Source organism: Osmerus mordax, chromosome 1, assembly GCF_038355195.1.
Source record: "Osmerus mordax isolate fOsmMor3 chromosome 1, fOsmMor3.pri, whole genome shotgun sequence".
Classification (NCBI taxonomy): Eukaryota; Metazoa; Chordata; class Actinopteri; order Osmeriformes; family Osmeridae; genus Osmerus; species Osmerus mordax.
The window spans coordinates 3000171-3129976 of NC_090050.1; the positions used below are offsets into that span (position 1 = coordinate 3000171).

Genomic DNA, 129806 nt, shown 5'->3' on the forward strand with positions numbered 1-129806 from the left:
CATAGAAATAAAAATGCAATACGGATACACAGATGACTAAAGCTTTGATTCAACAATAAATAATAAAGTAATACATAGTAAATGAAAATTATCTGGAAAGGGTAATCAATAATTAATGGTATGGTATATAAATGATTGAGAGACAACTCCACCGTGTTGGATTTTTTTAACAGGTATGTTTTAAGATCATTTTTGAAGGTCAGAAAAGAGGAAGTACAATTCTTGAGAGAGGGGGGAAGATCGTTCCATATTGTGACACACTTGAATTTGACAGATATTTGGGCAGAAGAGGTTCTGAGAAGGGGGATATGTAAATTAGCGCATTGGCAAGTTTGGTAATTGTGAATCTGAGAACGAAAATTAAGGAAACCGTCAAAGGTAACAGGGTTACCTGTTATGGTTTATATATTGGGCTATAAAAAAAGCTGTTAATATCATCAATGTTCAAAATTCTAAGTTTCTCAAATAATGGTGTAGAGTGGGTGTATAAACTGGAACTAGTGGCAATGCGTAGAAATCTTTTCTGTAGAATTAATCGAGGGTGTAAAGATGTTTTGTAGGCATTTCCCCAAACAATATTGCAATATGTAAGGTATGGGTAGATTAAACTGTTGTATATGGTTGTAAAGGTTTTCTTAGATAAAAGATGTTTAATTTTCCCTATCATCCAAATAGTTTTCGAACTTTTATTTACTGTCATAGCAATGTGAGACTTACATGTTAATCGATCGGCGATTAATATTCCTAGGAATTTAGCCTGGCATTCCTGGGAAAGTGGAAGGTTCTTTAAGAATATATTAGCATTTTTCCTATTACATGTCTTGTTTTTACTGCAAAAGATAAGATAGAATGTCTTTTTAATATTAACTGATAACTTGTTGGCTTCGAACCAAGTAATGACCTTATCTAATTCTTGGTTGGTTAGATGTATTAAATAATCAAAATCTGCATGTGAAAGGAAAAGATTTGTGTCATCAGCAAATAGGATAGGATACAAAATAAAGTTTTGGATGCTTCGGCAAGATCATTAACATATATAAAAAATAATAGAGGTCCCAGAATTGATCCCTGGGGCACTCCACAAGTTATAGGTTTGCATGAAGATGAATTCTCGTTGAGGATAACGTACTGTTTCCTGTCAGATAGATAGCTATTAAACCACTTAAGTGCCGCGTCGTTGATCACATATTTGTTTAGTTTTTTTAGAAGAATAGAATGGTTTACCGTGTCGAACGCCTTACTTAAATCTAAAAATATTCCTATAGTAAATTCATTGTTGTCAATAGCTGTAGTAATTCTGTAGTAAAACATACAATGTTAACTTCACCATCAGTTCCTTAATAGGGAAAAGCAAAAGTTAATGTAAGTGTAAAACACTACAATTAAATGTAATGATTGCAAGTAGAATAACCAACAATAAATGTAGATAAATATGTCACTGTAAATTCTAAAATGTAAATTAGATCGGCGGGGGTATAGGTATTTGTTTTAGCATTTGGCTGCAGATCAAGACACGGCAGTTAAAATTGTCCTGTGTATGTCGCTTTGGATGAATGCCTCTGCTAAAGGAATACTTAATATTATTAATATTTGTTCCTGTAATGCTCCAATTTATGTGCCTGCCACACCATAGGTTATGATTGTTCAAAAGGTTAAGAGAGGTTGAGGTTGGCAAAAAAAAATGTTCTCCGATTTGTAGATTTTGACTCTTGTTCATGGTCACCTCTCCTTGTTCTGTCCTTCTCCCTTCTTTGATGAGTCAGGTCCTCCTCTAAAACCTGCACACAAAGATTGCTTTTTTTATTTCAGTAGTAATAACTTAAATACGGAAGCGTATTGCATTCACCATAGAAAAGAAAATAGACACCTTATCTCGTAATAGAGAAAAGATCTCGTAATTACGAGAAAATATCTCATAATTAGTTGTCAGTAGGCCACGGCTCAGTGATCAACTATTGTTGATCAATCAGTGTATCCCCTCTGTAACTTATCCTAGAAAATAGCTGGCATCTCCATATTATCTCACAATTGTTTATTGTGACCAAAAGAACACAGAAAATAGCACACACTTTGCATGTTAGGGGAGGGGGTACACATTATATCAGGTCAAAAAACGGCCTGATATAATGTGTATCCCCTCTGTAACTTATCCTAGAAAAGAGCAGACACCTCTGTATTATCTTAATCCACAATACTAAACGACGCATTAAACAATTCACACGTTGCCTTAATGTAACAGACAAATAAGCATATTTATGTAGATAAGAGTCCCTTGTTTGATCCATGTTTTACCTCTCTGGCTGCTTAAGAATAGGGTGCACGCACAATTAGCTTGACTACTTAAATCTGACTTGAATTAGTAGGACTGCGTGAGCTGAAATTGGCCTCGCTTTAGCCCCGCTTGACTTGTTAAGCTAATTCAAGTCCAACTTATTTGAGCTGCCTTTATGGAACAGGCCCCTGCTCTACTTGCCAGAAAGGTGATGTAATACTAAATAAAATTCATTATAAAGCAACGTCATAATCAGATTGTGTGTTAGGGAATCTGGGTTGTATTGTTAATCAATAGATAATGAATGGGTGTTAGTTATGGGTAGTATTAGCACAACAATTAAACACTGACAGAATCTTAATTTAGATACTTTGTTACTAATTTCCTCCTAGATAACTTATTATTAATTTGCGTGACCTTTTATTCCCTTTATAACCTCCATTACTCTCATACCTCTTTCCTGAAAGACAGTTTGTATTTCCACTCATTGTGTTCCAGTTTGTGTTCATCATCTAGACCACGGATCTTCTTCTTTTCCATGTCCACCAGCAACTGCAATTTATCTTTCTACACACACACATGCACCCATTTAGACAAGCATGTATGCACAATAGCATAATAACACACCCAGAACAGCGACAAGGAATAGATATTATTTCTCACAAACTCAAATGCCGTAAATAAGTCTGATCCCATCTCCATGAATACTACCTGTTTCACATTTAATCTGCCAATAATTTACGGTAACACAACGTACCGCAATGTAACATGCTTTTCTAAACTTAATTGCATTTATGGTTTTTGTTCGGTTGCATTATTCATCTTGTACCTGTAGTTGTTGGAGTTCTGCCATGTTGGCTTCACACTGCTGCCGGAGATCCAGAAACTGACTCTCTTGGACCGCCTCTAAACTCTGCTTCATCTGTTTTTGTCTGACCTCCTCCTCTGCAACAAACTGAAAAGAGAGATTTCATTATTTACAGGTGTTGGGTGGGATGATGACATTGTTGTCTGTGAATGAACATTGGGTGTATTAAGAGGAAGTAATAAGTTGTGTTTCAGTCTGGAGCTCATTAACCACAGAGTAGAGGACCAGGGCTCAATCCTTCAACAGGTGTCTACTCCTAGCCAACAGTACACTCTGTCAAATCTTTAGTAAGAAATTTGGATAAAACAGCAGACAGAACTATGAGATACTGTTCAAATAAAAGATTCTCATACATATAAGAGGTTCATACACTCACCAGTGCTAGGCGCTGTCTTTGCTCAGGACCACTCCACCCCAGTGTTTTCAGCTCCTCCTTCAAGAGGGAGAGCTTGGCCTTGGTCTCTATGCGGTGTGCTCGTTGGAGCTCGCCTTTCTTCTGTGCATGCTCAGACTGTAACTCATCTAGCAGAATGCTGTGAAATTGGCATGTCCGCTCTGTATCCTGCAAAGGGGAGGTGATGAGGGGAAAGGTGTTTGAGAATTGTGTCATGAGGATGTGCTACCTTTAAAAAAAGAAAAGGAATGACAATAATAATAATAATGTTTCCCATTTATGCCATAAAAATCATATCTCAAATCATATTTAAAAAAATTCCCGTATATAAAATAGCAAAACAAGTATTTTCCGCACTGCCCCTCATATGCCACAGGTTGAGCTGATTTTAGTTTTGGTGTGAGACCGGCTTCACGCTAATTAGTAGTTTTTTCCGCTCAAATTTAAAGGTCTAAAAAGTGAGTGTGTGCTGAGTGATTGGATCGCTTGAAATTGAAAAAAAAATGGCAGAGCGGGGCACAGAAAAGTCCTAACAAATAAAAAAAATTACAATCTGTAGCAAAAGTTCCCAATGTTTTTTCAAAAGCCAAGATCTTCCACTGATAATACAGCACCAACATCCAGTTAGCGGCCTCTTTCTGAGAGCTTTGAGACCAGCCAGCTAGCAAATGAGACCAAACAGTACCGGTGTGCCAAAAATCCACACTATGCCTAAATCTAACTCTCCTGCTTGTGAATGTGTGCACACTGTTTCTGCATTGCTGCCACTTGCTTGCTTGTGGATTTGCTATTCACTTTGTGATAAATTTAACTTACGTTTCGCTGTTCTTACATATATATTGGAGTCCATTAAGACACAATTTTGGTGTTGTATGTTGTTTTGTTATATAAAAGAATTGTGGTGTGTCCGCGTGGGTGACGCGCACCAATGTGCAGTTTTCGAGTGTAAGCTTATTCGTCTATAAATAAATAAAAATACAGTATATGCCCTTATCGCTCCACGTCTGATATTTGTAACGGTGTTAGGTTTAGTAGCTCATGTTGACCAGTAGACTGTGCCACAAAAAGTATTTTTTTTCCAGTGACAAGGGAAGCACAATGTCAAGGTTTGCATTAAAGAAGTTGACTCTAAAACGACTCCTTCAGACAGTCGCTGGTCCTTGCATAGCTTATCAAAATGATGCCTCGTCTTCCTTTTCCGAGTGTCTTCAAATTCGTTCTGAGCTCCCCATTTGTCTGCAAGGGTCTTCGCAGTGACTTTGGCTTCCTCCAAATGTTGTTGGAATCCGGTAAGGACCTCTATCATGTCCCTGAGTAGGCTTACTGCTTTGTGCAGGTTTGCGTTTTTGACCTGTAGAATTTTGGAGACAACGTTCACAGTTTCTAAGACCTTAGTCTGCAGAACAACAACAAAAAATACAACTATATTGTTCCATTTTCTTTTTCAGTGCTGCTGCATCTTCGACCTTGTCCTTCTTGTCACGATCTTTGTGAGGGCTTTCATTATGTCCATATATCTGTATCTCAGGGCGGCAAGGGACTCATACCTTGATGACCAGCAAGTGGGACACATTTGTTTCAGAGTTGCAGTTTCCCGGATGAAACATCCAGTATCCCCCTTGACCATCTCTTAATGCTATTCCCAAAGAACGTGTAGAACAGTTCAACAGTTTTGTAAAATTGTTAAATATCTGGCACATTCTTGACGGAGTTGTTGAGAGCCAGGTTAAGATTGTGCGCGGCGCAATGCACATAGTACATAGCAAGCTGCTCTTTCTCTGCTATTCTGGCATGCACACCTGAGTAGACCCCGCTCATGTTATCAGCTCCATCATATCCCTGCCCATGACATTTTGAACAATCCAGCCCATCCCTGCTGTCCAGGATTTTATGTTGAAGCTGAGCTGCTGATATCTGCAATCTCTATAGCGACATTATTTGCATCCCTTATCACTCATGTAGCGCTAAACTTGACTCAGCTGGTCAACTTTGGCTATGGGGCTACCAGTATCTCTCCCTTAATGTCACACAGCTCATTTTGGATTTGAGGACTGAAATAATTAACAGATCCTGCAGGCCGTTCTAAAAGCTATTTCAGAACGGGTTTGTAGAATGACAGCAGTTCGACTATACTGAGAAAATTCCCACTGTTGGGCTGCCCCTGCTTTTCACAGTGCCTTCTGAATGCCAGACTGCATTATGCAAGTGTGAGAGTGACATACACTATCCGTTCCGACACCTGTCACCAGAAATGTGCTGCGTTACGCACGCCTCTCTCCATTTCTGCGTCAATAATGCCATTGAGCTTCCATTGCTCATACACTAAACAGGCATCCACATGAAGCTGGATGTCTTGTAACATTATATGTTGGATGTTAGATGACACCAGCCAATCTCTTACACCATTCACGAAGGCATCAGAAAATGAAGGGACACTCCAATTTCCAAAAAGCCAGCAAGGCTCACAATACGCGAACAACACAAACAATCCAGCTTTGCCGAATAACCCAGCCATGTACTTGGTGATTTGATTCGTGCCTTGGTTGTGGCGTTGTTATAGGACTCCGAAAAAGACCGTCTTTCCTCATCTCTCCGGAACTGGCCGGTATAGAATATATTGTGCTTAGTAAAGTTGTGCATTGTGCTTATTAAGGTTCTGTCTTATGAACTTAGAAGTGTGCTCAGGCTTAAACATTGGGTCTCACACTGAGTGTGGGAAGCAGGCTGTTCTTTGTGTCTCTATCTCTGCATTTTCAGAAACAACCTTGAAACCGGGTGGAGATGGCACCCGAGCAGGTGGGACGCGTAGGCAAGAACAACTCCCTGATGCACGAGAGAACATGCTCAACCCTCTTTTCATACTTGTGTTTTACTTGCACTGTATATTATATGCTGGGGCAGGGAAAGATAGCCAGTTGGACTTCGTGAACCAGCCCAAACTCTGTTGCGGGTAGGGAAACGTAGACAACCCCAGAGCTCTGTACTTGTTGATTTCCAACTGCTGCATTAAAGCTGATATTATCGGACCTCTGCGACTCCAGACCACTCTTTCTAGAATACAGATTTGTGTCATTGAATACTATCATTACATATTGGAATAGACACAAAGATTTTGGATCCTTCATTATCGATCTGAGTGTTAATCAGGCGCGGAGCCATATGTTGTAAACATTCGGGGCTTAGCCCAAACCATCAACGTATTCTGGGTTTGATTTGCTATAAAGGAATTCCACACTTAATGCGAGCACGCAGGGCGCGCAGGCGAAATTTTTTGGTACATTGGTACGCAACGCTGCACGCCTCCACGGTCCTCTTCCACATATTAAAATAGTGCTCCTGCCAACGAATAATGCACCTAATAATATGGTTCCTGCAGTGCAATGGCGGGCCGGACGTTCCCCACCCCTGCCTTAGATCATCAAACGAGTTCCTTTTAGCCATTCCACAGACTCGGATGAAAACAAAAGGTGATCGTGCCTTTTCAGCTGTAGCCCCTACTCTATGGAATAAACTGCCAATTTTTAACAGGTCATCCCCCCACCACCGAGACATTTAAGTCTCGTTTTAAAACCAATTTTTATTCTTTGGCTTTCGAGTCAGGCTTTTTTTTAGGGTCACTCGTGCTTACTGTAATTGTGTTGTTTGTTGTTATTATTTATTGTTGTTTTGCCCTATTAGATGATTTTGTACAGCTCTTTGGTTAGCATTGGCTGTTTTTAAATGTGCTCTATAAATAAAACTGACTTGACTTGACTACCTCGGGCTGCTTGAGAATAGGGTGCACTCGCAATTAGCTTGACTACTTAAATCTGACTTGAATTAGTAGGATTGCGTGAGCTGAAATGGGCCTTTATGGAACCGCTTTAGCCCCGCTTGACTTGTTAAGCTACTTCAAGTCAGGTTTGGGACTTTAAGTCCAGCATTTTTTAGTGGTCTTTATGGAACTCCAGAGGCCTGTTCCATAAAGATCCCTAAAAAATGCTGGAATCACCTTCTCACCAAACTGTTTGGTCTTTTTTTGAAAGACCAAATGTATCAAATAGCATTGCAAGACAATAGGACCCATTGCTAATGTAAATGTGGTAGTTCCAAAAAAAATCTTATTTGCAAATGTGTTTTTTTGGAGAGCTAAAGGTGATTTTGAAATTTTTTATCGGATCTTACAGGGTTTTAAGGCATCTGTATGCAAAACAAAATTCAGGCGTAAATAAAAACTTTCTATTTCATTGTGTTAAAGCTTCTATTACTCAAAACCAGTAGCACTTACAGGGATTCTGACAATAGGGGAAAGAACCTTTCAAGATCATCACCTTTCAAAACAGACCACATCTATGCATGTCCTCCAAATTGTTCAAATACAGCTTTCAATTTACTTTGGGTATGCTTTATTTAGGCGTTTTATTCAAATTGGACAGTCCTATGCTAGTGACTTTTGTTTTATAGCCTGCACTGCCAGGTGGATTTCCTTCCTCTTCCTCTCCGTTTATTTAGCAGTTCTCCTTTTTGTATGAGTTGGTGGTGTTGCCACAGTAATGTAAATGCACATCCCAGTTTGCAAGTTTTTTTCCTGCAAAAAATAATGCCACACTATGCTCCTCTTTCTTTCTGCCATCATGACATCTCTCACTCATGTACAGCCCAAAGTGTCTACTCTGCTAATTGGCTTGCGCTTGCTAGCGCATGATGGCAGGACAACCTCAAAATTAAGCAGGGGAAGAGGAGCAACGTGTGTGGCGTATTATTAGCCTCAAAACTTATTTTAAACATTACATTTCATGCTAAATAAATAAAATCACTGAAACAAACATCTTTGTATCAATATTTTTACAGGAGAATCCTTCAGGATCGATCCGCCTACTCCTTGCAGGGGTCATGTATGTACAGTTTGATAACCAACAGTCACAAAGGACTATTAAAAACCGCAGTGTGCACCCAAGTTAAATCTTTGTCAAGATATTTTCAGTTGATATTTTTACTTAATTTGTATAGGCCACTGCAGAGATATGAGAATAAACATAAATATAGCTGCAAGCAGCGATGCGGGTTCCTCCGCAAAATGGCAAAATATTATAAACATGTAATGTATAATTAATTTATGGCATTGCATACCATATCATTGTTGTTGAAACGTTTTCCATATGCATATATAATTATAATATTTTGAAGACTGATCAAATTATTTCAAAGATTATAAATGTGACCATTCATTAAATCTAAGGTGGAATGAAACCACCGCGTTAGTGGTTGTTTTGATTTCATTCTGCGAGTTTAGAAGTACAACAAGTGAGAAAATGACTGTGGTAATTTTAAACAATGTCAATGCTGTTGCTGTATTTGGCTGTTCATTGACATTGGGGAACAAAAAGTTGTCCACAATCAAGATATGTACATTTCCTATCAAAACAAGACATGGGGATGACCTGGTTTAGCCTGGCTGCCAGCCCAACTTCTCCCCGCCCACAAAAGAATTTGGTCGGGAAGTTGGGTCTGGAGGGTCTCGTATTGGGAACAACTACATAAAACCAGGATCTGGACGGACCAATGAAATTGCCAGGGCGGGCTTTATACGATGATGGACAGATGATCAACAGTAACGTAATCAACAACGTCACGAAAGAGCCCTTGGGTTGAATTCGTTTTCAACAAACAACATATTACGTTGCTCTGATTGGTTGTAGGTCTATCCAATTGAGCGAAGAGGCATTTGTTTTACGAGTTCGGTTGAAACAGGCCCCGTAGTCACAGCCCAACGGAGAGTTTTCAGACTCATATTCTGACTAGAATTATGAGTATGACAACGTCAGGCTAGACCTGGTTGCTGCTGTAAAGAATATATTACTCATAGTGCTTAGATTAGGTTGTTTGGGGTGCCATAACTCAACATAAGTCATGGAAGAGAATTTCAAATGATGCCTAGCATCAGTGGCCGTGTGTCCTAGCTTAGGTCACTGAAATAATTTGCGCAACAGGCAAGGGGTCCACCTCAATAATCAATATACTTCATTAGAGCTAACTCAGTTGTGAATCTAACACTACCATGTGTAGCTAGCTACTGTGGTGAACCTGGCTTGTGTTGCAGTGGTTTACACAGTCTCGCTAAACAGATGTGTTGTGATGGGCTCAAATAAACACGCATTGCTATGTTTTACAACCAGAGGATTTATCGGGAGACTAGAAACCGTTTGGTCAGAATAAAAAATTAAAAACTATGCCTCTGACTGGTATTGAACCTTGATTACCAGCACAACATCTCAGCCAATTGAGCCATTCCCAGGCATGGAATACACAAATTTCAATAACTGGATAATTAAAAAAAGCTGTTTCTCCAATGGCGAGCATTGTCAGATTTGGTCCAAGTTCAAACAGCTGTAATTCAGTCATATTTTGACATATCAAGGTGAAACTTTGCATGGTACTTCAGAGGCATGTCACCTTAAAGCTTATTAGGTTTGAACCATCCTTCAAAAATACATTTGATTTAGTGACACAAACATATTGAGGCAATGTGGACATTTACATAAATACACCCATTTCAGCCATTTTGTACTTGATTCAATTGCCTTAAGTAACGCTTTTAAATACGTCAATGATACATATCTGTACCAAATTTCAAGTCAATTTCACCTTTGGTTCAAGAGAAGAGGAATTTTGAAGGTTTTCCCAAATTATCACAGTACAGGAAAATCCATCATGGCGGACCTTATGGGTCCTTGAGGCTTTTTTGTTCCTCATGAAAAATGAGGCATGCACACCACGTTTCAGAAGAATTGGAGCAATGGGGTGGAAATGCCATCACTTTGAAAATCGGACTTTTGGGCGTGGCCTGTGGCGCCCCCTATCGTCCGATGTGGCCCATATTTGGTGTGGGGGTACCCACTTGGATGTAGTATCAATGTGCCAAATTAGAAAATTTATGACCAGGGACTTTTTTCCTCTTACCGGAGGAACCTAATAATAAGAATACCAACAATAACAATAGGTTCCCTCCTACCGGAGGAACCTAAATATTCTAGACATATGTTCAGAAAAACAATTTCAGATACAGTAATATCCAACAATGGGAGTCAGGTGGCTGAGCGGTGAGGGAATCGGGCTAGTAATCCGAAGGTTGCCAGTTCGATTCCCGGTCATGCCAACTGACGTTGTGTCCTTGGGCAAGGCACTTCACCCTACTTGCCTCGGGGGAATGTCCCTGTACTTACTGTAAGTCGCTCTGGATAAGAGCGTCTGCTAAATGACTAAATGTATATGTAAACAAGAACCATCGTAGTTTACCTGTTTTGGAAGATTTATAGTCTAGATGGAAACAGGGGTCCACGCGCACCCCCCGGCTTTTTTTATGCCACCTGATTTTTTTTTTGTCCCCAAGGCTTCATTTTTAACCCTTTGCTGCATCCGACCGGAACCCGAAAAACCAAAAAGTGATGTAGAAAGTGGCATAACATTTGAAGTAAATAACATATAGAGACAAGTGAACACATTTTCCCATATAATTCTGACCCCAGGAATTTAATGGAATGGTTATTTTTGACATTTGACAACATATTGACCCTATTTCCGGACAAAAATAGCAAAAAATGGCCAAAGATGTGTAAAAGATCAACTATGTTTTCGTTTTCTCAAGCGCATAGGGTGATTTTGTTTTCACAACCTGTTATTTCTTTAGCATTCAAGTGTCTAGTTTAAGATTAAATTGGGTATCAAGCTGAAATAATGTCCAAAATGCTTTATTTTCAACCCTTTGCACCAAACCTGAAAAATCTAAATATGATACAAAGTGGCATACATTTTGATGCAAACAACTTACAGACACAAATGGACACATTTTCCTATACAATTCTGACCCAGGGAAATTGTTATTTGTTATATTTTACAATATATTGACCATATATGGTCAAAAACAACTAAAAAAGCTCATTTGACAATGTTTTTATTATACTAATAGCAGCCTGAAATGGGGTTTATTTTAACATTTTACTGCACCTATCCTGAACCTGAAGAAATTGAAAATAGCTTTACTTTTGAAGTAAACAAAACAAAGCAAATTGACTTAAAAAAAAACAACAACAAAAAAACAGAAAGAAGGAATTCCAAAAAGGTCCAAAAAGTTGACTGAGCATCAACTGCCAGTTTTGGAATGTTGGGGCTTTGCAGTTGGCAGTTGGTACCTGATCTACACAGTATCCGAGATATGAGACTCTGTGAAGCAGCCAGTTCAACATACTGCATGATGGATATTTGTGAACAGATTCCATTAACATTAGAGGACCTGCCTTTGGATACAATTGGCTATCACCAAAACTGCTATAAAAGCTTTACAGGAAAAATAGATCGTTTACAAGTGTCAAAGGCTTGTAAATCTGGTGAATCATCATCAATGAAAAAGGACTCTCTGCGCCATGTCAAATCTCTATCAGTTCAATCTGAAGGAGCTCCAAGAAGGTGTTCCTTTTTGTTTCCCAATCAGTGCATTTTCTGTGACAAAGCAAAATCCAAGTTCAAGGGCAAGACTGAAGAGCTTACAAAGTTTCAGAGTTGGAAACACAAGGAACCAGCCTGGAAAGTTATTGAACCTAGGGCACAGGAATTAAAGAAAGAGGCTCTTTATCGCAAGGTGCAGGGCAAGGACCTTTTTGCAATGGAAGTTAAGTATCATCTATCATGCAGAAACAACTTCAACACAGAGTACCAAACCCATGAGCGTGGAAGGGAGAGGGCAGAAAAGGCAGCAGACAACATTGACAGCCTGCAGGCCCAGAAGATAGCAGCACATAACAAGTCGTATTGTGTGGTAAAGGATTACATTCTTGGGAATGTGATTGAAGGCAAAGAGGTTGTCCAGCTAAGATCCATGTGCAACTTGTACATAAAGACATTGGAAATTCAAGGTTTTCCTAATCCTGAATACCGCAGTGAGAAATTGGCAAGACGGTTACAAGGAGACAAAGACATATCTCATGAACTCTCATTCTCCAAGGTGCAACACCGTGGGTGTATTGAGTCAAACCTCATATACAACTCTAGCATTACTGTAGATGAAGCAGTTGGATGTGAGTACAAACTTGGAACAGCTGACCAACTTCAAGAAGCAGCTCACCCTCCATTCTCACATTATAAAGGCATTCAAAGAGTCGAAGGAGCTATCATGGCCCCCGACAGCACAGGAGCTAGATGCTGTGAAGATGGACGTGCTTCTTCCAGAGCATCTTGTACAATTTCTGAGCTCAGTGGTGACTGGGACACTTGATGGCAAAAAGTGCGAGAAGACACAAAGGCTGGTGTATTCGATTACACAAGATGTGTGTCGAGCAGCAACTAACAGCAAGTGGAAACTCCCAAAGCACATCCTCCTATGTGCCACACTTCAACACCTCTATAGAAGCAAACAGGTGAGTTCTAAGTTAATTTACTGCTTACGAGGTCCTATATTGTCAATGCTGAACTCTTTTTGTTACAGGTATTTGATTTTGATATTTACTAAAGCATTTTTCTGTCTTTGTAGCTCACAACCATCCTTTCACGACTAGGACACTCAGAAACATATGACTTCAGTATGGAACTTGAGACAGCAATGGCCAAGGCTTTTGATGACATTTCCACCCAGCTGACCCCTCAAATCATCACCGGCGAGGGAAACACTGTTTTTCACAGCGAGTGGGACAACCTGAACAGAATCACAACCAATGTTCATGGCTCAAATGTTGTAAACAGCGCCGGGGGAATCATGATTCAAGAGGTGAAGGAGAGCCATGTGAGCACCAAGAAGAGGACCCTTTCTCTCTATGACAGGACATCCAAGATGAGACGCCTAAAGATCACGCCTCCCAAAACGCTCCCAGGGCTGGCACTCAAAAGAGCTGGCCCCAAATTCCCCAAAAATGCCAACTTTACCCCTCCTGCTGACAACCAAGAGTCATTGCTCACTGGGCGCAAGTGTCTTGGAGCTGGCTATGCTGAGATCCTCATGGAAGCTGGCCTCGCAACCAGTGGTTGCCTGAAAAACATTCTGAGCGGCAAATCATACGCCAAGGCTCTCTTCAGTCTGAGGGCGGTCACAGAGGCACTCGAACGGTTACTCATCAATGTTTTCCTGGAGGAGGAGAAACCAGACATACCACATGAGACACTCATCAACCTCATCCACTGCTGCACTTGCGAGAACCTTGACTCCACTCTGAAGAATCCCTCACTCATCAACCTGATTAATCAGTACAAGCAATACCAAGACAAGGTACGCAAGGGCCATCTGGGAAAAACAGGCATGTTCTGGCTCTCCATGATGGATCATGCAAGGCTGGTCTTCATGATGGATTTTGCAGTGAAAACCAACAACTTTGAGCTCTTCCACCACTGCAGTGGTGCTATGGCAGATGTCTTCTTTGCATACGATAGCCACAACTACTCCAGGTAATCTATGCAATCATTCCCTTAATACACAATATAAAAATAAGTAAGTGGGAGCTCATCCGAAGTATAAACTTTATTTATTCTTCATTTCCTACAGGTACCTGACCTGGTTTGAGGCCTTTCTAACAAACATTGACCTCTCTCATCCTGATCCTCTTGATTACATCAAGCACGGAGCCATATCAGTCACAAGATCTCTGATCCCAGGGGCCCTTGCAGCAGTGGACAAGACCATGGAGGAGACATTCATGAAGTTTGCGAAGTCTTCAGGTATGTCAATGTGTGAACACAAACATAATCACTATATGCAATTACAGGCTCATGTTGGTTGTTGTGATAAAATTAAGACTTCTTCCTCTTTACATTGCAGGTGGTCTACTCGGTCTCTTCAACAACTGCGGCGCATACCAGAAGTGGTGCCGCACAAGCTCTGCCCGAGCTCAGTTCTATGAACTTACTCTGAAGATGTGCGACATGATTGACGACCCTGAGATGCCGAGGGCAGGCAAGCACCGTGAGCTGGAGCCCGCCCAGATAAAAAAGTCTGAAGAGGCGGTGCAGAGAGTCATCACTGCCATCAAGGGCTTCACAAACCTTTGGAGAATCCCTGACAAAAGCCGACTGTACTCCCTAGCATCTGGGGCTCCAATCGATCCAGAGGTTGAGGTTGACGTGCTGCGGGCCGAGGCTGCAGGGAGGGCTGCCAAGGAGCAGTTCATCCAAGACCGCTTTGTTTCCAAGAGGAAGGAGTTCTTTGACCGCCTCAAGAAACTTAAGCTCAAGACGATGGATCACTGCATCAAGAGGGTCAAACTTACATCTGCACAGGGGAAGGTGGATATTGATTTAACTTATACTAATTGCACATTTCATTACACAAAATATACTCTGTTAAGGTCTGTTGTATTTATGCCTTCCTCATTTCTTTACTTTCCATTGCAGCTCTTTGTGTACCAGGAGCAGAGTAACCTCGCCTATCAGCTACTCGTAAAGTCACAGATTATGGAGATGCCCATCAACCTTGAGGAACTCATGCGGTATCCCCTCTCGCCTGTTCCTCATGCCCTTGGCTCTCCTGATGGCTATTTTGCCAAAACAAATAAGGCCACCATCCTTCACCATCTGCTGAAGGACAGGGATGAAGAAGTACCTTACCCCAAGGATGCCCTCTACATACAGGATGGCAATGCCCTCTTCCACATGATGTCCAACCTACCACCAACCTGTGGAGAGATTTGCATGCAGCTCCTGGACCTAATGGTTGCCAAGCATAATTTTGTGTTCTCCACAGATTGCTACCAGCCAGATTCCATCAAAGCCCAGGAGAGGCTCAGGCGTGGCTTTACTGAGAAGTATATCATTGATGGTCCAAATACCCGGAAGCCCTATGACTTTAAGTCATTCCTTGGTAATGAACTGAACAAGAAGCAGCTATGTGACCTGCTTCTCAAGGTCTGGGGGAGCAATGAGGCAGCATCCCGGATTCATAAGAGTATGAAAGCAGTGGTGTGTGTTAACGGGAAATGCTATGACCTAACATCAACAAATGGAAAGGTAAGTTGACAAAAGTCTTGAGCAATCACCCTATACACAATCCTTTGAAAAAAATATTTAGGTTCTACAATGATATGTACACCAAATGGCTCTGGAATTATGAATTCTAGAATTCACACATGTACGATTGCAGACCATATTTGGGCACTTTAACATTTGTAGTCATGCAGTTGTTGTCTTATGTATTAATTGTAACATTGTGTAGTAGTATTCAGTTTCTTTATTTGTAACAGGTCCAGACTTCTGAGATCTTTGCACTGCGGTCCAACTAGGACAGACAGCCGCATTGTCCTGTACCTCCATCAGGCTGTCAAATGGGGATACAAGTCCTGTGTGGTGAGGACACCTGACACAGACATTCTGATGATCCTCCTCTACCATGCCAGCAACATCAACCTCTCCATCTACCTTGACCACGGCTCTGGAAAACATCGCACACTCATAAATGTGACGGAACTCTGTGAATCACTGGGCCCTGACTACTGTAGCACCCTGCTGGGATTCTATGTCTTTACTGGGGAGGACTGTACTAGCGCTTTTAAAGGCAAAGGAAAGGTGAATCCCCTGAAGAAGCTCCAGCAGAATCCTAAACAGTGCTTTCAGGCAGCTTGGTGCAGACTGGCTGGTCACAGATGAGCTTCAACGGGAGATGGAGAGCTTCACATGCATCATGTATGGCCAAGCACGGATGACATCAGTTGACGCAGTACGAGCCAAGATGCTGAGAAAAATGGTCGGTGCTGACAAAGTACTGGACTTGAAGTCAAAAGTAGACCTGGAACGCCTGCCACCCCCCAAAGTGAGTCTCATCCCACATGTACAGAGAGCCAACTACAGAGTTGCCTGCTATAAGAGAGCAGATGAGGCAATAATCGAAAGCCCCAAACCATATGATCCAGGCATGGGCTGGGAGAAGACGGGAGAGGAGGAGGTGTTGGAACCTGTTTGGACAATTGGACCCATCCTCCCTCCTTCTCTTGTTGAAGTACTGGCTCAGAGAGCAGAGTCAGAAGAGCAGGCAGCTCTTGACAAGGTAGCTGATTCCAACAACAACTACTTGTCTGTGGGTGAAGAGGATGGAGAGTATGAACATAATGATGAGGATGAAGTGCTGGAAGAAATAGACTTAGAAGATCTCTTCAGTGATGATGAGGAAGATGAGTAGTTTAGGTCAACTTTTATTATTTATTATTTTTTGGCCATAACTTAAAGAAAACAGAGTCGATATGTTGTCAAATGTCAAAAATAACATTAATATTGAATAATATTGAATTCCATTCAATTTCCCTGGGTCAGAATTGTATAGAAAAATTTGTCCATTTGTCTCTGTAAGTTGTTTGCATCAAAAGGTATGCCACTTTGTATCATATTTAGATTTTTCAGGTTTGGTGCAAAGGGTTCAAAATAAAGCATTTTGGACATTATTTCAGCTTGATACCCAATTTAATCTTAAAATAGACACTTGAATGATAAAGAAATAACAGGTTGTGAAAACAAAATCACCCTATGCGCTTGAGAAAACGAAAACATAGTTGATCTTTTACACATCTTTGGCCATTTTTTTTTGTCCGGAAATAGGGTCAATATGTTGTCAAATGTCAAACATAACCATTCCATTAAATTCCTGGGGTCAGAATTGTATGGGAAAATGTCTTCATTTGTCTCTATATGTTATTTACTTCAAATGTTATGCCACTTTCTACATCACTTTTTGGTTTTTCGGGTTCCGGTCGGATGCAGCAAAGGGTTAAAAATGAAGCCTTGGGGACATTATTTCAGCTTGGTACCTGGCAGATTCTGAAAATAGACACTTTAAGGATTTAAAAAAATCAGGTGGCATAAAAAAAGCCGGGGGTGCGCGTGGAGCCCTGTTTCCATCTAGACTATTAGGCTTGTGTGTGTGCATGTGTTTTGAATGTTTGTGTCAAATTGTGTGACTCACTTTTTTGTGCCTTTTGATGAGCTGCTGTCTTTGAAGAGAAAACTGCTCCTTAACCTGCTGTTTAAACAGATGATACTTCTCTTGGAGATGACGCTGCTCCATCTCCCAAACCACAGATTCTCTAGCTGAAGATCAATATGAAGAGGTATAACAATTCAGTGAAAAAAATAATATATATATATTTGAGTACAAAAATGAACAATGTCTACATATTTTGTAACAATTAAGTAGTCTTGAATTAAAGGAACAACACTTGTAAACATACCCAGCCTATATCCAATGCATCAGCATTAATGTAATTTAAGTAAAGATTTCAATCTGTTAGTCACTTCATTTGAGTTAATTGTGATTTTTTTTTGGTGATGGATAGTTTTTACACACCCTTGACCACGCCAACTGTATGTTCTTCCTGGTACGGCAGCAAAATCTGACATGGAATTATTTGAAATGTCTCTCTGTCTGTCTGAATTAATTTCAAATGGACCTCAAAACCACCAGGTGGCATAAATCATAAAACAGGCTTGACATACCACCTAAATACACCTTATCAGAAATGGAAATTATGCACTGAGAAACCATGTTTTGCCAAATGTATAAAATATTCTTTCCCATCCTGGGTCCATGAAAGGTCATCAACTTTATTGTAATTTATTTGAGAAAAAAAAAATGTTTTCACTAAAACACTCAATAGAATGAATTTGGATCCTGGATGCAGCCACAAATGCTAACAGGTTACATAGACCAGGGGCCAGTTGTTCAAAAAGTTGAATCTGGATCAGAATTATCTGGACTTTGAAATCCCATGTTTTGCTATCCAGGATCAGGTATTCCATTTTACATTAGTACTGTTTTTTCAAATTAACATTGGATCACCCTGATCCAGATACAAACTTTTCAAGATTACTAAATTCAGATTCCCAGTGTTGTAAATGGGGCTACGTATAACAATGTAGGTCAATGTAGTAAGTGTTTTGATTTGTAAAGTCTGAAAAGGTCAAAATAAAACAATCCTAACAGTCAGAGCCATAATCTGACCCACAAACAAATATACATTATTCACAAATACAATGTGAATATTTTGAACATGCGTTTCAAAATCAGAAAAAGGCTAAATGTTCAAACTCTCCTTTTAGGAGGCGGATCTCAAGTCGGGTTTTGGTTTGGGAAAGAGTTGGGAAAGAGTGATTTTTTCCTCTGCCAGAAGAATCTGTACTTCTGCTCTTATATATAAATAAATGTATATGAACTAGAGAGGGTACAATTTCTGCTTGCGTCAGTTGCAGATGGGTATGTTTCCAGGCTGTGAATATCAACACCCTGTATTTTTGTACGCCCTTTATCTAGGAGCAAAACAGAGCACAGCTGCCAGCTATAGGTATATGCAGATAGCAACGCTAGTGCTAAATAACTATTTAGTTGGTCGGCTCCATGACGCCGGGTACGTAGGGCTTGTGAGACTGCCCGCCAAAAGAACGAAGGGGAACCCACTTGTCTAGCAGATTAAGACATGTTCGTAGGTACACTGTAAAAAATTATTGATGCAAAAAGTTGTACAAATGAGGAAATACATGTTTCCTCAACATAATGGTTGTGTCAAAAAAGAAAAATATGTTTGGTCAATGATTGCATGATTTTCATTACTGAACTACAAAATGTTCATCAAGAGAACATCTATAATTGTGTTTACCAAACTTTTAGCATCGCACAAAAATTATTATGTTGGCCGAGCAAGAGGGACCAGCGATAATTGTCTGAGCATGCGCAACGGAGTTCTACTAGGCTTCTGGAATTTTCCTCTCAAGTCACAACATCGTTTGAAGTGGTGAGTGCTTCAAAGATAGCTCCCTGTCTTTGTGCTACGAGGTAATCAGCAAATTTAGGTTAACAGTGCGTTCACACTGCAGCGACACAAATCGCTTGCCATCGCTCGCCTTCCCACAGTGCACCACGCTTGGGGGCATGTCAGACAGATTAATGTAGAGTTGTAGTTCTCTAGAGTCACTGTTGTAGTTCGTATAACGTCATGGCAAAGTGTGCAGACTTGGGTTTACATACTCGCAATATCGATCAAAATACAACTTGTAGCCTATACAAAATACAAAAATGTTTAATAGACATACACGTTGAAATGTGTAAAAACGTTTTGTTATATTATTCAAAGCCTGCTAATCTGTCGATACGACCAGGGAGTTCCATCCGGGCTAGCTAGCTAGTTACCAAAGAAAGAAGTTACGTAATGTGACGAGAGACTGAATTTGAAAGTACAAAAAACCCACCAGGAGCACCGACAACATCGGCAACCCTGCGCCAGGCCTCATTCTTTTTATTAATGTCTTTGTACAAATACAGAGACGTATCGTACAGGACTGGATATGCATGGATACTGGATTGGGTCGCGTCGCTACCCACAATTCACCACGCAAGCGATTCTCCTGGCTCCATTGAAAATGAATGAAGAGCATGTTGTTGCATTGCTGCAGTGTGAACGCACTGAATATATATTGTCTATTGTATATATCTATTTTCAACAGTTTGAAATAGCTATATTGTCAGTACCTGCAGCGATGAGCAGTGCGCCAAAACTATTACAGCTTAGCATTCCTTTCCAACTGGCACGTGTTTAACATTGGCCCTAACGGTTAGGTAGCGCTACGTTGCATGGCATGTTCCCCGTTAGTATTTTTAAAGGTTACATTTTTAATTTTCAAATTCCATTTGCATTCTGGCTTATGATATGTGTGATATGTGATAATTGACTCTGTTACAGCCAGCTAGTCTTGGTAACTAGCGCTTTGCAATCACATAGTGGCTGATCAGATTAGCCACTTCTAGCTAACATTCAAAGCACATGTGCCTTTGTGTTAGCAGCTAGTACTCTATAAAGCCTCCTTTTGCAAGAGTGCAATAACATTTCTGTCCGAAAAATAAACAGTATTGCTAATAAACATGAAAACTAATAGCTGCTACTGGAGTTTTAAGCCGTTTAACATATATTTACTAATCAATTTGCCTCACCAAACCCCCTGTACCCAGCTATACTAAGCCTAGAAGAGGCATGATGGCTAGTGCGCCATTGTTAGGTTTAAGAATGCCCTGAAAATACGTAAGCATCATTGGGTGTGCTCAAGCCTTCGGCGAGAGCACAACCTTTGTTCTCTCACATATATATTATTATTATTATTCTTTTTGCCCCCCTAAAACTCTGTCAATATTTGGCCTACATTGACAACCTAGGTGTCAAAAGTTTTGTCTTGGTAGCGATTGAGTTGCTTCTATTGGGATTTACGTTCTGTTGCATGGTTTAGGCTCAAGTTACGTTTTTGTGGCGAAAAGTGAAGCTAACGGTGGCTAATTTGCTAGCCACAGTCACTGACGTTACTAACATCACTACGTCACGAAAACACGCGTGACTACCTGTAGCAGAACATTCGTTTCGCATCTGTTAACTTGGGGGATAGCTAGGCTAACTATAGCTTTACTGCAAGGCAGCTGCAGAAACGCCACAAGCAAAGAGGCAAGGGTGATAACTATTTACTTATTTTACTTTGTGATGTGAAACACAATTGTAAAATGTAATGTACAATATTAGCTGATATTATTAAGGAAGTAGGCCCACATCTACTTTCGGAAATGGTAGTCTACTATTTCACTGAGGCATTAGCATGACATTAGCCTCTGTTACCCGGGCAACACATACTACAGTGGTCTATGATGCATCTGTTTTCAATCATTAAAATAAACGTTCCTCACAAATACATTTTCGTTGTAGGATTTATTAGTAAGTAAGTCAGTAAGTAAGACTTTATTTATATAGCACATTTCATACAAGAATTGTAGCTCAAGGTGCTTTACATAACATCAATAAAAACAATAATACAAGTGATAAACAATTCAAACAAAAATAAAAATCCCAATAAGATCTCTGTTCAAGAGAGAAAACAACTTTAAAAATAGGAAAACCCTTTTGAGATAAAATTACTTAAATGCTTCGGTAAAAAGGTAGGTTTTAAGCTGTCTTTTAAAAATGTCTAGAGTGTTTGCTTCCCTAATATTTATGGGTAATTTGTTCCATAGTTTTGGGGCGTAATTGACAAAGGCCGAATCACCAATCTTCTTATGACTGCTTCTGGTGACCTCTAATAGGCCTGCATTTGATGATCGCAGTGTTCTAGCTGGTGTGTAGTTTATAAAGGAGTTAGCAATGTAGCTAGGTCCTTGTCCATGTAGAGCTTTGTATGTGAGGAAAAGGACCTTAAAGTCAATTCTGAAGGTAACAGGGAGCCAGCGTAAAGTAGCTAGGACAGGACTAATGTGTTCTCTCCTTTTAGTTTTGGTTAATAATCTAGCTGCAGAATTTTGAATGAGCTGTAGTCTTTCAGTGTTTATTATGACATTACATTACAAGTAAACGATTTGTTGGTGAAATTATCCTTACCTGTGGTTTCAAACCAGTGTTGCTCACTGCAACGCTGTAGCCTACGCGAGACACACTACTAAACATCTACACAGCTGTTTAGGAAGTCAAACGGCGACAGAACATGTTTGGCACTCCCCTTACTTAAATTAAAAGTCTTTCAATAGGTGAAACTATCTGACTACTAACCTGAACTTCATTGCCACAGCCTAAACTTTGTCAATCTGTTCATGAAAATAATTAATTTCAGCCTAAACCATACAACGTAACGTTTAATCGAATTCAACCAACGCAACCGCTACCAAGACGAACACAGCAGTAGTCTAGTACTGTACTGTAGTAGTAGAATTTACCGGGGGAGCTTTTCCACACAGGGCTATATCGCATTTTGCGTTGCTACTGACAATGATCGCTACCAGTGAGCTTTTTATGAATGAGCGATTTTCCACTAAATAAATGTCAAGCTTATTTACGTTTGTGGGGGCATATTTTCAGTTAGCAGATGGTACTGTTTGAATCGCGATTCTATCTTCTGCCGGTAACGTCGTAGAATAATCTTCAAAGGGGGTTCTTTATTAATGAATGAATGCAATATGAGTAGGCTAAATGCCTGAAAATATCACGAGAAGGGAAAACTTAAAAGGACGTTTAAAGTCATAGAGATTAGGTAAATTTTTACACCGGTCTGCCAAATTTATTCGTTTTGATTCAGCTATGAGGCTGCCTCTTGCAGGGGAAATGAGAAGACATCATATTTCATTCTACACTTCACTCGTATTTTGAGTTGTAGATGAGCAGCAAAAAAAAGATGCTTTTAAATCTATGTAATCTTTATAAATAATAAGTAGGCCCTATGCATTTTTATATAAAATATACAGACCCCTGTGCAACCGACGCAAGCAAGCACACCCTACAATTTCCCCAGAAATTGTACCCTCTCTAGTTTAATATGGTTGTTCTCTTCACATACTTATGAGTTATTGATGCATTTGTCTTTGTTTGTATTTCAGGTATTTTTTTCAGGCTTAAAACCAAATGCAGTGCCGCTATTGTAAATGTTTTCATCTGAAAAGCACTACAGGCTTCATCACTGGCAAGCCGGTAAAGGTTCTTTCCCCTGCAGATATATATTGTAAATTCGGTACTGGAAAAATACAATTATTTTACGGCTAATTAATGTTAATCAATCTACTGTAATTTAACAGGGTTTTTTTCTGGTGTCCCAGCTGACAGATTGTTCCTGTTTTTTTTACTACTTTTTACAGTGCACCTTTTTTAAAGGACTTAGGCCTACTTTCAGTGGGAAACCTGAGCCTGAGATGATGCACACAGCCTATCAATTCTGGCAGGAATGGATGAGAGACAGACACGAAGGTCCTGATCCACCGTTCTCAGACGTTCTCTGTACTTATTCTTGATGTATGTCAGGCTAGAAAAACTCAGTTCGCACAAATAGGTTGTGGAAAAGGGAATCAGAACTTCAACGGCACTATTTGCAACAGCTGGATATTCTTTCTTCAGTTATCCAAAAACTGTCCAAAGCCATGTCTTGAAATTTCATTTTTAAACTGCGATCTTCCCTTAGGTCTGCGAGTTGTTCTTGTACTTGCTGTGGCATGCCTTTTGAACTTTCCAGTCCTGATGAACTCCAAGGATCAAGGACCCAGTCAAACTCAGCATAAGTCTCAGCTGGAAAATAAAAGTTGAACCTCTCCTCTAGGACTTTCAGATGCTGGGTGATAAGCCCAGGGAGTTTGCTGTTTGAGTGTGCATTGCACAAGGGAAATATGTCAACTTGGCCCTGTTCAACAAAAGAACGCCAGAGTGCGAGCTTGGACCTGAAGCCTCGCAATTTCCCGCTAGAAGTGAGAATATTTTCATCTTTGCCTTGCATTTTTGTGTTGAGGTCATTGAGATGCTTAAAAACATCGGCGAGATATGCAAGTTTTGAACACCATTCCATGTCTGCAAATAACTCTGCATATTCTGACTTCTCTTGACTGAGGAACGTGTTTAACTCTTCCCTCAGTTCATAGAGCTGCGTGACAGCCATCGAACGGCCGTATGTAGCAACAAACTCTGATGTTCCGCTCCCATTTCCTCGCACAAAATCGAAAACAGACGGCTCTTCAGTGGGCGTGCCTTTATAAAATTAACTACATCTACTGCTCTGTCCAGTACATCAGAGAGTTCCTTCGGGAGCGTCTTTGCTACCAGTGCCTCCCTGTGTAAAAAGCAGTGTGGCTTTCACATGAGGGTTTTCCTTCGTGTTTCCCATCATGGCAGTGGCCCCATCGGTACATAAACTGTGACAGTCCTTCCAACTCAACTTCAAGATACTCCATTGCCACACGATATATTTCTTCTCCTGTTGTTTTGTCGAGCATTGATTTACAAAATAAAGTTTCTCTGATACTGTCGCCATCTAACATTTGCCGGGAGCTGTGCGTGCCCACTTATGTCAGTTGACTCGTCCAGCTGCAAGGAAAATTTGCCGCTGGATCAGATTTTTTCCCAAACCACACTTTCAATGTCTGAAGACATATCATCTATTCGCCTGCTAATTGTATTATCTGACAGGGGAACCTTAGATATTTCTTTCGCTGCTTGTGGGCCTAGCATGGTGTTAACGAGGGCTTTGCATGCTGTCAAGATAACGGTCTCAGCGATCGTGTGTTTTTTTTGTTGACTTAGCTACTATTTCAGCCACAAGATAGCCTGCCTTTAATGCTTTCTCAGACACTTTTGCACTCTTCGTTATCATTTCTTCTTGTTTTTCGTGTTGCATTTTCAGTCGACTAAAATATTCTGCATCCTTGCTCACTAGAGATGGGTGATTTTTTGTCAGGTGCCGTTTCAGTTTGCTAGGAACCATTGACTCATTCGCCAATTTGTCCCCACATACCAGACACAGAGGAAGAGCACATGATGGATCTCCGATAAAGATGAAGCCATATGACAAGTAATTGTCGATATACTGTCTCTTCTTCTTCGCTCTGGACTGCTGCTACATGAGGACGTTGACGGTCCAGAAGCATCTGGAGCTTTTCTTTTAAGAAATCTGTCCATATTCTTTTGCACTACTTTAGCCTACTTCTCAGCTCATTTAGCGTGAGAAGATTTTCACCAGCAGCTCCATAGAATTGAATCACAAGATATTTTTGAACTCTCAGCATGCTTTACAACTGTCTACTCTAGTCCTAAGCCATTGCAGTATGTAACAAGTAGTAATTGTTTTTTACTCTTGGTATTTGTAGATATTTCGCAATCAAGAGCTGTGGGCCCGGTGCAACCAGTGATGAAGGTATTCCCCAGAACTGAAGGACAAGGTGGAAAGAGGAGAGCTTTTTTTTGCTGCGTGGTACAAAGACTTTACTTGGCTTGAGTACTCCCAGAGTCAGAACTCTGCACATTGTTTTGTATGTAGAAATGTTTCACTCCCCTGTGTTCCTCAGACACCATTCTCATCAGTTAATGGTTTTTGTAACTGGAAAAAGGCCTTATACAAAGATGGCGGTTTTGCAAAGCAGACCAAGGCAGAGCACCACATAAATGCCATGATGGCATGGGCTGAATATAAGAGGGGTGTAAAAAGCAACTATTCAGAATGAAATTCTGGAGGTGCTAGCAGAGATGGTGAGGACTGATATTGTCCAAGAAGTCAGACAAAGTGAGGTGTTTAGTGTTTTAGCTGATGAGACTAAGGACATGAAAAAACAGGAACAAATGTCCTTGGTGCTGAGGTATTACTACAATGGCTCTGTTCATGAAAGTTTTTTTGCAATTTCAGCAAACTTGATGCGGCTGGTCTTACGGAGAAGATAATAAATTACCTTGAACGCTATGGATTGCAGTACCGTGAACACCTTGTAGGCCAAGGATATGACGGCGCCTCTGTAATGAGTGGGAGACATTCGGGTGTCTCTGCACGGATAAAGTCTGTAGCAAAACAAGCCTTCTATGTCCATTGCAATGCACATTGCTTAAACTTGGTGTTGGTGGACACAGTCAAATCTGTGCCAGAGGCCCATTGCTTCTTCTCTTTACTTCAGAGATTGTACACCTTCTTGTCTGGCTCTTATGTTCACCAGAGATGGCAGGAGGTACAGAAAGAGATGTTCAAGGATCAGCCTCGAGAGCTACCAAAGGTAAGCGACGTCAGATGGGCTTGTAAGTTTTATGCATGCCGCAACCTAATGGACCGGTTGCCTGCAGTTCTTCGTGTCTTACACCAGCTTGACCATGAGAATAGCGGAGACAGGTCTGTAGAGGCACGTGGTCTACTTAGCCAAATTGATTTGGTCTTCATTGGCCTACTGGCTACATTTCGAAGGGTGCTTGGTAGCACAAAGTATCTGTCTGATATGCTCCAATCCCCATCCTTGGATTTAGCAAGTGCGGTTGACCTAATTGACGCGTGACAAGACACCATTGTACACTACAGAGAGGACATGTGTTTTAGGGAGTTGTGGGCAGAAGTGCTGGACACTGCTCACCATTGCAATATTCACTCTGAGGTTACCAAAAGACACCCAAAGACCAGCTCTTCCCTTCATGGGTCTGTTGTCACATCCACGATTGGTCTGCGAAACCGCAATGACGGCCAGGATAGTGTTCGTAGGAATATTTTCTATCCTATCTTGGACACTGTGAAAGCTGAATTAGAGAGGCGATTTTCCAAAGACAATTGTGACATAATGAAGGGCATTCAAGCATTCAATCCTAAAAGCAACAGCTTTTTGGATGAGATTCCTCTGGTTTTGTTTGGCAAGATTTATAACACTGACATAGAGGGTCTTAAGCATGAGCTTTATCAAGTGAAACAAGTTTCAAATAAAGTTTGCTTTATCAAGTGGTTTTCGAGAGGAAGAAGGCAGCTGGAATGGAGTGTCCAGATAGAGTGCTGAAGTTCACTGTATTCTTGGAGCCATTCAGAGAGGTATTTCATGAACTGTACAGATTGTGCAAAGTTGCCATTGCTCTACCTGTAAGCACAGCAGCATGTGAACGTAGCTTTTCGGCATTGAAATTTATAAAAAATCATTTGAGCACAACCATGAACAATGAAAGGCTCAGTGATCTTGGAGTGCTTAGTGTGGAGTCAAAAAGAGCCAATCCCTTATATATGGAAAGGTTCATTAGGCTTTTTAGTAGCAGAAGTCTTGTAGGGCCTGGTAGGGATCTTGGGGGGATTTCTAGGTGGGACTGGCAAGTTAGCCCATAGCTAGCCCATAGCTAGCACGATGTCTTCTTTCTAGATCTAGATCTAAGTTTACCGGTAGTCTTAGTATTAGTTTGCTAGCTGTATATAACATTTCACTGGGTCTTGCAGCTGTTTGATTGACCGAAATTGTTATGAAATGTTATGGTCTACTAGCCATTTGCCTACTTTTGCAACTCACAATATTTCCAAGCCCTGATAGGAATTACTGTGTCTTCTCAGTTACACTCTTTCAAGTAATAAGCCCCCGTTCAAGTGTTGAGCATTAAATTAGCTGCACGGTCTGTAGAGATATTGGGACGAAGCTGCAATACAGTACATAACAGAAAGTGTTTCATTCTGCAGAAATTGTGTAAATGTTTAATGTAACAAATACTTTTTTTTATAACACCTCAATTGTTATCATTTGTATAATTTTACAGCTCATCTTCGTTGGTCAAAGGCACAATCTTTACCCGGACGTGACTTTTGTGCATGGAAAAGTGAAACGTAAATGTAGGGCTACTTGTCCAAAGGACAAGTGCCTCAAAAATGTTATGTCAGGCCCTGAATGATCACTGTCACTAGATATAAAGATAAACGTTGACTTTCACTCGGTGCTATTCACTGACAGTAAAAAAAAATTGTATATGTGCACTGCTGTTCGTAGACTAGCTCCAGAGATCGTTGCTGCGTTGCTAAATGATAGCAACTCACCAGGACACTTCATCCATTTAATTGGCTTTGACGGCCATCAGGTCTCGGCAATTCCTCATTTGCCCTCTCATGTCTACTTGGTTCGAAATTATAGGGCTGCGGGCCATCTTACACATTAGTGTTTTTTGCCACCTCTTCTTCATCCCAGTCAGTCGCCATAGTTCTAGTACTAGGCTGAGGCTTCTCTCCTCCATGACTCCCCAACGTGACGTTATCGCCGATTTGCGCTAATATGCTAATGCTAACACCAAAAACGACAAAAGCTGATCTTTAACACCATTTGGAGATATTTTAAATGATATACATATCTTGAGTGCTTCATGTACCCATTAATCAACAGTCGTGTTTAACCTGCCATATGGCCTTTAAGGCAGCCAAAATAGCGGAGATGGCATCCCGCAATGAACTGAGCAGGCAAGTTCAATCTATGCACAGGGCTGAACACAAAACTACATCTCGGGTGTTACGAACTGCATACAAAATGCAAGCATGGGTGTCCATTCAAAGACTTGCGAATGGATGTAATGTTGCAAGAGTTGAATAGAGTGAACATGGGCCGAGTTGTGCACTCCGACAAGACATGTGCCGACATTATTGACCATATTGCATTTACATTTAGTCATTTAGCAGACGCTCTTATCCAGAGCGACTTACAGTAAGTACAGGGACATTCCCCCGAGGCAAGTAGTGTGAAGTGCCTTACCCAAGGACACAACGTCATGTTGCATGGGCCAGGAATCGAACCAGCAACCTTCTGGTTACTAGCCCGATTCTCTAACCGCTCAGCCACCTGACTCCCTATTGCAACGGAGATGAAAAAAAGATGGTCGATGACATCATTGTAAACAAAAAAAAAGTGTGCTTGTCGATCGACGAGTCTACGACAATCAGTGGGAAAACTGTGTTGGATGTCTGTTTGCGGACAGCTATTGCTGACGCAGAACCTGACACGTTTTTTTTGTGTGTGGACCTGCTTGAGTTGGAAGGGACCACAGCAAATGCTATCACAGAGACATTGTTGTTATGCCTCCACAAATACGGATTCAATGACCACTTTTTCAGTGAGTGTTTTGTGGCTTTTGTATGTGATGGAGCATCAGTGATGCTTGCCAGAAAAGCAGGGGTGGCTACACAACTTTGTGCCAGATTCCCAGACTTGTTTGTGTGGCACTGTTTAAATCAGAATTGGCAGTTTACATTTGAATTTATGCATTTAGCAGACGCTTTTATCCAAAGCAACTTCTAAGAGAGGGCTTTACAAAAGAGCATAGGTCCCTGATCATAACAACAAGATAGCCCCAAACATTGCAAGCAGCCAAAACATGAAGCATACATTGTGAAAAACCAAATAAGTGTCAAAGGGATGTTGGGGATGTTCTCAAGGAGATCAGTAGTCTTAATCACTTCAAGATTTTTTTTGATAAGCTATACAATTTATATCATGCCTCACCCAAAAACCAAAGAGAATTGCATCAACATGTGTTGGGCAGCGTCTCCTTGTCATGGGCCATGTTTTGTCAATCCGTTGGGTAGCTTCAAGTGAGAGGACTGTAAAGGCTGTTTGGGAGAATTACAGAGCGCTTCAGACACACTTTTCTAGTGCTGCCCATGATGTCACCATGGATTCAACAGAGAGAGCAAAATATAAGGGACTCCTTGACATTCTCACCTCTGTGTTTTCGTGTGTAATCTTGGAGTTATGTACTTTGCCCTACCAGAACTGAGTGATCTCTCAAGGATGCTGCAAAAGAGAGGCACAGCACTGCCTGAAGCAGACAAGCTGCTGTTTCGGGAGATCCGGGTGTTTGAGTCCATGTTTTCAACACCTGGCCCCCACACACAGATTGTTCTTCAAGCTGAAACCGAGAAATCTCTCCAGAATGTGTCACTGTGTGACAATCAAAGGATTGTAAAAATCAATGCAGGACAGTTCTTTCGCAGCATGGTGGAAAATATTAGAACCAGGACAGCTACAACAACTTCCTCTCATGTCAACACACAGGAAAGTTCGTCATATAGAGGTGGAAGCAAACTGATGTCCGACTTCAAGGTTCTTCAACCAGATACTTGGCCAGAGGGAAATCTGGACATACAACATGGTGAAGCAGAGGTCCTTCGGTTATGTGACACATTTAAAATAGAGAGAAGAGAGAGCATCTAGGGAGTTCAGGAGTACAAGGAATTGAGGGCATCCCGGACCCCAGCATCCCTGAAGCCTCTTCTTAAGCTGTCCATACAATTGCAGTGTCTACCAGTAAATGCGAAAGAGCCTTCAGTTGCATGAATGATATTCTAAGAGTCAAAAGGGACTCCCTTGCTGTTAACAGACTGTCCAACCTGGTGTTCCTGAAATGCAATGGACCACCATTACAGCAGTTTAGTCCACACAATTATGTAGGATCATGTTTGGCAAAGGGACGAAGATGACCCCATGACCTTCTGGAGCCTTTTTTAAGTAGGTAAACCATATTTTTGTCTTTTAAATGTAGAACAGAATTTAGATTCCAAATACTTCTGTTTAGGATACCTTTGGTTTCCTCCTCTGTCTTTGGCAATGAATGTGTCAGCACAATAGATTACAATTTATTTAATGCAACTTCCTCACTAAATGCATCCCCACACTGCCAACTAATCCTTTACCTCTGGTTCTATCTCTGAAAGCCTGTGCCTCACAAAGGCACCAAAAAAGCTGATGAACCCCATGTTCCTGGGATACTGATGAGCTGATGAACAACCCCATAACATCCTTTTGCCAATCTGTAAGTTTGAACAACTATATATTATTAATAAATAATTATGTTTTTTCATGCCATAAATGTATGCTACTTTCGAATATTCAATCAAATAATTTAACTTAATTGTCTACTGTTTATTTAGAATAGCTGATTTGGTTAATATCACAGCAGAATATCTCTATACTGAATTCACTGCCATCTGTGTAGCTAATCTCTAATTTTATGTCTGGCATAAACCCTGCTCCCCGTCTCTGTTGTGTGTGTGTGTCCCTAGGGATTGTACAGTTCCAATCTCAGCACCGTTGCAGACTTGGAGTTCCGTTTTCACACGCACGCGCACACACACACGACTTGTTTAAATAAATACATACATTTATGTTGTTAATAAATAACAATAAGTTGTTGTTATACCAGCAATATCTCTAAGTTTTGTTTTTCACTGTAGAAATCACAATTGTCATAATGATTTGCCAATGCTAGAGAGTACCGGCACCTTTTTTCCCCACTTCAAGCACTGGGACATACTGACCACTGAAGATTTTCAACTACAAAGTTTTTTTTACAATTTATTTAATACTCGGTTTAGGATTATCTGCAATTACTACTTGTATGTTCTATTCAAGCATTAATTAAATATTTTCATCTTTCCACAAAAGGGAGAATTCATTCATTTTGTTTATGGTTGGGATGACAGTGATTATATTTGTGTGCATAAGTATGTCCATACCTCTTTTAAGCTGCTGAGTTTTGATCATGAATTCTTTCTCCATAAAGGCAACCTTCCTTTTATGTTCCTGAACAACCTTCTGTAATGCCTCATTTAGCTCCTGCTGTTGCTTCTGTATGAATGTTTGTTCCTGGTAAAGGGGGAAAATGTAGATGAAGGTGTTACAGTCTAATAGAAGGTCTTACAGAATTAAGTAATAATTTATTTTCATATGGACATAGAAAAAATGAGAACCTGTGACTGTGTGCAGCATCATGTATCACCCATTGGGATGTGTTTACCTTCATGGGCTGATTCCTCAGTGCTGCTGCCTGGCGGCCTATATCTTTCTCCTGCTGGCTTTTAAGTCTGCGGGCATCTTCTCTTAACCTGACTGTGTGATCGGCCTCCACCCGACTACTCTGCTGGAGGTACTGTTTCTCCACCTTCTCCAGTTCACCGTCGTAGTACTGCTTCTTAGTCTACACATGCAATAAAAACCCACAAGTGGAAACTGTAACCAATCCAAATTGTGCAGAGCAGTAATCAAAACTCCAGGCATAGAGTAGTGAGGAAAGTGCCTCAATATACTTGTTTTACTCATTCCTTTACGTTTACAGTTTCAGGTTCTTGTCTTTTTATTAGTGCTGTCAAACGATTAAAATACGTCGGAGAGGGCGTTCCACGTGTCCGTGAAAACAGAGTAGTATAAATCGGCCTTTAAGAGTGTGTGCGGCATGCCTGTTGTTTTGTTTCCGGTCTAGCTAGATCCGGTGTGGTGTTGTAGTTTTTGTAACGTCAGTAGTCATTGCAACAGCATGTGAAAAGAACTAAAAAGTTTGCTAGGCCAAAAAGAACGTTAATCTCGCGATAAAAAAATTAACGCCGTTAAAATGGGTTTGCGTTAACGCCGTTAATAACGCGTTTAACTGACAGCACTACTTCTTATTGTAGGGATTGCCATTTGTAGGGTCTAGTCCCAAACCTTATGATCATTGGGAAATTGAAGACTGAGAAAGCCAAGAATTCTGTGACATCACACAAAGCTATTTGGAAAATTTTGAAATCATGCTTGGATCAGGTTTTGCACAAACATGTGGAGTCCATGCCAGCTCAAGTGCACACTTTCCTTAAAGCAATAGTGGGACAAAGGGCAATAAATACTAAGATATTCTGAAATTCATTTTTAAACGATTTCAGATTTTCACACACTTCAATTGTTAACCTGATATTATCTCTCTAATAATGCCAGGAATCTCTATTTGTTTGTTTGTGTGTTTGTGTCCGTGTTAGTTGTCAATGATTATCTGGAGAAACGGGCACTCTGCAAATTTCATAATTTAGCAGGTGTCTTTTTTTATAAAGACAGTGCAGTGCCACGTTGTTCGGATCAGCATTTCAAAATGTCCAAAAACAATACCCATCTTTCATGTGCCTCCACAACCCCTTCACTCAATTGTTCCTCTGGTCATCCCTCCCACTAAACGCTTCACTAGCGTGTGCACTAGGAGGCTGTAACGGGAGCTGTATAACTTCAGTGAATTTAGTTTTGTCAATGGACTAATGCGATTAACAAAGGAATTCACAATTAAATGGAACAAAGCGCGTAACGCACCAAAGTTTGCTGTAAGAAAAATAAGGAAATTCTGATTGTTATTTTGTTAAATTTGTAAATCTGCTTTTACAACCGATATGGCCAGGTTAGTGCTGACTGCTGGCATAACATTGAATCTCTGCTTTCACAGGGGTTTATTTATGGATGAAATGCTGGCTAGCTAACAGAACGACAATATAAAGTGGATATACTTCAAGTATAGATCAGGGAATTTTGTTACACAAATTAATGTGTTCACTGTCCAAACTGCCTGCACATTCCAAATGTGCAAAATCTCTTAACACCAAATCAACTACACATTATAATCACCAGCTGCATCACGGACATGGGCATATAAGGAATGCATTTTTAGCTGTAGCAGTTACAGCAGTTTCCCTGTATAGTAGAGAGGAATAGCAGGTCAACTGTTGAAGAACGGGAACGGTACACAAAATGAAGGGTCTGCATTTGGTGCAGATGAACTGTCAATGTTGGTGCTTTGGGTTCACCAGTGTAGAAATGTGAACGTGATTTAAACTTTTGTTTAAATACTTTCTTTCTTATCCTAGCCTTAACCCTACCTATTTCGTACAGAATTTAGTATATTTTGGTGTTGCTTCTTTAAAGTAGAGCGCATGAGAGGCTGGGATTAAGAAGGGGGACTCCCACAACCACGACAGCGTTTGCCAAGGAAATGCATTTCTTAAAGGGTGAATTGATCACTGCTAACGCTCAGGAATGACCCATTGCTAATTAATACAACAACCAAAAAATCTATGTTTTAAGTGTATCTTTTTTGCCAAATGCTAGATGAGATGAAACTCCATTTAGGGAAAGTTCCTCACAGTCATTTGCTGTGCAACTTGTCGAAACATCATCTGTCTCTGTTGATGCTGTCGCTGCTCCAACCGGGCATGCTCTCTCTGCTCCTCCCTCTGCAGGATTTTCAGGGCCTGCAGCTCCTGGCGCCTGCATTCAAAGTGTACCCGAGTGAAACACTGAATGGGTTAGCTTGCATATCTAATCATCACTGCTGATCCAACAATTTTTAAATAAGTTAATGAGATATTTCATGTTGAAATTAATTACGATTGTTTGCAAAGCTAGTAGAGAAGAAAGCAATTTTTGTGTTGGATCAGTTGTACAGTTTAAAGAACAAAAGCTGCCAAAGTCAAAAGAAGAGTTTTAACAGGATTAAGACTGTTTCACACTATGTATATCATTTACAGTAGCCTTACAGTATACCATGTTTTGAGTATGAATCGTGGCATGAAGTTTTTTTTACTTTGACCAAAACATTTAATCAGAGGCTTGATTAAAATGGATGCAAACTAATGTAATCTGATAGTTATGTCAACTGTGTCTGAAGGTTTCTTTGTAATTGTGTAGTTAAAACCAGAAAAACTTGGAATTGTAATATACAGTCGGATTCACATATATGTATTTTTTGTCCAATATTAAGATGGCATGCACATAAGTTATATCTTTGCTAAATGTATTTTTGTTTTGTTTATGGACAATGTGGAAAACATTTGAACATTATTTTAACTAAAATAAACTAATCACGTGTCAACCTAAAACATATTTTTTTCAGGAAATATGGTTACCTGGCAGACCTAATTTGCTCTTTGTTGTCGCTTTCACAAACAATTTTTGATGTGGTGATACTAACTTCCCGGCCATCCACCATGAATGTTCGAGTCTTCTTTATAGTCACCCTATTGTTGGTTAACTCCTGAAATACAAAAAAGAATGGCTGACTGTTAACCTCTATCCAATCTTTTAGTTGGATATTTTACCTTCCATCCTGCTGTTTTACATCCTATAGTATGTCCTATTTCCTGGATTCCCTCTAAGGCCCTATTTGAAGAGCTAAGTTTTACTAGGGGACATGGGAAAAGATAAGGTTCTCAAGAACAAACATTTTTTTATCCTGTCCAAATCAGTCTGTTTCGGAAAACTCTTTCACTTTCCTCTGTTGAAATAGTAAGAGGCAATAGTAAGAGAATGTCCTGTATTGTGTAAGGAATTGTGTTAATTTTCCAAGTGCCAATACTGTCTCTTACAACTTCGTCTGTGGTTCTTGGGTTCAGTGTGCTCTCTGCCCTCTTACCAGTTCCTTATGACAGCTGTAGTCATGACCAATTTGAAGAAGATTCTTCAAACTTTTAACTCAACATTGATTTAATAAGCATTTTGCTGAATGGTTTAGAGAGCAATTGCAGTTTTTCTTCAAAATTGCAGTAAATATTCTATACAGTACTGCCTTTCCAAAACTACACAATAGGCATGCACAATTAATGTTATGTAGGAAATAGGTTACATTTTACATTTACATTTAGCAGACGCTCTTATCCAGAGCGACTTACAGTAAGTACAGGGACATTCCCCCGAGGCAAGTAGGGTGAAGTGCCTTGCCCAAGGACACAACATCAGTTGGCATGACCGGGAATCAAACTGGCAACCTTTGGATTACTAGCCCGATTCCCTCACCGCTCAGCCACCTGACTCCCTGGTACCAGGTTACATAACAATGATTTCAATGACTGTATTAAAGTTGCAGTATGCATGAACTGATTGAGATTGAGGAACTAATGCGTTGTGCTATTTTCATGTAGTTCCTCAACCTGTCCAGTGGATGGTAACAAAGAACTGTTTATCTGGATTTGGTCATCTTCAAAGTTCTTATAAACATCAGTGATCCTATCCCACAGAATGTTATTTTGAATGACTTTCTCAAATGTATTGGATTGATTCTAGATAGAATGTAGCATAATACCAAATATCTATAATTATTAATTACATTATATACTCTACAGGCCCTGGGATTTTTTTCAAGATAGGCTAGATCCTAACTTTCATTGTCATATAGGATTGAATACCTTTCTGCAGTGCTACATGATAACTCACCTTACAAGGTGGGGACATTGTTAAAACTCCATTATTCGATGTTATATTGTCATCTGTGGCCCTCTTGATTTTACACTCTGTCATTTGGTGGAATTTTTCATTTGATTCTGTGTTTGACTGTTTTGTGTCAGAGTGTGTAGTCTGAGCAGAGGAAAGTATCAGACTTGCATCTTCTGTCTCTTTCTTCTGTGTGTCTGACACAAAGTTGACCTGGGTTTTTGCTGTAATTATATCTGTTTTGTCTTCTCTCCTGTTATACACTTGTGTGTCCTCTTCTTCTAGTCCTTGGTTCATTGGTATTTCTGTGACTTGGTCTTGTTCACTAAAGTTACACTTTTCCATTAGTTCCACCTTTATCTCATCATTTGAGTGGTTTTCATCTGTCTCATCACATTTTCTGTCCTCGTGCTTTATATCTTTACCTTTCAACAATAGTTTGTCTATAGTTTCCTTCATCCTTCCACTTTCCTCCTGCATTTTTTCTTGACTTGTTTCAGTAGTTTCCACTTTGATACTCGATTCCATCTCCTTAAACTTCCTACCCATGGTCATTTTCCAGTGCTTGGCTCCGAGTCCATTGAAGTTCAGATCAGCACAGTCTCGCATTGAAAGCCACCAATCCCCTTGGCACTTTTTTGGTGACCTTGGAAATTCCAAAGCCAAGGCAATAATCAATAGACTGTGTGTGTTCATTAAGTGACAGATGCAACCTGAAGCCTTACTATTTGTATCACAGGATGCTCTCTGTTGACAGAATGACATCTCCACTAAGGGATGATGAGGGTGTACAGTGTCATTCACAACTTGTATTTTGTTTTCTTTCATATTATAATGGGGGTATTCTTTGGCCTGTACTCCTTGTCTAGGAACCTCACTCAGGGAAAGGTATCGGCATCTGCAGTCCACTGCTTCTTTTAGCCCCTCTTTTTGCTGCCATTCAACTCTTTCAGTATTTTCTTCATCATCATGTGCATTGTCTTTTGTTTTGCCAAAGTTCTCCTTTGATTTGCTCACTTCTGTTGCAATTGCCTCCGTCTGAGCAGACAAACCAGTCATTAGTCTTTGATTGGTTGTCATATTTTTGGTGTTATCCCAATGTCCAGATTCCAAAAGGGAGGAGAATGCAGTTTTTGTCTTTGCCTCTGTGTTATGGTTATTTTCATTCATTTGTACAGTTTTGTCATGTTTACTTTGCGTAAGAGGATGGTTTTGGTTTGGGGTGGCAATATTATTTATACAGTAATCAGGGCAAGGTTGTTCGGAAATATGTGCCATGTCCATGTCTTTCTGCTGAGTGCAGTTTGTCTTTGTTACAGGGCTCTTCACTTGCATGACCTCATCAAGGGAAGCCCTGAAGTCGGTTATGGACTGGAAAGAGTAGGAAAAGGAAAAACATGTTCAGTATGCGGGTATTATGCCTTCTTGGTGATTATGTATGAAGAAACCATGTGGCTTCTACATTGACTGGAATGTGGCTTCTACATATGGTGAAGCTGCATGGCTTCACAAAGATCTGTGGTATTTTTCTTTCAAAATACATAACGTACATAATTCAGCTTTCTGAACACCAATCACTAACTTGATCGCCTTACACAGATGCTGTTTTCAGTCTCATGTTATTGTTTTCCTAAACCTGTGTATTTGTGGATATGGTATACATACAGTACATCTGCGCTATTTGCGGTTGGGCAAAGGCGCAGATTAAGCTGCGTTGCAATGTTAGTAAATGAGGCCCTCAGTGTGCAAATTATTTATGATATACTTTTATGTAAGACATCATTTACATTATAGCCATCCATGAAAGTCTTTACTGAAAATGTGTTTCCTACCGCAGCTTCCTCCATGACATCAGCTTTAGCCTCAGCTATAAGTTCTCTGAGGGCTCTGTTTGTCTGTCCTGTGGAAGGGAAAGGGTGGTTTAGGAGCTGCTGAAGTCCCCAACGCATCTCAGGGCTTTTCTGTAGCACTCTTTGTAGAAAGTCTTGGAAGTGATGGGACCTGAGGGCCCAAGTTAACAGAGGGAGAAATGTGTATCATAGTAGTCATAGAAACAAGGACATACACCACATGTTACTACTTAACCGACATGTATTGTAACTTCCCATTTAATTTATCTATATATAATGATTTCTTGATTACTCATTACTGAACTTTGAACCAGGATTATCAAAAACCACTTCCCCATCAATCTAATATAAGACCACATGACACACTACTGTGTTTTGAAAGGAGCTATTTATTCTGAAATTGCTATTCATTCATTGCTTTTAGGTTACTGTATACTTTACTTTCCATTGTAAAATAACTGAGAAAGTGACTGCCTATTCTGTGGGGACCGACGGTCTAGCTAGTAAGGGTGCAACAATTCAACAAGCCCTCGGTTCGGTTTTATGGTTCACAGTTTCGGTTTGTTTATCACCTAAGGGGGAAGAAAAAAACATTACCATTTCAGTGTTTCTCTGTATTTTCTGTATATCCGGCGTAAATGCGCCCCATCATGTTAGATGTATTACCGTTAGTACAGGGCTGCCAACTTTTAAAAAAACCTTGGAGTGAGATTTGGTGGGGCCAACCCATATTTTGCTGCTTTCTAACCCCCCTCTAACCCTTTTCACGGGTTTTCACGCGCCTATGTTGCTTCACTCCGTATGCCTGCGCTTCATCCATTACTGTTTACAACGTTAGCAGGATTACTTGGTTGGCATTGCCTTCTCAGCTTAAGAAATACAAGGTGTGGCGTAAGAGCGTGTGAACTGGTTGAAATACATGTGTCTCACGGCCAATGCATGAGAGTTGGCAGCCCTGGTTAGCATACTTTACAGGTGCCTAGCTTCGTATGATTTGCCTCTCTCCAGCAGTGTTGCCATCTCCTCAGTAAGGAAAGTAGCAGTGCTGCGCGAGGCTATAGTGAGACTGACCGCCTGTGAGTGCTTTGGGACGGCAGAGGAGCTCACGGCAGCACCCACTGCTCGTTGAGAACAGTTGCCTACTGCAAAATGATCCGTGCTTTCACGTCTCTAAAATGTCTTTGAGTCTCTAAAACACCAGCAAGTCTCCAACAACACCGGTAAAAGTCGATAGATTTGTCGGTAATCACTTTTGACAATAAAAGTCGCCAGGAGGGTTTAGAAAGTTGCCAGATATAGCGAGAAAGTCGCTAAGTTGACAACACTGCTCTCCAGTTCCTTCCAGTACGGGACTCATCATTGATATACTGACAGTTAATTGGACAGCTACTCTCCGGGAAAGGTTACGGGAAAGGAGAAGGACAAAGGGTGTTAGGTTGTGTTTTCTCGTAGATCTGAAAAAAAAACGCAGTTTACATGTAAAAACCGAACCGTGGTTTGTGTGTTGAACAATTTAAAACATTTTGGTTTGGTTTTGCACCCCTACTAGCTAGCTTTAGTTAGCTTCTGGGCTAAGTTAGCTAGCATAATACTCGTAGCAATGCTACTACCATACTAGTGTTACTTGTTAGCCTTCTCATTAGTACATTTTGAAGCCATACTAAAGCGTTTGTGGCATAGTTTTTGTCCATCAGAAAATATTCAGTTGGAAGGTTTGAAATTGCATATATGCGACGTTACGCTGTGAGACCCGCATTCAAATGATCAAATATGTGCGATGCTACTCCTTAACGGGCTAAATAGCAGTTTCTACTGTTGTTGTTTTTTATAAAAACAGGCTACAATCCGCATCAAAATATATGTACAGTACTGTGCACAAGTCTTGGGCACCCAAGATTTTTTACACAAATAATGTCTTATACTGTATTTCTTCAATTAAATGCTACAGCTTTTCTTGAATTACATGTTTCGATGAGGGCGGTGTGTACACGAGGGCAGCTTTTATTATTCTTTTTTAATTCGTAATTAAGAACAACACAGGAATTGCGCAAAGCAGTTTATTAATTAGTAGGCGACATCTCTGGTGTCTTGTCGGTAAGGAGGCAGTTTTGTACCGTACCTATTTGTAGTAAAAATAAATTACAATTATAGTAAATCGAATTTAATGTTGCTGCATTTTTTCGAGGGCGGCGTTTAAGTGTATCAGATTTGAATGCAACGTTTAATCAAAGAAATATATGTCATATATTTTTTTTTATTTGTGCAGCAGTATAAAGGTGCAATTTTGCTAAACTTTTTGTTAAATTTCATTATTTCTTAAAGCATTTTTCCTTAACCTTTTTTATTTTTATTGTGCGTAAGACTTTTGCACAGTACTGTATGTATGTGGTCTAACCATAGGTGTGGGTTTCTAAGAGTGGGTGGTGGTGACTTGGTGATCTTCAGCAGGACCCTCATGGGAGTAAGGGAGTGGTGTGGAGGCTCCATCTCTGCTGCCTCAATAAGAGTTATGCCCAGCGACCACATATCTGCCCCAGGGCCATAAGGGTTCTCCTTGGATGTCTCACACTGGATAACCTCTGGAGCCATCCTTGGATGGGTCGATAGTTAAAGAAGACAAACAGATATACGTACATTTCACATGTATATTATTATGTAAATTAAGCATATAAATACATGATAAATTAACAGTAAAAAATTAATTATCAAACTGCCAGTTACCAGTTATTTAGATTAAAATCTAATGATGGACAACTCACTTATGTCTGTCTATTGTATAAAGTAGATACAAACCAGTATGGTGTTCCAATGAATGTGGTCCTTTTCTGGAGGGTGTGCGTGTTTTTTACAGAAACTCCAAAGTCCGCTACAAGAAAAAGGGATAACTAGAGTTGTCATATCATCAGCAGGATAGGTGGTAGGGATTAATGAATAGATGGATAGAGAGCATGGCTATACCCAATTTGACCTGTCCATCAAACATGAGGAGGATGTTGCCTGCCTTTAGGTCTCTGTGGATGATGTGGAGTTGATGCAGGTAAGACAGACCCTGCAAGGTCTGGTAGCACACTTCACTGATCTGTTGCTCTGATAGACCCCGCTCTAGCTCTGGGTTGGTTTCAAAACATTCAAAACAGTGAATGCATACTCCTTCATAATCATGCATACACACACAAAACAGAACTTCATTATAGTTAGTTAATCATTTGGGGTCAAGATGAGGAGGTGTAAACATACTAAATACATAAATACATACATAAAAAATACATACATTTAGACAGTGACACATTTACACAAATTCAGTCCTGTTCATACTCTGGATTTGGAAGTGATAATATTACTATGGAGGTTTATTGTCAATCCATCCCCCATTTTATGGTGTCAAAAGTATTTAGAAAGACAAGATACACTTTTAGACATTCTGTGTCTGGCCAAACAAATGCATACCGGTCACTTAGAACACTGCTAAATAAATAACTAAATACTGCTGTTAAAACCATCTGCAGTAACATCATCAATAAAGACAAATTAGTAGTTCCTCCAAGAAATATATTTTAATGGTTGTCTTCCCTGTACTGTAATCTATGAACCTTAGTTTATTTTATTTGCCCAAACTATGGTCTCTACAACTTTTTTTCAGCCAATTGCAATCTGGCCTTCTGTTATGGACTGTTATAATATTTTGCTGGTATTGCTATCTACAAATTGTATTCTCTGACCCATCAAAGCCGATTTCTGTGAATGTATTCTGAGTTGTTTTACCACAGTTCTGGGGTTTAAATTACTTAGTCGCCATTGCTGAGGTCACCAACTCTTTTTATTAAATTATAAACCAGACCATATATTCTGGTAATTGCATAATGTTTGAGCAATGTCAACTGATGATTTAGAGAAGCTCAGCGGAAATTCAGCCAAGGAACATCTTGCAAAAAGAATGTCCTCGTCCCTTATCATGGTCTTTCCTCATTCACCGAATTACAGAACCATCAACAGAACCTCAGGAGCAAACATCTTAGGTCAAATTAAAATGCAATCAGTGTATTGATATCCATCATTGTTCCCTAGAATGCTCCTGATATTTGATTGCTCATGCACAATAACACAATTATAACACAATATTGCAAAACAACTGTGTGCAATATCAACGTGTTACATAATATTATTACTTAAGTGAGTAACAAAGTAATATAACGTGTTAGTTTTTGACATTGAGTAATATTATTACAGTTACTTATTTAACCCTTGTGTTATCTTCGGGTCATTCTGACCCATCAGTCGTTGTGACCCACCGTCGTATTGCGACAACTTTACCGCATTCAAAAACAAAGTGAAGCATTTGTTTTTCACCGTTGGGCTGTCTCAGACCCAAAGGCAGCACAAGGGTTAAGTAACTTGCATTAATTGTCCAAGTTACTGCATGAACTCAACAAAGGACTAAAATAGCCTTATAAACAGATTGTTGCCGAAACGACACTTCCTGGGCGCAGTAGCCCACTGTTTGCCTTTGATTCACACCGCAGACAAACACAATAGTATTAGGTAGCAGCCATGTCTTCACTTCATGTCACAAAGTTCATAATTTTACAGTTTTACAGTCAATTCTACACTTAAAAAGTCGAGCAAGGCAGCTTTCAAGAGATATGGGAATTCTGCTTTTAGCCAGCTGGTCCGATTATTTTTGTGATTTGTGTAAAACTGGCAATCTGAGTGAGACTGCGTCCCCATTACACTGTTTTGACGTTAGTCAGACTCGGGACGCTCACTGGCTCACTCATTCATTCTACACCAAAAACATCAGGGAGGATTGCCTTTTGTAGATACGAGCCTGCTGAAGATAGCCAGCATCTCGGATGTCTTTAACCAAGCCTGTTTCATTCATCATTTGCTTGAGAAAGCGACCTCCGTTTGCCAGGCTTGTTTTTCCCGTTTCACTCGTCAGGCTATTTAAAGGTCTGGGGGGATAAGTGACTTTTGTGCATGGACAAGTGAAACGTAAATGTACTTGTCCAAATGACAAGTGCCTGTCAAGCCCTGCAATCCAGTTTCCAGAGATATATAATTACCTGATCGACACTCCAAGTGTATACCCGGGAGAAGTTCGTCTTTTGCCACCGACATGCGCACCGACATACTATCGAATGCCAAAAGCAGCACTTCAAACAAACCAAAAAACACCTCGAAAGCAGTGTTGGGGGTAATCAGATAACATTTGTCTGTAACGCAGTAATGTAACGCATTACTGTTGATAACTTTAGTAATCGCATTACAGTTAAGGCCGAAATATACTACTCCGCTTTCACGGACACAGGGAACGCCTTTTCCAATGTGGAACGGCCTCTCCGAGCCCCTTGGAGAGCTCTACGTGCACCGCCTGATTTTCCTGACTATCCGATCGCTAGTCCGTCATTTTACGGATACCCCTTGGCTGTGATTGGTCCGTATTAAGAACCGCTTGCGTCAGGGGCAGGGTTGCCGTGACCAACAAGACAGACAGAATCCTTTGACCGCCTTTGCCGTAAGTTTTTACAATTCATATTTCAGCTAAACAGTACATGTAAATCAGCATCTGAATTAGAATGTGACGAGAAATGGGCAGTGTAGTTGCTGAAAATGTGCTTATTTTATTGATGAAACGGCTAATTTGTAAATTTTCTCCGACTTTTCGATAACCTAGCTAGCATCGCAGTGCAGCGCCACCTACTCTTCTGGCGGTGAATTGTTTTCAGTACCCACAGCCTTCGGAGTACTATAAATTCAACGAATCCTGACTATCCGTTCGCTAGTCCGTCATTTTACGGATACCCCTTGGCTGTGATTCGTCCGCAATTGGTTCCACACACAAAGACGTCGTGGCAGGCTTCAAAAAACGTTGCCCCACTTACTTTTCTGGCGGTGAATTGCTTTCAGCACCCACAGCCTTCGGAGTACTATAAATTCAACAAATCCGTAGTATATTTCGGCCTTAATTCGGCCTTTACTAATACAAAAATGTCTTGCGTTACTTGCATAACTGCGATCTGCATATCGGGAGGAGAAAAAAACAACAAATCAAACCTCCCTTTACAGTACGTGTGTTTGCATAACACGTCACATGACTTAGCTCCAGAGTTCAAGAGGCGAAACAAGAATAGCAGAGCTTAGGACGTCTTTTGAGGGATGAAGGTATGCACATTACTTCGTATTAGTTGCACGAAAAGGACAAAAGCGTGAATGTACATTGTGCCCAGGCCAAAAACACCTCTCCGCCGCCGCCAACACAACCTCTAATCTGTCAAAGCATCTTCAACGGCAATATGCTAACTCAAGACTAGTAGCTAAAGATCCCCGGACCCTGAGTGACACTGACGCCGATAAAAGGTTGCCGTTGCCGTTGTTGCCGACACCAGCCAAGCAGCCACGACTTGACTTTCAACAGCAGCATACATAGTAGAGGAAATGTTGCCATTTAAAGTTGTAAGCATTATTTTATTTTGAGACATTTTGCTTACTGCCAATACTGTAGCCTTGTTATGCTTGACAACTTTTAGGTTGATGTTCACAACTTTTTTGTCAGCTTTGTGGTATTAAAAAGCATAAAAGACATATATTGTGTATGTCCTCATTATAATAAGAATTTGAGTTGATTTGGGCATATATATGGTACATATTTGGCAAGTGCATCTCAGGTGATGTTACAGAGTAATCCAAAAGTAATGTAACTAGTAATGTAACTAGTTACTTTCACCAGTGAGTAATCTAGTAAAGTAAAGCATTACTTGAAAAAATAATTTTGGAGGGTGGTAATTATAACCCATGCAAATTGTTTACATTTTACTGGAAGTCAGCAAACAAATATATCATTATGGGTAACTTACACCTACACCACCTATTTTTCAACAGTAACAATTGCAGCCTAAAAAAAACATAATAAAATCTACCCAAAGATGATTAGTCTGTAGTACACTGTGTGCATGCGTCAACGCTGGTTCTTGGCGCCAAGGTCTATCCTTTCGTTAGTGGGATACTGGAGTGTCTAGCTGTTCGGTTTAAGGTAAGATCCCTTTTTACCAGATTGCTGTGTATCATATTTAATTGTAAATTTATATGGTATTGTCGGCTTGCTTCTGTGAAGACAAGGAATTTTGGTTTGTAGCCTCTAGGCTGTTAGATACTCAATGGCAGTCTCTCAGCAAGCCAGCTAATAACCGAATGCAAGCTAATGCCGGAGTTGAAAGGTTATCTAATCCTACTTACCTTAAAAATATGTTGGTTACGTTAGCTAATTTAAACTAGCTAACGTTACCTGTCGTGGTACTTGACAGGGTCACATGTATTGCTGTCACGGCTGTACAACCTGTTAGGCTCTAAATTTAAGCTAACTGCTAGCTAGCTAATGTTACAGGTAATGTTAGCTACCTAACGTAATCGCTATCAAACCTAGCTAAATTAGGCGTTAGCCGGATGGTCACTTTGCCTAAATTAATAAAGTAGCAATTTTTTTTTTTAAGGCAGCGGTTTTAAGCATTTTTTTTGTGTGTTACGGTGCGTTTACACTGCAGCGACGTGATGCGAGCGACAACATGTTTTCCATTAATTTTCAATGGAGCCAGGCGAATCGCTTGCGTGGTGCATTGTGTGTAGTGACGCGATCGAGTTGAGATTTTCTCAACTTTATCATTATTATTTGTTTGTTAACCCGGTAGACAGCATAGTCTTAGGCGGCAGCCATGTCCTCACGTCATGTCACAAAGTTCATAATTTTACAGTTTTACAGTCAATCTGCACCTAAAAAGTCGAGCAGGGCAGCTTTCAAGAGATATGGGAATTCTGCTTTTAGCTAGCTGGTCCGATTATTTTTGTGATTTGTGTAAAACTGGCAATCTGAGTGAAACTGCGTCCCCGTTACACTGTTTTGACGTTGTTAGCCTCAGTCAGACTCGGGTCGCTCACTGGCAGTGTGCACAATGTTGTATTTCACTCCATTCTACACTATAAACGTCAGGGAGGCTGCCTTTTGTAGATACAAGCCTACTGAAGATAGCCAGAATCTCGGATTTCTTTAACCGATCCTGTTTCATTCATCATTTGCCTGAGAAAGCGACCTCCGTTAACCAGGCTAGTTTTGCCCGAGCCAGCCTAGTTTTGCCCGTTCACTCCATTCTACAGTAAACACGTCAGGGAGTACTGCCTTTTGTAGATACGAGCCTGATGAAGATAGCCAGCATCTCGGATTTCTTTAACCGATCCTGTTCCATTCGTCATTTGCCTGAGAAAGGGACCTCCGTTAGCCAGGCTAGTTTTGCCCTATCACTTGGTCAGGCTATTTAAAGATATCGGGTCAAGTGACTTTTGTGCATGGACAAATGAAACGTAAATTTACTTGTCCAAAGGACAAGTGCCTCAAAAAGTTAATGTCAAGCCCTGAAATCCAGTGGCCAGAGATATATGATGACCTGATCGACACTCCCAAGTGTACTATACCCGGGAGAAGTTCGTCTTTTGCATCCGACATGCGCAGTTGAGCATGCTTGACAGTCGTGTGACGTAAGGTGATAATTGGTCTACACAATACCCGATAGTGGAACCACGTATACTGCTGCACTTACAGGACATTTTGTGCCCAATGTTAATGTCATTGCTGAGCGACACAGGTTTCGACAAAGAGCCCAGAGACCGGATGAGATGGTAAATCAGTTCCTAGCTTCACTGCGTGAGTTAGCTGCAGCATGTGATTTTGGCAACATGGAGGACCAAATGCTACGTGACCAGCTAATCGAGCGTGTTGCAAATACTCGCGTAAGAGACAGACTTTTAAGGCCAGTGCACACTGAGTCTGAAATTCGTATCCGAAATGTTCGCACGTTAAAAAATAAATACGACCTAACGTTATGTCAATCACGCTTACACACTGCCTCCGAAACTTTCGTCCATCAAAAAAAAGTTCAGATAGGGTTCGATTTTCTGCGTATTCGCATCCATAGCCAGCATTTTGATAGTTTTTTTGGCAATTCAGAGCCACCGAATATTGAGGCTGACGATTGCGAAAAAACACATTTGAAAATTTCGCACTCAGTGTGCAAGGGCCTTTACTTGAGCCGGACCTAACACTTTCTAAAGCTACTACATTAACACTGCAAATCAAGAGTGGATAGAGATGCTAATATCCTCTCCGATGCTAATGCTACGGCAGCTGCTGCTCCGGTGAGAGCTATATAGAAGCAGCCAAATTCAAGTCGACGCTGGGACAAGAAGCCTGTGACTCCTGCTCCTGCCAAGGTCCGACAATCGGATAACCACCGTTCCTGCTTTCGTTGTGGATCTACTGCTCATCTTGCCAACAACCCTGCTTGTCCTGCTGTTAAAGTTACATGCTGGTGTGATTTGTTGTGATTAATGAGCCCACAGTTCTTCACATGAACAATGCTGTGCAAGATAAAATCAATTGTCGAAGTGACCGTTCATGGACAATGCAAGGACATTGAGCTGATTGTAGATACAGGGTCATCTGTTTCTATTATTCCACAGAGCACTTGCTACACTCTCTTTCCGAAATTTTTCTTAACTGAACCTACATTTGTTCTTGTTACTTATGCTAAAGACAAAATCACTGTTAAAGGGTTCTTAAAAGCTACTATTGTACTTGATGGTCATTCTACTGTAGGCACTGGTTATGGTTGAGTCAGGTGCAGCTCTCCTTGGCTTAGACTTATTTGAGGTATTGCGAATGAAACTTCAAGGGAGGAGAGTTGTAACTACTGTCCCTTATTACCAGTCTCAAATGCCTACTACTACTGGTACTTTACAGGGCGAGCCTACTGTGCCAAGTACTGAAACAGATAATGCTCCAGAGGTTGTAGTTCAGGAAATAGGCTGTGCTAAAAGCATTGTCCACAAAGCGCAAATGCTGCCCAATGCTGCTCCTGTTAATCAAAAACTGAGGAGACTCCCGTTTTCAGTGAGACAAGCTGTTTCAGAGGAGATAAAAGATCTTCAAGACAAGGGGATAATAGAGTGCATTGATGCTTCTCCTTGGGTCTCTCCCATAGTTGTGACACAGAGGAGAGATGGCGGGAGACCACGCATGTGTGTGGATCTGAGAGAGCCAAACAAGGCTATTGTTGCGGACTGTCATCCCTTACCACACATGGATGAACTGTTCTCAAACCTGAGAGGGGCTACTGTTTTCTCCACTATTGACCTAGCTTCTGCCTACCACCAACTGCCACTGCATCCTGAAAGTCGTGATATTACTGCATTTATCACTCATGAAGGACTTTTTTTGCAGGGTGCCATTTGGCTTAGCTTCGGCTCCATCAGCCTTTCAGAAAAGGATGTTAATCGTTCTTGCAGGTTTGCCTGTGTACAAGCGTACCTGGATGACATCATCTGCTATGGTGCCACACAAAAGGACCATGATGACAACTTGCGCAAAGTGTTACATGCCTTGACCAATGCTGGACTCAAACTAAACATGCACAAATGCAAGTTCAACCAGTCATCCCTGAACTAGGAGGAGCGGGGTAACCATGTTACCCCGCTCCTCATCTCTCTCCACTGGCTACCTATCATGGCCCGTATCAGATTCAAGACCCTGGTATTGACCTTCCGAGCAGTGAACGGGACTGCACCCGTCTACATCAAGTCTCTCCTGCAGCCTTACACCCCCACCCGCCACCTACGGTCTTCTTCAGACAACCGCCTGGTGGTCCCACCGCTCAAGACCGCCCGGTCCCAACACAAGCTCTTCTCCTGTCTGGCCCCCCAATGGTGGAATCAACTCCCCACCTCCATCAGAGACACTGACTGTCTCTCCACCTTCAAGAAAAGGCTCAAGACGCACTTGTTCCGGGAGTACAACGGTACTTAGGAACGGTTCGCTTGACCCGATGTTAGTTTCCTCAAGGATCACAATGACTCTTGCTTAGAGACTTGTTGCTCTTGTGGTTAGTGGTAACTGATTTAAATTTTTGGTTCTCGCTGTGATATATTGTTTTATTACTGTTGCTTGCTTTTTTCCACAGGTACACTTGCGCTTATAGCTGTTCATGTTGTTTGGTTGTGACTTGTTTAACTACATGCTCTTATGGTTCTTCCCTTTGGCACTTACTTTGGTTGTTCACAATGTGTGCTTCATGTTTTGGCTACTCGCGATGTTTTTTGGCTATCTTGTTGTTATGATCAGTGACCTATGCACTTTGTAAAGCTCTCTCTTGGAAGTCGCTTTGGATAAAAGCGTCTGCTAAATGAATAAATGTAAATGTAAACTACCTGGGACACACTATTTCAAAAGATGGACTTCGCCCTGACCAGGACAGACTTACTGCAGTGATCATTGCTCCTACCCCACATGATACGTCTTCCCTGAGATCTTTCCTTGGTCTCGCATCCTGGTACAGTAAGTTCATTCCAGATTTTGCCACAGTTGCTGAGCCACTACGTGCAGTGCTCGGAGACTCTACTGATTTAAACTTCAGGTGGTCAATTCAAGCAGAGACTAGCTTTACTGCACTCAAAGGACTAATAGTTAATAGCCCTGCATTAGCTCTGTATGACCCTGAGTTGCCGACCTACGTTAGTACTGATGCTTCTGATTATGGACTGGGTGCGGTAATGACACAAATGCGTTCAGATCAAAGTGAGAGAGTTATAGCGTTTGCGTCCAGAACACTCTCCCCTGCCGAACACAAATACTCTACAGTTGAACGTGAAGCACTTGCGTGTGGGCTGAAAGGTGGAGGACCTACCTCTGGGGACGCCGTTTTGTCTTGCGTACAGATCATCAGGCACTTACAACATGGCTCACCTCGAAAGGTTCTGACCGTGCTGGACTTAGAGTCGCCAGGTGGTCAGCCCGACTGCTTTGTTTCACTTATGACATCACTTACCGCCCAGGACATCTGAACGTGACTGCAGATTGCTTCTCTAGGCTGCCACTGACTGCTGCAAACGAGGCCACAGATGAACCGGATATGATTGCTGCTGTGTTCAAAGAGTCACTGTGTGCCATTTCGCTTTTCACTTCTGTTCACTTCTGCCTGTGAAAGCTGTCCAGAGCTGATACTGTTACGTCAGCAGATTGAGAAAGGTTGGCCCAAATCCAAGAAAGGCCTACCAGAGAACATTACACCATATTTTCAGGTACGAGACAAGCTGTCAGTCACGATTCACTCATTATGAGAGGGACTGATCGCTTGGTTGATTTGGCACATGAGGGACACCAAGGTATAGTCCGTACCCAACAGAGGTTGCGTGAGCTGTACTGGTGGCCACAACAAGACAAACTAGTACACTCTGTCATTGCCTCCTGTGTTAACTGTCAGTTCAGTGATAAAGTTGCTGTTGCTGCTCCTGCACCGCTTATACCAGTTGACCTGCCAAGTAGGCCATGGGAAAAAGTTGCTATCGACATTTCAGGACCTTTTGAAAACGCTACTTGGGACTATCATTTTGCCATTGTACTCACAGACTACTACAGTAAATGGCCTGAGGTTGCATTTTCCTCCACTGTCACTTCAGATGCTGTCATTTGCTTTTTAGCCACTGTGTTCAGTAGGGAGGGTAATCCAAAATTCCTAGTCTCAGATAATGGATGTCAGTTTACTTCCCATGCCTTTGCAAACTTTCTGTGAGAGAGAGATACAGCACCTGAGATCTAGTGTGTACTACCCAAAAGCAAATGGTGCTGTTGAGAAATTTAACATAGTACTGAAAGAGTGCATACAGGCAACAGAAATAAGTTGCAGACCATGGAAAGAGGCTGTTACCGAGTTTTTGCACAACTACAGAGCCACTCCGCATGCAACTACTGGTGCAACCCCATTTGAGCAATCCGAAATAGGAAAATGCACACCTATCCGTCCACTGCAAACAAGTATCATATTCTCATGTAGGTTAGTGCATGACATGTGCACCAGCAGATACTATTTTAAAAGAAATTCCTGCATTAAAATAATGTATCATGAAAGTTTGTATGATTTGGTCATTTATTAACACACTAGCATTTAATTATCACGGCAAACAATTACACTGCACTAAACTGTAAGTCTAAATGTTAAGTGAAAATAACAAAATCAGTCAGTATGATGACTTGAGGGAATATCATTCACGTCTTACTAAATCAGCGGCCACGCGAAAGGGAATGAGGAAACTGTTTCCTCAACTAAAAAATACAATGTGGGTCACGTGAAAAAAGGATCCAAAGACTCGTAGAAAGACCGATTTGGGAAATGAACGAATCGTTGGTTTCCCCTAGCTACCAGTACAGAGCCTATGCAGGTCACGTGAAAAATGATCCAAAGACTCGTAGAAAGACCGAGTCGGGAAATGAACGAATCGTTCGTTTCCTCTAGCTACCACTACAGAGCCTATGCAGGTCACGTGAAAAATGATCCAAAGACTCGTAGAAAGACCGAGTCGGGAAATGAATGAATCGTTCGTTTCCTCTAGCTACCACTACAGAACCTATGCAGGTCACGTGAAAAATGATCCAAAGACTCGTACCTGAAGACCGAGTCGGGAAATGAACGAATCATTTCTGTTTACTTGGACGAGCCTATGCAACAGTCCCGATGCGCGGCCATGAAAAAATGAACGAATCACTCTTTGAGAGGACTCGTTACTCCCGAGTCCTTGTAAGGATTCGTTCAAAATGAACGAATCGTTCACGAACGACACATCACTACTATTCACCTCGCTAGTCAATCTACAGTACTTCAGACAGGCTGCGGCCAACACGACATGCCGATTATTTTCTTAATAGAAATCTTGATTTGATTTGGGGACAATGACATGGCTCGATAGCTGGCTAGTCTTGTTGTTAAACATATTGTCAAATTATAATTACTGTTTGGAGAATATGTCAACTTTGATTCGGTCATCTCACATCCATTTGCTATTCAACTCGCTCCACAGGCTGCGGCCGTACTGTAGCTTAGTATATGGCCGATGGCCTTTATTCAGAACAATTACCTTTGTTCAAATCAATATCAAGATTTTCAGAACAAATTGTTCTGAAAATCTTGATATTGATTTGGGGACAGTGACATGTCTGGTTAGCTAGCTAGTCTTATTGTCAAACATACTGTACAATTATATTTACTGTTTGTCAACAGTACACAATGTTATTGCCTTTGAATCTTGCTAGCATAACGTTAGCTTTCGGGCTAATAGCTCAGCCAAAGGAAAGCCTGTGTTGGTTCTAAGCTGAGCAGACTAGAAATATCAGAGTAGGCTAACGTTGAAAAGCGTTAGATTTCTTGTGCAAAACGCATGAAACATAAATTAATGTTTATAAAAAAAAATGGCCAAGTGACTATGGTATAAGCGGGATAATGCCCTTCGAGGTATACATTATCACCTGATAAGAAACCTCCGCTGCGCGTCGGACTTTTCACGCCTCCGCATCGTCCATTATCAGGTGATAATGTACACCTCGTCGGGCATTATCCCTTACCAGGGCTCTCAAGTTTTGAAGACATGCAAGAGTGACATTTCCCCTCCCCCAGCCACCCCTCAAAATTAATTAATTAATTAATTGCTTTTTACCTGACATCTTTGAAAGGCAGCAATGATTAATGCATCCATGGCCAGGATATAATGATAAAGTATGACATGATTTTAAAAGTGACCTATAACATCGACTATGCAAAACACTTAAATGTATTTTGTGCTAATAAAATGATTAAGCCTATTTTGAAAAATATGTTTATAATGTGACAATATGTCAGTCATCGTGTGATATGAAAATATGACTAGGCCTAGACTCAGGGGCGATTCTAGGATCAGACCTTTAGGGGTGATCAGCCCCCAATGACAATGTGACATGAATACAGTGCCTTGCAAAAGTGCAAAACACCCTTGCTAATAACAGGCATGCAAACAGGTCAAGGGTGAAAAAGGTGAGAAGGATACGGCGAACCCCCGACCCTCTAGGGGGTCCGGGGACAAGTTAAACGCATGAATATGGTGCACTTCGAAAGCAAAATTAAGAGGCTAGATCTATGTAGAATCTGTGCTCTTGTAAACAATGTCATGTTCTTTTAACCATAAAGACATTTTTTGTACAGCATTGGTTCCAGAGCCAGTTGTAAAGTTGGGAAGCACGGGTAAAATGCTGTGTTGGCCACGGCCACTAACGTAGGTTATTTTGGTTTCAAAAAGGTGAGGAGTTTGCATGCCTATAAATCCCTAATTTCACAGGATAACAATTCATACATTTAGGCCTATTTATTATTATGCAAAATATTGAATGAATTTTTAGGGGTGCTGAGATTAAATTTAGGGCTGCTTGAGCAATAGTGCTATTTTCTGATTAGCTATTGTGTAGACCTTTTCTTTTTTTTGATTGGGTGATAAGTGGCAGGCTCGACTAAGAACTCCAGGGGAGACGCGCTTGATTCCTGCCGGTTCCATAGTGAGAGAGGCGCGGCCAGAGAAATTTCAGTTGGGCGCTGCGGCATATTAAATATAAAAAGTTTTTCCGCGTGAGAAATACGATGTGTGGCAGGAGTGCGTGACAAAAGACCGAAATGAGTGACTGTCACACTCAATGCGTGACACTTGAGAGCCCTGCCTCATGTAAGGGAGCCTAAGATGCTATGGTTTTGCCTATACCTAATATAAACATTTCATCCATTTTCTTTGGCTTCAGGCAAGCTTTGACTGCAAAGTCACCCAAATGCCAGAAAATGCACTCCAATAAAATGTTTAACCATTTAGGTAATGGTACTTGCCTCTATGTAGGCCCGCCTATTTATTTAGCAGAACTGCAATGCCCCCCCAAAAATCATCAAAAGTTTGAGTTGCCTGTCAGATCCTTTTGCTGTCATTATATCATTTCTGTTACTGTACTTTGCTGGCCGATAGTATAATAACAACCTACAAGCCCAGAGCCCCCCCACTCCATTAACAACTCTCACCTGGCCAATGACCTGAATGAGTTCTACTGTCGATTTGAAAGACAATTGGTCTGTCCTGACCCACACCTACCCACCCCAGAGGCCCCCTCCACCACCGTGGGGGCACATCCTATGCTAGGATCCTGTTTGGACTTCACCTCTGCCTTCAGAACCATCATCCCAGCTCTGCTACAGGACTAGCTCTACCAGCAAAACGTGCCTGACTCCACCTGCAGGTGGATCACTGACTTCCTGTCTGACAGGAAGCAGTGCGGGAAGATGGGGAAACACGTCTCCGACTCCCGGTCCATCAGCACTGGATCTCCTCAGGGCTGCGTCCTTTCCCCCCTGCTCTTCTCCCTGTACACCAACAGCTGCACCTCCAACCATCAGTCCATCAAACTCCTGAAGTTTGCGGATGACACTACCCTCATTGGACTCATCTCTGGTGGGGATGAGTCTGGCTACAGGTGGGAAGCTGACAACCTAGTGAACTGGTGCAGCCAGAACAACTTAGAGCTCAATGCTATTAAGACAGTGGAGACACTCAGCCCCGTCACCCTGTGCGACTCCCCAGTCAACACTGTGGAGTCCTTCTGCTTCCTGGGCACTATCCTCTCCCAGAACCTCAAATGGGAACTGAACATCAGCTCCCTCACCAAGAAAGCACAACAGAGGATGTACTTCCTGGGGCAGCGGAAGAAGTTCAACCTGCCAAAGACAATGATGGTGCACTTCTATACAGCCATCATTGAGTCCATCCTCACCTCTTCCATCACCATCTGGTACGCTGCTGCCACTGCCAAGGACAAGAGCAGACTGCAGCGTATCATCCGCACTGCTGAGGAGGTGATTGGCTGCAATCTGCTATCTCTCTAGGACCTGCACACCTCTAGGTCCCTAAAGCGAGCAAGAAATATTGTGTCTGACTCCTCCCATCCTGGACACACACTGTTGAAGCCACTCCCCTCGGCTGCGGTCCATCAGGACCGAAACCTCACACCACAAGAACATTTTCTTTCCGTCTGCAGCTGGCCTCATCAATAATGCCCAAAACTCCAAACTGTCACTTGCATTTTCATGAAATCCATCTTTCACTTTACTGCACATTGCAATTTTTGCACCAACCAATGTTGCACACTTCTCTATATCTTATTTCATATTTCTATATTTCATATTTTAGATTGTATACAATTAGAGTTAGATACTGCACCTTCCTGCCATAGTAAATTCCTTGTTTGTGCAAACTTACTTGGCAAATAAATCAGTTTCTGATTCTGATTCTGACCTTAGCATTTGAAAACAAGTGTTTAGACATATTTAAAATGTATTTATTCAAAATTGTATATGTTCGAGAGAGTGTTTTTAAACTCTTGATTTCATATTAAAATGTCACCTATTTAACTCCCACTTTTCACCTACTACACATATGTCAAATTTCATAATAAATGTTTGATGCACTTACCCAGTATAATGTCATCCAGTGCACCCCCTGGACAAAATTCTACCATGATCTGGGACAGAGAAATAATCTCTATTAATAATGATTAATTACCACACAAAGTAACTAAAACAATTTTCAAAGCGAAAGAACAACTCTTTCGCTTTCATTAAACTTGGAAAGTTTGATCAATTCCACTGCCAAACTTTACTCAATTTTATATTAAGGCACTACTGGTTTGAGATGGCATTTAATAGGCAACTTAACTACAAGGACGTGTTTAAGTTTTTTGTTCCAATACTAATAAATATTAGACTTTATTTTGTACACTAGCCTTTCAAAACATTGACTACTGACATTGACAACTCAACACAGAGTCTAACCATCTTAAAAGCATCAAAACACATTTTGGTTCACTTACTAGACTGATAACTACATTTCACGAGAACAAGCACAGATTCACACTCATTGAGCATTGAAACTTGATTACCAACCATAAAGTAATGTTAGAACATGTGTTTATTGTCTAATATGTTCGTTAGTTACTATTCAAAGACCAACATATATACAAATTCCTCACCCATAACCAACCCTCAAAGAAGGTGGCATCCAAAAATGCAAGAACGTTGTCATGGTGACAGGTTGCCAGGATGTCAATTTCAGTAATGTGGTCCTCAAGCTGCTCCTCATTGCGCACCTTGATCACTTTAGCAGCTGCTGCAGTACCTTTTTTCTTGTTCTGCACCTAGACACAAAGGAATGGAATGAAGATAAGTAAGGAGAAGGCATGTCACAGTGGTCTGAATTCTAGGCCTTTCTGAAGATATTTTTGGAAAAAAAACATATACCTTAAAAATATTCCTTTATTCATGATAATGTAGTCAGTAGTATCATTTTACAGTTATTACATAATAGTGTATTAAGGATCTTGGTGTGTAGGTTAAGACATATTTACATTTACATTTATTCATTTAGCAGACGCTTTTATCCAAAGCGACTTCCAAGAGAGAGCTTTACAAAGTGCATAGGTCACTGATCATAACAACAAGATAGCCAAAAAACATCGCGAGTAGCCAAAACATGAAGCACACATTGTGAACAACCAAAGTAAGTGCCAAAGGGAAGAACCATAAGAGCATGTAGTTAAACAAGTTACAATTAAACAACATGAACCGCTATAAGTGCAAGTGTACCTGTGGAAAAAAGCAAGCAACAGTAATAAAAACAATATATCACAGCGAGAACAAAAATTTAAAACAGTTACCACTAACCACAAGAGCAACAAGTCTCTAAGCAAGAGTCATTGTGATCCTTGAGGAAACTAACATCGGGTCAAGCGAACCATTCCTAAGTACCGTTGTACTCCCGGAACAAGTGCGTCTTGAGCCTTTTCTTGAAGGTGGAGAGACAGTCAGTATCTCTGATGGAGGTGGGGAGTTGATTCCACCACTGGGGGGCCAGACAGGAGAAGAGCTTGTGTTGGGACCGGGCGGTCTTGAGCGGTGGGACCACCAGGCGGTTGTCTGAAGAAGACCGTAGGTGACGGGTGGGGGTGTAAGGCTGCAGGAGAGACTTGATGTAGACGGGTGCAGTCCCGTTCACTGCTCGGAAGGTCAATACCAGGGTCTTGAATCTGATACGGGCCATGATAGGTAGCCAGTGGAGAGAGACGAGGAGCGGGGTAACATGGGAGCGTCTGGGTAGATTGTAGACCAGGCGGGCCGCTGCGTTCTGAATCCTCTGAAGAGGGTGGGTTGCACATGCTGGGAGACCAGCGAGCAGCGAGTTGCAATAGTCCAACTTGGAGAGGACAAGTACTTGGACTAGCAGCTGGGTGGAGTGCTCAGACAGGTATCTCCTGATCTTCCGGATGTTGTAGAGGGTGAATCTACACGACCGGGAGACCGCAGCAATATGCAATACATATGCAAAGTAAGGATATAATTACAAACATGTATTTGCCATACTACGTTGTGCTGTTCATAATCCACAGATACATATAACTCTAAATCAGTATCACCAAGATACGATTTTAGACTTCAGTTATTTTTCCCTAACAAAACAAATCAATATTTATTTTTTCAAATAATGTCACAGAGGGCTTAACTGATGCCCACTGGTCAGCACTTATAACCAATCCAAATCTTCAAAGAAGACATGAAAACATTTTAATCCATGAAAATAGATTAACATAAAAATGGAAGAAACCTTGAGAGGATATACCGCTTAATTAACATATTTAATTAACTTCCATATATTTGTCTTAAAATTCTTAATAAATTAAACACAAAAGTAATGCATTTTGTAAGAAAAATACTGTTTTTCTTCTCACCCTCCGCCCCTCGAACCAACAAAAAAAATCATGGCTTTTCTGTCTCCTCATGAATGCCCTCCCACAACCTGAATCTCAATCCCGACTAGACAAAGCTACTCTTCATCCCTACCAGATCGTCTATGGCCCTCCATCACTATTGACAGCATCTCTGTGACAGCCTCTCACTTGCCAAGAAACCTGGCCTTCATCCTCAATGACAACCTTTCAAGATTTCAAGAAAAGCATCGCTCGCATGGCGCAGAACTGCCTGAATTCCCTGCTCAAAATATAGAGGATTTGTTTATAATAAACCCCTTAAAAAAAGGTTGGAAACGTTATTTCGGTTGATTATTCCTCCCCTTCAATAATATCCAATTTGTATTGTATTCTATATCATTGGAAAGCCTGATTAGTCACCTTTACAACGAGGTACAACTTGTAAGGATCGTGCATTTGTGGAATGAGCAACACAGCTAACCGTGTGGGTAGCGCCCCCAAAAAGATGTGCCCAAATCCCCTACAATATTCTTCTGTTGGTATTCACTCTCGTTTACACTACAGATAATGATTCTATCTTATATTAAAAGGTAATGTCTCACACACAAACATTAAATCCCAACAAAGACAGTTCCCAGAGACTTCTCTATGAAACGGATTTCAACAAAATGTGGTGGAATCACTTAAACCATGGAAAATGAATGATAATCCACCTTCATATTCTTTTGTAACTGCTCATTTAAAAGTGGATCATTATAGCTCATGAGTGCAGAGGAAATTGTGCACAATTGAAAAGCTTCTGTGCATGCCCAAAAAAGAGCAGGTTTTAGATGCTAAGTGCAATGTCACATCCAAAATCCTTTCCAAAAGTGCTTTATTATTCTCTTTTTGCATGGATCAGGCTCTGCAGCTGCCTGTCTAATCCTGTAATGTCATTAAGTAAAATGATGTGTAGCAGTGTACTGTACATTCTGTGTAATTTCACTATTCTTATCAGTTATATCATACTAAATGGATCTGGACAATACAATGAAGACAAATAGGAAAAAGGCACAGTAAAATATTGTGTTAATATAGTTGTTTATTTGTGTGTTCACATTGTACTTCTCTCTGGGTTTAGTGGGAAAACATTTTAAATGTTTTAAAATTGTATAATGTATCAGGTTAGCCCTTGGGCTGGGACTGCACTGATCATTGAACTGATGATGTTCAAACAATCATCGATCTTTTTGAGTTTAAAGTGTTTTCGTGAATATTTTAAAGAGAGTACACTGTTCCAAATGAACGCAAACATGGAGGAAACACCTGAAACCACCATTTGAACAAATCAGGGCTACCCCTACCCCTCCCAGGTAAAGTACTCACCACTGCCTACTGGAGTAGCTCCAATTGAAGTCAGTGGAATCACATGACATTTTTACCCCTTGTGCCACTTTTATCCACCTCCTTGAGCTTAAGGCTTGTTAGTGTAGTGGTCAGGCAAAAGGTTAATGTGATTATCTGTCACAGTCTATTCCCACTGCCATCCTCTCCTCATCTAAACCTCTGTGACAGGTTTGCTGTCCTTGCCTCACCATCCCTGGACCCTGCACCCTCTTTTAGTTCCATTCATGGCTGAAGTAAATTTGACAGGTGTGCAGCCTGACAATGGGAACAGCCAGGAGACTGTTGATGTTGGGCATTCAAGCGTCTAGGATGTTCGATGGATGCATTTAGTTTTAAATACTAACCTGGAGATATGGCATTTATTGGCAGTTATTTGATTCGTTATCTATTTATCTAGTCTTACTCTCTTACCCACAATATTTGGGGCTATCTTGTTGTTATGATCAGTGACCTATGCACTTTTGTAAAGCTGTCTCTTGGAAGTCGCTTTGAATAAAAGCATCTGCTAAATGAATAAATGTACTCTGATTACCCTTCACCCTTGTGTGGCGTTCGGGTCCGGGGACAGCATTTTTTTCCTGTTCATTGTGCACCCCCTGTCCCCCCCCCCACCACCACACACACACACACACAAGTGTGTGTGTTAAAAGTGGCAAACTGTGTGCCTTCATTCTGTCTTCCTCTTCCATAGCTCCAAGAGCTTGTCTGTCTCCTTGCATGTCTGAATGTATGCTGCTTTTGTTCCACTCTTTATCACTCATTACTATATACATTATTCAAGACATTACTTAGATACAATGTAAGAAACTTCTTTCCCACTCCATCCCAGCCAGGTGCTAATTGGCGGTGCATTTATAGAAAGTGTTATTGTTTGAAAACCCCAATGATATTGTAGATCCATTAGACTCATGAATATTGAGGGTTAACATCGCGGCCGGATACAGAGGGGTGCAGAGGTTGGCTACGCACCCCCCCCCCCCCATCGCCTCCCAGCTCCTTCTGACTTCAGCCAAAAAATGTACATGTTGAACGTTTTTTTTAATGATTCCCCAGTGATTGGCTGGTTGAGTATGGGCAACGTAGGTCTCGACTCAAGCATGTCAGTAAACGTCTCTAGCTCTTAACTAACTCTGTGTGAGGGGATGTGGGTCTGATAGTCCGCACTGAGTGACTGTCAGTGACAGCGGGAAAAGAGTCAGCAGAAGGAGAAATGGCAGAACATAGGCAAAATTTACTGGATATTTGGGGATTTTTCCAAAAGAGGAGAAAAGTTAAAAAAAGAGTAAAGATAAGAATCTAGCTTATAAAGAAACTTTTGAAACTGCCTCTTGATTTATGATATAATTGTATTTGGCATTTCATGATTACAATGAGTCTAAAGTATTGTTTATATTACATAAACCTCAAAAAACTGTATTTTGTGCTCAAATTAATTTATTTTTTCATAATATGATTATATTTATTTTATTATATTATTATATTTATTTACACAATGACTCTTATTGAGGGACTTGTTGCTCTTGTTGGTAAGTTGTAACTGATGTAACTTCTTGTACTCGCTGTGAATTATATTATTGTTGCTTGCTTTTCTACAGGTACACTCTTGCACTTTTGAGGTTCATCAGAATCAGAATCAGAAAGGGATTTATTCGCCATGAAAGTTTGCACAGACAAGGAATTTGCTTTGTTCATGTTGTTTAATTGTAATTGTTTAATTGCATGCTCTTATGGTTCTTCCCATTGGCACTTATTTGGCTTTTCACAATGTATGCTTCATGTTTTGGCTACCCGCAACGTTTTTGGGGCTATCTCGTTGTTATGATCAGTGACCTATGCACTTTTGTAAAGCTCTCTCTTGGAAGTCGCTTTGGATAAAAGCATCTGCTCAATGAATAAATGTAATGTAAATGTAATGTAATTTCCAGAGCTGAAGTCAAATTAAGCATTCTCAAGGTCCGATGTTAGGTTTGGGCTAAGCCCCAAATGTTAACAATGTCTGGCAATGGCCCTGGTTATGATTGTTGACAAGTTAGTACTTTGCATTAACCCTCGGGTTGTTATAAAATATAAAAAATAATATGATCCCTCTCCGTAATCATGATACCCCAGTGACATGATATGTCACTGCTTTCAACAATTTTACCATTTAAATACACAGCCTAATAACGTTGTTATAAGCATTTCACACCCTAATCCTAAAGGGAAGGACCCCTTGAGCCCTGACCCCAATTCTGCTTTCATATCACCCAGTTGCCTTGGATGCAGACTAATCTGCCAGTTCATTGTTTATTTGCTCTGGCAGATGGGTCTGGCCACCATCCCATTCAAACTGATTTCTTTCTGCCATGAAAAGTGCCGGGCCAATCACAGACGGTTATCTGATGTGGGGTGGGTTTAATACAAAGACATTACATTGTATTTTCGCAAACAACCAAGATCACGTTTTATTGCTTTGATTGTCTGTGTCTATCCAATTCTATTCTATTCAATGCTCCAGAGGTATTTTTGTCTGAGCCCTTGATAACGCCCCTTGGAAATCTAAAATGAAGTGAGAGGTTCCATACTAATATACAATTATGAGTTGGTCGGGCAGTGCCAGGCTGAAATGACAGCACTCACAACTTCCAATTACCGTAAATGGAATGCTCAAGCAGTGCTTATTTATCAGATTATAGACTGGTGTGATAAAAAAGTGTTTCTGGGATGGTCTTGAAATAAGAAAAGTTTGTATTTTTTTTTTTAAGACATGGCTTTTAGCAGTGGGCAAGGTGAAAAATAGCATCGAGGTGCAAGGTGACATTCTCATAACAAACGTATTATAAATACAAATGTAATAATGCAGTACAGGCAGAACTGAAATAATCAGCTTTTTACCTAAGGTTGATGTACAGTAAGTAATTCTGTGAAGAAAAGGGAATATCATGGATTTAATTATAGACATTAGAGTTAGCCATAACCCTAAAATATAAATGGCTGTACATCTGACTAAATTCAACTAATAGATGAAAGACATCGCCTCAGGTTTTACTGTTCAAAATTGTCTTTTTTCATCTCTGTTTATATGTTTTTATATTCTTTACCAGCTTAGTCATTTGGGATTTTCTAATGAAATAGAGGTCTTAAGTATTGGGGCACTATTTACAGCATTCTTACCTTATAGACCTTCCCGAAGGCCCCATCTCCAAGTTCTCCCTGTGTCTCCCATGTCTCTCGTGGGTCAATGTCCCTTTGTAAGTTCTCATAGTATTTGACCTTCTTTTTCTCAGCTCCCAAGTGCAGGATGCGCATGATGATGGATGCCATTTCATGTACCTACCCTTTCTCTTTAACCTTAGTGTCTTCTCTGACCACACTGATCCTCAGACAAGTAATTAGGCTATTGATTACTCCAATACAGTTTTATTGTCCATCCAGCCATATCCACGAAAGCCAATCCTAATATTAATACTCTAACTCTGAAATGAATGCCAGTAAACTATCAGAAGTCTACTCTAGCGTGTGTACAATGCAGAAGCATGACAGAAAGGCAAACGACTTAATGCGCCCTGCATACCTCTGCTACTCAGGAAGCTGCTACACCACATCCTGTACACAAAACAAAAAAGTCTGCAGTGAAGACCAAACAGAATGATTGCATAAGCTTATGTGGCAGTTTGATGCAAACATCAGGTAAAATTCTTGACTTTCAGCTGCCCTTATAAATATAAAGTACTCTAATGTATCTTGATTTTGTATGTTATTTAATTAATTAAGAGTTGGTGAAAAGCTCGAAAATGCAACCAATAGACACATGGACCTTTCTCATGATGTTGATGATGCTTCCCACATGATCTCATCAGAGTGACCCAGGATAAAAAAAAATTATCAAATGAACATACATTATTTAAGTATTCTTATCCATTGGTTGTTGTGTTTTATACTTTATTAATGTCAAACAATTAGCTGTTCTATATACAAAATCCCAAACTGTGAAACCTGAAAAAAATGGACAAATATAGTTTTTTGAAGGAGCAACAACAAGGGGCTTGCTGGCATTATAATCTGACATTAAAAGGCAAGAACAAATGTAGACGTCCACCATTTTTTGTGGTCATTTTCTATTGGAAATGCTGCCAAACTATTGTACATTTAAACACATACATTACTCTTATTGTGAACCACACAGCAGCCAGGTGTAGAACAGGACTGACAGACACACATAGTACAACAAGATACAGATTTATGGCAACATTTACTAATGATCCTTTGTTGTAACCTTGTCTGCATGCTGCATTTGAATAAAAGACTAATCCCAGTTGGATTTATTTTTTACATCCCTGGTGATGGTGCAGTGGTTATCAAATTCACATTTTTTTAAGATCCTGTAAAGTGGAATTGAAAATTAGTTTCAATCGGTCGCTGTGACGTAGATCGGTCGGGTTTTGGCGCCGCCAATACAAAACCTGAGCTGAAAATGGAGGAGAAACTGTTCAACGGTCTAAGTTTTCGCGCTTTGCACATGCTTTCAGGAACTCATTTCACACGCATATAATGTACTGAGAAGCAAATCAGGGAATTTGCTTTACAGGATCTTTAACTGTTGTATACTGTCACACATCACACAATATAAGTTATCAAACATTCAATTATGACATTTAGTAGTAGTCGGGACATCCCTGGTGTAACGGACAGACTCTCAGGACAGAGGGTACCGGATCCTGGTGCAGGTTTTATTAGGCATAGTCAGACAAGCAGAGGTCACACAGATAATCAGAGCAAAAGAGGAGATCCGACAGGGTAGTCAGGTCACAAGTGCAAGTCTGGTGGGGGCGGATTGGTTGACGAAGGCCAGGGCAAGCTCAGGTTCCATGGGACAGGCAAGGTCGGGATGACAGCATCTAGGTATAATACAGGGAGAGCAGAGGCAAGGTAGCGTGAAAAAACAAGATCGGTATAACAAAGTATCAATGTCAGAATTGTTTGGAATTGTCAGCACAATATTAACAAGACTTCCCCAGGAGTGAAGGGAGTGACTGGCTTAAGTACACCTGAGTACTGGAGGCCTGATTGTCACACCTGGCTCTATCTAGTTCAAATACAACATGATGTTGAGGCATTATAACATTTTAAGTTGGGCAACGAGTGCATTAGGTTACTTTATCAATCCATGGGTCTGATTTTGTTAAATGCATGAGGTAATCAGAATCAGAATCAGAAAGGGTTTTAATCGCCATGAAAGTTTGCACAGACAAGGAATTTACTTTGGCAGGAAGGTGCATACATTAAACATAAAAAAAACATCTTAAAACTTAAATATGTGGTCTAACTATACAAAAGGAACAAAGTCAATCTAATACTAAGGGGATATAAAATAAATATACAATATAAAGTAACCATCATTTACAATATAAAAATACAGATAGTACTGTAAGTCGCTCTGGATAAGAGCGTCTGCTAAAATGACTAAATGTAGATAGTACAAGAAACACAAATAGTACAAATAGTGCAAATTGCAATGTGGCAAGGTGTCATTGTGCAGATTGTGATTAAGTCTTTAAAGTCAGTGTGAGCCCTTGGCCTTGTTGAAGAGGCCAACAGCGGATGGAAAGAAACTGTTCTTATGGTGTGAAGTTTTGGTCCTGATGGACCGCAGCCTTCTGCCGGAGGGGAGTAGCTGGAACAGGGAGTGGCCAGGGTGGGAGGGCTTAATCGTCGGCCACAATCTTCCTCGCTCGCCTCAGGGTCCTTGAGGTGTGCAGGTCCTCGAGGGTAGGCAGATTGCAGTCGATCACCTTTTCAGCAGTGCGGATGATACGCTGCAGTCTGCTCTTGTCCTTGGCAGTGGCGGCAGCGTACCAGATGGTGATGGAGGAAGTGAGGATGGACTCAATGATGGCTGTGTAGAAGTGCACCATCATTGTCTTTGGCAGGTTGAATTTATTCAGCTGCCGTAGGAAGTACATCCTCTGTTGTGCTTTTTTGGTGAGGGAACTGATGTTCAGTTCCCACTTGAGGTCCTGGGAGAGGATGGTGCCCAGGAAGCGGAAGGACTCCACAGTGTTGACTGGGGAGTCGCACAGGGTGATGGGGGTGAGTGGGGCTGTATTCTTCCTGAAGTCCACAACCATCTCCACTGTCTTAAGAGGATTGAGCTCTAAGTTGTTCTGGCTGCACCAGGTCACCAGGTTGTCCGTTTCCCACCTATAGTCAGACTTATCCCCACCAGAGATGAGCCCAATGAGGGTGGTGTCGTCCGCAAACTTCAGAAGTTTGACAGACAGATGACTGGAGGTGCAGCTGTTGGTGTACAGGGAGAAGAGCAGAGGGGAAAGGACGCAGCCCTGAGGAGTTCCGGTGCTCACCAGGCGATCCGGTGCTCACCAGGCGCTCGAAAGACTTCATTACCACAGAGGTCAGGGCGACGGGTCTGTAGTCATTAAGTCCTGTTGGCCTTGGCTTTTTGGGCACATGGATGATGGTGGAGGACTTGAGACTAATGTGCATATAGTGCAGTAAAAATGTTTGTATTATGTTTCATACTATTCACATTTTGTGTAGAATGGGGGTTAGTTTGAAAGCAAAATTAATTGGTTTAACAGTTGACTGATTTGCTTCATCCAGAATGAAAGACTTTCACAAGACACAATTAGGCCATTGTAACAAAGCCACCTAGGCAGAACATGCATAGATGCAGTTGTACTGCCCTCTGCTGGTTGCCTGTGGCTGCAGATACATTTGAAGGAGCACTCCAACTATGGAGTGCTCTGCAGAGGTGGAAAGTAACGAAATACATTTACTCACGTTACTGTATTGAGTGGGTTTGTTGTGTATTTTTAATTTTTCAAGTAGTTTTTAAAATCGGTAATTTAAAATGTACTTGATTACGTTTTGAGTGAAGTATTGTATTTTGCTACCTTAGGCTACAAATCCCTAGCCTGGCTCTGCCCTCCTACGTACTTCCGCTCAAATGTATTTGCTTCTGTACATAGGTCTGGCCATGAGGTACGTAAGTCAGATTCTTCAGGTTGATTTTCTACCGGAGAATCAGCGAACAGAGGGAGTGGCTGAGAACGATGATGTTGATGTCGTGCGCTAGTTTGTGTTGTAGTTCCGTAATGGCGGCGGAGAAAGATGCGAGCAAAGCCATTCGCTAACGCCGGAGCAAGAACAAGTTTTGCTGAGTTTTGTTGGTGGCCGTGATGTTGTGGCCCTCCTCCCCACGGGGTTCGGGAACAGTTAGATTTTCCAGCTACGGCAGCTAGCTCTGTTACAGTAGTGGTGAAGGAATTGGCTAAGGCGAACGCTAGCGATTGGTTATGGCAGATCAGAGTGGCTCTGGGCAGATCCAATAGTTTTAAACTTCAACAGAGTACCCGCCTACAAGGAAGTCAACGCTTGTCAATGGAGCGAGGCCAGACTCTCTGTACAAATGAAATGTACGAGAGTCTGGTTAGGACCAGGCTAACAAATCCCATCTGTTGAGTAAAAAAAAAAAAACTTGACTAAACCGAAAAGCCGAAACCAAAAGGAAGAAAAAGAATTGCGCCTGTAACCACTACAGTGACGAATGATCATCATCTGGCGGTAGGGCCTACGGACAAAAAGCCAGAAAACAATCGGTTTTACGTAGCTCGAGTTGTTACAGCCAGCAGCTAACGCAGCCTGGCAGCTACAGCGCTACACTCTGGGGTTGAACATGATGGAGGCTCATGAACATGCCCCCAGAGTGTAGCGCTGTAGCTGCCTGGCTGTGTTAACTGTTGGCTGTAGCAATTTTACAAGTATTAGACATAAAGCACCCAGCCTGCCATCAGAGTATTTAGCTGTTTTTCTAAAATTTCCCTGACACAGAGATTTTAGTTATATTTTGGTCATTTATTGAGTCAAACACTTGATTTGGCCTTGATGTACTTATTAACTGTTGTTTATGTTTGTGAAGAAAAGAAGGATGGCCCTCAGAACTAACAATGTATGGTACTTTCACTTTCAATTGATTGTTCTGAAAACGTTTTAAGGGATGTTCTGTACTAAACACATTATACATTTAAAAGGGTCTTACATGTCATATGTGACATGTTTTATGTTGTTATTGCATTTGTATAGATTTGTATAGATTTTTCTTTAATTAACAACAATTTATGACCCCTTGTCCTATTTTCATTACATGGAAGAGATCCCCCCCCCCCCCCGCCCCGTTGAACAGTTTTGTTTTTTTATGTAACTAAGTAACTTTTACTTAAAGTACATTTTAAATGAACTACTTATTACTTTTACTTGAGTAATTTTTCAGATAGGTAATTTCACTTGTACTTGAGTAATATTTCATCAAATTATTGGTACTTTTACTTGAGAACAATATTTTTTTACTTTTTCCACCTCTGGTGCTCTGTATCAGATACCCCACTATCTGGACAGGAATCTAGCTTATATCTTAAGTGGAAACCTAATTGGGTGTGCTCAAGCCTTCGGCGAGCACAACCATTGTTCTCTCTCATATATATTTATTCTTTATTAGGGTTCCTCCGGCAGGAGAGAACCTATTGTTTTTGTTAGTATTCTTCTTATTATATTTCTCTGTGAAATGGCTCAATAGCTCAAAAAGTCCTTGACACGATTTTTCAAATTTGGCCCAAACAGGTCACTCACTACTCCCAGGTGGCTAGTGGCCCATGTACGCCCATAGGTGGCGCTATAAGCCACGGCCAAAGTCTAAGTGATTTAGCCAGCGCCCCATTACTCCAAAATGCCTGGAAATTGGTATACATGCCTTATTTTTCATGGGGAACAAAAAAGCCTCAAGGACCCATAAGGTCCGCCATGATAGATTTTGCTGTACTGTCCAAATTTGGTACAACCTTCAAAACCATACTCCTCATGAAATTTGTTACAGATGTGTAGAATACGTGTCTTTATATAGGGTGAAATGGAATAAGAAATGCAATATAAATGGCTGAAAGGGGTGTATTTATGTAAATGTCCACATTGCCTCAATATCTTTGTGTCAATAAGTCAAATATAATTTTGACTGATGGTTTTTCAAACCTTATTGGCTTCAAGATTACATCATTCTGAAGTACCAGACGCAATTTCACCTTAATATGTCAAAATATGATAGAATTTAATTGAATTACTCCACAGCACGCACGCTCCAAATTCTCACAGACTCTCAGTGCCCCATGACACACGCGCAAGCTTGGCGAGACGCACACACATCCTTTCTGAAAATTGTGGGCTGACCAAGGCCCCACCCTCACTCCTTGGTTTTTAGCATAGGACCTTGTGGACCTTTGTGTAATTGCATTTCCGATTTTGCATGCAATGGTAAAAAGTTCTCACATTGTAATTTCCATTCCATGAGTCTAAAATGTCGGAAACTATACATGCCTTATTTATCATGGGAAACCATACAGTGGTGACACATACAGTCTGCCATGTATGGTGAACATTTTGAAAAACTTACAATTATCTTCTTATGAACCATGACTCCAATTAACTTACGGTATGTATGTGTAGGCCACATATGTAGTTATGCTAGTTTGAGACCACAATAGCTATGGAAACAAGGGTGAATGCACTAAGGAGGGCGGCTTTGTCCACATACAACCAAGTAAGTCTACTTTCATCGGACAAGAGGCATTCCATGAGTGCTGACATTTGATGGCCTCAGACAGCATGAGTCCGCCACTGGGCCTTATGAAAAGGCTGTTGTCTTGATTTGATTTGCAACTAGGGGATGTTCTAGACCATGGGGGGCCAAGCTGGGGCCAGTTGTACTGTTAGAAAGGCCAGTTACATTAAACACTATTGTTGTCATATAGTTTTCTTCCCAACATTGCAAGCACTAACAGGCAAAAGCAATGGCGCTCCAGAAATGTTTCCTAGGAGTGGCGAAAAAGAGAAGCAGGAAAGTACAACACCCTCCCACTACCATTATCTATAATTCACTCTCCTGAGTATTATCTGTGCTGTATGTCTGCAAACTGCTGGGCCTACACGAAAGTTATAAAGTCATTGGACTTGTGTGCAGAGGGTTTGACAAGTGTGATGACTGTATTCCTCCACAGATACCATGGAGTTGGACCAGTTACTATTTGCTTTGACTTTATGGGTGTGATCTGCAAAGAATGAATGGCACCATGCAACGGTGAAGGGCTATAACCCAGGGTTGATTGTAACTGGTGTTGGAAAACACGTACTAGGGCAGAATAGAGGAACTGGGCAAAGGGTGCTGGTGTGGAAAGTCCCCAAAAACTGGGCAGAATGGGCAGAAAATATTAGATGGTATTGCATCGAGGCCCAATTGGAGAAGAAGCCATATAATATTTACAATTAGCCCCGGTAAATTGTAGAGCTAGCTAACTACTACACTTCTGCTGTGTGGGAATCGCAGGAGCTAACCTGTCGAAGGGCGTACAAAAATACAGTGTTGATATTCACATCCTGGAAACATACCCATCTGCAACCGACTTAAGCACACCCCACAATTTCCCCAGAAATTGTACCCTCTCTAGTTATATTTAAGACAGCACCATGCATTTGAAGTTTGACAAATTACAACCAATAATACTACATATCATAACCACATCCATTTTTTAAAGGAAAGATGTATATTGTATTACATTTGATTAGAATACAACAATCAATTTCTGAGAAACTGACAATTATATATCTATATAATATCTGGTCTCCCCTACTTAAAATATTCAAAAAAGCTTACCTTCCACACAGGTTGCATTACTGTAAATATTTTAGGACTTACAACCATGCACAATGTATGTCTGTCAGACAATAAGATAGAAATGTGTGTGTGTGCGTAGTGGTGAAAGTGTATGCCTTTGTGGCCATTTTGCCTGACTCGTGGGAAACAAAACTATACGATCTGCACTTGTCTAGGCGGGCAAGGAGCTGTCTGTGGTGCTGATTGGAATTATCTCTCTCTCTCTCTTCCCTTGGGTCTCAGTTCGGTATAGCATCACTGTCTGACTCGCCTATAGCCTTGTCTGCTTTCAAACGTGAATGAACTGCTCAGTAATGGGGACAGCAGTGGACAGGGGAGCTTGCATTTCTCCTCACTGGAAAAACACAGACACAACGGACAAATAACAGGCATATAATAAAAAATACAAGGAGTACCGTCACTGATTAACATATCATCCGTGTTTTTCCAGAAGCCGGAAGGTTTTCGGAACGTATCGACGGCAGTAGCCAGAAGAGGATACATTGCAGTTTTCCCAAGACTAATTCGATAATAAATCTTCTAATAACCAATACGTGGGCTCCTCCAGAGGTAAGGTTATGAATAAGAAGCTGTTGAATTTGATGTGTTATTGCTTAGCGATTCTTATTCAGTGGTGACGAGTGATAAATAATAGAAGCATGACAGACTCTTAACAAATCATTAGCTTGAATCGTTTTACTTCGACTGCAGTAAGTGCGAGTTCCTTTGTTGACAAATATGTTCACTCAGAATGTACTTGCCGGTTTAAAAAAAGACAGGATGCTACATCATGACTGTTTGCGTTATCGGTGATGTTTCCCATGAGCTCGTTTAAGGCTTAATTAAGAGTGGCAGCCTAAAAAGGAAAGGCAATAGTTTTATGTCAATTAGATTTTTCATTTACAAGAGCGCTTTGAATGTCTAATTTGAATGGATGAGGAAAAAGTGACGAGATTTTTCCTTTCAATCTTTCAATTAATTAATTAATTGTAGGTTATACGAACGCCAATAAAACATAAATAGGCTTCGATCCAGTTGCTGTGAAACAAAAAACTCATGGGGAGCATTTTTACCAACGTGTCATGCTGTTTTTAACAAGCCTAGAGCAAGATGTCTTGACAATGAATGTCCAACCTGCTTGATACATACGCAGAGAATTTAAAACTGGGTTGCCTGCCAAATGGCACAGGGAGGAGAGTAAACATTTGAATTTGGTTCTACAACATCAGGGGTGTTGGTCGAATGTACAGACAAACTATTGTAATGTATTTCCTTAGGAAGGAATGCCAATTACTTCATCATACTACTTGACATGCAGTACACTCAGTGCACAGTGTAGCCTACTTAAAATATGGTGACGAGTATGACTTTAATAGCAGTAATGATTAATTATGTGCAACCTCTTATTCCAAAGGGCATAAGGTCTAGCTAATCATGAGCAATCAGAGGCAAAATCCACCTCTTACACTTTTTGTCCATTAGCCTTAAAGCCGACTGTAGACTGTCTCAAGTGGACATAACATGAAGAATAGGAGCATGTACGTGGCTCTTATACTACTTTAGATCACCATGGAAAGAGATAGGATATATGTTAGTTACGCCAGATCTACTGTGGCTTTCACACCATTGAATAGCATGGGAGTTAGTGCCACACTTTGAAAATAGCTTTTGATTTTTTGGATTGACCTCAATACCTTGGCCTAACTGCATTAGTGGCCTCAATTTACCTCAGAAATGAAAAACATAACATTTTGAAAAGACCTGCCAAGGTATAGTTGCAATATGGCTTACACATTGCCTGTTCTGTTATTTGTATCCCAATTTATATCTCATATCTTTCAGTATCTTCCTCTGTTGTCTCAGTTATTATCAATATCAGTTATTCATCTTTTATTATCTCTTTGCTCATTTTAACCACGTGTTTATTGTTAATTTACAATAAGAACTTAAAATATCATAACAACTCAACTATTATGTCCACTCATATACACCCATATATCTGCCATGAACAATATATTTATATAGCAAACATAACTACAAATTTAACTCCCAACGCTATCAGTACATGAAGGGCAAGTCATAGTCTATTTGTGCAACGACTCTATTTATTCGAAAAGTGTATTGCAGAGGGCTATGCATTATGTATAGCTCATCCTGTATTGAATATCTGCAGTGTTGGAGGTGTACATTCCAGTCTAAAGGAAAGTGGAGGGGGCACATTCTTGCTGTATGATCAGGTGTTGCGTAACTACAACACATGCACAGTGACTATTTTGTAACTACTGCACTGTAACAATTTGGTAACTTCTGTCATGTAACTATTTTGTAACCACTGTACTGCAACTGTAGTGAAGTGAGAGGGAAACATCTTGGATGGAGATTTACAACATACAGTGGCAAGAAAAAACGTGTAGACAAAAGTCTAAATGGATGTAATCTTTTTAAATAATATTTTGTTCTTACCATATTAACAACATTAGGGAGTACCTTATTAAATTTAGCTATATATAGTAGCTTGTCAAGTTACAAATTGAACCCTATGGGCTAGTTACCTAGACCGATCAAGCCATTGGCAGCAAAGACATACATAGTGAACAGAGGATGATGGCAATATTAGTCTGAGTAACCTGCATTTGTACCCTTCTAGGAGGTGTGGTCATAATAAGCCACACTCCTTCATGTGTATCTATGCACTTGTGAATCCAGTATGTGAATTTTTCCTACTTGGACAACAAAGCCTGTCCATTAATCAAACCGGATCCTGTTGTACAACAAACTAGATGGTATCAAGGAAACATCATCAATCCACTACAGTATGTCTACAGCTGAGCTAGCAGCCATATAGCTAGCAAATGTTTAGTTAATATCTTTTTACAACTTTGGCATAGCCAAGGACAAACGCTGTAGGCATCTCTCCATCAGCATTGCCAGATGGGAAATGTTAAAGTATTGTACCAGAGGCTTAAAATGATTGTATTTTGAGGAAGATTTTCATATGCCAGTCATAAAAAGGTAAATAAATACATTTGAAAAACAAAATCGCAATGTGTCTTTCCAGAAATCATGACCCGGTTACTCAAGATAATCCACAGACCTTGTTGGGAGCAGTTTAATGTAGGAGCTATTTTATTTCTATAAAACTACACCCACCAACTGTGTGTAGCCTATGTCAACACAACATATATCTTAATTGTGTAGTTGGTTATCCACATGCATGGCAACCATTAATTCTTAGCATTGTATTAAGGTAGGTGTATGACTGGATCAAGAAATTAGATTTTCTGGACCAGTGAAACTAATTGAAAGGATACAAAGACCAAACAAAGAAGATACATTTGTGACATTGGGTGAGCAACACAGACAGATATTTATATAAATGTCATGGCACTAGGGGTGGAACGGTACATGTATTCGTACCGAACCGTACGGGCGTCACGGTTCGGTGCATGAAATTACACAGAGAATACACGGTATAAAAATAAATAAAACTTGCGTGCAAATTAATTAATGTGATGCAGAACTACTGTTAGATATTCGTGTTCTTTCGGGACATCTAATCTGTAGCTGGATAAGACGAGCACTGTGTGTCGGCGTTGTTCAGCAGTTCTGGGAAGTGACGTGGTCTGGGTGGGCAAGGTATAGGCACTGCCTACCCTGCCAAAATTCAAACGTAAATATTTTTATTAAATCATTTTATTTAATAAACTTGTATTTGTATTTTTACTGTTTATTCTTGTGATTTATATATGCAATATGTGTGTTATTGCAATTGTTTAGACGTTACGATGACTAATGTAGCAGTTACGCATAATCAAATACAAAAAAATTGTAGAATAAGCAGTGCTTTTACTGTCCGTTCACTGCGGACGACAAACGAAAAACTCACTTGCGCACTTCGATCCTGTATTCTTCAACATGTAGGCTACAGTACCAGTCAAAAGTTTGGACACATTTTCCCATTTAAGTGCCTAGCCTCTTACTGACATCACTGCACGTCACTGGTTATGGGGTATGTGACTGGAACCTTCGCCGCCCTAGGCAAGATGTTACAACAGCCCCCCCCCCCCCGGGAGCGCAAATCGGAGAGACGCCCCCCCACCCCGCTTCGGCGCCCTCTGCTGGAGGTGCGGGACGGTTAATTAATGGACGCACTTCGGAATTTGGCGCCCCTCTCTTCATGGCGCCCTAGGCGGCTGCCGAGTTCGCCTATAGCAAACGCTGGCCCTGCGTTACACCCCTACATGGCACACATTCAGTAAGTAGAGAGCGAAAAGGTTTACTGACCACATAATAATAATAATAATACTATCCTTAGTTTGTTTAATGCATTTGTATTGATGAGACATGTGTTGTAATTCCTAGAATATCACCAGTACCATAACAGTAACATAATATTGTAAACACAAACTCTGACTCTGTACACATTTCCATAACATGTACAAATAACCATGATTTATTTGACTCTTTTTCAATAGTCTATCTGCATGCTGTTTGAGCTCTTTATTTTTGTCATATCATCTCACGTTCCACCTCTTTCTCCTTCTCTCATTATATTATTTGCCACTCTTCTCTATTCATCCCTTTCTTTCTGATCTGCACCCTCCTCCTGCCCCTAAATAACCAGTCTAGTCTGTTGTACTCTCATGGTACAGGCCAGATTAAGATGCAGACCCTGAGCTCTATCTACTCCTCCTATGAATGGCCTCAGTCCCCTCGCCCCTTGTATTAATGAATGATAGCCCTCACAGCTAGCCTCTGGCAGCCATGACAACCCACAAAATATAATGGAGAGAAAATGGCTGCTTTTGACAGATGTATCTCTAAAGCTTAGTCGATAAACAACCTTTATAAATCACACTGAAAGGTCTTTACCTGGGTAACATAGCAGTTAAGGTCAAATGTGGTTAATGTAGAGTTGCCAGGTGAATTGTGGTTGTTCAACTAAGGGTACATTGTAAAAGTTTATCCTCAATTTAAGACAGAGAGACAACGTTTTATAATGTAATCCTAGATTTGGTGCGACAAGACCTAATTGTAATGCATCTCCTAGTATGTAGAAAGATAAGAAATTAAAAGAAGGACTAACAAATATGTTATCTTTTAGCTGCTATGCGACCGTTGTGTTTGAGTAATTATCTCTCAGTTAAGGTGAATAGACTAAATTAACTGACTGTCTGTGACTAGTATCTTGCGTACTGTCGTCCAGATGAGGCTGTCCCAGGCAGTACAGATTATGCTGACCTGATCTCTCAAACATTGTGCTAGCAGTCTTTTACTTTTATTGGTCGTAAGGGATGACCAAGTTTGTGATGAGATACTAGTTATAAACGTCACATACAGGGTTATCAGTACATATGTTTTGGATTTGTATGTGGCTTAATCCAGCATTTGTCTGAAGGTGTGACAGTACTTTAAAGCCATTATGAAGCCTTATGTGGTTTGCACTCAACAAAATGGGAAAACTAACGCAAGTAAGCTGTTCTCTATGTTAAAATCTGTGTGTGTCAGAGTTCTTAGTATGCTTTTATTATCATTAGATGGAGCGGCCACTGTGAATACCAGCTAAGCCTTATGTAGGGTAAGCTACAATACATAATTGTTTTGTGCATGTTTGTTGTTAGAGTGAACACCACCATAATTAGTGAATAGTAAAACAATGCGCCTCAATGAATATCTCAGCACCATACATGTGTGCGGGCATTTGCGTGTGTAATTTTTGTGCAAATTTGAGATCGTTTTAAGTGTTTAGCAGTCCTGGATCAAATAATCACTCTCATGTGCAAAACAAGTAGAGTTATCAGTGGCAATATTGATCTTTTAAAACCCTTTAGGTTAGCAGTGTTGTATTAGCCCTATTAATACTCCCAAAACCAATCCCAAATGTCCCAAGTCTGTTACACCTTCTGCAGACCAACCTGCAAACTGCTACCCTCCTGTCAGTGGCGGCTGGGACTTTGCGAGGCCTCCCCGCAAAGTCGGAGCTCGAGGCCCCTCCCGTAAATCCACTCAAAATGTATCTCCATCTATTATCTTATACCACTGCCAATAAACTGATTGCTGTCTATCTTTAACTATAGCATATATTTAGCAATGTGAGAGAGAAATAAAAAAGTTTAAAAATAACAAAAGCACAATTGCGTCAGCACAACAGCAGCCTATTTGTCATTGTTCAAAACCAAAGACAGCGCTATAGCCTTCTGATAGTTCAGCACCGCCACTGAAATAACACACAATCAATGGAGGGAAAGGAAAACATTTATTCTTGACAATAAGTAAGCAAGTATATTGGTTGCTGGTGAAGACGTGGTGCTATAGCTACCTGCTTCTGCGGTAGTGTTTCGTCTGTGGAGATGCTGATGGTGGCTTCCTCTCTGGCTGGTCTAAATAAGTGTGTAATCTTTGGGTGTTTTGCTCGAGCTTGTTCAGAAAACAGTTTATTGCTGCGCTTTGAGCACCGCTTGCATATTTTCTTTTACTTATGTCTCTACCGTCATCTAGCAAAACGTAATGATTAGCATTTTTAAATGTGCGCGTTCAAGAGGCGTAATGGCGTCGTAGTGCACGTAAGTTACGCAAAAGCCATTGTTGCCAGATTTAGGGATTTTGAGACTATTTAGCCCATGGAAGTGGATGAAGATCTGTTACTTTGCCTACATTACGGGATTCCTTTACCCGGTAGTTGAAACTTGGGGCTCCCAATCAGCGCCCTCAAAGTTTTTTTAAATATATATATTTTTTATGTAGGCCTATAGTCTGTTTTTTGCTATGCAGGGTGGGGCCCCCCCGCCTTGCGGAGGCTGCGGGGGCTTCCCAGCCGCCACTGCCTCCTGTGTGTACTGTGCCATAAAGACAGAAACGTTTAATAAACAAATATCTGTAAAGTTGGTAACAGCCTGTACTGCATTGTTAACAACAAAGCCAACATATTTCCCGATAATAGCTACTGCTACAAACATAGTTTGCTTGACAAATCCTACCTGACATAATTAAGCTGAAACTGAGTGAGTTACCACATGCATAGCTGACACTCCCAGAGTGACAAGGCCCATTTATGTGGGCCCATGAGACAGTCAGCTCAAACTGGTTTAGAAATTAAGTACCGATTTGTATGCTTTTGCATCAAAAATTGTTTACAATCTGCATTTGTCTCAATTTAAGGTCTAAGGATAGACAATCTGAGACTTTTTGATTAGGATGCTGCTGTTGTTTTACTATACATGAGCTAACATAGAGGTGTTGATGTTCATAAAGAAGCTGTTCCATGTTGTGAAATAAGAATAACTATTCTAAAGGGGAAAGCATAATGGTGTCAATAAAAAATATATTGGTACAGTATTAAACATACATGATTACATATGAACATATTTTGTTTTGTATTGATAACCAGATACATTTATTTTTGCAGTTCTTGAAAATTATGATCAGATTCCAAAGGGTATATATGAAAGGTGCCGGTATTTTGGTCCGTATGTAGGTCATAGTCATTTTCTTTTCTTTCTTTTTTTTACAGATCATGACAAACAGGTTGTAAGCTTTCAAATGATGTATCATACATTGATATCGGAATATAGCCTAGTAAAAGAAACGGTTGTTTGAATGTTGGTACCCCTTAAATGAACTAGCAGAATAATAAAAAAACCTTTTCATGCTTTCCCACCAGAAAGCGGGTTCAACAAACTGTGAACCTAACTCTGAACTCTGAGTTTATTTACTCTAAATTGGGAAACTCAGACTTTTCGGTTCCAGAAAAGCTCATTTGAATGAGTTAAATAAACTCGGAGTGCGTCCACTCTGAGTTAAGCGCGGGCAGGAGAACTATTAAATGCCAACATCAATGGAACTCCGATACTGTTAATATGTGTTTATGGTGAATCTGAGCTTATATCCTGGAAAAAAGCAACATGGCTGTAGCAGCATGGGAGACAATTGCTGGCCGAGTCAATGCATATATTTGAATGAAGTAGCCAGTCCATACATTGAACATTTAACCACACTGTCCATTAATATTACAGGTGAAAAAGTGGTGGACTTGATAGCAACTAAAATAGCATGTTCAATGTTATATTAAATACAGTACCAGTCAAAAGTTTGGACACATGGGAAAATGTGTCCAAACTTTTGACTGGTACTGTATAAAAACATACTACGAACAGGTAAGGCATATTTTGCTTAGGCCTATAAGATCGTGATTGTAGCCTATACGACACCTTGGTTTTAATCATATTTGACATGATACAAAGTAAATATCAGTTGGTGCCTATTTCAACTTGTAGTAGCAGTAACCCGCAACAGAATGCTTTTCATCACAGGATGATGATGATGATTCAGATGATGAAGAGACATTGACTGCTGCCGCAGAGATGGATGCAGATATGCCTATGTATGGTAGTTCTCTCCCCATGTACTTTTATTTACAGGCTTGTGTGGAATTGTTAGCTAGTTACACTGAAATGATGAGATTAATGAATAGAAAAACGATTTGCAAATTCTGATTCTGTTGAACAGAGCATGGATACTGTACACAGTGAGATGTTCATGTAATCTCATGTATTCCCTCATGTATTCTCATGTATGATTTGCTGGAACACTAGTTACAGAAGTTCAAAGTTCCAAGTTCTACACATAAGCAACTTGAATTTCTTACTAGAGCAATCTTGACTGTCTCATTTCTTGCCGACTGAAGAAGGAAACACACAGCAGGAGTCAAAGTGAGGGACATGTCTTCACTGATGATCTTCTGCTAGAAAGTTGTTTCCCACCTTTCCAGCAGTTCTCAACTAGCTTAACAAGGTCATCCCAACATGTAAAAATAAAGTCCTGAATACTCAGAATGCACATTTCAGTCATTGCTAATTTGAAACACAGCAAGGGAAAACCACTCAACCTACAAGTCCTTTGGTGTTTAAAAACAATGGAAAAATCTGTAGAATATCAGCGGTCTTGTATTTAAATTAGTGGTGGGCATAGATTTTTTTTTTTAATCTAGATTAATTTCACTGTAATCTTGGCGTTAATCTAGATTAATCTAGATCTAGATTAATCTAGATTAAAATGGCTCATTTGAATTCTGCCGAAGGCATTCAGAATATGTGTGCTACCCAAATAATGACTAAAAGTAAGTCTTTGAGAACGGGTTTCTCAAGCCAGGTGGCGCATTAGACCAGGGGCTCATCTCTTGCTTCCAAAATCCATCACAAACTGCTTGAGAAAGCTGTTCTACTATGATAATTGGTGATGAGAATAAATTATGTTCAATAAAATGTACTTGTGTTTATTAGATTAGTTAGCTTGGCTGATAGAGCTGTGCTGACGATCTTGCCTCGGTTGCACTCAAACATCGTAGTTTAACGACGACTCTTCCCCTGCGCTACATCAGTGCTTGGCCCGGCATCTTCCGCATTAGCTAAGGGATGCTTTGCGTTTAGGTGGTATTTGAGACTGGAAGAACTCCTACAGTAAACTAATTTCGCATAGCACAAGGTGCAAATAACCTTAGTCTTGTCGAGGTTTCCATTGGCAAGTTTCTTAATAATACATTTTCCCTGAAGCAAGCCAGGCGGCTTCATAGCTGCATCCATGTTAGCAGTCACGTTTGATGTGATAATTTCATACACAAGGCATACACACAGGTTCGAAGACTCGTTCTCGCCCCCTACAGTGCAATTCGGCTAGGTATACATCCGCGCTAAAATATCAAGGTGAAAGTAATCATAGCTTGCGTAGTATAGACCCAGCTCCCAACCCAATGTTGAGAATAGATTAACGGCAATATTTTTTTTATCGCCCGATAAGAGTCTCGCGTTAACGCAGCGCGTTAACGCCGATAACGGCCCACCACTAATTAAAATTTTCAAAAGCTAAACAGCGTGCCCTGTCAATTGCACTTACATTTTCAAGTCACCACGCTCTTTTAGGGACAAAATTCAATCATGAAAATGCACTCCGTCAGACGTTAAGACGTCACATTTTCTCTGTAGAGCGAAAACCTGAAGATCCTGCAAAGCAAATTCCATGATTTGCTTCTCAGTACATTATATACGTGTGAAATGAGTTCCTGAAAGCATGTGCAAACCGCAAAAACTTTGTCGCACTGAAATGTGGAGTTAGACCGTTGAACAGTTTCTCTTCCGTTTTCAGCTCAGGTTTTGTATAGGCGGAGCCAAAACCGGACCGATCTACGTCACAGCGACCTATCTACGTCAGATTACAGACGGTTGCATTCTGTTACTCAGCTGGTACGATGCAAAGACAAAGTAATTAATACATAAAACACTCAGAGACTGCAGGTAGTTCTGTTCTGATATCTGCAATGGATTTAGCTAGTGTTGCTGTTGTTGCTAAATTCAATAAATTTGAGGGGGCAGAGATTCAGCTCCTTCAGGCGACACATATATGTCAGTGTTATTTGAGACAATATTCAAATGAAAATGCTATAATCCAAATTGCATTTGCGATACAGACTTCACCATCACGCAACGATCGCAAAAGTCAGGTTTGGGTAGGTTGCCTATTGTGCATGGTCACAGGTGAATATGTTAATTGTAGGAACAGCCTATATATATATATATATATATATATACTCATTGTTGGATTTCTATTTGTAAGCAATGAAGAATACAATTACAATGATTTGCCTTTAATTCAGTTTATTCATTTTTCTACTTGCATAGCTAGCTACAGCTGACAGAAAATACAGCCCAGGGTGGTGTTATCGCAGAAAACATAGTTGGCTACATTTGCAGTGTTGTCCTGTTTGTTTTGCAGACATTTCTCAGTTTTTGTCAGCTATAGCTAGTTAGCTTCCGGAGGTACTGCAGCAGGCTAGCTAGCTGGCTAGAACTTTAAATCGACAATGCTAGTTACAGAACAAAAGCCACAGGCACAGGCCAGGGTGATAATGTCTCATATGTAGGTTGATATGAGTAGGTATGTGTGAATGAACGTTCCTGTTTAAATTACTTGATAAACAACAGTTCAATTGGTACCAGTTCAAACCATATTTCCAGTCAACTTATTATATTAGCCAGTTTCCCCAAAATGAATTTAGCTTGTTTACGTTTTTTAGGGGCAAATCTTCAGTTTGCAGATGGTACTGTTTGAATCGCTATACTAAGATAAGATACTGCTAGAGTGACAACGTTGTTAGAATCAGCTTGTTTCAAAGGGGTTTCTTTATTAAAGAAATGCAATATGAATACATGCTTAAAAAATATCACTTAGAAGGGAAAGAACATTATTTTTTGCCTAATTTCATCGTTTTAATGCAACTGTTTCAACTATGTGAGGCTGCCACATATCATCATTCCCTCTTGCGCTAAGGGAAATGAGAAGATAACCCTGTTTCATTCTACACTTAACTCTTAAATGCTAAATGACTGAATGTAAATGTGGTATTTTTAATGTTAAATGAGCAGCAACACTTTTTAATCTATGCAATCTTCATAAATACTAAGTATGCATACTTATTTAAAATGTACAGAAATATCAGATGTAATATTTACGTTTTAACCTCTAAATGTTTGGATGTTTGATATCAGTTTAAACAAAAGGTTTGGAGGTGATGCTCCAGCTGCAACTGACACAAGCACACCTCACAATTTCCCCAGAAATTGTACCTTCTCTAGTTTCAATCATGCATGTACTCCAAGATAAACAAGTATTAGATTTCCATCGTCGATTGTCTTTCCAGCAGCGATAATTGTGGTGGCTATTAATAAAACATTTGTTGTGGCCATTAATAATTAGTTTTGTGTAATTAGCATCCGCCATGAGTACAACCTCATATTAAAAAGACATTGGCAACGAACACATGGCTTTTGTTTATGGGTGGTGACTTGACCAAAATGACACCAGACAATAACGAACCATTATACCATGTGTCACAACAATTTTTTTTTAACAAAGTTTGGTGTTTGTAATTTAATTGATACAACAAAAGAAGTAGGCTATGACATTGGACTCAAGTTAACTATTGTTAAACATTATACAGACCTATGGACATATGTGACACGGTCCAGTCAAAAGGGGACAATTTCTATTTCAATTTTTACATTTATTCATTTAGCAGACGCTTTTATCCAAAGCGACTTCCAAGAGAGAGCTTTACAAAGTGCATAGGTCACTGATCATAACAATGATACAATAATTTTAAATCAGTTACAACTAACCAACAAGAGCAACAAGTCTCTCAATAAGAGTCATTTGTGATCCTGGAGGAAACTGGTCAAATCAGGTCCAGCAAATCATCCCTAAGTACCGTTGTACTCCCGGAAAAAGTGCGTCTTGAGCCTTTTCTTGAAGGTGGGGAGACAGTCAGTGTCTCTGATGGAGGTGGGGAGTTGATTCAACCATTGGGGGGCCAGACAGGAGAAGAGATTGTGTTGGGACCGGGCACTCTTGAGCGGTGGGACCACCAGAAGGTTGTCAGAAGAAGACCGTAGGTGGCGGGTGGGGGTGTAAGGCTGGAGGAGTGACTTGATGTAGTCGGGTGCAGTCCCGTTCACCGCTCGGCGGGTCAGTACCAGGGTCTTGAAACTGATACGGGCCGTGATGGGAACCCAGTGGAGGGAGATGATGAGCGGGGTAACATGGGAGCATCTGGGTAGATTGAAGACCAGGCAGGCCGCTGCGTTCTGAATCCTCTGGAGAGTGCGGGTTGCTCATGCTGGGAGACCGGTGAGCAGCAAGTTGCAGTAGTCCAACTTGGAGAAGTGCTTGGACTAGCAGCTGGGTGGAATGCATATTACACAAGTTAACCCTTGTGTTATCTTCGGGTCATTCTGACCCATCAGTCATTGTGACCCACCGTCGTATTGCGACAAATTTACCGCATACAAAAACAAAGTGAAGCATTTTCTTTTAACCGTTGGGCTCTCTCAGACCCCCCACATTGTAAAGGTTAAAAGAAAAATAATTTTATTTGTTTTTGTATTGGGTAAAATTGGGTAAACACAACGATGGTTCGTTATGAACCTTTGGGTCATGTGACCCGAAGGCAGCACAAGGGTTAAAGTGTTGAAGAAGCCGTTCAATATAATAAACAACATGTTTACGATCACTAAATACTCATAATTTGTTTATTGGACACAATTGCTTATTAGGCAAGAACTCCATGAATAGTGCCTACCACATTTTTCGGAAAATAAGACGCATTTTCCATAAACCGCACCCCACCAGAATAGAAACTTTGTGTTTGTAAATCAGAGTATAGGCCGCACTGGGATACAGGCCGCACTTTAAACGGGAACAACGATACCATAGCGCCGGCTAGCGTTGAGTGAACTAAAGCTCACAACTGTTTACCCAGAAACACTTTGACTTTGGACAGCTTGGATAGCCATCTAACTAGACAACATTCCCAATCAGGGTGAACACTCAAATTATCCAAACTACAGACCATAGCATTACCCATATCAAAACTGAACGAACACAACAATAGAACTCCAAACAATGCTTATCTAACTAAGCTAATCATAGACATATATACGTCTATGAAGCAAATGCCCTTAACTTCGTAGCTTTTCAGCTTGCCGCGGGGCATTCTGGGTACCAAGAGCATTGTCACTACAATACCAAGCAATGCACGAGTATAGGCATTGTGTAACACACTTCGGTTGTGGATAGTATGTCAAGAAATAAAGCCAAGTCACACATTTAGTGGCAAAAATCCATTGTTATGTCGACAAAATTATTTTAAATATAGTATAAGTTTAGATAGCTTGCAAATCCTGAGGATAGCCTACTGTAGCAGACCTTTCTATGTTCAACGGACAAGGGTGTTTTGTCCCTCGGGACTTGTTGTAAGTGTGATGCTGACATAAGCATTACGTGAAGTCAGTGAGGGCTGTTCGAATGGCGATGTCAAGAAGAGCAGTGGGGAAAATACAAGTTGTGAAAAGAGACGTCCGTGTCTTATTGTCCACACGACCATATAAAATTTAATCTAAAACGAACCTACAAAGAGCTCGGTTACACTACCGAAGTTGAATTAGTCGTTAGCGATGCTAGCGTTAGTTTGCTAGCTGTATATAACATTTCACTGGGTCTTGCAGCTGTTTGATTTACAGAAATGATTGTTATGTTCTACTAGCCATTTGCCTACTTTAGTAAGTCACTGTATTTCCAAGCCCTGATAGTGTAACTGAGACGACACAGTAGAAATAATTCCTCTTTAATGCTCAACACTTGAACGGGGGCTTATTAAGCCCCCGTTCAAGTGTTGAGCATTAAATTATCTGCATGGTCTGTAGAGATCTTGGGACGAAGCCACTTTTTTGTTCTAAAACCGGGCTATAAGCCGCTTCGAAATATAAGCCGTACAACCACAAGGGCGGTGCTGGTCGTGTATTGCATGCCACACTATCTGAGCAAAATGACAGTTCTCTCTACAGTCAGAGCTCGCGCAAGAAGGTGGAAGGTAAGGGAAATACCCTTTCCAAAACTTGTAAGGGCGTAATAGTTTGTGAAAGACCCAGAGAAACACAAATATCCAACAAGGCAAAATCCCGGACAATTTTTGAATCCCTGCCGGACGCATTTTTTAGGTCTCGAAAAGAGGACATGTCCGGGTAAAAGAGGACGTCTGGTCACCCTAGTTTAATTAAATTGGCCCCATGGAAAAAAGGAACTAGTTGGTATCGTCATCAAGGTGCAAACCATTACAAGTCTTTGTATTCCATGAGAAAGTAGTTACAATCATTCAGGTACCCAATAATCCAACCTTAAACTGGAAAGTCTGGAATTCTGGAAAGTAACTAACACTGCTAATACATTACATTTACATTACATTTAGTCATTTAGCAGACGCTCTTATCCAGAGCGACTTACAGTAAGTACAGGGACATTCTCCCCGAGGCAAGTAGGGTGAAGTGCCTTGCCCAAGGACACAACGTCATCTGGCACGGCCGGGAATCGAACTGGCAACCTTCTGATTACAAGCCCGCTTCCCTAACCGCTCAGCCACCTAATACAAACTCATGCAGATGATGCATATCATGGTTATTCAAGGGCATACGAAAACATTGTTTTTTCCACTGTATATTTGATGCACTCCATACTTGTGTCCATACATTTCTTTATCTGATCTTACTGCTGTTTTTGTACGTACTGAAGCAAATCTAGGGCCCTAGTTTTTTTTCCTCAAGGATGCTTTAAATAGGCCAACGGCTGACCTAATTGCCAGTACTGCAGCTGTCAGTGGAAATGGAACTGGTACTCAGATGAGGGGAGGAGAGGATAGGGGGAGGGGAGGTTAATAGGAGAGGACAAGGGATGGGAGAAAGGGGAGGAAGTGGATGAAGGAGGAGAGGTGAGGGTTTTAGAGAAGTGTGGTTGGGGAAGGAGTAAGGGTAGAGAAAGATGCAAGGGAAAGAGAGGAGGAGCAGGGATGGTTGGTGAACAGAAATAAGCAAAGTGAGAAGTCAGTAAGGAGGAGGGATGACCATCAAGGCCATTGTACCACATGCACACATAAGACAATAAGCAAACACACACACACACCTCAAAGATGTTGCTGAACAATGACCCAGTACAGTACATGTTGCTTCCCTCGTAGGAATTGACTAGGGAAGTAAAGGGAAACACTATTTCAAGTTATGGAACAAGTTATTTCATTTAATCTCCACTGAGAGTTTTGTAAGGTTTGTAAAACTGGTGAAGACTGGAGCATTCAATGTTAACTGTTGGTTAAGTGATAATTGTGGGGGTGTGAAAAAGAACTATTAGAAAGCACTTGAACTCATTTGTGATACTAGGAACATGTCAAAAGGAGATTGTTATTAATATGTCAGTTTGAAATCGCTCTGTGATTGGCCGGCAAAATTAATATTTTAAAGGGAAATAAGTATGAACTGCTTAGTTATTAAAAACAGAACTCTTTTCACCAACAACATGTGCATGTATGGGTGGTTATAAAACCAAGAAATGTATGCAGATTCCATGATGACATAAAAATCACTGGATCACTTGTTCTGGTAAAGCATTTATGATTAAGATTGGCTATGCTAAAATAAAATTCTGTTTTTAGTTGTTGGGTGACCTGGAAAGTCATTATCAATTGATCAAAAACTTTACTCTATAAAAAAGGTCTAACCTTCGTTTGGAAGAACACTTTCACAAGCAATTTCTTACATTTACATTTTACATTTTAGTCATTTAGCAGACGCTCTTATCCAGAGCGACTTACAGTAAGTACAGGGACATTCCCCCGAGGCAAGTGGGGTGAAGTGCCTTGCCCAAGGACACAACGTCAGTTGGCATGACCTGGAATCGAACTGGCAACCTTCGGATTACTAGTCCGATTCCCTCACCGCTCAGCCACCTGACTCTATTCTTACTACAACAGTCCCAACAATTACGGACTGGGTGTATCTATTAATTTTGCATTGCTTTACATTTAAATGGGATAACCCGTCACTATAGTGGTAGCACATCTGTCTCCGGCTGGCTTGTACTTTACCACTTACTAAACATCAGTTATCAGAATGCCACAAATCCCACAGATTTTTCTTTGCCAACTTGCTCAAATGAGTTCAAGGAAGTCATCTGTTTTCCAATTAAAAAAGCATAATGTGTCCATGTATATGGCATCATTAATAACAATAATGATAATACATTTTATTCAGTTATAAATCTTATCGACTAAAGAAGAACACTAATCGTGTTCTTGTTCTATACCCGTTGTGACTTGTTTTGACACTGACAACCCACCGAGGAGCAGGCCTGAATCATCAAGTAACAAACTCTGTGCAATGCCCGTGATGCAGCCATTACATTTGTCGCTTTGTTGATTCGGTGGTACACAGACTCAAACAGAGATTCCTGGAATATAGTGCAGTGTCCATTGTAAAGGAAGTTTTCCGACGACACTGTCATTTTAGCATTTAGTACTAAATTTAGCATTTAGTATTTCTAGATTGATACGATTTTCCAGGTTCCAAATTATTTTTTGAATATTACAGCACGAAACAGAGTCTTTTATAAACTTATAACATATGGCCATCACAAGACAATCATTCAATCAATCATCATCAATGTAGCTGTCTCATGTCTCTTCTGTGATTGGCTCACTCCCTAAAAGAATACAATGTATCAATATAAACGTCTGTCACATTCTTCTAACACAAGACAGTGACAGTCGAAACAACAGAGCCTCAGAACCTGATGTCCAAAGCTCCTCTCCCCAGGTGATAACTCTCCAGGTCAGAAAGTCTCTCCAGGTCAGGAGATCATATAACTCCGGACGTTGACCAGGCAAACAAGAGTTAATTAAATACAAACAATGAAACAGGAAAAGGTCTCTATATCAAAAGGTCAAACAGCTGCTTCAATAGCTCCTTACTCTATGACTATAGAGGACAGAAGGACATATAATGCTACACCCATCCTCCAGAGTAAACCACCCCACAGAGCGCTCAGCACCTCGCATTCCTTTGAACTCAACTTAATGATCTCCCCTTCCTGTAGCAAACGTCTCTTACCAATGAACATAGAAGCTTATAATTCAAACCTTATTTAAGACACATTCCTTTTACACACATAAGCCAAAAGTTTACTTCACACCATTGTCATGATACAGCTTGTGATTATAACATTGATTAGTTGATTTGGTGTTGGTTTAGTTGGAGATGCACTTTCTAACAATTTGAAAATGGAAATGAAAATGGCATTTGACATCTCATTTTCAAAGACTCGAATGTGTAGTGGACAATATTCCATTTTTCAAAAGCTAAACAGTGCGCCCTGTCAGACCTCTCACAAAGGCGGGTCTTCAGTTAAAACGTCACATTTTCTCTGTAGAGTGAACACCTGAAGAAACCTACCCGAACCTGATTTTCGTGCAATTATATGGAAGCCCATATAGGACTATACTATATTAAGGATAATGCATTTCTGAAATGGCATTATAATTGTCAATATATGGAAGTGTTATTTGAGACAATATTCAAATGAAAATGCTATAATCCAAATTGCATTTGCGATACAGACTTTGCCATCATGCAATGATCGCGAAAGTCAGGTTTAGGTAGGTTGCCTATGGTGTCCTATCTACAGAGAGAATGTGACGTTTTAATGTAAAGAGGGGTACGTCTTTGAAAATGAAATGTCAAACCGTTATTCCATTTTAATTGGGTGTGCTCACGCCTTTGGCTAGCACAACAATTGTTCTCTCACATATATATTTATTTTTTATTATTTATTTTTGCCCCCCTAATTATCCCTCAATATTTGGACTACATAGACAATGTTGGTGTCAAAAGTTTTGTCTTGGTAGCGATTGAGTTGCTTGTATTTTTATTTACATTCCGTCGCATGGTTTAGGCTGAAATTAAGTTTTTGTGGCAAAAAGTGCCTTGTGTCAACAAAGGGAACTCAGTGCTAGCATAAGTCACTACGTCAGCACACGTTAGCAACGACGCATAGATACAACATGCATAGATGTGCTAGTAAGACTGTTGCACAGCGAGTATCGTATCGTGCCGTATGTACTAGAAGCACATGTACATTTAAGCAAATCAAGACATGCATGTCCAGTAAGTAATGTCACATTTAGTAATGTATTTAATTTAATATTTTCAGTCAGCAGATGGTACTGTTTGAATCGCGATTCCATCTGAAATACTGCTGGTGACAACGTTGTTACAATAGCTTGTTTCAAAGGGGGTTCAGCTTGTTTCAAAGGGGGTTCTTAATGAATTATGCAATATGAGTAGGCTAAATGCTTGAAAATATCACTAGAAAGGAAAAACTTAAGGGGACGGATCCATCTGCAACCGACGCAAGCAAGCACACCCTCCAATTTCCCGAGAAATTGTACCCTCTCTAGTTTTAATATTGTCATAGAATGCCCATATGACATGTGACAATGCAAATGCAATTTGGATTATAGCATTTTCATTTGAATATTGTCTCAAATAACACATATATTGAAAATGATAATGCCATTTCAGAAATGCATTATCCATTGAATATAGTCCCCTATTTGCTTTCATATAATTGTGCTGATAACTTTCCAGATCCACTTTAAACATTTTCTTTCTCTTAGTTAGCTAGACAGCTTTTCACCCAAAACAAAACCCTTGGTCATCTGGCCATATTGACGTTCATAATCTTTTGTGGAGTATTCTTTCATTCTTTTTTCACAGGAAGCGAAACAGTTCTGTAACGGACACCTGCTAAATTACAACATTGTACAGTGCCCGGTTCTCGAGATAATAATTGGACATTTGTTGCCCTAAAATACCATTATGAAACCACACAGACAGAGAGACAGAGATTCCTTGACGTGAACTGACAAATGGAGACTGCATGCTAATGTATCAGCAGGTGAGCAGCAGATTTATGTCCTGAAGCACAGATGCCTGTGCTGACTGCAGGAACTAGCAAAGCACCATTACATTTAACTGTGATCTGTTTGGCCCTTAGGGCCCAATTTCTGCTCTCAATGCAAATTGTCCCAAAAGTGATGTTATTAATCACATTGGGAAAATGTAAGCTTATCTTACTTTGGGAGAAACTGTTTAACAAGCGTGTGTGTAAAATAAATATACACGTCACACATGAATGTGGAGATTATGTACATGTATTGCATGCATCATCCTTTTGGTTAAAATTATATTTGGGTATTGGATGAACAAATCAATTTGTATTGCTCGTTTGGATACAAATGTATCCCTGTGTTTTTATCTGCACCACAGCTGAAAACAATCCCTTTATTATATTGTATATATAAAAATTGGGCTATCATATTTCTGGTTTATAAAGTCAAGTTTTTTGAAAGACGTGTTTGATTTACTGTTATAGGTTTCATTGAAGCAGGTTAAGTACATAAGCTTGGTTATGTACAGATTCAGGGGACCGTTGACATGGGTTCAGCGTACATCATTGTGGTAGCTCTTCTTGACTTTCATGGATCCAAAATGTAATAGTTTTAGCTTTTGCTCTGTAAGCATTGTGACAAGGAGAACACAAAGGCTGACAATCAGAACATTGTTCAGCCCCAAGGGGTGTTTATTAAAAGCTTACGGGAAAAGAAAAAGTGAGACAATGCCAGGAGTTCAGGTTGCCTCCCCGCTGGACTTGGGATGCAGGTAGTGATGTGTCGTTCGTGAACGATTCGTTCATTTTGAAGGAATCCTTACAAGGACTCGGGAGTAACAAGTCCTCTCAAAGAGTGATTCGTTCATTTTCTCGTGGCCGCGCATCGGGACTGTTGCATAGGCTCGTCCAAGTAAACAGAAATTATTCGTTCATTTCCCGACTCGGTCTTCGGGTACGAGTCTTTGGATAATTTTTCACGTGACCTGCATTGGCTCTGTACTGGTAGCAAGAGGAAACATATGATTCGTTCATTTCCCGACTCGGTCTTTCTACGAGTCTTTGGATCATTTTTCACGTGACCTGCATAGGCTCTGTACTGGTATAGAGGAAACAAACGATTCGTTCATTTCCCGACTCGGTCTTTCTATGAGTCTTTGGATCATTTTTCACGTGACCTGCTTTGTATTTTTTAGTAGAGGAAACAGTTTCCTCATTCCCTTTCGCGTGGCCGCTGTTTTAGTAAGACGTGAATGATATTCGCTCAAGTCATCATACTGACTGGTTTTGTTATTTTCACTTTACATTTACACTTACAGTTTATTGCAGTGTAATTGTTTGCCGTGATAATTAAATGCTAGTGTGATAATAAATGACCAAATCATACAAACTGTCATGATACATTATTTTAATGCAGGAATTTCTTTAAAAATAGTATCTGCTGGTGCACATGTCATGCACTAACCTACATGAGAATATGATACGTGTTTGCAGTGGACGCAAACACGTATCATCCCCCCCCCCCCCCCCCCCCCCCTTCGTTCTTTGAACGAGATTCAAAGAACCGAATCAGTAAAATGATCCGAACTTCCCATCACTAGATGCAGGTGTCGGGACTGGCCATGCGGTCGGAGGATAGTCTGGGTAGTTGTCTGGAGGGTAGAGTGCACAAGCTTCCTATTCCTATTTCTTCCCTCCTTTCCTCTGGCTCTCTGGGCTTCTTTATAGTGGCCCTGATTGGCAAATGGCCACAGTTGGGCATCGCTTTGGTGGCTAATTGGAGAACGAGCTTGGAGAGGTGGACAGCAGGGTTGCTGTCCATGGTGCAGCTCCTGGTTGGCAGGCCTCTTCCTGCTGCACAGCCCCAGGGGCTCTGTCTCTGGTGCTGACCTGGAGTGGCTGAGATGGAGCTGTGGCCTGCAGCAGACTGGGTGGGAGTCCCACCCAAAGCACAATCCACCCAAAGCACAATTTTCCATCTTCCTTTGCATTTGTGGAATTTTTCAGTAGAATGTTCACTGAGGGGAATGAGAAGTGACACTAGAGGTTTAAAGGGATGTCTTTACCATACAGTACATTGTTGTACAGTTTGGGGCCCAAACTTGACCGGATAGAATACTGCTTTCAAATATGTATTATGCCCTCTTCCTCACTTATTTTCCATCTACCTCTCATCCAGCCCCTTATGTCCCACCCTCTTGACTCTGTTTCTTTCTGCTGCCTTCTCTCTCTCTTTTCCCCGATGGACTGCAGGTGCCCTCTAATGCTCCGGTGAAGTGTAGGTAAGAGGCTTGCAGCATTGCTCCACCTCCTGTTCTCACTACTCTAGGTTCTCTCGACTCTTCGTCTGTTCCAATTCCAAACTTAATTTCACCCTTCTGGTCTCATTCTGACTCGGGTAGGTGCTGATGGTGAAACACATTTGAAAACTTGGTCATTTCGCAGACACTCTTATCCAGAGCAACTTACAGTAAGTACAGGGACATTCCCCCCGAGGCAAGTAGGGTGAAGTGCCTTGCCCAAGGACACTATGTCATTTTGCACAGCCAGGAATCGAACCGGCAACCTTCTGATGAATAGCCAGATTCCGTAACCGCTCAGCCATCTGACCCCAATAAACACAGACAGACAGTCCCTTCATTTGAGGCATCCCAATTAATATAAGCACCTTGACGCCAACCTGCCAGAGCACACACTGCCTTGCATTTTTTTCTAGAATGTAACCAATAGCCAATGTTGGGAACAATAGGCAAGAGAAGTGCTCTGAAGTAAAGGCTATAAGGTTTTGTCCCCAATCCCTTATCTCCATTGGTGTGGACTACGTTGTATGCAAGTGTGTGCCCAATGCCCAGTCTGCTTTCCTGCACTACTTCATGTCATCAGACAGCCTGTTTATCCATACTTCGCCTAATTCTGACCTGAGTCTCACCAATGGGATGACTGTATGCACTAATTTCTTAAATATTAAGTTAGCACTCTGTCTTTTGAGCTTATAAACATGGTTTCTATAGAGACAGTTAAGGTATCCTCACACAAACTTTTTTTTCTCAATCAGGGCTTGGCAAACGTCTTATAATTAATCCATAAATACTTTAAAATACTTTCCTTGTCTCTTCAGTTCAGTAATTTCTCTATATTGTAAGTACAGTACAGGTAAAGTGAAGTGGAGAGAAATGGTTGGTTGCTATTTACTGCAGCACAAGTACACTGTATTCTGCGAATAGGGATGAGCAAACAGTGATCATATTAATTCAGATCTTAAAAAGGTGCCATGTGTCCAAGAGTTTGGATGTGTGTGTGTCTGTGTGTGTGTGGAGGGGGGAGGGGGTTTGCAGAATTATAGTAATCTAAAATAGATGGGGCTGAGCATCAACAGCGGATGCTCTGTTGTGAGGCTGCCTGCGCCAGAGAGCTCTGCCTTCGTCTGTTTTATCCATTTCTCTTTGTCATTTTGATACTTCGTGGTAGTGACACATTATGGTAGAAAGGCTTTATGAAATATTCTGTCCTCCCTAACCATAGCCTAGTGTGTCACTAGATGCAGTTTCCATGGCAATAGCTGGAGGCTTCTCTCTGCTTTCCACCAAGGTCACCTCTGCTTGAGTGACACCCAGTACAACAGCTGAGAGAGGGAGAGTGAGAACTGAGCTATGAAAGGGGACGAGGATAGAAATGAAACCACACTTTATTAGGCCACTATATGTGAGAGAAGGTAATAGCAAGTTTGAACAAAGCTCTTTGTAGGTGCCATATGAGCTGGAAGCAAGACAGTGGATTTGCGGTTGGCCAGCTGGCAAGTGGTTCGTAGCCATCAGGATGCTAACAAGGTTAACAATTAGGATGCATAATCCAAAAGCACACTCATAAATGGGCTGGTGCTAGTAGTGTTTGTTTTCGTGTACTAGGAAATGTATTTGTTTGGGATTCCCATGTTGTACAGTGCTATTTCTTCACGGGGGTTGCATAACCAGAACAGGCTTGTACGTAGCATGCAGGCACACACACACACATTCTCTCTCTAATCGCGCTCATGTTCACCCCTCCTCTTCACACTCAGTTTATGACACACAATGTTCTCATCCTTCTCACTCAAGTTCACCCCTGGCTTCCTCACTCACTGACCCACCCCCCACAGAGTGTCCTGGAGGTGCCCTCTGCCTTGGACCATAAATATTTCACTTTGTTCCTCTCTCCGGGGGAGCCACTACTGCAACCTCACTGCAACCTCATGAGAGGCTGGATAGGTTGGTTAGAAAAATGTTGAGGAAGCAAAGATGGTAAGAAGGGAAGGGAGGGCTGAAATAAAAGAAAGAAAAGTGAGCAAAGTAGTGAGGAGTGGAGAGGATGTGCAACTGAGAAAATGGCAAAGTGAGTAACAGATGAAGCACAGGGAGAATGAAAGGAGGAGAAAAATAGCCATAGAAAAGATGTACGACAAAGGGGAATGAGTATGTCATTTTCTGTAACCATATTATTTTTGGTTGAGTTACTTTTTGCTTTGATAACACTGTTATTGCACCCTTTTCTGTGAAGCATGATAGAATATTAATATGAAATGAGAAGAGACAGACTGACACACACAAATACACAGAAAGAGTGAAAGAAAGAGAAAAGAACAGAAAATGTTCACTTGTTATATTGAAAAAAGATTTGGGACATGTTGTAATGAAAGAAAAGGGAGAAAAGAAGTCAAGATAAAGCTCTAACATGGAGCAGGGAGTGAGTGATGGATGGACAGATATTGAGGAGATGGAAGGAGGTAAAGTTGTGCCAGACACTGTGGGATACTTTGATGATTGAGAGCTGTGGGCTATCGCCCCTGTCCCCTCCCTTCCTCTCTTTGTGAGATAGCCAACTGTCACTGTCACTATGGCTGTTGCTACAACATGGGTTTCAATGGCAAGGTCACAGATGTGGAATTGGTAGGCTACATAGTGAGTATTTATCTAGATGAAGAGATAGACCAATTGTCCCTTTGTTATTTATTGGAAACACTTTTAAAACAAAGGGGTTAAGGTCCGTAAGTGTGTACTAAAAGTGTAGAAACATTACTAACCACTACCAGCATTTATAATATATGGCACAAAATGCTATTCTATGAGCTCACATTATTATCATGTTTGTGCTTGTTCATTTCAACGTAATCCTATTGGTTGTATAAAATAGCTGCTATGGACCAGTTTAGACGACAAATAAGAGCGAAGAATTTAGAGGGACAAGAACTAGAGCAAGAAGTAGAGCAGGAGTAGCACTCATCTAGAACAAAGCACAGCACAGTGTTCTCCATGCTGCATATAGTGTTACACTGTATCAATGGCCAGGAAGTCACAGTACACTGGGGTGCTGACTAATTATTTCTTATCAAAACAGAAAGGGCCTGAATTTAAGGTCATGACCTGTAATGCAAATGGTATATTCTTAGACTGGACTTCATTGAGATTAATCATATTAATGTAAGCAGTTAACTCAGGTCTAGGACCATATAACTTAATTGTTGTAGGTTTCTTTACCTCAAACTCAACCATGGGAGATCATATACTATACATATTCTTGAGATGTGCATCGTTATTGTTAACTTGCAATTACAGCAAGAAAGGGCTAACATTTCAACCCCCCCCCCCCACACACACACATTTGTGACACAAGGTCAGTCTCTTTATTACATACTTAGTTCATGATTTCAATACTGTCCTGACACTGTGAACTGTCCCCACACTGCTCTTACTGGTTACTTCTGACTAACCTTCCCTAGGATATAGGCTTCTTTATTAACCGTGAAAGGGAGGACAATGGCTATATCCCTCCATACAAAACTGATTATGGTGGCGTATCTCCCATGGTGCATTGCTTGAGTTGCATCACTGCTGAGACAGCCTTTGGGAGGATAGAAGGGTGAAGGAAAAAGAGCTAAAGATGAGCAGAGATAGGGAAGTGTGTATTTGTGATTCAAAGACAAAGACAAATAATGTATTAGATTTAATAATAAGTTGTTTATTTTTCTGGAAATAGATCAATTCACAACAAACTCCCAACAGAGTAGCAGCCGCTCGTTATTTTCTCTCAATGATTTGAGAAGAGGACAGGAAGAGAAAAGAACATGATGGAGGTTATTGATGCCTCCCCCCCTCAAGTGGGGCTTTGTCTGTCATAAATGATGAACAGTAGAGATGGTGTAGATACTGTAGAAATAATGGGAAAAATACAATAGATAACTAGAAATGGCACAAGTGGGGATGGGGGGGGGGTCCCGGAGATTAAACCGACTTATACTCCCGCCTAGCCTATACAGTACATATTTTCCTATAATGTTTGTGTACTGTATGTGTTCTGGTGATAACATCTCTTTATTTTGGTACCTTATTTTATCTTAGCAGATTGTACAGCACTTTTGGATAACACTGGTTGCTTTAACATGTGCTATAGAAATACATTTCACTTGTCTTGAATTATCAGAGTGAACTCAGGGTGAACTGAGTGGTTAGCTCAGATGGCCTCATCATGGTAGAAGAATGTATGTCAGTGAAGAGCCAGGCCTATACATCAGGATAATATCTCCGCACCACTGTTCAGCCGCTTCCAGACCCTGTTGTTAGGATTAGAGTTGACAGAACCATGACAGAACCATGCCCTGGAACACTGAGACTACATGAAATCCCAATGTTGCGCCAGCTCATGTATGGTTTAACAAGTCCTTGGGTCAAGCCTTCATGATGGCACTCAATCACGAAAACATAGAGCATGAAGTTTGCCTCATATCTCTTGTGCTTCATTGAGCTTTGATCTTAACATCTACCATGTTTTAACACAAGTATATACATATTACAGTGCAAGTAAAACTTGACTTGCATCAATTGTTTATTCATTTGATTAGGATGGTGATGTTAGTCTGTGAACCTGCAGGCCTTATCTATCCATGACCACAATATGTATGAAACAGAATAAGTGATAGTGTGTTTAACATAATGTCACATGCAAATCTATTTAAAGAGATTGTGAGTTAAAGCAAGTAGTAATATTTCAAGAAAGACCCTTTCAGTACTTAAGGACACTACTCTTAGAATGCTGTCAACTATTTAATATATGATATTATTGATACTGTAGAGAGATAGTCGTTGCAAATACTATTGTTCTTTCTGATGTTTATGCATTATGTTAGCTAAAGTTCGTATCAATTTATTTAATCTCTGAAGTAGCTTCAATTCACACCTTTTGAAGGCTAACTGATTTGTAACACCAAGAGATACTATATGGGAATTTCATTAATTACATTAATTACATTAGGATTACACCGTTAGCAAGAATAAAATATATAATTAAATAAAATGCACATTGAAGCTTGCTTACTCTTTGATTTACTGGTGACCTTGCTAACTTGAGTTAGACTTGCCTTAAGTTTTAGTTTACACAGTCTACTTCCCTCTGCAAAGTTAGTGACCCCAGAGTTCCAACCAGGGGCGTTGCCAGAATAATATTTTTGGGTAAGCCTAGAAAAATATGGATAGACATCTTTTCAGTGTTTTTTACTTATTTACTTTGCGATGTGCACCCGGTGCATAATTCTTCTGAGATATTTTCGTTTTTGGGTAGGCCTTAGAACAAATTGGGTAGGCCTGTGCCTACACCCCTGGTTCCAACCTCAACATATTTGAAGCTGTGTGGAATCAAAAACTGAAAAGTCAGAGAAATGGCACATCCTGCTAGAAGCTTGACATCATTTACCAATAAGCACAAAGGCAAATTGCTGCCTACATATAGGATGTGCATCCATTTAAATGTGGGAAATCGCATGTAACAGACCAGTCTGAAGCACTGCATGCCTTTAGGTTCTGCCTTAGTCTATATGAAATCATGCATAAATGCCTTACTCATCCATGGTGCATAAGCGCATGTATTGCTCGCCCTCAAAAACTTTCAGTCTTCATTCAGTAAATGTCTATTTATTAAATCTGACAAGATAGTCTTTTGCTCTTGAGTGTCTTTTCATTGGGTGTGCTCAAGCCTTCGGCGAGAGCACAACCTTTGTTCTCTCACATATATATTTATTAGATATATTTATTACATATATATTTATTTATATTTAATATATTTATTGGGGGGTCAGATGGCTGAGCGGTTAGGGAGTCGGGCTAGTAATCAGAAGGTTGTTGGTTCGATTCCTAGCCGTGCCATAAACGACATTGTGTCCTTGGGCAAGGCACCTCGTCCTACTTGCCTCAGGGGGAATTTCCCTGTACTTACTGTAAGTCGCTCTGGATAGACGCGTCTGCTAAATGTAAATGTTATTATTGTTTATTTTCGCCCCCCTAAAACTCAGTCAATATTTGGCCTACATAGACAACCTAGGTGTCAAAGGTTTCGTCTTTGTAGCGATTGAGTTGCTTCTATTGGGATTTACGTTCCGTTGCATGGTTTAGGCTCAAGTTAAGTTTTTGTGGCGAAAAGTGAAGCTAACGGTGGCTAATTTGCTAGCCACAGTCACTGACGTTACTAACGTCACTAACGTCACGAAAACACGCGTGACTACCTTTGGCAGAACATTCGTTTCGCATCTGTTAACTTGGGGGATAGCTAGGCTAACTATAGCTTTACTGCAAGGCAGCTGCAGAAACGCCACAAGAAAAGAGGCCAGGGTGATAACTATTTACTCATTTTACTTTGTGATATGACACACAATTGTGATGTGTAATGTACAATATAAGCTGATATTATTAAGGAAGTACATCTACTTTCGGAAACAGTAGTCTACTATTTCACTGAAGTATTAGCATCATGACATTAGCCTGTGTTGCCCGGGCAACACATACTACAGTGGTCTATGATGTAGCGTTATCTGTTTTCAATCGTTAAAATAAACATTCCTCACATATACATTTTCGTTGTAGGATTTATTCTGACATTAGTAAACGATTTGTTGGTGAAATTACCATTACCTGTGGTTTCAAACCAGTGTAGCTCACTGCAACGCTGTAGCTTACGCGAGACACACTACAAAAACATCTACAGTACACAGCTGTTTAGGAAGTCAAACAGCGACAGAACATGTTCGGCAATCCCCTTACTTAAATCAAGTCTATCTAACTACTAACCTGAACTTCATTGCCACAGCCTAAACGTTGTCAATCTGTTCATGAAAATAATTAATTTGAGCCTAAACCGTACAACGGAACATTAAATCCAATTCAACCAACGCAATCGCTACCAAGACGAACACAGCAGTAGTCTAGAACTGTACTGTAGTAGTACAATTTACCGGGGCAGCTTTTCCACACAGGGCTATATCGCATTTGGCGTTGTTACTGACAATGATCGCTACCAGTGAGCTTTTTATGAATGAGCGATTTTCCACTAAATAAATGTCAAGCTTATTTACGTTTTGGGGGGCATATTTTCAGTTAGCAGATGGAAAAATCTTCAAAGGGGGTTCTTTATTCATGAATGAATGCAATGAGTAGGCTAAATGCCTGAAAATATCACGAGAAGGGAAAACTTAAAAGGACGTTTAAGTCATAGAGGTTAGGTCAATTTTTACACCGGTCTGCCAAATGTATTCGTTTTGATTCAACGATGAGGCAGCCTCTTGCAGGGGAAATGAGAAGACATCTATTTCATTCTACACTTCACTCGTATTTTCAGTTGTAAATGAGCAGCAAAAAAAAAAAGCTTTTAAATCTATGTAATCTTTATAAATAATAAGTATGCATTTTTATATAAAATATACAGAAATATCAGTTGTAAAAACGGACCCCTGTGCAACCGACGCAAGCAAGCACAGCACACCCTACAATTTCCCCAGAAATTGTACCCTCTCTAGTTGTTGTTGTAATGTAACTGGATGCCTTTCTAGTGTATGATTTACTAAGGTGTATCAAGAACAGCTGTTACTGGTACAGTTTTAGCTTTTCCATAGAGATTACATGTCCCATAGGATGCCCATAGAGTGAGAAATGTAACTGGTTCTAATGAAGTATACTGTAGTTCTACCCAGATCATGATGCTGATCCTTTGCTGCTGAGAATTGTATATCCACATGTACAGTATATGCTTCTGAGTAAGTGTGTGGTTGTGTGTAAATTTCTGTGCTGATAGAACAACAAAATTGAAGTCCCAGTGTGGAATAATGTTATGTTGCTGTAAACAAACGTATGTGGCTACATGTATAGTGACAATAGCACTTTCTCTCTCTCCTCTCACTACTATGTTCGTTAGCTGTTTGTCAAGTTGGTGTAGGCATTACATTAACATGCCTTAATCCTCTGGATGGCTTATTGAACACAAATCCTTTCTAAAGCTTCTAAAGCTCCTGCCTTTTCATTTCTACCCGCTCCCCCTCCCCTCTCCTCTAACCCTGAGTAGCCACACTGGCCCTCTAAAACTGCGCTCCTCTAGACTCAGTGCCAGGTCATTACCCCTTCTTATTGATAAGGCCAGATTGGAAGAGTAATATGTCGTTGTGCTCAATTTTATTATCCAAAACATTTAACTGCTTGTCTAAGTGCAAAAGACTGCTGTCCAAACAAAGGTTTGGGACCCAATGTAAACAGGGTAGTGGAAGGAGAAACTTATCTCCAAAACAAAAGGGAGTCAGGTGGCTGAGCGGTAAGGGAGTCGGACTAGTAATCTGAAGGTTGCCAGTTCGATTCCCGGTCATGCCAACTGATGTTGTGTCCTTGGGCAAGGCACTTCACCCTACTTGCCTCGGGGGAATGTCCCTGTACTTACTGTAAGTCGCTCTGGATAAGAGCGTCTGCTAAATGAGTAAATGTAAATGTAAATGTAAAACTGAGTAGAGGAAAACCATCATGTGACACACCAGGGAACTATATATATATATTGTTTAATAGTTTTACATCGACAGAAGATTTACAATATAACAAATATATTGTCGGTACAGTACATACATGAGGTACTAGATGCTACAAACTCTAATTGAACCTATCTTTAAATTTCTCAGGTATTCTTAAGACCCCAGACTACGATGCACAGACAGCCATTGCTAAATCCTTACATGCAATTCTAGACGTAACAGGATGTTGGACGTCTCCATAACCATCTCTACATTGGTGAACTTCTACTGAGGGTTGTGTGAAAGAAAAACTAAATTTCCCAGGCAGTAGAAGTTCACCAATGTAGAGATGGTTATGGACCATCCAGCATCTGATTGGTTATAGAGACCAGCCAAATTACACAATAATTAAATTATTCCACCCAGCCGGTCTCACTGACTTCCAGATACATTTCCTGAAAATGACACCAAGGTATTTTAATTTTGCCTAGAGTGTTAGACTATACCCTGGTGAGTTAGAATGTACCCTGGTGAGTTAGACTGTACCCTGGTGAGTTAGACTATGTCCTGGTGAGCTAGACTATGTCCTGGTGAGTTAGACTACACCCTGGTGAGTTAGACGGTGTCCTGGTGAGTTAGATGGTACCCTGGTGAGTAAGACAGCACCCTGGTGAGTTAGACATACACTGATGAATTAGACTATTCCCTTTGAGTCAGAATATACCCTGGTGAGTTAGACTATACCCTAGTGAGTTAGATGGTACCATGGTGAGTTAGATTATACCCTGGTGCATTAGACGGTAACCCGGTGCATCTGTGGGTCAAACATTTCACCCAGACAGGTAATGTGGTGATAATTTCAGATGTTTGAGATTCCTTATATGTAAAGTGTCAACTTTATAATGTATTGCTGTTAGTTAAGTTGACAGCATTTCTTGCATAAAGAAAAATGAAAGAAAAGAAGTTGATTCAAACTACTGTGCAAACGTTGCCAGTACTGCTCATCTGGCCGTATCTGCGCTGAAATAGCAAAAAAATTTGCTTCTAAATGACAGTATGCCCAAAATACATATTTTGGAATTGCCAAATCAAGCGTTCTCATTTAACAATGCCTAGCAAAGCAATGGAAATCAAATCCCTGTACTATAGGGCTAAATTGTATCCTTAAAAACAAATGGATGTTCTGAGAATTGTTGTGTACCTCCCTCCCTTATAATAACTGAAGTGATTTGCTGAATTAAAAACTGATCAACAACTGGTTCTGGCGGCACATCGGTGAGAAAGGGCTTTGTTTTTGCATAAAGTGCCGGGGATTCAACTTGTGTGACTTTGTAAGCATATTCATTTTTCGCAAACAGCTCATCCAAACGTTGTCACACACTGCACTGCACGACTGCATTGTTAGCAACACTGTTACAAACATCGGTGATATCTACTTCCCTAACCCTTGGTAAGGGAATAAGGGAATGTCAGGACTCTTGGCAACATCTGCAATGTATGATTCACCGGTGCTTGTGGAGAGTATTGTTGTTTGAATAATTGCGTACTATGCAGAGCCTAGGTTTTGCTTGAACCTGGGGGAGTTCATATGAGGACTGCATCAATACTTCTGCCAGCTCATTTGTGAGGTCAGATGAGGTCCGCTGCAAGTCTAGCATTTTTTGTCTTGCCTTTGTTTACCATAGGTTTGCCCTTAATCGTCCCCTTTTTTAAAGGTACGAATAATCAAATGAGCAACATGCATGTAAAGAAAGAAAGATGGCTGGTGTGGAAAGATGGCAATATACTGTAGTTGTTCATGCAATACCTTGCTTCTGGTCCAATTCTATTATTTTGTTAATAAGAGCAGAAAAAATTAGGACTGCAATTCAGGACCGAATTCTTTTCTCCGGACAGTTGATAATGCAAAAGGTGCAAGAAACCGGTTAAAGACAAATGTTGATAAAATGTGTATTCTCAAAGACCATTTTGTTTTAACAACACCTGTTTAAAGTCTGGCTATGTAGACTTACAGCTATCCAGTGACATTGTTTAACATAATAATGAGAGTAACTTAGCAGGCCTTTCTGTTAGGGATCATCCTCCTCCGGAACAGCAGAAACAGAATTATTCCTGCAGTTTCACTGACGTTTTGTCTCTTCCTCACATTCACACTGTCTCATTTTTGTTCATGCATTCCCTCTCCCACTCTCCTGAGTTAATACTGTAATGTGCTCTTTCTCTCACTCCAACTCTCCTATTCTTCCCTCAGTGTGTGTACACTCATGGTGTCACTCTCTCCCTTTCTGATTCTAGCTAATGCTCAGTGTTTTCCTCTAAAAGCTGCAATGCCATCTGGTCTCATATCCTCAGCCCTTCATCTGTTTGTTGAATCTCTCTGTTCGGCATCCATTTGACAAGATTAAAAGACTGAATTTCAGACAAATACAATGTTTACTCCACTTTGGTTGAACTGTTCACTTCACTGTTGTTTTCCATGGTGATGATGTGGAATTTGGGAAAAGCTTTTCCCAACAGTGTATTTTTCAGGGTAAGTCCATTGATCTAAATATACAAAAAAGTATGCATTACAAACTGTTGCCTAACCCTAACTCTAACCCTTTTCCACTGCCTTTGGCCACAGAACGGAAAATCTGTGGTCAGAATATTTCAACTGTATAACACTCTGGGTACATTTCATTAGTGGAAAATGTCTGTTTTGATTGAGAGAGGCTTAAATTAATTATGTAAATAGATGACAGCTGTCAAGGATGTGGTGCATTTAGTTGCTTGTTTTGTCCCCTGGCATAATCTCACAAAAACTGAGATCCTAATGGACAGCTTTATTTTTTGTTGAGTAAGGCAATCTTAAATTTAGAAACCTTGAAAATGTCTTAATTGTGGGAGCAATTGTAGCTTTTGTTGATAATTTGATGAAAATACTGTACATACGTAGCTAACTCACATTTTTGTTTGATCATTTTTACTATCTACTCAAAAGATTTAGTCAAGGTTTAGGGTTTAGGGTCAAGGTTTAGTCAACGATATTTTAACCCTCAAATTAGGGTTAAAACTTTGGTTCACTTTCTGGTCACAAACAGTACAGTTGCAGACTTTAAACTCTACCTGCATCTAGGCTTCACAGGTACTAGAATTTGTAACAATAACATGTGACTGTTAAAACTAAGTAAACTCTGCTCAGACCTGAAACAATCTTTACAAAAAGTAAAAAGTAATACCTTACTTAAACCCTTCATTTGGAATAGATAAGTAAACTTTAACTTCACAATAGATCTGGACATTGAGCCACTTTGGCAGCAAATTCCAATCCAAAACAAATATGTTTTGTTTCTATTTTTACTAGCTATACAATGCTTTAAACCAATTGCATTATATGGAAATTGCGTAGACCCCAACTCTCTGATTGTTTCCAGGGGACTTGAAATGTGAATCAATAGCACATCTCCAACATTTAGAAATTGTGTATAAATATGTTGGCAAATAGATTTTAAAATTTGGAATTCAACACTGCCTTTAGGGACCGCATCCATGCAGATCCCAAGTTATACACTGGATACATTATGTAAGTCGTAAAGAAAATCTCATTTTAACTTCATAGTCGCTGATTATTACTGTCAGTTTTGTTTTGCAGACATACTTTGTAGTAATTATCCATCAGCCTCAGTTTTAGTCATTGGAAAACATGACAGTATGCACATAAACTGATGTCCACACTTTGTCTATGTAGGATGGTGTCCTGTTCATTGTAGAATATGTCAGTTTGAAATTTAGTACTCGGCAGATTTATGGTGATGATTGTTATATCCTGTTGTGTATTGTAGATGCAGCGCGTAATATCAATAACAGTAACTTGCAATATACATTAGCATTCGATATGTGTCAGAATTCAACATACGTTAGCTTTCAATGTGCATTAACTTTCGATATCCAGTATCCCATAAGCGATAGGGGTTGCATTCAATAACACACAGTAAGCGGTGAGAACCCTTCCAGCCACCTTCCTTGTCTCCTGCCTAAATACACGTGTCTACCTACAACCCTCCAGCTAAGAGGGTTACTACACAGTGTACAGAAAACACACCACATAGACATGCCTCAAAATGACTCCTATACACTTCATGCTGGTTAAATGAGGGAACCAACTTCTTATTCAAACAATAAATTCAAGACAGAACAAAGTACAGAATAGGAGGGGAGCAGACACAGCCTACACTGACAAATCATTTGAGGAGAGATGAGGATGAGATTGAAAAAGAGGGTATGAACAGAGTATTATTCTGGAGCAGAAAAATTTAAACATAGAGAAATATATATATGCAGTATATCATTTAATGATCATCCTGCATTAAAATACGCAGCCATACGTATACTTGTGCAAATGAGCGAAACAAACCATGCATAAAAAATACATTTAGAGAAGAGTGCCGCTGAATTGAGAAACTTGAAAGGAAGTATGGAAGTTTAAATACACAAATGAGTGCATTATTAGAGGTAGTGATTCCCTCCCTGTTTTGACTATGCTCTATGTGAGTATGTCATTCTGTAGTCTCACTCTTCTACCGTCAAATCTCCTTTCGATCACAGTTCCCCAATGTCAGCCCACCCACAAATTAATCCATTCATATAGCTTCTGAGCCATGAGCATACAGGATCCTCCTCATTATGAAAGTTCATTACATAACTCTGCTGTACTGGTACTTCTTTAAAACTGCACTCTGTCCACTTCAGAGTACGCTTGATATTAAGCTATGTTGAAACTATTTACTTCATTAATCTCTTTTGTGACTTTCCAAATGAAAAGTATTCCAGCAAATGTATGATTTGCTAACTTAGCTTGACTAGCTACTTCCTATTGAAAACACAAAGAGTAAGAATAATCCTACTGATTATCTGTGTGCACCAAAACTAATTATAATCTCAATCTCTAAATGACCAGTTCGGGTTAAATGCATTCAAATGTTGGCCCAAGAAGATACTTTTTTCTCAAACCACGTTTCCACATACTGTTGAGCAAGCAACAAATTGAAATAATAATTTCAACCTCTCAACATGTTCCTTACTGTGTGCTCGTTCACACTTTTTCACAAAATCATGGAAATTCTCCTCCTCTTTTTGTTTTCCCTGTTTGGCCAATAGCAATTGGATGATGAATTATGGCCCAGAAAAGTATATTTGTACAATTAGGAAGCCATGGCCTTTAAGTCCACATGTTGTTTGTCACTTTGCCTATATAAACATAGTCATAATGTCAACCACAACATCATTTATAGAGAAAATAATATCTAACAAACATTGAGAATCGTAATCTGGGCTGTAACATTCAGGTCGATTTAAGACATCAGAAACAGGATCATAGTCATTTTGTGAGCAGCTCCATAGAATAATTTATTTATCAAGAGGTTGGGTACTACTGTTATATTGTCACTTTCAACTTGGAAGGACTTCAAATATCATGCATAAGAATACATGCAAATTGTAAATATAAGGGAAGGTCAACTCTTGCCTGACAATTGCACAGTGATTGTGTCTCAATTATATTACATATGAGTATAATAATAAGACTTTATTTATATAGCACATTTCATACAAGAATTGCAGCTCAATGTCCTTTACATAAAATCAATAAAAACAATAATACAAGTGATAAAAGTAATCAAAATAAATAAAAAATAAGAATTAAAATTAAAATGTAACTCAACAAAATACAAGTCGCAGTCTTTGCGGGAATCAAAACACATAAGCTGCAGTCTTTGGGGTATCTCGAATCCATCTTAGACTCGAGCTGCCTTTGCAGTTTCCAAAACATATAACACAGACTAGCCGCAATCTATCTGCGGTCTCTCGAGTCCGTCTTACGCCTGGGACACACTGGCTGCGAAGCGCCTGGACGCGCCGCGCAGCACCACTTTCGGCTACGACTGAGCAAAAGCTGTTCACACCAGACGCGCATTTCTACCAAGCCTTTCAGCTACACTTTACGCTGATATGGTACATAAACATGGCATTGGCTATATCCCAGCATTGATCCTTATCTACGTTGTCCTTGTAAAATTGTTGCTGGGGGTCATACAACAACTCCTTGTGCTTTTCAACTTCGAGAATTCATTTGATGCTGATTTTAGAAATCGACTTGGGGGTTCTCTCTCGATAGGCTATGTCTGCACGCGTGTGTGTTGTGTGCAATGCGTGACAACTCGTTTCTCTCAAACAAACAAAACAACTACGGGCATGCTAGCTCAACAGATCAATCCGTTTATTTTCATTCGTTTTCATCAGGGTAACCACATGTAAAGGACGTTCGTTACCAACATTGTGTAATTATAAAGTCTACAACATTACAAATGTTTACCGTAGTCTACAATTAATGTATATATTCAAATATATCAACTAATAGGGTGTATTTCATCATCCTGAAGCCGATTTCGCAAGCGTCTCGCGAAAGAATTCGACCAGCTGCCGAAACGATCGCTGCAGATCGCAGGCGATCGCAGGCGATCTCGGCGCTTCGCAGCCAGTGTGGTCGGTCCCATTTGATAACATGGGCGCCGAAAGAAAAAAGGCGGCGCTTCCAGGCACGTCGCAGCAGATCACAGCCGATCGCAGGCAGTGTGTCCCAGGCGTTAGACTCGAGCTGCCTTTGCAGTTTCCAAAACATATAACAACCCAGACTAGCCGCAATCTATCTGCGGTCTCTCAAGTCCGTCTTAGACTCAAGCGTGGGTCCGTCCCCTTAAGTTTTTCCCTTCTAGTGATATTTTCATGCATTTAGCCTACTCATATTGCATAATTCATTAAGAACCCCCTTTGAAACAAGCTACTGTAACAACGTTGTTACCGGCAGTATTTCAGATGGAATCGCAGTTCAAACAGTACCATCTGCTACCTGAAAATAATATATAATATGCCCCCAAAAACGTAAATAAACTTGACATCTATTTAGGGGGAAATGGCTAATTCAAAAGAGGTTTGCTACGACCAAACTAGTTGCTGTGGCTAGCCAAACTTCACTGAGTGAGGGGATTGTTTGAAAGCGCCGGAAATGAGAATGTTTCTTTTGACATAAAGTTTAAGCGGTGGCATTGAAGCCAGCGAGGCACCACACAAGCTTGAGTTTAAATAAGTGGTGGGCATAGATTAATTTTTTTAATCTAGATTAATCTCACTGTAATCTTGGCGTTAATCTAGATTAATCTAGATTAAAATGGCTCATTTGAATTCCGCTGAAGGCATTCAGAATATGTGTGCTACCCAAATAATGACTAAAAGTAAGTCTTTGAGAACGGGTTTCTCAAGCCAGGTGGCGACCAGGAGCTCATCTCCTGTTTCCAAAATGCATCACAAACTGCTTGAGAAGGCTGTTCTACTTTGGTGATGAGAATAAATTATGTTCAATAAGATGTACTTGTGTTTATTAATTGGGTGTGCTTTGCCTTCGGCAAGGGCACAACCTTTGTTCTCTCACATATATATTATTATTATTGGGTGTGCTCAAGCCTTCGGCGAGAGCACAACCTTTGTTCTCTCACATATATATTATTATTTTTTTTTTATTTTTGCCCCCCTAAAACTCAGTCAATATTTGGCCTACATAGACAACGTAGGTGTCAAAAGTTTTGTCTTGGTAGCGATTGAGTTGCTTCTATTGGAATTTACGTTCTGTTGCATGGTTTAGGCTTAATTTAAGTTTTTGTGGCGAAAAGTGAAGCTAACGGTGGCTAATTTGCTAGCCACAGTCACTGACGTTACTAACGTCACTGCGTCACGAAAACACGCGTGACTACCTTTGGCAGAACATTTGTTTCGCATCTGTTAACTTGGGGGATAGCTAGGCTAACTATAGCTTTACTGCAAGGCAGCTGCAGAAACGCCACAAGAAAAGAGGCCAGGGTGATAACTATTTACTCATTTTACTTTGTGATATGACACACAATTGTGATGTGTAATATACAATATAAGCTGATATTATTAAGGAAGTACATCTACTTTCGGAAACAGTAGTCTACTATTTCACTGAAGTATTAGCATCATGACATTAGCCTGTGTTGCCCGGGCAACACATACTACAGTGGTCTATGATGTATCTGTTTTCAATCGTTAAAATAAACATTCCTCACCTATACATTTTTGTTGTAGGATTTATTCTGACATTAGTAAACGATTTGTTGGTGAAATTACCATTACCTGTGGTTTCAAACCAGTGTAGCTCACTGCAACGCTGTAGCTTACGCGAGACACACTACAAAAACATCTAGCTACAGTACACAGCTGTTTAGGAAGTCAAACGGCGACAGAAAATGTTCGGCACTCCCCTTACTTAAATCAAAAGTCTATCTAACTACTAACCTGAACTTCATTGCCACAGCCTAAACGTTGTCAATCTGTTCATGAAAATAATTAATTTCAGCCTAACCCGTACAACGGAACGTTAAATCCAATTCAACCAACGCAATCGCTACCAAGACGAACACAGCAGTAGTCTACTACTGTACCGTAGTAGTACAATTTACCGGGGCAGCTTCTCCACACAGGGTATATAGCATTTTGCGTTGTTACTGACAATGATCGCTACCAGTGAGCTTTTTATGAATGAGCGATTTTCCTCTAAATAAATGTCAAGCTTATTTACGTTTTGGGGGGAATATTTTCAGTTAGCAGATGGTACTGTTGAATCGCGATTCCATCTTCTACTGCCGGGTAACGTCGTAGAATAATCTTCAAAGGGGTTGTTTAGTCATGAATGAATGCAATATGAGTAGGCTAAATGCCTGAAAATATCATGAGAAGGGAAAAACTTAAAAGGACGTTAAAGTCATAGAGATTAGGTCAATTTTTACACCGGTCTGCCAAATGTATTCGTTTTGATTCAGCTATGAGGCTGCCTCTTGCAGGGGAAATGAGAAGACATCTATTTCATTCTACACTTCACTCGTATTTTGAGTTGTAAATGAGCAGCAAAAAAAAAGATGCTTTTAAATCTATGTCATCTTTATAAATAATAAGTATGTATTTTTATATAAAATATACAGAAATATCAGTTGTAAAAATGTCATTCAAAAACGGACCCCTGAGCAACCGACGCAAGCAAGCACACCCCACAAATTCCCCAGAAATTGTACCCTCTCTAGTTGTTTATTAGATTAGTTAGCTTGGCTGATAGAGCTGTGCTGACGAGCTTGCCTCGGTTTCACTCAAACATCGTAGTTTAACGACGACTCTTCCCCTGCGCTACATCAGTGCTTGGCCCGGCATCTTCCGCATTAGCTAAGGGATGCTTTGCGTTTAGGTGGTATTTGAGACTGGAAGAACTCCTACAGTAAACTAATTCCGCATAGCACAAGGTGCAAACAACCTTAGTCTTGTCGAGGTTTCCATTGGGAAGCTTCTTAAAAATACATTTTCCCTGAAGCAAACCAGGCGGCTTCATAGCTGCATCCATGTTAGCACGTCACGTTTGATGTGATAATTTCATACACAAGGCATACACACAGGTTCGAAGACTCGTTCTCGAGTACAGTGCAATTAGGCTAGGTATACATCCGCGCTAAAATATCAAGGTGAAAGTCATCATAGCTTGCGTAGTATAGACCCAGCTCCCAACCCAACTTTGAGAATAGATTAACGATTTTTGTTATCGCCGATAAGAGTCGCAGCGCGTTAACGCCGATAACGGCCCACCACTAGTTTAAATATATATAATACATTATTTAATATGACATTACTTACTGTACATGCAAGTCTTGATTTGCTTTCGATGTATGATGCTGCTAGTACACCACAGCACGATACTCGCTGAGCAACAGCACATCTATGCATGTTGTATCCATGCGTCGTTGCTAACACTGAGGCACAGAGTACCCTTTGAGACATAAGGCACTTTTTGCCACAAAAATTGAATTTCAGTCTAAACCATGCAACGCAACGTAAATAAATATACAAGCAACTCAATCGCTAACAAGACGAAACTTTTGACACCGACGTTGTCTATGTAGTCCAAATATTGACGGATCCTTAGGGGGGCAAAAATAAATAAATAATAAAAATAAGATATGTGAGAGAACAATATAAACTATATAAAACTAAAAAAAGTAGTAAAACCCTTCTGAGATAAAATTAGTTGGTTGCTTTGGTAAAAAGATAGGTTTTAAGCTGTCTTTTGAAAATGTCTAGCGTGTTTGCTTCCCTAATATTTATGGGTAATTTGTCACCAATCTTCTTATGAATGCTTCTAGTGACCTCTAATAGGCCTGCATTTGATGATCGCAGTGTTCTAGCTGGTGTGTAGTTTATAAGAGAGTTAACAATGTAGCTAGGTCCGTTTAGAGCTTTGTATGTGAGGAAAAGGACCTTAAAGTCAATTCTGAAGGTAACAGGGAGCCAGTGTAAAGTAGCTAGGACAGGACTAATGTGTTCTCTCCTTTTAGTTTTGGTTAATAATCTAGCTGCTGAATTTTGAATGAGCTGTAGTTTTTCAGTAGCTTTCTTGGGAAGACCAGCGAAAAGTGTGTTACAGTAGTCCAGCCGGCTGGATATAAAAGCATGAATTAACTTCTCTGCATCATTTTGGTTTATGAATGGTTGTACCTTTGCTATATTCCTCAGGTGAAAGACAGCTTTTTGGTCTATAAAAATCTGAGTCCAGGATTACACCGAGACTTGTCACCTCTGGTGAAGCCAGGGGGTTAACTTCCTAGATTCTAAGTTAGCATCTCTCTTTTGGATTTGGGGCCACATAGTAGGACTTCTGTTTCGTCTTCATTTAATTTAAGAAAGTTATCATTCATCCATTTGTTTATTGCCGACAAGCAGTTGGTAATGGCATTTATGGCTGTTGCATTGTTTGGTTCAGTGGATATATATATAGTTGTGTGTCATCCGCATAGCTATGGAAATCTATGTTATATTCTCTGATTATGTTGCTGAGTGGTAACATATAAAGAGAAAAAAGTAATGGACCTAAGCAGCTTCCTTGAGCAACCCCGTAGCAGTTCTCATGTTTCTTAGACCTATGGTCTCCTAAACTAACATAAAACTTCCTTCCTCTGATATAAGATTTCATCCAGTTCAATACACTATCCGTGAACCCAATAAGCTTTTCCAGTCTACTAATTAGGATGTCGTGATCAATGGTATCAAATGCTGCACTGAGATCTAACAGGATAAGGATAGTAAGTAAGTAAGTAAGACTTTATTTATATAGCACTTTTCATACAAGAATTGCAGCTCAAAGTGCTTTACATAAAATCAACAAAAACAGTAATACAAGTGTTGATCTAAAACATACAACAAACCAAACTAGCCGCACTCTATCTGCAGTCTCTCGAATCCGTCTTAGATCCGAGCTGCCACTTGCAGTTTATAATAGAGACTTTAGTCTGAGGTCGCTAATTATTTTGGTGAGAGCAGCTTCAGTACTGTGATATTTCCTGAAACCTGACTGTGAGACTTCCAGGATGTTGTTTTCTTCAAGAAAATAATTTAATTGGACTACTACTATATTTCCAGTACTTTACTAATAAATGGAAGGTTTGATATTGGTCTGTAATTTGCAAGTATACTGTTATCCAGTTTGGGTTTCTTTAATAGGGGCTTTACAACAGCTGTTTTGAAGGCATCTGGGAAGACGCCAGTTCTAAGGGATGTGTTTATAATCTCTAGCACCGGACTTGAGGCACCATCAAACACTCGCTTAAAGAATGTTGTGGGTATAGGATCAATATCTGAGGTTGTGGAGTTACATTCGCTGACGATTTTGGAAAGTTCACTTAGTGTGATACATTTAAATGTGCAAATGTTTATGTTGCAGGATCTACCGATGTCAGTTTCACCTCCACTATTAATGATACTAGCTCCTGTCTAAGTTACTTTGTTCTTGAAGAACAAAGTAAGCGCTTCACATTTAACTGCTGAGGATGTAGGGGGGGCAGGGCCAGTGTTTAGCAGCTGGTCAATGGTGGAGAAGAGAACTCTGGAATTCTTGGCATTTTCTGTAATAATGTTGGAAAAATATTCTTTCCTTGCTAGACGGATGGTTTTGTTATTGGTGATTAGTGTATCTTTGTCGATATTGTAGTGGATAGTGTTCTTTGTTTTCCTCCATTTTCTTTTCGTTTCACTAACATTTTTATTTCTCAGCCATGGGGAGGTTCTGCTTGTAGACTTCCTTTTGGTTTGGTCCAGTGGTGCAACAGAGTCTAACACAGATCTGTTATGTGTTAAGTTAGATCGAAACTGTCGAGGAGATTTAAGAGCTCAATAGTTCTTGGGTCTGCTTTTTTATTTACTTGGATATTTAAGTCTCTGTTTAAAACGGTTCGGTTTTGAGCTCTATAGCAAGATATTCAATTGATGCAAATTAGGGTCAGATGGCTGAGCGGTTAGGGTGTCGGGCTAGTAATCAGAAGGTTTTTGGTTCGATTCGCGGCTGTGCAAAATGACGTTGTGTCCTTGGGCAAGGCACTTCACCCTACTTGCCTCGGGGAGAATGTCCTTGTACTTACTGTAAGTCGCTCTAGATAAGAGCGTCTGCTAAATGACTAAATGTCATGTAAATGTAAATTCACCTAGCTCAGTGATTTTGAACAACAGTTTTAATGAGAAAATAGCTGCGACTCCTCCACCTCTTTTTGATTTCCTAGAAACTTGGTGAAAGCTGTAATCGGGCGGACACGCTTCTATCAATGTTTCTGTTGCCGTGTCATTGTTTAGCCAGGTTTCTGTTGGACAGATGCAGTCTAAGTTGTTTTCTTTGACCAGATCATTAACTAGAAATGTTTTGTTATTTAGTGATCTAACATTTAGAAGAGCCAGTTTCATCGGTTCACTGATGAATACATCTTGATATCTGATGAGTGTGTTCAGTAGCTGGGTGAAATGTTTTTTTTAAAGTATTTCAGTGCCAGGTTTTTTGTGCAGGATATCAAACGAGCCAGTGTGGATGATAATCTTGGGGTTGTTTGGTTTATTGTTGAGGATTGTTTGTACCTCTGACGACAGTTCCTCAACAGATGTGTTGCTAAGACAAATATTTTCTGTCTTTGCCAGTTTAACATGTGCTGTCATGACATCTCCGATCAAGATAGTGGCCATCTGTGGCATTTCCAACATTTGCCTTATCAGTAGCTACGGAACCAGTTCTTAGGTTATTTGGGTTAGCAATAATAGCACCTTGTGCTAATGGGCTGTGGGTAGTAGGGCTCTCCCCGACTAAGATTTTCTTTGGTCGACCAAGACTTGACTAAACACTTCTGAAAATCGAAATAATCGACTAATCGTGCCGTGTGCAAAAAAACAAAACAAACTTTATTTGTCTTAAATAATATAACCTACAATTTCTGTAGAACATCTCTTTAATTCAGCAATGGTGACACAAGCGGGAATCAGATCTCACATTGCCATACGGCAGCTCGATTAAAAAAATCTTAGTCGACCAAGAGCATATCGACGACTGAGTGGGGACAGCCCTAGTGGGTAGCCTTAGCATACCTTAGTTCTTGATAATCCTGTGGTATTGTTGTCTGATTAGACTTGATAGGGGGTCGAATAGCGCCCCGAGTGGTCCGAGAGGGGCTTGGAGTGAAATGGGGGACTCCCGGTCGCAGCAGACGATGTTGTGTCGGTGTTGGATTTGCATTTGTGTAGTAGCTACCATCATGGTGTGTCGGCGATCTGGGCCCTTCATGTTTGTCAGCTGCGTGGCTAGCACTCCTGTGCCTCTTCGCCTTGGATTCCACACACAAGGGAGAGAGAGTTCCCAGTGGTTCTAATCTATTTCTGAGCGGGACAGGAGGAGAGGTGATGCGGGAAGAGTTTCTGCCTAGCTTTTTTTTTTGCTTTTTATCTTTGGTGCCAGTCCCTTCTCCGATGAAGGTAGAAGCGACGCTAGGCCTCTGGTTTAATGCCGAGAGCAGGCCCATGACTCATCTGGTCCACCGGCCGGTGGAGAGAAAGCAGGTTCCAAGGGTGGCTCATTAGCCGGTAGCTTAGCCTCCGGGCTAGGTAGCATGGAAGGTAGCATGGAATCTATAAAGTCTTCGGTCTCTCTGATATCTAAGAGGGTTCTGACTCTTAGATCCAGTTCGGCTATCCTCTGGTACGTATTTTGCAGTCGTTGCAAGCCATAGTTCCACAGGGAACAAGCTTTAGCTTGTTTGCCTGTGGTCAGTCTGGGAGAGCGGCCAAAAATACTTCTGTTCTCCTTGGGCTTCAGTCCCTCAGGTTGTACCTTTTTGTGGTTGTGGTCGATCCACTTTGCCCCAATCAGAAGTACTTGATTCTGAGTAATATCATCAAAAACTATCCAAAAGATTGAAACTTCAGAGCACTTCTCCGTGAATGCGGCTGCTCTCTTCCTAGTGTCCTTGAACCTTTTTGGTTAGTATGACCTTACTTACCTCTGAATGCCACCTAAGAAATTCCCATGACACACCAAAATAGCTGCAAAAACCCCACAAAAGAATGCTTTACAGCTCTCATTCAATTCAGGCAATAAGAGAGAGTATTATAATCTTTTTTGAACAAAGAATTGCGCAGTTTGGAGACTTTGTTTCTTACCTTAAAATAGAGTGGAGATATTATGCATTAAGTGTACTTACCTGTTTTGATGAGGATGTAGAATAATGTGATTATCATTGGGAGGTTGTCAGGTTCCAGATGTTACCAAGTGTACAGCTCATTAGCACTCCCAAGGGAAAACGTGATTATAGTGGGTAGCAGGTAGCTGTCACTCATGCTAGCTAGTGTGTAACCCTAGTGAGTCTGTTGCCTGAAGCCTTTAAATCTAGCATGTGATGGTCAGCGTGATGTGTTTAGTTAAACCCTGCCTGTGACGAAGTCACTTTTTAATTATTATACCAATTTTGGTACTGAGGTACATTATTCTTATTGTGCCCTTAGTTTTTCGAAAGCCTTTGTCTATCACAAAATACAGCACAGCTGAGTCCAAGTAGAGTTTTCATGGAGAGCTGATTACATGGTCCTTTTTAAGCAGGGAATGCACAATGCCTTGCCTTACAACCAGATGGAACTTTGGGAAGATTTGTCTGTGGAGTACTTGATCTGTGTTCTACAAACCACCTTCCCTTTTGATGCTGAGAGGGCTACTAGCATCTATCCTCAATGTGATTTTTATGTTGAGGTCTAGTGCCCGCAGGACCAGATGAGAAAGAATTCAAGGAATCATGCATTCTCTCAAAGCTCAACTCCGCCCGTTGTTCTCTTTGTGGCCAGTATAAACCGGCCTTAAGCCCCACTGACTGAGTGAATTAGATTAAGGCCATCGCTAGCCCTAGCTTTAGTACCGCCATCATGTCACAACTGGATGTCTGAATGTCAAGCAGTTGACACGCAAAGCCTTATTAAAACATGACTGCCCAGATTTCCCACATCCTGCTACACATAAACTCACACACACTGTGTGTGCTAGGATGCACACTCACCTAATCACTCTGCCAGCACCATCAGGGATGCTGCCGTCAGAATATATTTGTATCTATATTTATCTATGTACTGTAGACCTGCTCTCCATTTATCCTGGTTTCACTGTATCGTGTTCCAATCAACATGGAAGCATGTGATTTTTGTCAAACGTTTGCTTATATACAGAAGATAAAAGAAACTCCTCTCTTTCATACACCTCAAAAAAAGGTATTGCTGGTCCATGACAGTGTAAAGATTGAATAAAATGGAATGAAGTGAAGAAAAAAAAAACAACAGCTGAACTCAAAGCACCTTTATCATGTCTGAAATGACTGAAAAGTTTGACTCTCTTTACCACTCATCATCGCACAAATACTAACAGTATCACACAGACACTCATACTAACATATCCCCTACCCTTTCACCCTTATATACAGTATGTCCCTCTCCAAGCCCATTTGTGCTCCCACTCTAACCCATTTGTTCATCCACTAAATGGCCCTTTGTTACTGTACAATTTCCTTCTTTAAGCCTTTTTGGATCCTGGTGATTCCGGTCTGGGTTTAGTATTTGGAACACCTGCTGTCTACGCTAAATCTGGATGGAGGGATGTTGATAAAAGGCTGGATGATGGAGTGGATGGTTAAGTTAAAGTTTATTTATTTTTGTTGTTGAGCCACAGCTGACCGTGACCTCCTGTGGGGGACTCTGGAAAGGATCACATCTGCTGTGCGTTCAGCCTCCCATCTGGTTGAACAGTGTTAGTGACTGGAGGCGCTTACTGCAGGAGGCTCAAAAAGACCTAGAGGGACACATGCATGGTTGTTTGCTCTCTAATGCACTTACATGGATACACACACACTTCTTTCTCACACACACCACACCCACCACACATACAGATCCGCCTCTTGCACGTCATAGTCGTGACAGTCTTCAGTGCATACAAGCACACAAACACACATGCAAGAGAGAGAATGTTTTCATTGAACCATAAACACGTACACACACGGTGCTTCTACAATGCATGTGAAGAAAAAAAACATACATACAACATACCACACACACACACAGCACACATACAGTACTACATAACACATATACGGTAATGACTATTCATTAATGTGTGAGTAACATGCAAAATATTAGTTGTCCACTGTACTACTGCTAATACCTCAGGCATCATTAGTTGTGGAATAAAGTATGCAGAAACACACACACAGCTGTATCTATTTATACAGTTGATATTCCACACAATCATTTTTCAACATACATGTATATAGATCACTACCCACTCTTAGCCAGAACTGCGTATCCTTCACTTTACTAAACAGGAGTGAAATGATTAGTGGAGAGTAAAATACTCTTGTGACGCCTAACACTTGACATTGTGGAAAATGGGTTAGCATAGTAATTTAATGACTTGCAATAATGTATGTTTTTGTTTACTTTTGGAATAAGTAGTCATTGACCTGTGCATTCCTGCACGCTGCTGACATAATTATGTCAATGAAGGCTTTAGATTTGTAGATTATAAGTCAATTTAGACAGTGGGTCAAACAGCTTGGAGGAATAATCCTCTATAATTATCAGTGGTGACTGGGTAAATTACAGTGCCAGAGTAATTTCTCTTGATGGAACGTTAAAGATGAAGTGCTCCTTATTTGGTCCTCATCTCAGATTTAAGCTGCTGTCAACGGCAAACTGCTTCTTTCCAGCCTTGACTCAGTTTGAGTTTACACTGGCAGTAGATTTCTTATGAAAAGCATTTCCAGTTTACATTTAGATTCATGTTGTACTTTGATACCACACAATTCTTCTTTCTTGCTGTTGCTCTTGCACATCTCCGTTTGTCGACAAATGTTTTATGTTCTCAAAAGACTGGTGCCTTTTGTTTGGGTTTCAAGGGCGAGAGTGATAATCAAGCTGACAGGTCAAGTGAAATGTGACTTCTAGAAATGAGAGCAGAAGTTTATTCTTGCTTGAGTGGGAGCTACTGTGGTTTTTGATTGATTTTAGATGGTGTTTGGTGTTGTGTATTTGAGTATTTCCAATCTGAGTGTGGTTTTGGTGACCAGATGTATTAGATATGATTTATTTTGTTTACTGTGTGGCACCAATTATGTTCTTTGTCACTGATCAAGTCAGATTTATTATTGATTGTGTTATAGTACATGCAAGTGTACAAAAAGTAAAGTCCCATAAATGTAAGGAATGTAGAACTTTTAGTATCTGATTTAGGACACTTAGGAAAACAACCTAAAGCTAAATATAGAGCAGGCCTACTGTATGTCATGAGACAATAAGAGGACTATGTTGCCCTAAAGTCATATCGTGGCAATGGTTTTTATCTGTATATCCCTGTATATTTCCTAGTTGGTCAGTTTTCAGGTCACCGATTACAGCATAAACAGCCAATGTCAGCTCTAATGGTTCTGTCTCTCCATATATAGTAAAGCAACATTTTTTTTTAAAGATCTATATCTGCTTAGGCACTGGGCACTCAGTGTTTTTGATAGATTCATATCACAATCCATCCTGTTGCTGTTAAATGTTATTGATAAGCGATAATCTTTCATTTGAATGTATTTTCCACATATTATCATCTAATTCTTCCAATCAAATTAATCAAATTCCTACCTCTAATACACTTCAACAACAGTCCACAAAATCAATAATCTCTTAAAGGCAAACTGATTTAAAAATATTATGTCTCTTGACCATAGTAAGACATTTTATTGACAAATGTCTTACTAGCATGCTGATCTGGTTAGCACTGTGTTAAGACAATTTGTAATTTACACACACACATACACACAACTCAGGAAACTACATAAAGTAAGGTTCATTATTAAAAACATTGAACAGCAACTTCCTGTGCAGTTACTTGTGTAGTACACGTCAAATGTTTCTCAGTTTTGTGAAGTATACAGTAGGTAAGCAGCTCATGAAGTAATAGCTTGGCTTATAGACGTGGTTATAGCATTCAGATTACAACACATCCCCATGTTGAAAGTTATATCATAAGAACTCCTGCTTATGCATTCTGATTATATTTAGCTTATATGGATATTGCATCATATGTACACATGTACACATGCAGCTGTTAAACTGTGTGTATGTATGTGTGTATTTTCCATGAACTGAGCATTGTTCCTCAACTGACATGAGTCACTGGGCCTGACTTGGTAACACAGCTCCTTGACTGAAAAAAAGTCTAGAATTCTCCAACAGCACACCTTCCTAAAGAGCAATATCACTCACAGGAATTTAGGGCACACAGACACACACACAGACACAAACACACATCTGGCTTTGTGAATGTGTCAGTGTAGTCAAATCAAATAATGTCCTAAAAATCAAGACCAAATCAAATCAAGACATTAAATGAAGAGTGCAGGTTACAAACTGTAACAACAATTAGTGAATTTAGTTTACCACATTTTTGTGTTGCTGCAATGGATATTGGATTACTGTCATGTTTCCCATTAATTTGAAATCATTTTGCTAGGGGGGGACAAGGAACATCTGGGGGAGGGGGGGGGGGGCAGTGCACCCCTCAGCCCCCCCTTAGCACAGGGCCTGGCTGTGAATACTTATGTACATATTTTCACCACTATTTTCGGATTGAAATGCCACACCTTATATATTTTTTTCTTGTCAGTCATTAAGGAGGATAAGCAACAATACAGACTAACCATACAAAGATCAAATACATTGTACTCAAAGTTTCTTCGTTTGTATTATATTGAAGATTTAAACTGCTAAAATGATTTTGAAAAATTGGCTCCCCAAAATGTCTCATTGCCCCCTCCTACTAAAGAGGGCTAGAACCGGGCCTGTTCACAGCCTTTGCTCAATACTTTGTTAAAGCACCTTTGCAGCAATTACAGACTCAAGTTTTTTGAGTATGATGCTGTAGGGGGTTAAATATTGTCCAAACAACCATGAGTGAGGCTGTGTTGTATTGTGTCATGTTGTGAGTCGTATGTCTTCCATTGTGACAAGTGAATTGATCTAATCCAATCAGATTTTATGACAACAGCATGCAGCACTTACCTAGGTAAAGATTGCATAAGATTACAATCATGACAGTTTTCAACCCTTTAAAATGTTTATGTAGCCTGGGTGCCAACCAAACTTAGACCCGCCCACAAAATTTTAGGTCAGGAAGTTTGGTCTGGCATTGCTCCGTTGGGGAAGAACTATGCCCGAACAAGAGCTTTTCGTACCAATCAAATTGTCAGGGCGGGCTTCATACGATGATGGACAGATGATCAACAGTAACGTAATCAACCACGTCACCAAAGAGCGCTTGGGTTGAATTTGTTTTCAACAAACATGGCTGCCACTGGAGAGCTGAGATGTGTAGATTCTGCCATCAAGTCTGTTTTAGAAGACATCGACAGCGCATTAATTTTGAAAGAGGAACAGAGAAACACGATCCAGTATTCGGCTCTGATTGGTTGTAGGTCTATCCAATTGAGTGAAGAGGGATTTTTTTCACAGCCCAATGGAGCAGTATCAGACTCATATTCTGACTAGAATTATGAGTATGACAACGTCAGGCTAATGTTTATGGTCAAAATGTTATGTTTACGTAGCCTACAATAAAACATTACAGTGATCATTACAATGCAATGGTCAAGAAGTAAAAAATGTGCTTTTTACTTGTGTGACACTGACTGTTTGGTCTAGAAAATTAAATCTAAATATTGGTCCTTTGATATCATTGAAGGAGCATCTCTTCCTGGAAAAGCCTCTGTGACAAAGATGTAAGCTGCTCATTGGCTTTGGCTTGGTTTGAGTGAGGCTACTGTAATAATGTCAAAGTGGTTAAGCCCTTGGGCATCTTTAAAGCTCTTTGAACAGCCAGCGAGGGAAAGGCAGAGAGAGATGGAGGGAGGGGGGGGGGGGGGGGGCTAGTAAGAATCATCAGGCTGGAGAAAGAGATGGGGGAGAAAGTGGAGGACAGCACTTTGTAAAACCAAGTCTGAAAACAAGAGTAAAAAGACAGAAAGGATTGGATCCACAAGGCGGATGAAGGGAGAAAATAAAGCTGAAAGGTTATGCTTGAGTAAAGAGAGAGAAATGAAGGGAACCCTGGATAGAAAATATGCAGTTTTAAGTCAAAACTTATTAAGCTGCTTGTTAGTGGACACACTGGCCCATACAGTATGCTTCATGAACGAGACACATGGATTTTCCCTTGACAAAGACTTTATATTAGAGGGTACCACATGTTTGTAGTTGTGAACAGAATTCTCCTTACCCTCATATGAGTAAAATGGAAAACACAGCCTGTTTATCAATCCAAAGAATGCTAAGAACGTAAGCCTACTTGTGTTCTTGAGAAGAACGTTTTTGTCAAGCGTCCTTGCGAGAACAATCTTTGAACGATTTGAGATGCGTGAGTTCTTAGCTATTGCAATGCAATGACTTCTGGGAAGTGACAAATGGAACGGCCCCTCAGGTGGAAGCTGCTTTTTGAAAACACACTCCAAAGTAGATACAATTGGAAACTGAGGCTGTTTATCAATCCAAGTTCTTTTCTGTTCTTGTGTCCTTGCGAACTTGTTTGATGTCATCTTTCATTGCCCAAGTACGGTTCCAATCCAGATAACACAAATCACCAAGAACGCAAAAAATACCCAGAAGTGTTCTTGATCCGCCCCTTTTATCGAGGATGCATCGGTTGGTGACTTGGCCAGCGAGAATGCATCTGATATCCCACAAGTCATTGCAAGATAATAGCCAAGAATACACGCATCTCAATTCGTTCTCCGTCCTCGCGGTCTTGCAAGACCGTTGCAAGAGTTCAAAATCCAAGATGGCATCACCGCATATAAACAGTAGTAGAAGATGTAGTTTGACTGTTTATTTGAGCAATTCTGTATATTTGTGTCTCATAACAATTGTCGTAAGTACAAATACTGTCTAACTTGTGTTTGTGGACATGTTGCTACAGTGTTAGTATGCATGAAATACAGCGTAATTCATTTTTATCAACTGGTGTCGCAAAAAAATGCTTGCAGTGATGTATGTCCTCCGGCTAGCTCTTGACTCGTCAGGAATTTTACGAACATGTAGCTACTATAATGGTAATACATGTTACACCATATTGTTTTACGACTTGGATTCGACTGGGATTCTGGAACACGATCAACTCGGGTAAACTCGGGTGTGATAATTCCCAGTTCTGAGTTGAGACTTCCTATGACAAATGGAACGCAGCATAAAAATGCATCATTTTCACAATCCACACTACAGCGCAAAGACTATGTTTTCAAATGTATCCACTATGGATTGCGTTTTCAAAAAACTCAGATTTCGTGGACAAAAACGCCATCTCAGTGTGTACGGCAGCCCAAAATGGAGAGAATGCGTTTTCAAACAGAAATGTAGGCTATTAGTGTGGACATGGCCTCAGTCTAACATTTACTAAATTACATTTGATGCCTGTACCCTACACAAATACAGTGATTGATTCATTCAGCATATCAAAGTAATGTTACCTGAGCAGTCTCACCATCAAAATTTACAGTCAATGCAAATACATTTAGTGAAGAGCCCCAAATTATGCTCCACACATAACTTATATACAAACAAGCAATCCAAATGACTCATATGATAGAATAAAAAGATACTCTGACTTCAGAAATTGAAAGTGAAAACAGTGTATCTCATGAAATTATTTTAATCTAAATCACAGTATCAATCAAACGCCTGAAATTCTTTGCCAACTTTATTTCCCCCTCAGTTTAGACAAGTTAAGCCTTCGGGTCACATGACCCCTAACAAACCATCGTTGTGTTTACCCAATTTTACTCAATACAAAAACAAATAAAAATTATTTTATTTTAACCTTTGTAATGTGGGGGGTCTGAGACAGCACAACGGTTAAAAGAAAATGCTTCACTTTGTTTTTGTATGCGGTAAATTTGTCGCAATACGACGGTGGGTCACTGACTGATGGGTCAGAATGACCCAAAGATAACACAAGGGTTAAGTGATTACATCAACTGCAAGCTTGTAATTAAGCAGGCCTTGAAGGAACACCTGCTCATTGGTACAGAATAGCCTTGTGCCATTCACAAACAACCTTGTTGAACATAAACAGAAAGCATGAACAGATGTTACGGCTTGCACTTGAGGACAGTCCAGATGTCTTCTTCAAGCCTGTTTACCGTTAGAATGAATCAGAATCAGAATGGGATTTATTCGCCATGAAAGTTTGCACAGACAAGGAATTTGCTTTGGCAGGAAGGTGCATACAATAAACATATACCTAAAATTTTAATATGTGGACTATCTATACTAAGGGTACATAAACTAGAAGTACTAAGTGGGATTAGAATAGCATATCAGCCTAATATTTTGGAATAATTTTAGAGTTTTACTCACTAATAATGCTAATAACTAATATAAATAATAACTACAAATAATTATATAATGAGATACTGTAGCATATCAACTACAAGGATAACAACGCCTTCTTTTGCTCTCCTCCATCTCCTTTATTTCTTCTAATTAATCAATTAGAATTGATAAACACTTCAGTCACTTAAGCTGGACTTCACATTCATTCTACGCTAACAGTTGCACACAGGCAAGTAAGGTTAGGAACAGATCAATAAACACTGTGTATATGTTAGTCATGGCTACTTGTGAACATAAACTGATTTGGTGTACTGTATGTAATCCAGTATAATATTAATGGGCTGGAGCCTAGGGGGTATGGGATTTAACAAGGGAGTCAGTACTTAGAACAACACCATTCATAGAAACAACCTTGCTTCCATGCAGGAGAAAATGGCTTCCAGAATGGATTCTTGTGTTGACTTTGTGCTATACGTCTCCTGTATCCCCTCATAGTGGCTTCAGAGCAGAAGCTGTAAACTGCTACTGCATTGCTAGCCACTGTCAAGTTACAGAATAGAAGAACAAGCCTTTGGCAATGTAATTTGTGGGTATGGCTCTGCCAATGAACAGTTTTTATTTGTTATTGCATACATCTGTTGGTTTGTTACCCTTAATAAATGACCTTTCAGAACAGTATCTTACCCTGTGAAGAAATGTAAGAAATATAATATTTTTGAGGGAGAATGCCCTCCCTACAAAAAGGATCCACAGGCTTTCACCCTGAAATAACTACAAACACACACTGCCTCGTAAATGCTTACGTGTGTATGTGTTGGAGAACTCTCTTTTGTGTCTGTCAATTGAGCAGTTTAGTGGTCAACCCAACATTTACTTTCTGAAAAGCACCCCTTATACCCCGATTTTACATTTTTCTTGTGGTGGTGAGGCTTGTTAGCCTGGTCCTAACCAGACCCTGGTACATTCCATTTGTGCAAAGGGGTCTGGGATCGCTCCATTGACAAGCGTTAACATCCTTGAAGGCGGGTACTCTGATGAAGTTTAAAACTATTGGATCTGCCCAGAGCCACTCTGATCTGCCATAACCAATCGCTAGCGTTCGCCTTAACCAGCTCCTTCACCACTACTGTAACGGAGCTAGCTGCCGTAGCTGGAAAATCAAACTTTTCCCGAACCCCGTGGGGAGGAGGGCCACAACATCATGGCCACCAACAAAACTTAGCAAAGATTGTTCTTGCTCCGGCTTTAACTTTTGGATATTCGGCAGCGTTGCCACAACGGACCGAATGAATGGCTTCGCTCGCATCTTTCTCCGCTGCCATTACTGAACTACATTTCAAACTAGCACACAACATCAACGTCATCGTTCTCAGCCACTCCCTCTGTTCGCTGATTGGCCCTACAAAAAATTGATTTGAGAAAACCGACTTATGTGTCGAATTCCCAGACCTAGTACATAAGCAAAATCAAAATTGAGCGGAAGTACGTAGGAGGGCAGAGCCAGGCTAGAGGCTGGTCCCTGTAAGAGCCGGTTTAAAATTACAACATCCTTTAGCTCTCTTTTTTTGAAAGACCACATTTACATAGCCAATGGGTCCTAATGTCTTGCTTTGCAATGCCATTGGATCGTCGGAAATATTAGTTAATTCCCGGGCAATAGAAAACATACATTACGCACTTTCGTTTTTTAAGTGTGTCGCAACGGCATGCTGTAAGATAGCCTGTACTCGTGCATTGCTTGGTATCATTGTTCCCGTATCAAGTGCAGCATATATTCCAGTGCGGTTTATAGTCAGATTTACAAACACAAAGCTCCCATTCTGGTGGGGTGCAGTTTATAGAAAACACGGCTTATTTCCCCAAAAATACGGTATTATCCATAAACCTAATCACTAATTCACTAAGGGAGTACAAAATCAGATGGCCAAAGTTATTAGTTTCTCTATTTAAACACACATGTTGTGTCATGGCCTAACATTATTTTCAGACACCTATTATTATAGCGACACTTTGTGCATGGCATTGTTTAATTATATGCGTTATTATATATCACATCCTGTCTGTTTTCACTTTTAAGTAACGATTAAGTAGTGATTGTTCACAAATCCACTTTGTTTTGAAACTACCCTCTCAGAGTGGGAATAGAACTTTGCATGACTCCTAACAAGAAGTAGCTGTATGTCAGTGTGTCTAATATGTATCTGCTCAACACCCATGGCTATGAAGGGCAGGCAAATAACTGTTTCTAGTCTGTGTATATCTAGATGAGTACCAGAGGTGGTGTGCTATAAACCTTCTTTCTATTAAAGGTTAATATCAATACATCTTTTATTGCTGCTCTTCTGAGGCCAAAGGATACTTGGTTTGTTTGAGTAGGCTTCTTTATCATATTATATTATTATGCTCTCCCTCAACTCTTCCTCCTGGCTCAGGCAAAATAGCAAAGAGGAGGTTCACACTTCTGCAAAAAAATGCTGTGCTTCAGAGGAATCTCGTTACTGTTCGCTGGAGAGAACATAGAAAATGTGGCTTTTTAGGGATAGTAACCCTTTTTATTTTTTACTTTGATCATTACATGCTGTTTTGCAAGAACTCTTGCTATCCTCAGCTGACAATTGAAAAACCACCTTACTTTATTTTGAATACTAGAAGTGTACTATCAATCCATTCCACTTTTTTTCTTCTGAGGGCTTTTTTGCTGTGCATGAATGTGCTGTTTGTTTCTTAGTCAAAGTCTATTCTGAGAGTTCGGTGCAGGATACGTTGTCCTACAAATGTCAGTTGTGAGAGAGAAGAACAGAGAAAAATAGGCATAGAAAGAGAGAGCCCAAGTGAGAGAGCGTGAAGAAAGATAACTAGTTCATGACTAAAACACTTAGCTTCAGTTCAACAATTGCCATCTGGTGTCTCCAACTGCAAAATTCTTCTTTTGTTATGTGACTTAAACAATAAAGATGTACACTGCAGACAGACACTGTATTATATATACTATAGATCGGTTTGGATCGATTTGTAGTTATCATAAGTGAAACATTTGCAACAGATCTCCGTACATGAGGTACAAAACCTACACGTTCACTGGTCTTTTAAGCCTTTAACAGTACAACAATGGCAAATTAAAAGGGGGAAAAGAATGATAAAAAAGACTACATTCAACCGTATATTACTCAAATATACTCTGCAAAACTCCCTTTCAGTTTGAAAGTCTGATTTGACTCCTGAGACACACATTGAGCTCTGTCTGTTCCTGTTCAGACCAGATCATTTTCAAACCAGCTACAAAGAGACTGATCCAGACCAGTAGAAATAGACGCCAAACCATTTTTGAATGAATAGTGGACTTGTCAGGACTTAATGGGATCTCCTTTTGTAGAGTCAGTGCTCTGTGAAGTTGCCTTCTGTGGAGTGATCAGTAAGACCCTGACAGAACTAAATGGCATAATTATTTCATCGATTTCTGTCTGATTGTACATTCTGAACCAAGTCTTCATATGACTGCACAAAAGTGAGGTTGTTGTGGGCATCTGTTAACATGTCAACCATATAAACCATAAGAAGCAGCTACACAAAGCTTGGCAGACTTGTAACTGTGTACCGCAAGAACTGACTGTGAAAAATAAACTGTTGATTTCTAACAAAGAATTCTAGATTAGCCTACCAAAACATACAAATAAACAAAAATGGGAGTCTCATGGCTGAGCGGTTAGGGAGTCGGGCTATTAATCAGAAGGTTGTTGGTTCGATTCCCATCCATGCCAAATGATGTTATTTCCTTGGGCAAGGCACTTCACCCTACTTGCCTTGGGGATAAGATCTGGATAAGAGCATCTGCTAAATGACTAAATGTAAAAATAAGTAAACAGAGAATGCAACCTTAATTTGGGCCTTAAAATTACTTATTGTGTTCCCAATATGGAAGGAACATGGCAGTTTCTTTTGGTGGGTGCATACAGTGAGGGATTTTTTTTTAATCCCCTGCTGATTTTGAAAGTTTGCCCATGGACAAATAAATGAACAGTCTATAATTTTAATGGTAGGTTTATTCGAACAGTTAAAGACAGAATAACCAAAAAAATCCAGAAAAACGCATGTCAAAATTGCATTTTAATGAGTGAAATAAGTATTTGACTCCTCTGCAAAACATGACTTAGTACTTGGTGGAAAAACCCTTGTTGGCAATCACAGATGTTACAGACATTTCTTGTACTTGGCCACCAGAGGCCTGTTCCATAAAGGCTGCTCAAAAAAGCTGGACTTAAAATCCCAAACCTGACTTGAATTAGCTTAACAAGTCAAGCGGGGCTAAAGTAGTTACATAAAGGCCAATTTCAGCTCACGCAATCCTACTAATTCAAGTCAGATTTAAGTAGTCAAGCTATGTGCGCGTGCCCCCTATTCTTAAACAGCCCGAGAGGTAGAACATGGATTATATCGATCCACCACGGCAAAAAGCAATGCACACGGCCACGTGACTTCTTCCAGAAAGAACGTTCCATTTAAGCAGCTCCCTCATCCACCACTTCATCAAAATAAAATGACATGCCATGATTGACGTGAACGATAGGCTACGTAGGTCGAGGTCCTTTTTTATAGACCTTTACTTCATTGATAAAGAAAAAACAGGTTAGGTTCATTTTGCAATTGTAGGCTACTGTTAACAATTATGTAGCTAAGATAAAAGATAATGTGTGATGCCTAAACATTTGAAATTACAAACTACCATATAGGCATACGTTTACATTTATTCATTTAGCAGACCCTTTTATCCAAAGCAACTTCCAAGAGAGAGCTTTACAAAAGTGTATAGGTCACTGATCATAACAACGAGATAGCCCCAAACGTTGCGAGCAGCCAAAACATGAAGCATACATTGTGAAAAAACAAATAAGTGCCAAAGGGAAGAACCATAAGAGCATGCAGTTAAACAAGTTACAATTAAACAACATGAACCTCAAAAGTGCAAGAGTGTACCTGTAGAAAAAACAATCAACAGTAAAATATTTCACAGCGAGTACAAGAATTTAAATCCGTTACAACTAACCAACAAGAGCAACAAGTCTCTCAATAAGAGTCATTGTGATCCTGGAGGAAACTAACATCAGGTCCAGCCAAGCATTCCTAAGTGCCGTTGTACTCCCGGAACAAGTGCGTCTTGAGCCTTTTCTTGAAGGTGGGGAGACAGTCAGTGTCCCTGAAGGAGGTGGGGAGTTGATTCCACCATTGGGGGGCCAGACAGGAGAAGAGCTTGTGTTGGGACCGGGCGCTCTTGAGCGGTGGGACCACCAGACGGTTGTCAGAAGAAGACCGTAGGTGGCGGGTGGGGGTGTAAGGCTGGAGGAGAGACTTGATGTAGTCGGGTGCAGTCCCATTCACCGCTCGGAAGGTCAGTACCAGAGTCTTGAATCTGATATGGGCCGTGATGGGAAGCCAGTGGAGGGAGATGAGGAGCGGGGTAACATGGGAACGTCTGGGTAGATTGAAGACCAGACGGGCCGCTGCGTTCTGAATCCTCTGGAGAGGACGGGTTAAGCATGCTGGGAGACCGGCGAGCAGCGAGTTGCAGTAGTCCAACTTTGAGAGGACAAGTGCTTGGACTAGCAGCTGGGTGGAATGCTCAGACAGGTATCTCCTGATCTTCCGGATGTTGTAGAGGGTGAATCTACACGACCGGGAGACCGGTCATTTGGGGGGTTCCTCTTTCTGCACGCAAAGAATGCTGATTCTTTTATGCAGTATAAACGTTACATCCTTAATGTCTCTAACAATATTGTCTGAAGTACTTTCCCTGGAGATGTGCTAACTAGTTAGCCTGGCTCTGCCCTCCTACGTACTTCCGCTCAATTTTATTTTTGCTTCTGTACATAGGTCTGGCCATGAGGTACATAAGTCAGATTTTTCAGGTTGATTTTCTACCGGTGAATCAGCGAACAGCGGGAGTGGCTGAGAACGATGACGTTGATGTTGTGCGCTAGTTTGTGTTGTAGTTCCGTAATGGCGGCGGAGAAAGATGCGAGCAAAGCCATTCGGTCCGTTGTGGCAACGCTGCCGAATATCCAACAGCTAAAGCCTAAAGTTTTGTTGGTGGCCATGATGTTGTGGCCCTCCTCCCCACGGGGTTCGGGAAAAGTTTGATTTTCCAGCTATGGCAGCTAGCTCTGTTACAGTAGTGGTGAAGGAATTGGCTAAGGCGAACGCTAGCTATTAGCTATGGCAGATCAGAGAGGCTCTGGGCAGATCCAATAGTTTTAAACTTCGAGTACCTGCCTACAAGGAAGTCAACGCTTGTCAATGGAGCGAGGCCAGACTCTCTGTACAAATGCAATGTAGAGAGTCTGGTAAGGACCAGGCTACTAACTAGTAACACCTCTAGGCTAACCTCTAAAGCAGGTGACTATACGTCAATTACTGTAGGAGCTGGAGAACTTTAGAAGACCATCAGTATTGTCCTCAGTTGTAGATTTCCCAGTTATTATATACTTTCTAACATTTGAATTAGTTGAATCTTACAAAACGGAATTACATTTTGAAGTTGCAAGAGCAATTGCAAATAGCAGAATCTCAGCAATTTGACCCAATGAGTTGTAATTACATCTTATGGGAATTTGGGAATGGGAATTTGTCTGCCAACTCAGGGGGTATGTATCTCTGTACGTCCCATTACGATTCACTTATAAGATAAGGGCCAGGAGTTACACAGTTCCAAAACTTTGAAAATCTGGTGGCAAAGTGAGTAAATGACTTTCAACATTCATTTTATTGAAACACTCATGAATGGTACACCAGTATTTCTCAACGGATGTCTGACCCACTGTACTATATTTTTGCTCTGTGTATGAAAAGCTTGTTGAAGTCCAGAAGATTCTTAAGTATACTACATTTGTACGCTGTTCTTTTATAATGTGCAGACTTTTGGTTATAATTTCCTTTCCTCTATCCAGTTATAGGTTAAAACTTCAAGTTCAAGTTCGTCTTTTATTGTCAGATGCACAGAACAACACAAAGTCAGACTGGGCACTGAAATTCTTAGGACAAGACAACGCAAAGCAACCTGGCATAACATAACATATAACATAGATTACACCTATGATAAGCATATAATAATCCTCCTAAATATACAAAATAATAAAAAAAACATGGTTTATTCGCTAGTAGAAATGATTTAATCAACTAATTTCCTTTAAAAGTTGCCTTAAGCTTTATTTGTGTTCATGTGTCATGTCAACACAGGACTTTAACAGTGTGTGTACTAAAACCTCACCCAGGCAGTAACTGAAATTCCATGTAATATATAACCACTCTTGTGTTGTTCCACATTGTTTAATCCATTTAGGTTGTAGAATGTGATCTTCTATGTAATATTCTGCTGCTCAATTATAATCTTTTTACGGGATAAAAAATTGTGTGTGTGTGCGTTCATGTGAGTGTGTGTGTCTGTGTGCATGTGTTTACAGTATACACACAGCTGGGAGCATGCAGGGGACACATCAGGATAAATCACTACCTCAAACATGTATGGCATGGTTATGGGAGTCTATTTCACAGTTGCTGTCTTTTGGAATTGGAATATATCATGGTAAATCAAGGCTGCAGTGTTAGTAGAATTTGTGATATACAGTAGCACATAGACTTAGGCTGATCTACCCGCAATA

At 40.4% G+C, this 129806-nt stretch overlaps 1 protein-coding gene across 1 annotated transcript; it reads right to left on the reverse strand.

Moving 5' to 3' along the window:
* Positions 1 to 401: 401 nt before the first annotated feature.
* On the reverse strand, positions 402 to 62062 carry si:dkey-81j8.6 (serine/threonine-protein kinase 10). Its single transcript, XM_067233629.1, has 17 exons — positions 61727 to 62062; positions 55457 to 55621; positions 54901 to 54949; positions 40519 to 40668; positions 40354 to 40426; positions 39956 to 40150; positions 37543 to 37711; positions 35714 to 37081; positions 34411 to 34538; positions 33649 to 33772; positions 31512 to 31691; positions 31231 to 31360; positions 17438 to 17562; positions 3517 to 3702; positions 3102 to 3227; positions 2726 to 2839; positions 402 to 1778 (listed from the first exon to the last, which is right to left on the reverse strand). Exons 1-17 carry the CDS (start codon positions 61874 to 61876, stop codon positions 1653 to 1655), a joined length of 3558 nt encoding a protein of 1185 aa, XP_067089730.1. The 5' UTR covers positions 61877 to 62062; the 3' UTR covers positions 402 to 1652.
* Positions 62063 to 129806: the final 67744 nt, after the last annotated feature.

Excerpts from the sequence above, each read along its gene's own strand:
- si:dkey-81j8.6 (XM_067233629.1), bottom strand. The coding sequence starts at position 61,876 with ATGGCATCCATCATCATGCGCATCCTGCACTTGGGAGCTGAGAAAAAG. Across the intron at positions 37,712-39,955 it reads CTTAGAAACCCACACCTATG|GTCCCATCACTTCCAAGACT; the intron begins GTTAGACCACAT and ends TTGGGCCCTCAG. Across the intron at positions 37,082-37,542 it reads ATGTCATGGAGGAAGCTGCG|TCCATAACCGACTTCAGGGC; the intron begins GTAGGAAACACA and ends TACTCTTTCCAG.